The sequence below is a fragment of the Pan paniscus genome, chromosome 8, assembly GCF_029289425.2.
Source record: "Pan paniscus chromosome 8, NHGRI_mPanPan1-v2.0_pri, whole genome shotgun sequence".
In the NCBI taxonomy this organism is placed as follows: domain Eukaryota; kingdom Metazoa; phylum Chordata; class Mammalia; order Primates; family Hominidae; genus Pan; species Pan paniscus.
Window position 1 is genome coordinate 52,218,597 of NC_073257.2, and position 144,179 is coordinate 52,362,775.

Genomic DNA, 144,179 nt, shown 5'->3' on the forward strand with positions numbered 1-144,179 from the left:
AACTCTGTGAGTTGAACGCACACATCACAAAGTGGTTTCTGAGAATGATTCTGTCTAGTTTTTATACAAAGATATTTCGATTTCTAAGATTGGCCTCAAATCGCTTGAAATCTCCACTTGCAAATTCCACAAAAAGAGTGTTTCAAAACTGCTCTGTCTAAAGGAAGGTTCAACTCTGTGAGTTGAATACACACAACGCAAAGATGTTACTGGGAATTCATCTGTCTAGCATTCAACTGAGAAATCCCGTTTCCAACGTAGGCCTCAAAGTGGTCCAAATATTCTCTTGCAAACTTAACAAACAGAGTGTTTCCAAACTGCTCTATGAAAAGAAAGGTTAAACTCTGTGAGTTGAACGCACACATCACAAAGTGGCTTCTGAGAATGATTCTGTCTAGTTTTTATACAAAGATATTTCGATTTCTAAGATTGGCCTCAAATCGCTTGAAATCTCCACTTGCAAATTCCACAAAAAGAGTGTTTCAAAACTGCTCTGTCTAAAGGAAGGTTCAACTCTGTGAGTTGAATACACACAACGCAAAGATGTTACTGGGAATTCATCTGTCTAGCATTCAACTGAGAAATCCCGTTTCCAACGAAGGCCTCAAAGGGGTCCAAAAATCCTCTTGCAAACTTAACAAACAGAGTGTTTCCAAACTGCTCTATGAAAAGAAAGGTGAAACTATGTGAGTTGAACGCACACATCACAAAGTAGTTTCTGAGAATGGTTCTGTCTAGTTTTAAAACGAAGATATTTCCTTTAATACAAAAGGCCTCAAATCGTTTGAAATCTCCAATTGTAAAATCCACAAAAAGAGTGTTTCAAATCTGCTCTGTCTAAAGAAAGGTTCAACTCTGTGAGTTGAATACACACAACACAAAGAAGTTACTGAGAATTCATCTGTCTAGCTTTATATGAAGAAATCCCGTTTCCAACGAAGGCCTCAAGGAGGTGTAAGTATCCCCTTGCAGACTTAAGAAACAGAGTGTTTCCAAACTGCTCTGTGAAAAGAAAGGTTAAACTCTGTGAGTTGAACGCACACATCACAAAGTTTTTTCTGAGAATGATTCTGTCTAGTTTTTATACAAAGATATTTCGATTTCTAAGATTGGCCTCAAATCGCTTGAAATCTCCACTTGCAAATTCCACAAAAAGAGTGTTTCAAAACTGCTCTGTCTAAAGGAAGGTTCAACTCTGTGAGTTGAATACACACAACGCAAAGATGTTACTGGGAATTCATCTGTCTAGCATTCAACTGAGAAATCCCGTTTCCAACGAAGGCCTCAAAATGATCCAAATATTCTCTTGCAAACTTAACAAACAGAGTGTTTCCAAACTGCTCTATGAAAAGAAAGGTTAAACTCTGTGAGTTGAACGCACACATCACAAAGTGGTTTCTGAGAATGATTCTGTCTAGTTTTTATACAAAGATATTTCGATTTCTAAGATTGGCCTCAAATCGCTTGAAATCTCCACTTGCAAATTCCACAAAAAGAGTGTTTCAAAACTGCTCTGTCTAAAGAAAGGTTCAACTCTGTGAGTTGAATACACACAACACAAAGAAGTTACTGGGAATTCATCTGTCTAGCATTTAACTGAGAAATCCCGTTTCCAACGAAGGCCTCAAAGGGGTCCAAATATCCTCTTGCAAACTTAACAAACAGAGTGTTTCCAAACTGCTCTATGAAAAGAAAGGTGAAACTCTGTGAGTTGAACGCACACATCACAAAGTAGTTTCTGAGAATGGTTCTGTCTAGTTTTAAAACGAAGATATTTCCTTTAATACAAAAGGCCTCAAATCGTTTGAAATCTCCAATTGTAAAATCCACAAAAAGAGTGTTTCAAATCTGCTCTGTCTAAAGAAAGGTTCAACTCTGTGAGTTGAATACACACAACACAAAGAAGTTACTGAGAATTCATCTGTCTAGCTTTATGTGAAGAAATCCCGTTTCCAACGAAGGCCTCAAGGAGGTCTAAATATCCCCTTGCAGACTTAACAAACAGAGTGTTTCCAAACTGCTCTGTGAAAAGAAAGGTTAAACTCTGTGAGTTGAACGCACACATCACAAAGTGGTTTCTGAGAATGATTCTGTCTAGTTTTTATACAAAGATATTTCGATTTCTAAGATTGGCCTCAAATCGCTTGAAATCTCCACTTGCAAATTCCACAAAAAGAGTGTTTCAAAACTGCTCTGTCTAAAGGAAGGTTCAACTCTGTGAGTTGAATACACACAACGCAAAGATATTACTGGGAATTCATCTGTCTAGCATTCAACTGAGAAATCCCGTTTCCAACGTAGGCCTCAAAGTGGTCCAAATATTCTCTTGCAAACTTAACAAACAGAGTGTTTCCAAACTGCTCTATGAAAAGAAAGGTTAAACTCTGTGAGTTGAACGCACACATCACAAAGTGGCTTCTGAGAATGATTCTGTCTAGTTTTTATACAAAGATATTTCGATTTCTAAGATTGGCCTCAAATCGCTTGAAATCTCCACTTGCAAATTCCACAAAAAGAGTGTTTCAAAACTGCTCTGTCTAAAGGAAGGTTCAACTCTGTGAGTTGAATACACACAACGCAAAGATGTTACTGGGAATTCATCTGTCTAGCATTCAACTGAGAAATCCCGTTTCCAAAGAAGGCCTCAAAGGGGTCCAAAAATCCTCTTGCAAACTTAACAAACAGAGTGTTTCCAAACTGCTCTATGAAAAGAAAGGTGAAACTATGTGAGTTGAACGCACACATCACAAAGTAGTTTCTGAGAATGGTTCTGTCTAGTTTTAAAACGAAGATATTTCCTTTAATACAAAAGGCCTCAAATCCTTTGAAATCTCCACTTGTAAAATCCACAAAAAGAGTGTTTCAAATCTGCTCTGTCTAAAGAAAGGTTCAACTCTGTGAGTTGAATACACACAACACAAAGAAGTTACTGAGAATTCATCTGTCTAGCTTTATATGAAGAAATCCCGTTTCCAACGAAGGCCTCAAGGAGGTCTAAATATCCCCTTGCAGACTTAAGAAACAGAGTGTTTCCAAACTGCTCTGTGAAAAGAACGGTTAAACTCTGTGAGTTGAACGCACACATCACAAAGTTTTTTCTGAGAATGATTCTGTCTAGTTTTTATACAAAGATATTTCGATTTCTAAGATTGGCCTCAAATCGTTTGAAATCTCCACTTGCAAATTCCACAAAAAGAGTGTTTCAAAACTGCTCTGTCTAAAGGAAGGTTCATCTCTGTGAGTTGAATACACACAACGCAAAGATGTTACTGGGAATTCATCTGTCTAGCATTCAACTGAGAAATCCCGTTTCCAACGAAGGCCTCAAAGTGGTCCAAATATTCTCTTGCAAACTTAACAAACAGAGTGTTTCCAAACTGCTCTATGAAAAGAAAGGTTAAACTCTGTGAGTTGAACGCACACATCACAAAGTGGTTTCTGAGAATGATTCTGTCTAGTTTTTATACAAAGATATTTCGATTTCTAAGATTGGCCTCAAATCGCTTGAAATCTCCACTTGCAAATTCCACAAAAAGAGTGTTTCAAAACTGCTCTGTCTAAAGAAAGGTTCAACTCTGTGAGTTGAATACACACAACACAAAGAAGTTACTGGGAATTCATCTGTCTAGCATTTAACTGAGAAATCCCGTTTCCAACGAAGGCCTCAAAGGGGTCCAAATATCCTCTTGCAAACTTAACAAACAGAGTGTTTCCAAACTGCTCTATGAAAAGAAAGGTGAAACTCTGTGAGTTGAACGCACACATCACAAAGTAGTTTCTGAGAATGGTTCTGTCTAGTTTTAAAACGAAGATATTTCCTTTAATACAAAAGGCCTCAAATCGTTTGAAATCTCCAATTGTAAAATCCACAAAAAGAGTGTTTCAAATCTGCTCTGTCTAAAGAAAGGTTCAACTCTGTGAGTTGAATACACACAACACAAAGAAGTTACTGAGAATTCATCTGTCTAGCATTCAACTGAGAAATCCCGTTTCCAACGAAGGCCTCAAGGAGGTCTAAATATCCCCTTGCAGACTTAACAAACAGAGTGTTTCCAAACTGCTCTGTGAAAAGAAAGGTTAACCTCTGTGAGTTGAACGCACACATCACAAAGTTTTTTCTGAGAATGATTCTGTCTAGTTTTTATACAAAGATATTTCGATTTCTAAGATTGGCCTTAAATCGCTTGAAATCTCCACTTGCAAATTCCACAAAAAGAGTGTTTCAAAACTGCTCTGTCTAAAGGAAGGTTCAACTCTGTGAGTTGAATACACACAACGCAAAGATGTTACTGGGAATTCATCTGTCTAGCATTCAACTGAGAAATCCCGTTTCCAACGAAGGCCTCAAAATGGTCCAAATATTCTCTTGCAAACTTAACAAACAGAGTGTTTCCAAACTGCTCTATGAAAAGAAAGGTTAAACTCTGTGAGTTGAACGCACACATCACAAAGTGGTTTCTGAGAATGATTCTGTCTAGTTTTTATACAAAGATATTTCGATTTCTAAGATTGGCCTCAAATCGCTTGAAATCTCCACTTGCAAATTCCACAAAAAGAGTGTTTCAAAACTGCTCTGTCTAAAGGAAGGTTCAACTCTGTGAGTTGAATACACACAACACAAAGAAGTTACTGGGAATTCATCTGTCTAGCATTTAACTGAGAAATCCCGTTTCCAACGAAGGCCTCAAAGGGGTCCAAATATCCTCTTGAAACTTAACAAACAGAGTGTTTCCAAACTGCTCTATGAAAAGAAAGGTGAAACTCTGTGAGTTGAACGCACACATCACAAAGTAGTTTCTGAGAATGGTTCTGTCTAGTTTGAAACGAAGATATTTCCTTTAATACAAAAGGCCTAAAATCGTTTGAAATCTCCAATTGTAAAATCCACAAAAAGAGTGTTTCAAATCTGCGCTGTGTAAAGAAAGGTTCAACTCTGTGAGTTGAATACACACAACACAAAGAAGTTACTGAGAATTCATCTGTCTAGCTTTATATGAAGAAATCCCGTTTCCAACGAAGGCCTCAAGGAGGTCTAAGTATCCCCTTGCAGACTTAAGAAACAGAGTGTTTCCAAACTGCTCTGTGAAAAGAAAGGTTAAACTCTGTGAGTTGAACGCACACATCACAAAGTTTTTTCTGAGAATGATTCTGTCTAGTTTTTATACAAAGATATTTCGATTTCTAAGATTGGCCTCAAATCGCTTGAAATCTCCACTTGCAAATTCCACAAAAAGAGTGTTTCAAAACTGCTCTGTCTAAAGGAAGGTTCAACTCTGTGAGTTGAATACACACAACGCAAAGATGTTACTGGGAATTCATCTGTCTAGCATTCAACTGAGAAATCCCGTTTCCAACGAAGGCCTCAAAATGGTCCAAATATTCTCTTGCAAACTTAACAGAGTGTTTCGAAACTGCTCTATGAAAAGAAAGGTTAAACTCTGTGAGTTGAACGCACACATCACAAAGTGGTTTCTGAGAATGATTCTGTCTAGTTTTTATACAAAGATATTTCGATTTCTAAGATTGGCCTCAAATCGCTTGAAATCTCCACTTGCAAATTCCACAAAAAGAGTGTTTCAAAACTGCTCTGTCTAAAGGAAGGTTCAACTCTGTGAGTTGAATACACACAACACAAAGAAGTTACTGGGAATTCATCTGTCTAGCATTTAACTGAGAAATCCCGTTTCCAACGAAGGCCTCAAAGGGGTCCAAATATCCTCTTGCAAACTTAACAAACAGAGTGTTTCCAAACTGCTCTATGAAAAGAAAGGTGAAACTATGTGAGTTGAACGCACACATCACAAAGTAGTTTCTGAGAATGGTTCTGTCTAGTTTTAAAACGAAGATATTTCCTTTAATACAAAAGGCCTCAAATCGTTTGAAATCTCCACTTGTAAAATCCACAAAAAGAGTGTTTCAAATCTGCTCTGTCTAAAGAAAGGTTCAACTCTGTGAGTTGAATACACACAACACAAAGAAGTTACTGAGAATTCATCTGTCTAGCTTTATATGAAGAAATCCCGTTTCCAACGAAGGCCTCAAGGAGGTCTAAGTATCCCCTTGCAGACTTAAGAAACAGAGTGTTTCCAAACTGCTCTGTGAAAAGAAAGGTTAAACTCTGTGAGTTGAACGCACACATCAGAAAGTTTTTTCTGAGAATGATTCTGTCTAGTTTTTATACAAAGATATTTCGATTTCTAAGATTGGCCTCAAATCGCTTGAAATCTCCACTTGCAAATTCCACAAAAAGAGTGTTTCAAAACTGCTCTGTCTAAAGGAAGGTTCAACTCTGTGAGTTGAATACACACAACGCAAAGATGTTACTGGGAATTCATCTGTCTAGCATTCAACTGAGAAATCCCGTTTCCAACGAAGGCCTCAAAATGGTCCAAATATTCTCTTGCAAACTTAACAAACAGAGTGTTTCCAAACTGCTCTATGAAAAGAAAGGTTAAACTCTGTGAGTTGAACGCACACATCACAAAGTGGTTTCTGAGAATGATTCTGTCTAGTTTTTATACAAAGATATTTCGATTTCTAAGATTGGCCTCAAATCGCTTGAAATCTCCACTTGCAAATTCCACAAAAAGAGTGTTTCAAAACTGCTCTGTCTAAAGGAAGGTTCAACTCTGTGAGTTGAATACACACAACACAAAGAAGTTACTGGGAATTCATCTCTCTAGCATTTAACTGAGAAATCCCGTTTCCAACGAAGGCCTCAAAGGGGTCCAAATATCCTCTTGAAACTTAACAAACAGAGTGTTTCCAAACTGCTCTATGAAAAGAAAGGTGAAACTCTGTGAGTTGAACGCACACATCACAAAGTAGTTTCTGAGAATGGTTCTGTCTAGTTTTAAACGAAGATATTTCCTTTAATACAAAAGGCCTAAAATCGTTTGAAATCTCCAATTGTAAAATCCACAAAAAGAGTGTTTCAAATCTGCTCTGTCTAAAGAAAGGTTCAACTCTGTGAGTTGAATACACACAACACAAAGAAGTTACTGAGAATTCATCTGTCTAGCTTTATATGAAGAAATCCCGTTTCCAACGAAGGCCTCAAGGAGGTCTAAGTATCCCCTTGCAGACTTAAGAAACAGAGTGTTTCCAAACTGCTCTGTGAAAAGAAAGGTTAAACTCTGTGAGTTGAACGCACACATCACAAAGTTTTTTCTGAGAATGATTCTGTCTAGTTTTTATACAAAGATATTTCGATTTCTAAGATTGGCCTCAAATCGCTTGAAATCTCCACTTGCAAATTCCACAAAAAGAGTGTTTCAAAACTGCTCTGTCTAAAGGAAGGTTCAACTCTGTGAGTTGAATACACACAACGCAAAGATGTTACTGGGAATTCATCTGTCTAGCATTCAACTGAGAAATCCCGTTTCCAACGAAGGCCTCAAAATGGTCCAAATATTCTCTTGCAAACTTAACAAACAGAGTGTTTCCAAACTGCTCTATGAAAAGAAAGGTTAAACTCTGTGAGTTGAACGCACACATCACAAAGTGGTTTCTGAGAATGATTCTGTCTAGTTTTTATACAAAGATATTTCGATTTCTAAGATTGGCCTCAAATCGCTTGAAATCTCCACTTGCAAATTCCACAAAAAGAGGGTTTCAAAACTGCTCTGTCTAAAGGAAGGTTCAACTCTGTGAGTTGAATACACACAACACAAAGAAGTTACTGGGAATTCATCTGTCTAGCATTTAACTGAGAAATCCCGTTTCCAACGAAGGCCTCAAAGGGGTCCAAATATCCTCTTGCAAACTTAACAAACAGAGTGTTTCCAAACTGCTCTATGAAAATAAAGGTGAAACTATGTGAGTTGAACGCACACATCACAAAGTAGTTTCTGAGAATGGTTCTGTCTAGTTTTAAAACGAAGATATTTCCTTTAATACAAAAGGCCTCAAATCGTTTGAAATCTCCACTTGTAAAATCCACAAAAAGAGTGTTTCAAATCTGCTCTGTCTAAAGAAAGGTTCAACTCTGTGAGTTGAATACACACAACACAAAGAAGTTACTGAGAATTCATCTGTCTAGCTTTATATGAAGAAATCCCGTTTCCAACGAAGGCCTCAAGGAGGTCTAAGTATCCCCTTGCAGACTTAAGAAACAGAGTGTTTCCAAACTGCTCTGTGAAAAGAAAGGTTAAACTCTGTGAGTTGAACGCACACATCACAAAGTTTTTTCTGAGAATGATTCTGTCTAGTTTTTATACAAAGATATTTCGATTTCTAAGATTGGCCTCAAATCGCTTGAAATCTCCACTTGCAAATTCCACAAAAAGAGTGTTTCAAAACTGCTCTGTCTAAAGGAAGGTTCAACTCTGTGAGTTGAATACACACAACGCAAAGATGTTACTGGGAATTCATCTGTCTAGCATTCAACTGAGAAATCCCGTTTCCAACGAAGGCCTCAAAATGGTCCAAATATTCTCTTGCAAACTTAACAAACAGAGTGTTTCCAAACTGCTCTATGAAAAGAAAGGTTAAACTCTGTGAGTTGAACGCACACATCACAAAGTGGTTTCTGAGAATGATTCTGTCTAGTTTTTATACAAAGATATTTCGATTTCTAAGATTGGCCTCAAATCGCTTGAAATCTCCACTTGCAAATTCCACAAAAAGAGTGTTTCAAAACTGCTCTGTCTAAAGGAAGGTTCAACTCTGTGAGTTGAATACACACAACACAAAGAAGTTACTGGGAATTCATCTGTCTAGCATTTAACTGAGAAATCCCGTTTCCAACGAAGGCCTCAAAGGGGTCCAAATATCCTCTTGCAAACTTAACAAACAGAGTGTTTCCAAACTGCTCTATGAAAATAAAGGTGAAACTATGTGAGTTGAACGCACACATCACAAAGTAGTTTCTGAGAATGGTTCTGTCTAGTTTTAAAACGAAGATATTTCCTTTAATACAAAAGGCCTCAAATCGTTTGAAATCTCCACTTGTAAAATCCACAAAAAGAGTGTTTCAAATCTGCTCTGTCTAAAGAAAGGTTCAACTCTGTGAGTTGAATACACACAACACAAAGAAGTTACTGAGAATTCATCTGTCTAGCTTTATATGAAGAAATCCCGTTTCCAACGAAGGCCTCAAGGAGGTCTAAGTATCCCCTTGCAGACTTAAGAAACAGAGTGTTTCCAAACTGCTCTGTGAAAAGAAAGGTTAAACTCTGTGAGTTGACCGCACACATCACAAAGTTTTTTTTGAGAATGATTCTGTCTAGTTTTTATACAAAGATATTTCGATTTCTAAGATTGGCCTCATATCGCTTGAAATCTCCACTTGCAAATTCCACAAAAAGAGTGTTTCAAAACTGCTCTGTCTAAAGGAAGGTTCAACTCTGTGAGTTGAATACACACAACACAAAGAAGTTACTGGGAATTCATCTGTCTAGCATTTAACTGAGAAATCCCGTTTCCAACGAAGGCCTCAAAGGGGTCCAAATATCCTCTTGCAAACTTAACAAACAGAGTGTTTCCAAACTGCTCTATGAAAAGAAAGGTGAAACTATGTGAGTTGAACGCACACATCACAAAGTAGTTTCTGAGAATGGTTCTGTCTAGTTTTAAAACGAAGATATTTCCTTTAATACAAAAGGCCTCAAATCGTTTGAAATCTCCACTTGTAAAATCCACAAAAAGAGTGTTTCAAATCTGCTCTGTCTAAAGAAAGGTTCAACTCTGTGAGTTGAATACACACAACACAAAGAAGTTACTGAGAATTCATCTGTCTAGCTTTATATGAAGAAATCCCGTTTCCAACGAAGGCCTCAAGGAGGTCTAAGTATCCCCTTGCAGACTTAAGAAACAGAGTGTTTCCAAACTGCTCTGTGAAAAGAAAGGTTAAACTCTGTGAGTTGAACGCACACATCACAAAGTTTTTTCTGAGAATGATTCTGTCTAGTTTTTATACAAAGATATTTCGATTTCTAAGATTGGCCTCAAATCGCTTGAAATCTCCACTTGCAAATTCCACAAAAAGAGTGTTTCAAAACTGCTCTGTCTAAAGGAAGGTTCAACTCTGTGAGTTGAATACACACAACGCAAAGATGTTACTGGGAATTCATCTGTCTAGCATTCAACTGAGAAATCCCGTTTCCAACGAAGGCCTCAAAATGGTCCAAATATTCTCTTGCAAACTTAACAAACAGAGTGTTTCCAAACTGCTCTATGAAAAGAAAGGTTAAACTCTGTGAGTTGAACGCACACATCACAAAGTGGTTTCTGAGAATGATTCTGTCTAGTTTTTATACAAAGATATTTCGATTTCTAAGATTGGCCTCAAATCGCTTGAAATCTCCACTTGCAAATTCCACAAAAAGAGTGTTTCAAAACTGCTCTGTCTAAAGGAAGGTTCAACTCTGTGAGTTGAATACACACAACACAAAGAAGTTACTGGGAATTCATCTCTCTAGCATTTAACTGAGAAATCCCGTTTCCAACGAAGGCCTCAAAGGGGTCCAAATATCCTCTTGAAACTTAACAAACAGAGTGTTTCCAAACTGCTCTATGAAAAGAAAGGTGAAACTCTGTGAGTTGAACGCACACATCACAAAGTAGTTTCTGAGAATGGTTCTGTCTAGTTTTAAACGAAGATATTTCCTTTAATACAAAAGGCCTAAAATCGTTTGAAATCTCCAATTGTAAAATCCACAAAAAGAGTGTTTCAAATCTGCTCTGTCTAAAGAAAGGTTCAACTCTGTGAGTTGAATACACACAACACAAAGAAGTTACTGAGAATTCATCTGTCTAGCTTTATATGAAGAAATCCCGTTTCCAACGAAGGCCTCAAGGAGGTCTAAGTATCCCCTTGCAGACTTAAGAAACAGAGTGTTTCCAAACTGCTCTGTGAAAAGAAAGGTTAAACTCTGTGAGTTGAACGCACACATCACAAAGTTTTTTCTGAGAATGATTCTGTCTAGTTTTTATACAAAGATATTTCGATTTCTAAGATTGGCCTCAAATCGCTTGAAATCTCCACTTGCAAATTCCACAAAAAGAGTGTTTCAAAACTGCTCTGTCTAAAGGAAGGTTCAACTCTGTGAGTTGAATACACACAACGCAAAGATGTTACTGGGAATTCATCTGTCTAGCATTCAACTGAGAAATCCCGTTTCCAACGAAGGCCTCAAAATGGTCCAAATATTCTCTTGCAAACTTAACAAACAGAGTGTTTCCAAACTGCTCTATGAAAAGAAAGGTTAAACTCTGTGAGTTGAACGCACACATCACAAAGTGGTTTCTGAGAATGATTCTGTCTAGTTTTTATACAAAGATATTTCGATTTCTAAGATTGGCCTCAAATCGCTTGAAATCTCCACTTGCAAATTCCACAAAAAGAGGGTTTCAAAACTGCTCTGTCTAAAGGAAGGTTCAACTCTGTGAGTTGAATACACACAACACAAAGAAGTTACTGGGAATTCATCTGTCTAGCATTTAACTGAGAAATCCCGTTTCCAACGAAGGCCTCAAAGGGGTCCAAATATCCTCTTGCAAACTTAACAAACAGAGTGTTTCCAAACTGCTCTATGAAAATAAAGGTGAAACTATGTGAGTTGAACGCACACATCACAAAGTAGTTTCTGAGAATGGTTCTGTCTAGTTTTAAAACGAAGATATTTCCTTTAATACAAAAGGCCTCAAATCGTTTGAAATCTCCACTTGTAAAATCCACAAAAAGAGTGTTTCAAATCTGCTCTGTCTAAAGAAAGGTTCAACTCTGTGAGTTGAATACACACAACACAAAGAAGTTACTGAGAATTCATCTGTCTAGCTTTATATGAAGAAATCCCGTTTCCAACGAAGGCCTCAAGGAGGTCTAAGTATCCCCTTGCAGACTTAAGAAACAGAGTGTTTCCAAACTGCTCTGTGAAAAGAAAGGTTAAACTCTGTGAGTTGAACGCACACATCACAAAGTTTTTTCTGAGAATGATTCTGTCTAGTTTTTATACAAAGATATTTCGATTTCTAAGATTGGCCTCAAATCGCTTGAAATCTCCACTTGCAAATTCCACAAAAAGAGTGTTTCAAAACTGCTCTGTCTAAAGGAAGGTTCAACTCTGTGAGTTGAATACACACAACGCAAAGATGTTACTGGGAATTCATCTGTCTAGCATTCAACTGAGAAATCCCGTTTCCAACGAAGGCCTCAAAATGGTCCAAATATTCTCTTGCAAACTTAACAAACAGAGTGTTTCCAAACTGCTCTATGAAAAGAAAGGTTAAACACTGTGAGTTGAACGCACACATCACAAAGTGGTTTCTGAGAATGATTCTGTCTAGTTTTTATACAAAGATATTTCGATTTCTAAGATTGGCCTCAAATCGCTTGAAATCTCCACTTGCAAATTCCACAAAAAGAGTGTTTCAAAACTGCTCTGTCTAAAGGAAGGTTCAACTCTGTGAGTTGAATACACACAACACAAAGAAGTTACTGGGAATTCATCTGTCTAGCATTTAACTGAGAAATCCCGTTTCCAACGAAGGCCTCAAAGGGGTCCAAATATCCTCTTGCAAACTTAACAAACAGAGTGTTTCCAAACTGCTCTATGAAAAGAAAGGTGAAACTATGTGAGTTGAACGCACACATCACAAAGTAGTTTCTGAGAATGGTTCTGTCTAGTTTTAAAACGAAGATATTTCCTTTAATACAAAAGGCCTCAAATCGTTTGAAATCTCCACTTGTAAAATCCACAAAAAGAGTGTTTCAAATCTGCTCTGTCTAAAGAAAGTTTCAACTCTGTGAGTTGAATACACACAACACAAAGAAGTTACTGAGAATTCATCTGTCTAGCTTTATATGAAGAAATCCCGTTTCCAACGAAGGCCTCAAGGAGGTCTAAATATCCCCTTGCAGACTTAAGAAACAGAGTGTTTCCAAACTGCTCTGTGAAAAGAAAGGTTAAACTCTGTGAGTTGAACGCACACATCACAAAGTGGTTTCTGAGAATGATTCTGTCTAATTTTTATACAAAGATATTTCGATTTCTAAGATTGGCCTCAAATCGCTTGAAATCTCCACTTGCAAATTCAACAAAAAGAGTGTTTCAAAACTGCTCTGTCTAAAGGAAGGTTCAACTCTGTGAGTTGAATACACACAACGCAAAGATGTTACTGGGAATTCATCTGTCTAGCATTCAACTGAGAAATCCCGTTTCCAACGAAGGCCTCAAAGGGGTCCAAATATCCTCTTGAAACTTAACAAACAGAGAGTTTCCAAACTGCTCTATGAAAGGAAAGGTGAAACTCTGTGAGTTGAACGCACACATCACAAAGTAGTTTCTGAGAATGGTTCTGTCTAGTTTTAAACGAAGATATTTCCTTTAATACAAAAGGCCTAAAATCGTTTGAAATCTCCAATTGTAAAATCCACAAAAAGAGTGTTTCAAATCTGCTCTGTCTAAAGAAAGGTTCAACTCTGTGAGTTGAATACACACAACACAAAGAAGTTACTGAGAATTCATCTGTCTAGCTTTATATGAAGAAATCCCGTTTCCAACGAAGGCCTCAAGGAGGTCTAAATATCCCCTTGCAGACTTAAGAAACAGAGTGTTTCCAAACTGCTCTATGAAAAGAAACGTGAAACTCTGTGAGTTGAACGCACACATCACAAAGTTTTTTCTGAGAATGATTCTGTCTAGTTTTTATACAAAGATATTTCGATTTCTAAGATTGGCCTGAAATCGCTTGAAATCTCCACTTGCAAATTCCACAAAAAGAGTGTTTCAAAACTGCTCTGTCTAAAGGAAGGTTCAACTCTGTGAGTTGAATACACACAACACAAAGAAGTTACTGGGAATTCATCTGTCTAGCATTTAACTGAGAAATCCCGTTTCCAACGAAGGCCTCAAAGGGGTCCAAATATCCTCTTGCAAACTTAACAAACAGAGTGTTTCCAAACTGCTCTATGAAAAGAAAGGTGAAACTCTGTGAGTTGAACGCACACATCACAAAGTAGTTTCTGAGAATGGTTCTGTCTAGTTTTAAAACGAAGATATTTCCTTTAATACAAAAGGCCTCAAATCGTTTGAAATCTCCAATTGTAAAATCCACAAAAAGAGTGTTTCAAATCTGCTATGTCTAAAGAAAGGTTCAACTCTGTGAGTTGAATACACACAACACAAAGAAGTTACTGAGAATTCATCTGTCTAGCTTTATATGAAGAAATCCCGTTTCCAACGAAGGCCTCAAGGAGGTCTAAATATCCCCTTGCAGACTTAAGAAACAGAGTGTTTCCAAACTGCTGTGTGAAAAGAAACGTTAAACTCTGTGAGTTGAACGCACACATCACAAAGTTTTTTCTGAGAATGATTCTGTCTAGTTTTTATACAAAGATATTTCGATTTCTAAGATTGGCCTCAAATCGCTTGAAATCTCCACTTGCAAATTCCACAAAAAGAGTGTTTCAAAACTGCTCTGTCTAAAGGAAGGTTCAACTCTGTGAGTTGAATACACACAACGCAAAGATGTTACTGGGAATTCATCTGTCTAGCATTCAACTGAGAAATCCCGTTTCCAACGAAGGCCTCAAAGTGGTCCAAATATTCTCTTGCAAACTTAACAAACAGAGTGTTTCCAAACTGCTCTATGAAAAGAAAGGTTAAACTCTGTGAGTTGAACGCACACATCACAAAGTGGTTTCTGAGAATGATTCTGTCTAGTTTTTATACAAAGATATTTCGATTTCTAAGATTGGCCTCAAATCGCTTGAAATCTCCACTTGCAAATTCCACAAAAAGAGTGTTTCAAAACTGCTCTGTCTAAAGGAAGGTTCAACTCTGTGAGTTGAATACACACAACACAAAGAAGTTACTGGGAATTCATCTGTCTAGCATTTAACTGAGAAATCCCGTTTCCAACGAAGGCCTCAAAGGGGTCCAAATATCCTCTTGCAAACTTAACAAACAGAGTGTTTCCAAACTGCTCTATGAAAAGAAAGGTGAAACTCTGTGAGTTGAACGCACACATCACAAAGTAGTTTCTGAGAATGGTTCTGTCTAGTTTTAAAACGAAGATATTTCCTTTAATACAAAAGGCCTCAAATCGTTTGAAATCTCCAATTGTAAAATCCACAAAAAGAGTGTTTCAAATCTGCTCTGTCTAAAGAAAGGTTCAACTCTGTGAGTTGAATACACACAACACAAAGAAGTTACTGAGAATTCATCTGTCTAGCTTTATATGAAGAAATCCCGTTTCCAACGAAGGCCTCAAGGAGGTCTAAATATCCCCTTGCAGACTTAAGAAACAGAGTGTTTCCAAACTGCTCTGTGAAAAGAAAGGTTAAACTCTGTGAGTTGAACGCACACATCACAAAGTTTTTTCTGAGAATGATTCTGTCTAGTTTTTATACAAAGATATTTCGATTTCTAAGATTGGCCTCAAATCGCTTGAAATCTCCACTTGCAAATTCCACAAAAAGAGTGTTTCAAAACTGCTCTGTCTAAAGGAAGGTTCAACTCTGTGAGTTGAGTACACACAACACAAAGAAGTTACTGGGAATTCATCTCTCTAGCATTTAACTGAGAAATCCCGTTTCCAACGAAGGCCTCAAAGGGGTCCAAATATCCTCTTGCAAACTTAACAAACAGAGTGTTTCCAAACTGCTCTATGAAAAGAAAGGTGAAACTCTGTGAGTTGAACGCACACATCACAAAGTAGTTTCTGAGAATGGTTCTGTCTAGTTTTAAAACGAAGATATTTCCTTTAATACAAAAGGCCTAAAATCGTTTGAAATCTCCAATTGTAAAATCCACAAAAAGAGTGTTTCAAAACTGCTCTGTCTAAAGGAAGGTTCAACTCTGTGAGTTGAATTCACACAACACAAAGAAGTTACTGAGAATTCATCTGTCTAGCTTTATATGAAGAAATCCCGTTTCCAACGAAGGCCTCAAGGAGGTCTAAATATCCCCTTGCAGACTTAAGAAACAGAGTGTTTCCAAACTGCTCTGTGAAAAGAAAGGTTAAACTCTGTGAGTTGAACGCACACATCACAAAGTGGTTTCTGAGAATGATTCTGTCTAGTTTTTATACAAAGATATTTCGATTTCTAAGATTGGCCTCAAATCGCTTGAAATCTCCACTTGCAAATTCCACAAAAAGAGTGTTTCAAAACTGCTCTGTCTAAAGGAAGGTTCAACTCTGTGAGTTGAATACACACAACGCAAAGAAGTTACTGGGAATTCATCTGTCTAGCATTTAACTGAGAAATCCCATTTCCAACGAAGGCCTCAAAGGGGTCCAAATATCCTCTTGCAAACTTAACAAACAGAGTGTTTCCAAACTGCTCTATGAAAAGAAAGGTGAAACTCTGTGAGTTGAATGCACACATCACAAAGTAGTTTCTGAGAATGGTTCTGTCTAGTTTTAAAACGAAGATATTTCCTTTAATACAAAAGGCCACAAATCGTTTGAAATCTCCAATTGTAAAATCCACAAAAAGAGTGTTTCAAATCTGCTCTGTCTAAAGAAAGGTTCAACTCTGTGAGTTGAATACACACAACACAAAGAAGTTACTGAGAATTCATCTGTCTAGCTTTATATGAAGAAATCCCGTTTCCAACGAAGGCCTCAAGGAGGTCTGAATATCCCCTTGCAGACTTAAGAAACAGAGTGTTTCCAAACTGCTCTGTGAAAAGAAACGTTAAACTCTGTGAGTTGAACGCACACATCACAAAGTGGTTTCTGAGAATGATTCTGTCTAGTTTTTATACAAAGATATTTCGATTTCTAAGATTGGCCTCAAATCGCATGAAATCTCCACTTGCAAATTCCACAAAAAGAGTGTTTCAAAACTGCTCTGTCTAAAGGAAGGTTCAACTCTGTGAGTTGAATACACACAACACAAAGAAGTTACTGGGAATTCATCTGTCTAGCATTTAACTGAGAAATCCCGTTTCCAACGAAGGCCTCAAAGGGGTCCAAATATCCTCTTGAAACTTAACAAACAGAGTGTTTCCAAACTGCTCTATGAAAAGAAAGGTGAAACTCTGTGAGTTGAACGCACACATCACAAAGTAGTTTCTGAGAATGGTTCTGTCTAGTTTTAAACGAAGATATTTCCTTTAATACAAAAGGCCTCAAATCGTTTGAAATCTCCAATTTTAAAATCCACAAAAAGAGTGTTTCAAATCTGCTCTGTCTAAAGAAAGGTTCAACTCAGTGAGTTGAATACACACAACACAAAGAAGTTACTGAGAATTCATCTGTCTAGCTTTATATGAAGAAATCCCGTTTCCAACGAAGGCCTCAAGGAGGTCTAAGTATCCCCTTGCAGACTTAAGAAACAGAGTGTTTCCAAACTGCTCTGTGAAAAGAAAGGTTAAACTCTGTGAGTTGAACGCACACATCACAAAGTTTTTTCTGAGAATGACTCTGTCTAGTTTTTATACAAAGATATTTCGATTTCTAAGATTGGCCTCAAATCGCTTGAAATCTCCACTTGCAAATTCCACAAAAAGAGTGTTTCAAAACTGCTCTGTCTAAAGGAATGTTCAACACTGTGAGTTGAATACACAAAACGCAAAGATGTTACTGGGAATTCATCTGTCTAGCATTCAACTGAGAAATCCCGTTTCCAACGAAGGCCTCAAAATGGTCCAAATATTCTCTTGCAAACTTAACAAACAGAGTGTTTCCAAACTGCTCTATGAAAAGAAAGGTTAAACTCTGTGAGTTGAACGCACACATCACAAAGTGGTTTCTGAGAATGATTCTGTCTAGTTTTTATACAAAGATATTTCGATTTCTAAGATTGGCCTCAAATCGCATGAAATCTCCACTTGCAAATTCCACAAAAAGAGTGTTTCAAAACTGCTCTGTCTAAAGGAAGGTTCAACTCTGTGAGTTGAATACACACAACACAAAGAAGTTACTGGGAATTCATCTGTCTAGCATTTAACTGAGAAATCCCGTTTCCAACGAAGGCCTCAAAGGGGTCCAAATATCCTCTTGAAACTTAACAAACAGAGTGTTTCCAAACTGCTCTATGAAAAGAAAGGTGAAACTCTGTGAGTTGAACGCACACATCACAAAGTAGTTTCTGAGAATGGTTCTGTCTAGTTTTAAACGAAGATATTTCCTTTAATACAAAAGGCCTCAAATCGTTTGAAATCTCCACTTGTAAAATCCACAAAATGAGTGTTTCAAATCTGCTCTGTCTAAAGAAAGGTTCAACTCTGTGAGTTGAATACACCCAACACAAAGAAGTTACTGAGAATTCATCTGTCTAGCTTTATATGAAGAAATCCCATTTCCAACGAAGGCCTCAAGGAGGTCTAAATATCCCCTTGCAGACTTAAGAAACAGAGTGTTTCCAAACTGCTCTCTGAAAAGAAAGGTTAAACTCTGTGAGTTGAACGCACACATCACAAAGTTTTTTCTGAGAATGATTCTGTCTAGTTTTTATACAAAGATATTTCGATTTCTAAGATTGGCCTCAAATCGCTTGAAATCTCCACTTGCAAATTCCACAAAAAGAGTGTTTCAAAACTGCTCTGTCTAAAGGAAGGTTCAATTCTGTGAGTTGAATACACACAACGCAAAGATGTTACTGGGAATTCATCTGTCTAGCATTCAACTGAGAAATCCCGTTTCCAACGAAGGCCTCAAAGTGGTCCAAATATTCTCTTGCAAACTTAACAAACAGAGTGTTTCCAAACTGCTCTATGAAAAGAAAGGTTAAACTCTGTGAGTTGAACGCACACATCACAAAGTGGTTTCTGAGAATGATTCTGTCTAGTTTTTATACAAAGATATTTCGATTTCTAAGATTGGCCTCAAATCGCTTGAAATCTCCACTTGCAAATTCCACAAAAAGAGTGTTTCAAAACTGCTCTGTCTAAACGAAGGTTCAACTCTGTGAGTTGAATACACACAACACAAAGAAGTTACTGGGAATTCATCTGTCTAGCATTTAACTGAGAAAACCCGTTTCCAACGAAGGCCTCAAAGGGGTCCAAATATCCTCTTGCAAACTTAACAAACAGAGTGTTTCCAAACTGCTCTATGAAAAGAAAGGTGAAACTCTGTGAGTTGAACGCACACATCACAAAGTAGCTTCTGAGAATGGTTCTGTCTAGTTTTAAAACGAAGATATTTCCTTTAATACAAAAGGCCTCAAATCGTTTGAAATCTCCAATTGTAAAATCCACAAAAAGAGTGTTTCAAATCTGCTCTCTCTAAAGAAAGGTTCAACTCTGTGAGTTGAATACACACAACACAAAGAAGTTACTGAGAATTCATCTGTCTAGCTTTATATGAAGAAATCCCGTTTCCAACGAAGGCCTCAAGGAGGTCTAAATATCCCCTTGCAGACTTAAGAAACAGAGTGTTTCCAAACTGCTCTGTGAAAAGAAAGGTTAAACTCTGTGAGTTGAACGCACACATCACAAAGTTTTTTCTGAGAATGATTCTGTCTAGTTTTTATACAAAGATATTTCGATTTCTAAGATTGGCCTCAATTCGCTTGAAATCTCCACTTGCAAATTCCACAAAAAGAGTGTTTCAAAACTGCTCTGTCTAAAGGAAGGTTCAACTCTGTGAGTTGAATACACACAACACAAAGAAGTTACTGGGAATTCATCTCTCTAGCATTTAACTGAGAAATCCCGTTTCCAACGAAGGCCTCAAAGGGGTCCAAATATCCTCTTGCAAACTTAACAAACAGAGTGTTTCCAAACTGCTCTATGAAAAGAAAGGTGAAACTCTGTGAGTTGAATGCACACATCACAAAGTAGTTTCTGAGAATGGTTCTGTCTAGTTTTAAAACGAAGATATTTCCTTTAATACAAAAGGCCTCAAATCGTTTGAAATCTCCAATTGTAAAATCCACAAAAAGAGTGTTTCAAATCTGCTCTGTCTAAAGAAAGGTTCAACTCTGTGAGTTGAATACACACAACACAAAGAAGTTACTGAGAATTCATCTGTCTAGCTTTATATGAAGAAATCCCGTTTCCAACGAAGGCCTCAAGGAGGTCTGAATATCCCCTTGCAGACTTAAGAAACAGAGTGTTTCCAAACTGCTCTGTGAAAAGATACGTTAAACTCTGTGAGTTGAACGCACACATCACAAAGTTTTTTCTGAGAATGATTCTTTCTAGTTTTTATACAAAGATATTTCGATTTCTAAGATTGGCCTCAAATCGCTTGAAATCTCCACTTGCAAATTCCACAAAAAGAGTGTTTCAAAACTGCTCTGTCTAAAGGAAGGTTCAACCCTGTGAGTTGAATACACACAACGCAAAGATGTTACTGGGAATTCATCTGTCTAGCATTCAACTGAGAAATCCCGTTTCCAACGAAGGCCTCAAAATGGTCCAAATATTCTCTTGCAAACTTAACAAACAGAGTGTTTCCAAACTGCTCTATGAAAAGAAAGGTTAAACTCTGTGAGTTGAACGCACACATCACAAAGTGGTTTCTGAGAATGATTCTGTCTAGTTTTTATACAAAGATATTTCGATTTCTAAGATTGGCCTCAAATCGCTTGAAATCTCCACTTGCAAATTCCACAAAAAGAGTGTTTCAAAACTGCTCTGTCTAAAGGAAGGTTCAACTCTGTGAGTTGAATACACACAACGCAAAGATGTTACTGGGAATTCATCTGTCTAGCATTCAACTGAGAAATCCCGTTTCCAACGTAGGCCTCAAAGTGGTCCAAATATTCTCTTGCAAACTTAACAAACAGAGTGTTTCCAAACTGCTCTATGAAAAGAAAGGTTAAACTCTGTGAGTTGAACGCACACATCACAAAGTGGTTTCTGAGAATGATTCTGTCTAGTTTTTATACAAAGATATTTCGATTTCTAAGATTGGCCTCAAATCGCTTGAAATCTCCACTTGCAAATTCCACAAAAAGAGTGTTTCAAAACTGCTCTGTCTAAAGGATGGTTCAACTCTGTGAGTTGAATACACACAACGCAAAGATGTTACTGGGAATTCATCTGTCTAGCATTCAACTGAGAAATCCCGTTTCCAACGAAGTCCTCAAAATGGTCCAAATATTCTCTTGCAAACTTAACAAACAGAGTGTTTCCAAACTGCTCTATGAAAAGAAAGGTTAAACTCTGTGAGTTGAACGCACACATCACAAAGTGGTTTCTGAGAATGATTCTGTCTAGTTTTTATACAAAGATATTTCGATTTCTAAGATTGGCCTCAAATCGCTTGAAATCTCCACTTGCAAATTCCACAAAAAGAGTGTTTCAAAACTGCTCTGTCTAAAGGAAGGTTCAACTCTGTGAGTTGAATACACACAACACAAAGAAGTTACTGGGAATTCATCTGTCTAGAATTTAACTGAGAAATCCCGTTTCCAACGAAGGCCTCAAAGGGGTCCAAATATCCTCTTGCAAACTTAACAAACAGAGTGTTTCCAAACTGCTCTATGAAAAGAAAGGTGAAACTATGTGAGTTGAACGCACACATCACAAAGCAGTTTCTGAGAATGGTTCTGTCTAGTTTTAAAACGAAGATATTTCCTTTAATACAAAAGGCCTCAAATCGTTTGAAATCTCCACTTGTAAAATCCACAAAAAGAGTGTTTCAAATCTGCTCTGTCTAAAGAAAGGTTCAACTCTGTGAGTTGAATACACACAACACAAAGAAGTTACTGAGAATTCATCTGTCTAGCTTTATATGAAGAAATCCCGTTTCCAACGAAGGCCTCAAGGAGGTCTAAATATCCCCTTGCAGACTTAAGAAACAGAGTGTTTCCAAACTGCTCTGTGAAAAGAAAGGTTAAACTCTGTGAGTTGAACGCACACATCACAAAGTTTTTTCTGAGAATGATTCTGTCTAGTTTTTATACAAAGATATTTCGATTTCTAAGATTGGCCTCAAATCGCTTGAAATCTCCACTTGCAAATTCCACAAAAAGAGTGTTTCAAAACTGCTCTGTCTAAAGGAAGGTTCATCTCTGTGAGTTGTATACACACAACGCAAAGATGTTACTGGGAATTCATCTGTCTAGCATTCAACTGAGGAATCCCGTTTCCAACGAAGGCCTCAAAGTGGTCCAAATATTCTCTTGCAAACTTAACAAACAGAGTGTTTCCAAACTGCTCTATGAAAAGAAAGGTTAAACTCTGTGAGTTGAACGCACACATCACAAAGTGGTTTCTGAGAATGATTCTGTCTAGTTTTTATACAAAGATATTTCGATTTCTAAGATTGGCCTCAAATCGCTTGAAATCTCCACTTGCAAATTCCACAAAAAGAGTGTTTCAAAACTGCTCTGTCTAAAGGAAGGTTCAACTCTGTGAGTTGAATACACACAACACAAAGAAGTTACTGGGAATTCATCTCTATAGCATTTAACTGAGAAATCCCGTTTCCAACGAAGGCCTCAAAGGGGTCCAAATATCCTCTTGCAACCTTAACAAACAGAGTGTTTCCAAACTGCTCTATGAAAAGAAAGGTGAAACTCTGTGAGTTGAACGCACACATCACAAAGTAGTTTCTGAGAATGGTTCTGTCTAGTTTTAAAACGAAGATATTTCCTTTAATACAAAAGGCCTCAAATCGTTTGAAATCTCCAATTGTAAAATCCACAAAAAGAGTGTTTCAAATCTGCTCTGTCTAAAGAAAGGTTCAACTCTGTGAGTTGAATACACACAACACAAAGAAGTTACTGAGAATTCATCTGTCTAGCTTTATGTGAAGAAATCCCGTTTCCAACGAAGGCCTCAAGGAGGTCTAAATATCCCCTTGCAGACTTAACAAACAGAGTGTTTCCAAACTGCTCTGTGAAAAGAAAGGTTAAACTCTGTGAGTTGAACGCACACATCACAAAGTGGTTTCTGAGAATGATTCTGTCTAGTTTTTATACAAAGATATTTCGATTTCTAAGATTGGCCTCAAATCGCTTGAAATCTCCACTTGCAAATTCCACAAAAAGAGTGTTTCAAAACTGCTCTGTCTAAAGGAAGGTTCAACTCTGTGAGTTGAATACACACAACGCAAAGATGTTACTGGGAATTCATCTGTCTAGCATTCAACTGAGAAATCCCGTTTCCAACGTAGGCCTCAAAGTGGTCCAAATATTCTCTTGCAAACTTAACAAACAGAGTGTTTCCAAACTGCTCTATGAAAAGAAAGGTTAAACTCTGTGAGTTGAACGCACACATCACAAAGTGGCTTCTGAGAATGATTCTGTCTAGTTTTTATACAAAGATATTTCGATTTCTAAGATTGGCCTCAAATCGCTTGAAATCTCCACTTGCAAATTCCACAAAAAGAGTGTTTCAAAACTGCTCTGTCTAAAGGAAGGTTCAACTCTGTGAGTTGAATACACACAACGCAAAGATGTTACTGGGAATTCATCTGTCTAGCATTCAACTGAGAAATCCCGTTTCCAACGAAGGCCTCAAAGGGGTCCAAAAATCCTCTTGCAAACTTAACAAACAGAGTGTTTCCAAACTGCTCTATGAAAAGAAAGGTGAAACTATGTGAGTTGAACGCACACATCACAAAGTAGTTTCTGAGAATGGTTCTGTCTAGTTTTAAAACGAAGATATTTCCTTTAATACAAAAGGCCTCAAATCGTTTGAAATCTCCAATTGTAAAATCCACAAAAAGAGTGTTTCAAATCTGCTCTGTCTAAAGAAAGGTTCAACTCTGTGAGTTGAATACACACAACACAAAGAAGTTACTGAGAATTCATCTGTCTAGCTTTATATGAAGAAATCCCGTTTCCAACGAAGGCCTCAAGGAGGTGTAAGTATCCCCTTGCAGACTTAAGAAACAGAGTGTTTCCAAACTGCTCTGTGAAAAGAAAGGTTAAACTCTGTGAGTTGAACGCACACATCACAAAGTTTTTTCTGAGAATGATTCTGTCTAGTTTTTATACAAAGATATTTCGATTTCTAAGATTGGCCTCAAATCGCTTGAAATCTCCACTTGCAAATTCCACAAAAAGAGTGTTTCAAAACTGCTCTGTCTAAAGGAAGGTTCAACTCTGTGAGTTGAATACACACAACGCAAAGATGTTACTGGGAATTCATCTGTCTAGCATTCAACTGAGAAATCCCGTTTCCAACGAAGGCCTCAAAATGATCCAAATATTCTCTTGCAAACTTAACAAACAGAGTGTTTCCAAACTGCTCTATGAAAAGAAAGGTTAAACTCTGTGAGTTGAACGCACACATCACAAAGTGGTTTCTGAGAATGATTCTGTCTAGTTTTTATACAAAGATATTTCGATTTCTAAGATTGGCCTCAAATCGCTTGAAATCTCCACTTGCAAATTCCACAAAAAGAGTGTTTCAAAACTGCTCTGTCTAAAGAAAGGTTCAACTCTGTGAGTTGAATACACACAACACAAAGAAGTTACTGGGAATTCATCTGTCTAGCATTTAACTGAGAAATCCCGTTTCCAACGAAGGCCTCAAAGGGGTCCAAATATCCTCTTGCAAACTTAACAAACAGAGTGTTTCCAAACTGCTCTATGAAAAGAAAGGTGAAACTCTGTGAGTTGAACGCACACATCACAAAGTAGTTTCTGAGAATGGTTCTGTCTAGTTTTAAAACGAAGATATTTCCTTTAATACAAAAGGCCTCAAATCGTTTGAAATCTCCAATTGTAAAATCCACAAAAAGAGTGTTTCAAATCTGCTCTGTCTAAAGAAAGGTTCAACTCTGTGAGTTGAATACACACAACACAAAGAAGTTACTGAGAATTCATCTGTCTAGCTTTATGTGAAGAAATCCCGTTTCCAACGAAGGCCTCAAGGAGGTCTAAATATCCCCTTGCAGACTTAACAAACAGAGTGTTTCCAAACTGCTCTGTGAAAAGAAAGGTTAAACTCTGTGAGTTGAACGCACACATCACAAAGTGGTTTCTGAGAATGATTCTGTCTAGTTTTTATACAAAGATATTTCGATTTCTAAGATTGGCCTCAAATCGCTTGAAATCTCCACTTGCAAATTCCACAAAAAGAGTGTTTCAAAACTGCTCTGTCTAAAGGAAGGTTCAACTCTGTGAGTTGAATACACACAACGCAAAGATATTACTGGGAATTCATCTGTCTAGCATTCAACTGAGAAATCCCGTTTCCAACGTAGGCCTCAAAGTGGTCCAAATATTCTCTTGCAAACTTAACAAACAGAGTGTTTCCAAACTGCTCTATGAAAAGAAAGGTTAAACTCTGTGAGTTGAACGCACACATCACAAAGTGGCTTCTGAGAATGATTCTGTCTAGTTTTTATACAAAGATATTTCGATTTCTAAGATTGGCCTCAAATCGCTTGAAATCTCCACTTGCAAATTCCACAAAAAGAGTGTTTCAAAACTGCTCTGTCTAAAGGAAGGTTCAACTCTGTGAGTTGAATACACACAACGCAAAGATGTTACTGGGAATTCATCTGTCTAGCATTCAACTGAGAAATCCCGTTTCCAAAGAAGGCCTCAAAGGGGTCCAAAAATCCTCTTGCAAACTTAACAAACAGAGTGTTTCCAAACTGCTCTATGAAAAGAAAGGTGAAACTATGTGAGTTGAACGCACACATCACAAAGTAGTTTCTGAGAATGGTTCTGTCTAGTTTTAAAACGAAGATATTTCCTTTAATACAAAAGGCCTCAAATCCTTTGAAATCTCCACTTGTAAAATCCACAAAAAGAGTGTTTCAAATCTGCTCTGTCTAAAGAAAGGTTCAACTCTGTGAGTTGAATACACACAACACAAAGAAGTTACTGAGAATTCATCTGTCTAGCTTTATATGAAGAAATCCCGTTTCCAACGAAGGCCTCAAGGAGGTCTAAATATCCCCTTGCAGACTTAAGAAACAGAGTGTTTCCAAACTGCTCTGTGAAAAGAACGGTTAAACTCTGTGAGTTGAACGCACACATCACAAAGTTTTTTCTGAGAATGATTCTGTCTAGTTTTTATACAAAGATATTTCGATTTCTAAGATTGGCCTCAAATCGTTTGAAATCTCCACTTGCAAATTCCACAAAAAGAGTGTTTCAAAACTGCTCTGTCTAAAGGAAGGTTCATCTCTGTGAGTTGAATACACACAACGCAAAGATGTTACTGGGAATTCATCTGTCTAGCATTCAACTGAGAAATCCCGTTTCCAACGAAGGCCTCAAAGTGGTCCAAATATTCTCTTGCAAACTTAACAAACAGAGTGTTTCCAAACTGCTCTATGAAAAGAAAGGTTAAACTCTGTGAGTTGAACGCACACATCACAAAGTGGTTTCTGAGAATGATTCTGTCTAGTTTTTATACAAAGATATTTCGATTTCTAAGATTGGCCTCAAATCGCTTGAAATCTCCACTTGCAAATTCCACAAAAAGAGTGTTTCAAAACTGCTCTGTCTAAAGAAAGGTTCAACTCTGTGAGTTGAATACACACAACACAAAGAAGTTACTGGGAATTCATCTGTCTAGCATTTAACTGAGAAATCCCGTTTCCAACGAAGGCCTCAAAGGGGTCCAAATATCCTCTTGCAAACTTAACAAACAGAGTGTTTCCAAACTGCTCTATGAAAAGAAAGGTGAAACTCTGTGAGTTGAACGCACACATCACAAAGTAGTTTCTGAGAATGGTTCTGTCTAGTTTTAAAACGAAGATATTTCCTTTAATACAAAAGGCCTCAAATCGTTTGAAATCTCCAATTGTAAAATCCACAAAAAGAGTGTTTCAAATCTGCTCTGTCTAAAGAAAGGTTCAACTCTGTGAGTTGAATACACACAACACAAAGAAGTTACTGAGAATTCATCTGTCTAGCATTCAACTGAGAAATCCCGTTTCCAACGAAGGCCTCAAGGAGGTCTAAATATCCCCTTGCAGACTTAACAAACAGAGTGTTTCCAAACTGCTCTGTGAAAAGAAAGGTTAACCTCTGTGAGTTGAACGCACACATCACAAAGTTTTTTCTGAGAATGATTCTGTCTAGTTTTTATACAAAGATATTTCGATTTCTAAGATTGGCCTTAAATCGCTTGAAATCTCCACTTGCAAATTCCACAAAAAGAGTGTTTCAAAACTGCTCTGTCTAAAGGAAGGTTCAACTCTGTGAGTTGAATACACACAACGCAAAGATGTTACTGGGAATTCATCTGTCTAGCATTCAACTGAGAAATCCCGTTTCCAACGAAGGCCTCAAAATGGTCCAAATATTCTCTTGCAAACTTAACAAACAGAGTGTTTCCAAACTGCTCTATGAAAAGAAAGGTTAAACTCTGTGAGTTGAACGCACACATCACAAAGTGGTTTCTGAGAATGATTCTGTCTAGTTTTTATACAAAGATATTTCGATTTCTAAGATTGGCCTCAAATCGCTTGAAATCTCCACTTGCAAATTCCACAAAAAGAGTGTTTCAAAACTGCTCTGTCTAAAGGAAGGTTCAACTCTGTGAGTTGAATACACACAACACAAAGAAGTTACTGGGAATTCATCTGTCTAGCATTTAACTGAGAAATCCCGTTTCCAACGAAGGCCTCAAAGGGGTCCAAATATCCTCTTGAAACTTAACAAACAGAGTGTTTCCAAACTGCTCTATGAAAAGAAAGGTGAAACTCTGTGAGTTGAACGCACACATCACAAAGTAGTTTCTGAGAATGGTTCTGTCTAGTTTGAAACGAAGATATTTCCTTTAATACAAAAGGCCTAAAATCGTTTGAAATCTCCAATTGTAAAATCCACAAAAAGAGTGTTTCAAATCTGCGCTGTGTAAAGAAAGGTTCAACTCTGTGAGTTGAATACACACAACACAAAGAAGTTACTGAGAATTCATCTGTCTAGCTTTATATGAAGAAATCCCGTTTCCAACGAAGGCCTCAAGGAGGTCTAAGTATCCCCTTGCAGACTTAAGAAACAGAGTGTTTCCAAACTGCTCTGTGAAAAGAAAGGTTAAACTCTGTGAGTTGAACGCACACATCACAAAGTTTTTTCTGAGAATGATTCTGTCTAGTTTTTATACAAAGATATTTCGATTTCTAAGATTGGCCTCAAATCGCTTGAAATCTCCACTTGCAAATTCCACAAAAAGAGTGTTTCAAAACTGCTCTGTCTAAAGGAAGGTTCAACTCTGTGAGTTGAATACACACAACGCAAAGATGTTACTGGGAATTCATCTGTCTAGCATTCAACTGAGAAATCCCGTTTCCAACGAAGGCCTCAAAATGGTCCAAATATTCTCTTGCAAACTTAACAGAGTGTTTCGAAACTGCTCTATGAAAAGAAAGGTTAAACTCTGTGAGTTGAACGCACACATCACAAAGTGGTTTCTGAGAATGATTCTGTCTAGTTTTTATACAAAGATATTTCGATTTCTAAGATTGGCCTCAAATCGCTTGAAATCTCCACTTGCAAATTCCACAAAAAGAGTGTTTCAAAACTGCTCTGTCTAAAGGAAGGTTCAACTCTGTGAGTTGAATACACACAACACAAAGAAGTTACTGGGAATTCATCTGTCTAGCATTTAACTGAGAAATCCCGTTTCCAACGAAGGCCTCAAAGGGGTCCAAATATCCTCTTGCAAACTTAACAAACAGAGTGTTTCCAAACTGCTCTATGAAAAGAAAGGTGAAACTATGTGAGTTGAACGCACACATCACAAAGTAGTTTCTGAGAATGGTTCTGTCTAGTTTTAAAACGAAGATATTTCCTTTAATACAAAAGGCCTCAAATCGTTTGAAATCTCCACTTGTAAAATCCACAAAAAGAGTGTTTCAAATCTGCTCTGTCTAAAGAAAGGTTCAACTCTGTGAGTTGAATACACACAACACAAAGAAGTTACTGAGAATTCATCTGTCTAGCTTTATATGAAGAAATCCCGTTTCCAACGAAGGCCTCAAGGAGGTCTAAGTATCCCCTTGCAGACTTAAGAAACAGAGTGTTTCCAAACTGCTCTGTGAAAAGAAAGGTTAAACTCTGTGAGTTGAACGCACACATCAGAAAGTTTTTTCTGAGAATGATTCTGTCTAGTTTTTATACAAAGATATTTCGATTTCTAAGATTGGCCTCAAATCGCTTGAAATCTCCACTTGCAAATTCCACAAAAAGAGTGTTTCAAAACTGCTCTGTCTAAAGGAAGGTTCAACTCTGTGAGTTGAATACACACAACGCAAAGATGTTACTGGGAATTCATCTGTCTAGCATTCAACTGAGAAATCCCGTTTCCAACGAAGGCCTCAAAATGGTCCAAATATTCTCTTGCAAACTTAACAAACAGAGTGTTTCCAAACTGCTCTATGAAAAGAAAGGTTAAACTCTGTGAGTTGAACGCACACATCACAAAGTGGTTTCTGAGAATGATTCTGTCTAGTTTTTATACAAAGATATTTCGATTTCTAAGATTGGCCTCAAATCGCTTGAAATCTCCACTTGCAAATTCCACAAAAAGAGTGTTTCAAAACTGCTCTGTCTAAAGGAAGGTTCAACTCTGTGAGTTGAATACACACAACACAAAGAAGTTACTGGGAATTCATCTCTCTAGCATTTAACTGAGAAATCCCGTTTCCAACGAAGGCCTCAAAGGGGTCCAAATATCCTCTTGAAACTTAACAAACAGAGTGTTTCCAAACTGCTCTATGAAAAGAAAGGTGAAACTCTGTGAGTTGAACGCACACATCACAAAGTAGTTTCTGAGAATGGTTCTGTCTAGTTTTAAACGAAGATATTTCCTTTAATACAAAAGGCCTAAAATCGTTTGAAATCTCCAATTGTAAAATCCACAAAAAGAGTGTTTCAAATCTGCTCTGTCTAAAGAAAGGTTCAACTCTGTGAGTTGAATACACACAACACAAAGAAGTTACTGAGAATTCATCTGTCTAGCTTTATATGAAGAAATCCCGTTTCCAACGAAGGCCTCAAGGAGGTCTAAGTATCCCCTTGCAGACTTAAGAAACAGAGTGTTTCCAAACTGCTCTGTGAAAAGAAAGGTTAAACTCTGTGAGTTGAACGCACACATCACAAAGTTTTTTCTGAGAATGATTCTGTCTAGTTTTTATACAAAGATATTTCGATTTCTAAGATTGGCCTCAAATCGCTTGAAATCTCCACTTGCAAATTCCACAAAAAGAGTGTTTCAAAACTGCTCTGTCTAAAGGAAGGTTCAACTCTGTGAGTTGAATACACACAACGCAAAGATGTTACTGGGAATTCATCTGTCTAGCATTCAACTGAGAAATCCCGTTTCCAACGAAGGCCTCAAAATGGTCCAAATATTCTCTTGCAAACTTAACAAACAGAGTGTTTCCAAACTGCTCTATGAAAAGAAAGGTTAAACTCTGTGAGTTGAACGCACACATCACAAAGTGGTTTCTGAGAATGATTCTGTCTAGTTTTTATACAAAGATATTTCGATTTCTAAGATTGGCCTCAAATCGCTTGAAATCTCCACTTGCAAATTCCACAAAAAGAGGGTTTCAAAACTGCTCTGTCTAAAGGAAGGTTCAACTCTGTGAGTTGAATACACACAACACAAAGAAGTTACTGGGAATTCATCTGTCTAGCATTTAACTGAGAAATCCCGTTTCCAACGAAGGCCTCAAAGGGGTCCAAATATCCTCTTGCAAACTTAACAAACAGAGTGTTTCCAAACTGCTCTATGAAAATAAAGGTGAAACTATGTGAGTTGAACGCACACATCACAAAGTAGTTTCTGAGAATGGTTCTGTCTAGTTTTAAAACGAAGATATTTCCTTTAATACAAAAGGCCTCAAATCGTTTGAAATCTCCACTTGTAAAATCCACAAAAAGAGTGTTTCAAATCTGCTCTGTCTAAAGAAAGGTTCAACTCTGTGAGTTGAATACACACAACACAAAGAAGTTACTGAGAATTCATCTGTCTAGCTTTATATGAAGAAATCCCGTTTCCAACGAAGGCCTCAAGGAGGTCTAAGTATCCCCTTGCAGACTTAAGAAACAGAGTGTTTCCAAACTGCTCTGTGAAAAGAAAGGTTAAACTCTGTGAGTTGAACGCACACATCACAAAGTTTTTTCTGAGAATGATTCTGTCTAGTTTTTATACAAAGATATTTCGATTTCTAAGATTGGCCTCAAATCGCTTGAAATCTCCACTTGCAAATTCCACAAAAAGAGTGTTTCAAAACTGCTCTGTCTAAAGGAAGGTTCAACTCTGTGAGTTGAATACACACAACGCAAAGATGTTACTGGGAATTCATCTGTCTAGCATTCAACTGAGAAATCCCGTTTCCAACGAAGGCCTCAAAATGGTCCAAATATTCTCTTGCAAACTTAACAAACAGAGTGTTTCCAAACTGCTCTATGAAAAGAAAGGTTAAACTCTGTGAGTTGAACGCACACATCACAAAGTGGTTTCTGAGAATGATTCTGTCTAGTTTTTATACAAAGATATTTCGATTTCTAAGATTGGCCTCAAATCGCTTGAAATCTCCACTTGCAAATTCCACAAAAAGAGTGTTTCAAAACTGCTCTGTCTAAAGGAAGGTTCAACTCTGTGAGTTGAATACACACAACACAAAGAAGTTACTGGGAATTCATCTGTCTAGCATTTAACTGAGAAATCCCGTTTCCAACGAAGGCCTCAAAGGGGTCCAAATATCCTCTTGCAAACTTAACAAACAGAGTGTTTCCAAACTGCTCTATGAAAATAAAGGTGAAACTATGTGAGTTGAACGCACACATCACAAAGTAGTTTCTGAGAATGGTTCTGTCTAGTTTTAAAACGAAGATATTTCCTTTAATACAAAAGGCCTCAAATCGTTTGAAATCTCCACTTGTAAAATCCACAAAAAGAGTGTTTCAAATCTGCTCTGTCTAAAGAAAGGTTCAACTCTGTGAGTTGAATACACACAACACAAAGAAGTTACTGAGAATTCATCTGTCTAGCTTTATATGAAGAAATCCCGTTTCCAACGAAGGCCTCAAGGAGGTCTAAGTATCCCCTTGCAGACTTAAGAAACAGAGTGTTTCCAAACTGCTCTGTGAAAAGAAAGGTTAAACTCTGTGAGTTGACCGCACACATCACAAAGTTTTTTTTGAGAATGATTCTGTCTAGTTTTTATACAAAGATATTTCGATTTCTAAGATTGGCCTCATATCGCTTGAAATCTCCACTTGCAAATTCCACAAAAAGAGTGTTTCAAAACTGCTCTGTCTAAAGGAAGGTTCAACTCTGTGAGTTGAATACACACAACACAAAGAAGTTACTGGGAATTCATCTGTCTAGCATTTAACTGAGAAATCCCGTTTCCAACGAAGGCCTCAAAGGGGTCCAAATATCCTCTTGCAAACTTAACAAACAGAGTGTTTCCAAACTGCTCTATGAAAAGAAAGGTGAAACTATGTGAGTTGAACGCACACATCACAAAGTAGTTTCTGAGAATGGTTCTGTCTAGTTTTAAAACGAAGATATTTCCTTTAATACAAAAGGCCTCAAATCGTTTGAAATCTCCACTTGTAAAATCCACAAAAAGAGTGTTTCAAATCTGCTCTGTCTAAAGAAAGGTTCAACTCTGTGAGTTGAATACACACAACACAAAGAAGTTACTGAGAATTCATCTGTCTAGCTTTATATGAAGAAATCCCGTTTCCAACGAAGGCCTCAAGGAGGTCTAAGTATCCCCTTGCAGACTTAAGAAACAGAGTGTTTCCAAACTGCTCTGTGAAAAGAAAGGTTAAACTCTGTGAGTTGAACGCACACATCACAAAGTTTTTTCTGAGAATGATTCTGTCTAGTTTTTATACAAAGATATTTCGATTTCTAAGATTGGCCTCAAATCGCTTGAAATCTCCACTTGCAAATTCCACAAAAAGAGTGTTTCAAAACTGCTCTGTCTAAAGGAAGGTTCAACTCTGTGAGTTGAATACACACAACGCAAAGATGTTACTGGGAATTCATCTGTCTAGCATTCAACTGAGAAATCCCGTTTCCAACGAAGGCCTCAAAATGGTCCAAATATTCTCTTGCAAACTTAACAAACAGAGTGTTTCCAAACTGCTCTATGAAAAGAAAGGTTAAACTCTGTGAGTTGAACGCACACATCACAAAGTGGTTTCTGAGAATGATTCTGTCTAGTTTTTATACAAAGATATTTCGATTTCTAAGATTGGCCTCAAATCGCTTGAAATCTCCACTTGCAAATTCCACAAAAAGAGTGTTTCAAAACTGCTCTGTCTAAAGGAAGGTTCAACTCTGTGAGTTGAATACACACAACACAAAGAAGTTACTGGGAATTCATCTCTCTAGCATTTAACTGAGAAATCCCGTTTCCAACGAAGGCCTCAAAGGGGTCCAAATATCCTCTTGAAACTTAACAAACAGAGTGTTTCCAAACTGCTCTATGAAAAGAAAGGTGAAACTCTGTGAGTTGAACGCACACATCACAAAGTAGTTTCTGAGAATGGTTCTGTCTAGTTTTAAACGAAGATATTTCCTTTAATACAAAAGGCCTAAAATCGTTTGAAATCTCCAATTGTAAAATCCACAAAAAGAGTGTTTCAAATCTGCTCTGTCTAAAGAAAGGTTCAACTCTGTGAGTTGAATACACACAACACAAAGAAGTTACTGAGAATTCATCTGTCTAGCTTTATATGAAGAAATCCCGTTTCCAACGAAGGCCTCAAGGAGGTCTAAGTATCCCCTTGCAGACTTAAGAAACAGAGTGTTTCCAAACTGCTCTGTGAAAAGAAAGGTTAAACTCTGTGAGTTGAACGCACACATCACAAAGTTTTTTCTGAGAATGATTCTGTCTAGTTTTTATACAAAGATATTTCGATTTCTAAGATTGGCCTCAAATCGCTTGAAATCTCCACTTGCAAATTCCACAAAAAGAGTGTTTCAAAACTGCTCTGTCTAAAGGAAGGTTCAACTCTGTGAGTTGAATACACACAACGCAAAGATGTTACTGGGAATTCATCTGTCTAGCATTCAACTGAGAAATCCCGTTTCCAACGAAGGCCTCAAAATGGTCCAAATATTCTCTTGCAAACTTAACAAACAGAGTGTTTCCAAACTGCTCTATGAAAAGAAAGGTTAAACTCTGTGAGTTGAACGCACACATCACAAAGTGGTTTCTGAGAATGATTCTGTCTAGTTTTTATACAAAGATATTTCGATTTCTAAGATTGGCCTCAAATCGCTTGAAATCTCCACTTGCAAATTCCACAAAAAGAGGGTTTCAAAACTGCTCTGTCTAAAGGAAGGTTCAACTCTGTGAGTTGAATACACACAACACAAAGAAGTTACTGGGAATTCATCTGTCTAGCATTTAACTGAGAAATCCCGTTTCCAACGAAGGCCTCAAAGGGGTCCAAATATCCTCTTGCAAACTTAACAAACAGAGTGTTTCCAAACTGCTCTATGAAAATAAAGGTGAAACTATGTGAGTTGAACGCACACATCACAAAGTAGTTTCTGAGAATGGTTCTGTCTAGTTTTAAAACGAAGATATTTCCTTTAATACAAAAGGCCTCAAATCGTTTGAAATCTCCACTTGTAAAATCCACAAAAAGAGTGTTTCAAATCTGCTCTGTCTAAAGAAAGGTTCAACTCTGTGAGTTGAATACACACAACACAAAGAAGTTACTGAGAATTCATCTGTCTAGCTTTATATGAAGAAATCCCGTTTCCAACGAAGGCCTCAAGGAGGTCTAAGTATCCCCTTGCAGACTTAAGAAACAGAGTGTTTCCAAACTGCTCTGTGAAAAGAAAGGTTAAACTCTGTGAGTTGAACGCACACATCACAAAGTTTTTTCTGAGAATGATTCTGTCTAGTTTTTATACAAAGATATTTCGATTTCTAAGATTGGCCTCAAATCGCTTGAAATCTCCACTTGCAAATTCCACAAAAAGAGTGTTTCAAAACTGCTCTGTCTAAAGGAAGGTTCAACTCTGTGAGTTGAATACACACAACGCAAAGATGTTACTGGGAATTCATCTGTCTAGCATTCAACTGAGAAATCCCGTTTCCAACGAAGGCCTCAAAATGGTCCAAATATTCTCTTGCAAACTTAACAAACAGAGTGTTTCCAAACTGCTCTATGAAAAGAAAGGTTAAACTCTGTGAGTTGAACGCACACATCACAAAGTGGTTTCTGAGAATGATTCTGTCTAGTTTTTATACAAAGATATTTCGATTTCTAAGATTGGCCTCAAATCGCTTGAAATCTCCACTTGCAAATTCCACAAAAAGAGTGTTTCAAAACTGCTCTGTCTAAAGGAAGGTTCAACTCTGTGAGTTGAATACACACAACACAAAGAAGTTACTGGGAATTCATCTGTCTAGCATTTAACTGAGAAATCCCGTTTCCAACGAAGGCCTCAAAGGGGTCCAAATATCCTCTTGCAAACTTAACAAACAGAGTGTTTCCAAACTGCTCTATGAAAAGAAAGGTGAAACTATGTGAGTTGAACGCACACATCACAAAGTAGTTTCTGAGAATGGTTCTGTCTAGTTTTAAAACGAAGATATTTCCTTTAATACAAAAGGCCTCAAATCGTTTGAAATCTCCACTTGTAAAATCCACAAAAAGAGTGTTTCAAATCTGCTCTGTCTAAAGAAAGTTTCAACTCTGTGAGTTGAATACACACAACACAAAGAAGTTACTGAGAATTCATCTGTCTAGCTTTATATGAAGAAATCCCGTTTCCAACGAAGGCCTCAAGGAGGTCTAAATATCCCCTTGCAGACTTAAGAAACAGAGTGTTTCCAAACTGCTCTGTGAAAAGAAAGGTTAAACTCTGTGAGTTGAACGCACACATCACAAAGTGGTTTCTGAGAATGATTCTGTCTAATTTTTATACAAAGATATTTCGATTTCTAAGATTGGCCTCAAATCGCTTGAAATCTCCACTTGCAAATTCAACAAAAAGAGTGTTTCAAAACTGCTCTGTCTAAAGGAAGGTTCAACTCTGTGAGTTGAATACACACAACGCAAAGATGTTACTGGGAATTCATCTGTCTAGCATTCAACTGAGAAATCCCGTTTCCAACGAAGGCCTCAAAGGGGTCCAAATATCCTCTTGAAACTTAACAAACAGAGAGTTTCCAAACTGCTCTATGAAAGGAAAGGTGAAACTCTGTGAGTTGAACGCACACATCACAAAGTAGTTTCTGAGAATGGTTCTGTCTAGTTTTAAACGAAGATATTTCCTTTAATACAAAAGGCCTAAAATCGTTTGAAATCTCCAATTGTAAAATCCACAAAAAGAGTGTTTCAAATCTGCTCTGTCTAAAGAAAGGTTCAACTCTGTGAGTTGAATACACACAACACAAAGAAGTTACTGAGAATTCATCTGTCTAGCTTTATATGAAGAAATCCCGTTTCCAACGAAGGCCTCAAGGAGGTCTAAATATCCCCTTGCAGACTTAAGAAACAGAGTGTTTCCAAACTGCTCTATGAAAAGAAACGTGAAACTCTGTGAGTTGAACGCACACATCACAAAGTTTTTTCTGAGAATGATTCTGTCTAGTTTTTATACAAAGATATTTCGATTTCTAAGATTGGCCTGAAATCGCTTGAAATCTCCACTTGCAAATTCCACAAAAAGAGTGTTTCAAAACTGCTCTGTCTAAAGGAAGGTTCAACTCTGTGAGTTGAATACACACAACACAAAGAAGTTACTGGGAATTCATCTGTCTAGCATTTAACTGAGAAATCCCGTTTCCAACGAAGGCCTCAAAGGGGTCCAAATATCCTCTTGCAAACTTAACAAACAGAGTGTTTCCAAACTGCTCTATGAAAAGAAAGGTGAAACTCTGTGAGTTGAACGCACACATCACAAAGTAGTTTCTGAGAATGGTTCTGTCTAGTTTTAAAACGAAGATATTTCCTTTAATACAAAAGGCCTCAAATCGTTTGAAATCTCCAATTGTAAAATCCACAAAAAGAGTGTTTCAAATCTGCTATGTCTAAAGAAAGGTTCAACTCTGTGAGTTGAATACACACAACACAAAGAAGTTACTGAGAATTCATCTGTCTAGCTTTATATGAAGAAATCCCGTTTCCAACGAAGGCCTCAAGGAGGTCTAAATATCCCCTTGCAGACTTAAGAAACAGAGTGTTTCCAAACTGCTGTGTGAAAAGAAACGTTAAACTCTGTGAGTTGAACGCACACATCACAAAGTTTTTTCTGAGAATGATTCTGTCTAGTTTTTATACAAAGATATTTCGATTTCTAAGATTGGCCTCAAATCGCTTGAAATCTCCACTTGCAAATTCCACAAAAAGAGTGTTTCAAAACTGCTCTGTCTAAAGGAAGGTTCAACTCTGTGAGTTGAATACACACAACGCAAAGATGTTACTGGGAATTCATCTGTCTAGCATTCAACTGAGAAATCCCGTTTCCAACGAAGGCCTCAAAGTGGTCCAAATATTCTCTTGCAAACTTAACAAACAGAGTGTTTCCAAACTGCTCTATGAAAAGAAAGGTTAAACTCTGTGAGTTGAACGCACACATCACAAAGTGGTTTCTGAGAATGATTCTGTCTAGTTTTTATACAAAGATATTTCGATTTCTAAGATTGGCCTCAAATCGCTTGAAATCTCCACTTGCAAATTCCACAAAAAGAGTGTTTCAAAACTGCTCTGTCTAAAGGAAGGTTCAACTCTGTGAGTTGAATACACACAACACAAAGAAGTTACTGGGAATTCATCTGTCTAGCATTTAACTGAGAAATCCCGTTTCCAACGAAGGCCTCAAAGGGGTCCAAATATCCTCTTGCAAACTTAACAAACAGAGTGTTTCCAAACTGCTCTATGAAAAGAAAGGTGAAACTCTGTGAGTTGAACGCACACATCACAAAGTAGTTTCTGAGAATGGTTCTGTCTAGTTTTAAAACGAAGATATTTCCTTTAATACAAAAGGCCTCAAATCGTTTGAAATCTCCAATTGTAAAATCCACAAAAAGAGTGTTTCAAATCTGCTCTGTCTAAAGAAAGGTTCAACTCTGTGAGTTGAATACACACAACACAAAGAAGTTACTGAGAATTCATCTGTCTAGCTTTATATGAAGAAATCCCGTTTCCAACGAAGGCCTCAAGGAGGTCTAAATATCCCCTTGCAGACTTAAGAAACAGAGTGTTTCCAAACTGCTCTGTGAAAAGAAAGGTTAAACTCTGTGAGTTGAACGCACACATCACAAAGTTTTTTCTGAGAATGATTCTGTCTAGTTTTTATACAAAGATATTTCGATTTCTAAGATTGGCCTCAAATCGCTTGAAATCTCCACTTGCAAATTCCACAAAAAGAGTGTTTCAAAACTGCTCTGTCTAAAGGAAGGTTCAACTCTGTGAGTTGAGTACACACAACACAAAGAAGTTACTGGGAATTCATCTCTCTAGCATTTAACTGAGAAATCCCGTTTCCAACGAAGGCCTCAAAGGGGTCCAAATATCCTCTTGCAAACTTAACAAACAGAGTGTTTCCAAACTGCTCTATGAAAAGAAAGGTGAAACTCTGTGAGTTGAACGCACACATCACAAAGTAGTTTCTGAGAATGGTTCTGTCTAGTTTTAAAACGAAGATATTTCCTTTAATACAAAAGGCCTAAAATCGTTTGAAATCTCCAATTGTAAAATCCACAAAAAGAGTGTTTCAAAACTGCTCTGTCTAAAGGAAGGTTCAACTCTGTGAGTTGAATTCACACAACACAAAGAAGTTACTGAGAATTCATCTGTCTAGCTTTATATGAAGAAATCCCGTTTCCAACGAAGGCCTCAAGGAGGTCTAAATATCCCCTTGCAGACTTAAGAAACAGAGTGTTTCCAAACTGCTCTGTGAAAAGAAAGGTTAAACTCTGTGAGTTGAACGCACACATCACAAAGTGGTTTCTGAGAATGATTCTGTCTAGTTTTTATACAAAGATATTTCGATTTCTAAGATTGGCCTCAAATCGCTTGAAATCTCCACTTGCAAATTCCACAAAAAGAGTGTTTCAAAACTGCTCTGTCTAAAGGAAGGTTCAACTCTGTGAGTTGAATACACACAACGCAAAGAAGTTACTGGGAATTCATCTGTCTAGCATTTAACTGAGAAATCCCATTTCCAACGAAGGCCTCAAAGGGGTCCAAATATCCTCTTGCAAACTTAACAAACAGAGTGTTTCCAAACTGCTCTATGAAAAGAAAGGTGAAACTCTGTGAGTTGAATGCACACATCACAAAGTAGTTTCTGAGAATGGTTCTGTCTAGTTTTAAAACGAAGATATTTCCTTTAATACAAAAGGCCACAAATCGTTTGAAATCTCCAATTGTAAAATCCACAAAAAGAGTGTTTCAAATCTGCTCTGTCTAAAGAAAGGTTCAACTCTGTGAGTTGAATACACACAACACAAAGAAGTTACTGAGAATTCATCTGTCTAGCTTTATATGAAGAAATCCCGTTTCCAACGAAGGCCTCAAGGAGGTCTGAATATCCCCTTGCAGACTTAAGAAACAGAGTGTTTCCAAACTGCTCTGTGAAAAGAAACGTTAAACTCTGTGAGTTGAACGCACACATCACAAAGTTTTTTCTGAGAATGATTCTGTCTAGTTTTTATACAAAGATATTTCGATTTCTAAGATTGGCCTCAAATCGCTTGAAATCTCCACTTGCAAATTCCACAAAAAGAGTGTTTCAAAACTGCTCTGTCTAAAGGAAGGTTCAAATCTGTGAGTTGAATACACACAACGCAAAGATGTTACTGGGAATTCATCTGTCTAGCATTCAACTGAGAAATCCCGTTTCCAACGAAGGACTCAAAGTGGTCCAAATATTCTCTTGCAAACTTAACAAACAGAGTGTTTCCAAACTGCTCTATGAAAAGAAAGGTTAAACTCTGTGAGTTGAACGCACACATCACAAAGTGGTTTCTGAGAATGATTCTGTCTAGTTTTTATACAAAGATATTTCGATTTCTAAGATTGGCCTCAAATCGCTTGAAATCTCCACTTGCAAATTCCACAAAAAGAGTGTTTCAAAACTGCTCTGTCTAAAGGAAGGTTCAACTCTGTGAGTTGAATACACACAACGCAAAGATGTTACTGGGAATTCATCTGTCTAGCATTCAACTGAGAAATCCCGTTTCCAACGTAGGCCTCAAAGTGTTCCAAATATTCTCTTGCAAACTTAACAAACAGAGTGTTTCCAAACTGCTCTATGAAAAGAAAGGTGAAACTCTGTGAGTTGAACGCACACATCACAAAGTAGTTTCTGAGAATGGTTCTGTCTAGTTTTAAAACGAAGATATTTCCTTTAATACAAAAGGCCTCAAATCGTTTGAAATCTCCAATTGTAAAATCCACAAAAAGAGTGTTTCAAATCTGCTCTGTCTAAAGAAAGGTTCAACTCTGTGAGTCGAATACACACAACACAAAGAAGTTACTGAGAATTCATCTGTCTAGCTTTAGATGAAGAAATTCCGTTTCCTACGAAGGCCTCAAGGAGGTCTGAATATCCCCTTGCAGACGTAAGAAACAGAGTGTTTCCAAACTGCTCTGTGAAAAGAAAGGTTAAACTCTGTGAGTTGAACGCACACATCACAAAGTTTTTCTGAGAATGATTCTGTCTAGTTTTTATACAAAGATATTTCGATTTCTAAGATTGGCCTCAAATCGCTTGAAATCTCCACTTGCAAATTCCACAAAAAGAGTGTTTCAAAACTGCTCTGTCTAAAGGAAGGTTCAACCCTGTGAGTTGAATACACACAACACAAAGATGTTACTGGGAATTCATCTGTCTAGCATTCAACTGAGAAATCCCGTTTCCAACGAAGGCCTCAAAATGGTCCAAATATTCTCTTGCAAACTTAACAAACAGAGTGTTTCCAAACTGCTCTATGAAAAGAAAGGTTAACCTCTGTGAGTTGAACGCACACATCACAAAGTGGTTTCTGAGAATGATTCTGTCTAGTTTTTATACAAAGATATTTCGATTTCTAAGATTGGCCTCAAATCGCTTGAAATCTCCACTTGCAAATTCCACAAAAAGAGTGTTTCAAAACTGCTCTGTCTAAAGGAAGGTTCAACTCTGTGAGTTGAATACACACAACACAAAGAAGTTACTGGGAATTCATCTGTCTAGCATTTAACTGAGAAATCCCGTTTCCAACGAAGGCCTCAAAGGGGTCCAAATATCCTCTTGCAAACTTAACAAACAGAGTGTTTCCAAACTGCTCTATGAAAAGAAAGGTGAAACTCTGTGAGTTGAACGCACACATCACAAAGTAGTTTCTGAGAATGCTTCTGTCTAGTTTTAAACGAAGATATTTCCTTTAATACAAAAGGCCTCAAATCGTTTGAAATCTCCAATTGTAAAATCCACAAAAAGAGTGTTTCAAATCTGCTCTGTCTAAAGAAAGGTTCAACTCTGTGAGTTGAATAAACACAACACAAAGAAGTTACTGAGAATTCATCTGTCTAGCTTTATATGAAGAAATCCCGTTTCCAACGAAGGCCTCAAGGAGGTCTAAATATCCCCTTGCAGACTTAAGAAACAGAGTGTTTCCAAACTGCTCTGTGAAAAGAAAGGTTAAACTCTGTGAGTTGAACGCACACATCACAAAGTTTTTTCTGAGAATGATTCTGTCTAGTTTTTATACAAAGATATTTCGATTTCTAAGATTGGCCTCAAATCGCTTGAAATCTCCACTTGCAAATTCCACAAAAAGAGTGTTTCAAAACTGCTCTGTCTAAAGGAAGGTTCAACTCTGTGAGTTGAATACACACAACACAAAGAAGTTACTGGGAATTCATCTGTCTAGCATTCAACTGAGAAATCCCGTTTCCAACGAAGGCCTCAAAGTGGTCCAAATATTCTCTTGCAAACTTAACAAACAGAGTGTTTCCAAACTGCTCTATGAAAAGAAAGGTTAAACTCTGTGAGTTGAACGCACACATCACAAAGTGGTTTCTGAGAATGATTCTGTCTAGTTTTTATACAAAGATATTTCGATTTCTAAGATTGGCCTCAAATCGCTTGAAATCTCCACTTGCAAATTCCACAAAAAGAGTGTTTCAAAACTGCTCTGTCTAAAGGAAGGTTCAACTCTGTGAGTTGAATACACACAACACAAAGAAGTTACTGGGAATTCATCTGTCTAGCTTTATATGAAGAAATCCCTTTTCCAACGAAGGCCTCAAGGAGGTCTAAATATCCCCTTGCAGACTTAAGAAACAGAGTGTTTCCAAACTGCTCTGTGAAAAGAAAGGTTAAACTCTGTGAGTTGAACGCACACATCACAAAGTTTTTTCTGAGAATGATTCTGTCTAGTTTTTATACAAAGATATTTCGATTTCAAAGATTGGCCTCAAATCTCTTGAAATCTCCACTTGCAAATTCCACAAAAAGAGTGTTTCAAAACTGCTCTGTCTAAAGGAAGGTTCAACTCTGTGAGTTGAATTCACACAACACAAAGAAGTTACTGAGAATTCATCTGTCTAGCTTTATATGAAGAAATCCCGTTTCCAACGAAGGCCTCAAGGAGGTCTAAATATCCCCTTGTAGACTTAAGAAACAGAGTGTTTCCAAACTGCTCTGTGAAAAGAAAGGTTAAACTCTGTGAGTTGAACGCACACATCACAAAGTGGTTTCTGAGAATGATTCTGTCTAGTTTTTATACAAAGATATTTCGATTTCTAAGATTGGCCTCAAATCGCTTGAAATCTCCACTTGCAAATTCCACAAAAAGAGTGTTTTAAAACTGCTCTGTCTAAAGGAAGGTTCAACTCTGTGAGTTGAATACACACAACGCAAAGAAGTTACTGGGAATTCATCTGTCTAGCATTTAACTGAGAAATCCCGTTTCCAACGAAGGCCTCAAAGGGGTCCAAATATCCTCTTGCAAACTTAACAAACAGAGCGTTTCCAAACTGCTCTATGAAAAGAAAGGTGAAACTCTGTGAGTTGAACGCACACATCACAAAGTAGTTTCTGAGAATGGTTCTGTCTAGTTTTAAAACGAAGATATTTCCTTTAATACAAAAGGCCTCAAATCGTTTGAAATCTCCAATTGTAAAATCCACAAAAAGAGTGTTTCAAATCTGCTCTGTCTAAAGAAAGGTTCAACTCTGTGAGTTGAATACACACAACACAAAGAAGTTACTGAGAATTCATCTGTCTAGCTTTATATGAAGAAATCCCGTTTCCAACGAAGGCCTCAAGGAGGTCTGAATATCCCCTTTCAGACTTAAGAAACAGAGTGTTTCCAAACTGCTCTGTGAAAAGAAACGTTAAACTCTGTGAGTTGAACGCACACATCACAAAGTTTTTTCTGAGAATGATTCTGTCTAGTTTTTATACAAAGATATTTCGATTTCTAAGATTGGCCTCAAATCGCTTGAAATCTCCACTTGCAAATTCCACAAAAAGAGTGTTTCAAAACTGCTCTGTCTAAAGGAAGGTTCAACCCTGTGAGTTGAATACACACAACGCAAAGATATTACTGGGAATTCATCTGTCTAGCATTCAACTGAGAAATCCCGTTTCCAACGAAGGCCTCAAAATGGTCCAAATATTCTCTTGCAAACTTAACAAACAGAGTGTTTCCAAACTGCTCTATGAAAAGAAAGGTTAACATCTGTGAGTTGAACGCACACATCACAAAGTTTTTTCTGAGAATGATTCTGTGTAGTTTTTATACAAAGATATTTCGATTTCTAAGATTGGCCTCAAATCGCTTGAAATCTCCACTTGCAAATTCCACAAAAAGAGTGTTTCAAAACTGCTCTGTCTAAAGGAAGGTTCAACTCTGTGAGTTGAATACACACAACACAAAGAAGTTACTGGGAATTCATCTGTCTAGCATTTAACTGAGAAATCCCGTTTCCAACGAAGGCCTCAAAGGGGTCCAAATATCCTCTTGCAAACTTAACAAACAGAGTGTTTCCAAACAGCTCTATGAAAAGAAAGGTGAAACTCTCAGTTGAACACACACATCACAAAGTAGTTTCTGAGAATGGTTCTGTCTAGTTTTAAAACGAAGATATTTCCTTTAATACAGTTGGCCTGAAATTGCTTGAAATCTCCACTTGTAAAATCCACAAAAAGAGTGTTTCAAATCTGCTCTGTCTAAAGAAAGTTTCCACACTGTGAGTTGAATACACACAACACAAAGAAGTTACTGAGAATTCATCTGTCTAGCTTTATATGAAGAAATCCCGTTTCCAACGAAGGCCTCAAGGAGGTCTAAATATCCCCTTGCAGACTTAAGAAACAGAGCGTTTCCAAACTGCTCTATGAAAAGAAAGGTTAAACTCTGTGAGTTGAACGCACACATCACAAAGTTTTTTCTGAGAATGATTCTGTCTAGTTTTTATACAAAGATATTTCGATTTCTAAGATTGGCCTCAAATCGCTTGAAATCTCCACTTGCAAATTCCACAAAAAGAGTGTTTCAAAACTGCTCTGTCGAAAGGAAGGTTAAACTCTGTGTGTTGAATACACACAACACAAAGAAGTTACTGGGAATTCATCTGTCTAGCATTTAACTGAGAAATCCCGTTTCCAACGAAGGCCTCAAAGGGTTCCAAATATCCTCTTGCAAACTTAACAAACAGAGTGTTTCCAAACTGCTCTATGAAAAGAAAGGTGAAACTCTGTGAGTTGAACGCACACATCACAAAGTAGTTTCTGAGAATGGTTCTGTCTAGTTTTAAACGAAGATAGTTCCTTTAATACAATAGGCCTCAAATCGTTTGAAATCTCCAATTGTAAATTCCACAAAAAGAGTGTTTCAAATCTGCTCTGTCTAAAGAAAGGTTCAACTCTGTGAGTTGAATACACACAACACAAAGAAGTTACTGAGAATTCATCTGTCTAGCTTTATATGAAGAAATCCCGTTTCCAACGAAGGCCCCAAGGAGGACTAAATATCCCCTTGCAGACTTAACAAACAGAGTGTTTCCAAACTGCTCTGTGAAAAGAAAGGTTAAACTCTGTGAGTTGAACGCACACATCACAAAGTTTTTTCTGAGAATGATTCTGTCTAATTTTTTTACAAAGATATTTCGATTTCTAAGATTGGCCTCAAATCGCTTGAAATCTCCACTTGCAAATTCCACAAAAAGAGTGTTTCAAAACTGCTCTGTCTAAAGGAAGGTTCAACTCTGTGAGTTGAATACACACAACGCAAAGATGTTACTGGGAATTCATCTGTCTAGCATTCAACTGAGAAATCCCGTTTCCAACGAAGGCCTCAAAGTGGTCCAAATATTCTCTTGCAAACTTAACAAACAGAGTGTTTCCAAACTGCTCTATGAAAAGAAAGGTTAAACTCTGTGAGTTGAACGCACACATCACAAAGTGGTTTCTGAGAATGATTCGGTCTAATTTTGATACAAAGATATTTCGATTTCTAAGATTGGCCTCAAATCGCTTGAAATCTCCACTTTCAAATTCCACAAAAAGAGTGTTTCAAAACTGCTCTGTCTAAAGGAAGGTTCAACTCTGTGAGTTGAATACACACAACACAAAGAAGTTACTGGGAATTCATCTGTCTAGCATTTAACTGAGAAATCCCGTTTCCAACGAAGGCCTCAAAGGGGTGCAAATATCCTCTTGCAAACTTAACAAACAGAGTGTTTCCAATCTGCTCTATGAAAAGAAAGGTGAAACTCTGTGAGTTGAACGCACACATCACAAAGTAGTTTCTGAGAATGGTTCTGTCTAGTTTTAAAACGAAGATATTTCCTTTAATACAAAAGGCCTCAAATCGTTTGAAATCTCCAATTGTAAAATCCAAAAAAAGTGAGTTTCAAATCTGCTCTGTCTAAAGGAAGGTTCAACTCTGTGAGTTGAATACACACAACGCAAAGATGTTACTGGGAATTCATCTGTCTAGCATTCAACTGAGAAATCCCGTTTCCAACGAAGGCCTCAAAGTGGCCCAAATATTCTCTTGCAAAATTAACAAACAGAGTGTTTCCAAACTGCTCTATGAAAAGAAAGGTTAAAATCTGTGAGTTGAACGCACACATCACAAATTGGTTTCTGAGAATGATTCCGTCTAATTTTTATACAAAGATATTTCGATTGCTAAGATTGCCCTCAAATCGCTTGAAGTCTCCACTTGCAAATTCCACAAAAAGAGTGTTTCAAAACTGCTCTGTCTAAAGGAAGGTTCAACTCTGTGAGCTGAATACACAAAACGCAAAGAAGTTACTGGGAATTCATCTGTCTACCATTTAACTGAGAAATCCCGTTTCCAACGAAGTCCTCAAAGTGGTCCAAATATTCTCTTGCAAACTTAACAAACAGAGTGTTTCCAAACTGCTCTATGAAAAGAAAGGTTAAACTCTGTGAGTTGAACGCACACATCACAAAGTAGTTTCTGAGAATGGTTCTGTCTAGTTTTAAAACGAAGATATTTCCTTTAATACAAAAGGCCTCAAATCGTTTGAAATCTCCAATTGTAAAATCCACAAAAAGAGTGTTTCAAATCTGCTCTGTCTAAAGAAAGTTTCAACTCTGTGAGTTGAATACACACAACACAAGGAAGTTACTGAGAATTCATCTGTCTAGCTTTATATGAAGAAATCCCGTTTCCAACGAAGGCCTCAAGGAGGTCTAAATATCCCCTTGCAGACTTAAGAAACAGAGTGTTTCCAAACTGCTCTGTGAAAAGAAAGGTTAAACTCTGTGAGTTGAACGCACACATCACAAAGTTTTTTCTGAGAATGATTCTGTCTAGTTTTTATACAAAGATATTTCGATTTCTAAGATTGGCCTCAAATCGCTTGAAATCTCCACTTGCAAATTCCACAAAAAGAGTGTTTCAAAACTGCTCTGTCTAAAGGAAGGTTCAACTCTGTGAGTTGAATACACACAACGCAAAGATGTTACTGGGAATTCATCTGTCTAGCATTCAACTGAGAAATCCCGTTTCCAACGAAGGCCTCAAAATGGTCCAAATATTCTCTTGCAAACTTAACAAACAGAGTGTTTCCAAACTGCTCTATGAAAAGAAAGGTTAAACTCTGTGAGTTGAGCGCACACATCACAAAGTGGTTTCTGAGAATGATTCTGTCTAGTTTTTATACAAAGATATTTCGATTTCTAAGATTGGCCTCAAATCGCTTGAAATCTCCACTTGCAAATTCCACAAAAAGAGTGTTTCATAACTGCTCTGTCTAAAGGAAGGTTCAACTCTGGTAGTTGAATACACACAACACAAAGAAGTTACTGGCAATTCATCTCTCTAGCATTTAACTGAGAAATCCCGTTTCCAACGAAGGCCTCAAAGGGGTCCAAATATCCTCTTGCAAACTTAACAAACAGAGTGTTTCCAAACTGCTCTATGAAAAGAAAGGTGAAACTCTGTGAGTTGAACGCACACATCACAAAGTAGTTTCTGAGAATGGTTCTGTCTAGTTTTAAAACGAAGATATTTCCTTTAATACAGTTGGCCTGAAATTGCTTGAAATCTCCACTTGTAAAATCCACAAAAAGAGTGTTTCAAATCTGCTCTGTCTAAAGAAAGTTTCCACACTGTGAGTTGAATACACACAACACAAAGAAGTTACTGAGAATTCATCTGTCTAGCTTTATATGAAGAAATCCCGTTTCCAACGAAGGCCTCAAGGAGGTCTAAATATCCCCTTGCAGACTTAAGAAACAGAGTGTTTCCAAACTGCTCTATGAAAAGAAAGGTTAAACTCTGTGAGTTGAACGCACACATCACAAAGTTTTTTCTGAGAATGATTCTGTCTAGTTTTTATACAAAGATATTTCGATTTCTAAGATTGGCCTCAAATCGCTTGAAATCTCCACTTGCAAATTCCACAAAAAGAGTGTTTCAAAACTGCTCTGTCGAAAGGAAGGTTCAACTCTGTGAGTTGAATACACACAACACAAAGAAGTTACTGGGAATTCATCTGTCTAGCATTTAAATGAGAAATCCCGTTTCCAACGAAGGCCTCAAAGGGTTCCAAATATCCTCTTGCAAACTTAACAAACAGAGTGTTTCCAAACTGCTCTATGAAAAGAAAGGTGAAACTCTGTGAGTTGAACGCACACATCACAAAGTAGTTTCTGAGAATGGTTCTGTCTAGTTTTAAACGAAGATAGTTCCTTTAATACAATAGGCCTCAAATCGTTTGAAATCTCCAATTGTAAATTCCACAAAAAGAGTGTTTCAAATCTGCTCTGTCTAAAGAAAGGTTCAACTCTGTGAGTTGAATACACACAACACAAAGAAGTTACTGAGAATTCATCTGTCTAGCTTTATATGAAGAAATCCCGTTTCCAACGAAGGCCCCAAGGAGGACTAAATATCCCCTTGCAGACTTAACAAACAGAGTGTTTCCAAACTGCTCTGTGAAAAGAAAGGTTAAACTCTGTGAGTTGAACGCACACATCACAAAGTTTTTTCTGAGAATGATTCTGTCTAGTTTTTTTACAAAGATATTTCGATTTCTAAGATTGGCCTCAAATCGCTTGAAATCTCCACTTGCAAATTCCACAAAAAGAGTGTTTCAAAACTGCTCTGTCTAAAGGAAGGTTCAACTCTGTGAGTTGAATACACACAACGCAAAGATGTTACTGGGAATTCATCTGTCTAGCATTCAACTGAGAAATCCCGTTTCCAACGAAGGCCTCAAAGTGGTCCAAATATTCTCTTGCAAACTTAACAAACAGAGTGTTTCCAAACTGCTCTATGAAAAGAAAGGTTAAACTCTGTGAGTTGAACGCACACATCACAAAGTGGTTTCTGAGAATGATTCGGTCTAATTTTGATACAAAGATATTTCGATTTCTAAGATTGGCCTCAAATCGCTTGAAATCTCCACTTTCAAATTCCACAAAAAGAGTGTTTCAAAACTGCTCTGTCTAAAGGAAGGTTCAACTCTGTGAGTTGAATACACACAACACAAAGAAGTTACTGGGAATTCATCTGTCTAGCATTTAACTGAGAAATCCCGTTTCCAACGAAGGCCTCAAAGGGGTGCAAATATCCTCTTGCAAACTTAACAAACAGAGTGTTTCCAATCTGCTCTATGAAAAGAAAGGTGAAACTCTGTGAGTTGAACGCACACATCACAAAGTAGTTTCTGAGAATGGTTCTGTCTAGTTTTAAAACGAAGATATTTCCTTTAATACAAAAGGCCTCAAATCGTTTGAAATCTCCAATTGTAAAATCCAAAAAAAGTGAGTTTCAAATCTGCTCTGTCTAAAGGAAGGTTCAACTCTGTGAGTTGAATACACACAACGCAAAGATGTTACTGGGAATTCATCTGTCTAGCATTCAACTGAGAAATCCCGTTTCCAACGAAGGCCTCAAAGTGGCCCAAATATTCTCTTGCAAAATTAACAAACAGAGTGTTTCCAAACTGCTCTATGAAAAGAAAGGTTAAAATCTGTGAGTTGAACGCACACATCACAAATTGGTTTCTGAGAATGATTCCGTCTAATTTTTATACAAAGATATTTCGATTGCTAAGATTGCCCTCAAATCGCTTGAAGTCTCCACTTGCAAATTCCACAAAAAGAGTGTTTCAAAACTGCTCTGTCTAAAGGAAGTTTCAACTCTGTGAGTTGAATACACACAACGCAAAGACGTTACTGGGAATTCATCTGTCTACCATTTAACTGAGAAATCCCGTTTCCAACGAAGTCCTCAAAGTGGTCCAAATATTCTCTTGCAAACTTAACAAACAGAGTGTTTCCAAACTGCTCTATGAAAAGAAAGGTTAAACTCTGTGAGTTGAACGCACACATCACAAAGTAGTTTCTGAGAATGGTTCTGTCTAGTTTTAAAACGAAGATATTTCCTTTAATACAAAAGGCCTCAAATCGTTTGAAATCTCCAATTGTAAAATCCACAAAAAGAGTGTTTCAAATCTGCTCTGTCTAAAGAAAGTTTCAACTCTGTGAGTTGAATACACACAACACAAGGAAGTTACTGAGAATTCATCTGTCTAGCTTTATATGAAGAAATCCCGTTTCCAACGAAGGCCTCAAGGAGGTCTAAATATCCCCTTGCAGACTTAAGAAACAGAGTGTTTCCAAACTGCTCTGTGAAAAGAAAGGTTAAACTCTGTGAGTTGAACGCACACATCACAAAGTTTTTTCTGAGAATGATTCTGTCTAGTTTTTATACAAAGATATTTCGATTTCTAAGATTGGCCTCAAATCGCTTGAAATCTCCACTTGCAAATTCCACAAAAAGAGTGTTTCAAAACTGCTCTGTCTAAAGGAAGGTTCAACTCTGTGAGTTGAATACACACAACGCAAAGATGTTACTGGGAATTCATCTGTCTAGCATTCAACTGAGAAATCCCGTTTCCAACGAAGGCCTCAAAATGGTCCAAATATTCTCTTGCAAACTTAACAAACAGAGTGTTTCCAAACTGCTCTATGAAAAGAAAGGTTAAACTCTGTGAGTTGAGCGCACACATCACAAAGTGGTTTCTGAGAATGATTCTGTCTAGTTTTTATACAAAGATATTTCGATTTCTAAGATTGGCCTCAAATCGCTTGAAATCTCCACTTGCAAATTCCACAAAAAGAGTGTTTCAAAACTGCTCTGTCTAAAGGAAGGTTCAACTCTGGTAGTTGAATACACACAACACAAAGAAGTTACTGGCAATTCATCTCTCTAGCATTTAACTGAGAAATCCCGTTTCCAACGAAGGCCTCAAAGGGGTCCAAATATCCTCTTGCAAACTTAACAAACAGAGTGTTTCCAAACTGCTCTATGAAAAGAAAGGTGAAACTCTGTGAGTTGAACGCACACATCACAAAGTAGTTTCTGAGAATGGTTCTGTCTAGTTTTAAAACGAAGATATTTCCTTTAATACAAAAGGCCTCAAATCGTTTGAAATCTCCAATTGTAAAATCCACAAAAAGAGTGTTTCAAATCTGCTCTGTCTAAAGAAATGTTCAACTCTGTGAGTTGAATACACACAACACAAAGAAGTTACTGAGAATTCATCTGTCTAGCTTTATATGAAGAAATCCCGTTTCCAACGAAGGCCTCAAGGAGGTCTAAATATCCCTTTGCAGACTTAAGAAACAGAGTGTTTCCAAACTGCTCTGTGAAAAGAAACGTTAAACTCTGTGAGTTGAACGCACACATCACAAAGTTTTTTCTGAGAATGATTCTGTCTAGTTTTTATACAAAGATATTTCGATTTCTCAGATTGGCCTCAAATCGCTTGAAATCTCCACTTGCAAATTCCACAAAAAGAGTGTTTCAAAACTGCTCTGTCTAAAGGAAGGTTCAACTCTGTGAGTTGAATACACACAACGCAAAGAAGTTACTGGGAATTCATCTGTCTAGCATTTAACTGAGAAATCCCGTTTCCAACGAAGGCCTCAAAGGGGTCCAAATATCCTCTTGCAAACTTAACAAACAGAGTGTTTCCAAACTGCTCTATGAAAAGAAAGGTGAAACTCTGTGAGTTGAACGCACACATCACAAAGTAGTTTCTGAGAATGGTTCTGTGTAGTTTTAAAACGAAGATATTTCCTTTAATACAAAAGGCCACAAATCGTTTGAAATCTCCAATTGTAAAATCCATAAAAAGAGTGTTTCAAATCTGCTCTGTCTAAAGAAAGGTTCAACTCTGTGAGTTGAATACACACAACACAAAGAAGTTACTGAGAATTCATCTGTCTAGCTTTATATGAAGAAATCCCGTTTCCAACGAAGGCCTCAAGGAGGTCTAAATATCCCCTTGCAGACTTAAGAAACAGAGTGTTTCCAAACTGCTCTGTGAAAAGAAAGGTTAAACTCTGTGAGTTGAACGCACACATCACAAAGTTTTTTCTGAGAATGATTCTTTCTAGTTTTTATACAAAGATATTTCGATTTCTAAGATTGGCCTCAAATTGCTTGAAATCTCCACTTGCAAATTCCACAAAAAGAGTGTTTCAAAACTGCTCTGTCTAAAGGAAGGTTCAACTCTGTGAGTTGAACACACACAACGCAAAGATGTTACTGGGAATTCATCTGTCTAGCATTCAACTGAGAAATCCCGTTTCCAACGAAGGCCTCAAAATGGTCCAAATATTCTCTTGCAAACTTAACAAACAGAGTGTTTCCAAACTGCTCTATGAAAAGAAAGGTTAAACTCTGTGAGTTGAGCGCACACATCACAAAGTGGTTTCTGAGAATGATTCTGTCTAGTTTTTATACAAAGATATTTCGATTTCTAAGATTGGCCTCAAATCGCTTGAAATCTACACTTGCAAATTCCACAAAAAGAGTGTTTCAAAACTGCTCTGTCTAAAGGAAGGTTCAACTCTGGTAGTTGAATACACACAACACAAAGAAGTTACTGGCAATTCATCTCTCTAGCATTTAACTGAGAAATCCCGTTTCCAACGAAGGCCTCAAAGGGGTCCAAATATCCTCTTGCAAACTTAACAAACAGAGTGTTTCCAAACTGCTCTATGAAAAGAAAGGTGAAACTCTGTGAGTTGAACGCACACATCACAAAGTAGTTTCTGAGAATGGTTCTGTCTAGTTTTAAAACGAAGATATTTCCTTTAATACAAAAGGCCTCAAATCGTTTGAAATCTCCAATTGTAAAATCCACAAAAAGAGTGTTTCAAATCTGCTCTGTCTAAAGAAATGTTCAACTCTGTGAGTTGAATACACACAACACAAAGAAGTTACTGAGAATTCATCTGTCTAGCTTTATATGAAGAAATCCCGTTTCCAACGAAGGCCTCAAGGAGGTCTAAATATCCCCTTGCAGACTTAAGAAACAGAGTGTTTCCAAACTGCTCTGTGAAAAGAAACGTTAAACTCTGTGAGTTGAACGCACACATCACAAAGTTTTTTCTGAGAATGATTCTGTCTAGTTTTTATACAAAGATATTTCGATTTCTCAGATTGGCCTCAAATCGCTTGAAATCTCCACTTGCAAATTCCACAAAAAGAGTGTTTCAAAACTGCTCTGTCTAAAGGAAGGTTCAACTCTGTGAGTTGAATACACACAACGCAAAGAAGTTACTGGGAATTCATCTGTCTTGCATTTAGCTGAGAAATCCCGTTTCCAACGAAGGCCTCAAAGTGGTCCAAATATTCTCTTGCAAACTTAACAAACAGAGTGTTTCCAAACTGCTCTATGAAAAGAAAGGTTAAACTCTGTGAGTTGAACGCACACATCACAAAGTTTTTTCTGAGAATGATTCTGTCTAGTTTTTATAAAAAGATATTTCGATTTCTAAGATTGGCCTCAAATCGCTTGAAATCTCCACTTGCAAATTCCACAAAAAGAGTGTTTCAAAACTGCTCTGTCTAAAGGAAGGTTCAACTCTGTGAGTTGAATACACACAACACAAAGAAGTTACTGGGAATTCATCTGTCTAGCATTTAACTGAGAAATCCCGTTTCCAACGAAGGCCTCAAAGGGGTCCAAATATCCTCTTGCAAACTTAACAAACAGAGTGTTTCCAAACAGCTCTATGAAAAGAAAGGTGAAACTCTCAGTTGAACACACACATCACAAAGTAGTTTCTGAGAATGGTTCTGTCTAGTTTTAAAACGAAGATATTTCCTTTAATACAGTTGGCCTGAAATTGCTTGAAATCTCCACTTGTAAAATCCACAAAAAGAGTGTTTCAAATCTGCTCTGTCTAAAGAAAGTTTCCACACTGTGAGTTGAATACACACAACACAAAGAAGTTACTGAGAATTCATCTGTCTAGCTTTATATGAAGAAATCCCGTTTCCAACGAAGGCCTCAAGGAGGTCTAAATATCCCCTTGCAGACTTAAGAAACAGAGTGTTTCCAAACTGCTCTATGAAAAGAAAGGTTAAACTCTGTGAGTTGAACGCACACATCACAAAGTTTTTTCTGAGAATGATTCTGTCTAGTTTTTATACAAAGATATTTCGATTTCTAAGATTGGCCTCAAATCGCTTGAAATCTCCACTTGCAAATTCCACAAAAAGAGTGTTTCAAAACTGCTCTGTCGAAAGGAAGGTTCAACTCTGTGAGTTGAATACACACAACACAAAGAAGTTACTGGGAATTCATCTGTCTAGCATTTAACTGAGAAATCCCGTTTCCAACGAAGGCCTCAAAGGGGTCCAAATATCCTCTTGCAAACTTAACAAACAGAGTGTTTCCAAACTGCTCTATGAAAAGAAAGGTGAAACTCTGTGAGTTGAACGCACACATCACAAAGTAGTTTCTGAGAATGGTTCTGTCTAGTTTTAAAACGAAGATATTTCCTTTAATACAAAAGGCCTCAAATCGTTTGAAATCTCCAATTGTAAAATCCACAAAAAGAGTGTTTCAAATCTGCTCTGTCTAAAGAAAGGTTCAACTCTGTGAGTTGAATACACACAACACAAAGAAGTTACTGAGAATTCATCTGTCTAGCTTTATATGAAGAAATCCCGTTTCCAACGAAGGCCTCAAGGAGGTCTAAATATCCCCTTGCAGACTTAAGAAACAGAGTGTTTCCAAACTGCTCTGTGAAAAGAAAGGTTAAACTCTGTGAGTTGAACGCACACATCACAAAGTTTTTTCTGAGAATGATTCTGTCTAGTTTTTATACAAAGATATTTCGATTTCTAAGATTGGCCTCAAATCGCTTGAAATCTCCACTTGCAAATTCCACAAAAAGAGTGTTTCAAAACTGCTCTGTCTAAAGGAAGGTTCAACTCTGTGAGTTGAATACACACAACGCAAAGAAGTTACTGGGAATTCATCTGTCTAGCATTTAACTGAGAAATCCCATTTCCAACGAAGGCCTCAAAGGGGTCCAAATATCCTCTTGCAAACTTAACAAACAGAGTGTTTCCAAACTGCTCTATGAAAAGAAAGGTGAAACTCTGTGAGTTGAATGCACACATCACAAAGTAGTTTCTGAGAATGGTTCTGTCTAGTTTTAAAACGAAGATATTTCCTTTAATACAAAAGGCCACAAATCGTTTGAAATCTCCAATTGTAAAATCCACAAAAAGAGTGTTTCAAATCTGCTCTGTCTAAAGAAAGGTTCAACTCTGTGAGTTGAATACACACAACACAAAGAAGTTACTGAGAATTCATCTGTCTAGCTTTATATGAAGAAATCCCGTTTCCAACGAAGGCCTCAAGGAGGTCTGAATATCCCCTTGCAGACTTAAGAAACAGAGTGTTTCCAAACTGCTCTGTGAAAAGAAACGTTAAACTCTGTGAGTTGAACGCACACATCACAAAGTTTTTTCTGAGAATGATTCTGTCTAGTTTTTATACAAAGATATTTCGATTTCTAAGATTGGCCTCAAATCGCTTGAAATCTCCACTTGCAAATTCCACAAAAAGAGTGTTTCAAAACTGCTCTGTCTAAAGGAAGGTTCAACCCTGTGAGTTGAATACACACAACGCAAAGATGTTACTGGGAATTCATCTGTCTAGCATTCAACTGAGAAATCCCGTTTACAACGAAGGCCTCAAAATGGTCCAAATATTCTCTTGCAAACTTAACAAACAGAGTGTTTCCAAACTGCTCTATGAAAAGAAAGGTTAACCTCTGTGAGTTGAACGCACACATCACAAAGTGGTTTCTGAGTATGATTCTGTCTAGTTTTTATACAAAGATATTTCGATTTCTAAGATTGGCCTCAAATCGCTTGAAATCTCCACTTGCAAATTCCACAAAAAGAGTGTTTCAAAACTGCTCTGTCTAAAGGAAGGTTCAACTCTGTGAGTTGAATACACACAACACAAAGAAGTTACTGGGAATTCATCTGTCTAGCATTTAACTGAGAAATCCCGTTTCCAACGAAGGCCTCAAAGGGGTCCAAATATCCTCTTGCAAACTTAACAAACAGAGTGTTTCCAAACTGCTCTATGAAAAGAAAGGTGAAACTCTGTGAGTTGAACGCACACATCACAAAGTAGTTTCTGAGAATGGTTCTGTCTAGTTTCAAAACGAAGATATTTCCTTTAATACAAAAGGCCTCAAATCGTTTGAAATCTCCAATTGTAAAATCCACAAAAAGAGTGTTTCAAATCTGCTCTGTCTAAAGAAAGGTTCAACTCTGTGAGTTGAATACACACAACACAAAGAAGTTACTGAGAATTCATCTGTCTAGCTTTAGATGAAGAAATCCCGTTTCCAACGAAGGCCTCAAGGAGGCCTAAGTATCCCCTTGCAGACTTAAGAAACAGAGTGTTTCCAAACTGCTCTGTGAAAAGAAAGGTTAAACTCTGTGAGTTGAACGCACACATCACAAAGTTTTTTCTGAGAATGATTCTGTCTAGTTTTTATACAAAGATATTTCGATTTCTAAGATTGGCCTCAAATCGCTTGAAATCTCCACTTGCAAATTCCACAAAAAGAGTGTTTCAAAACTGCTCTGTCTAAAGGAAGGTTCAAATCTGTGAGTTGAATACACACAACGCAAAGATGTTACTGGGAATTCATCTGTCTAGCATTCAACTGAGAAATCCCGTTTCCAACGAAGGACTCAAAGTGGTCCAAATATTCTCTTGCAAACTTAACAAACAGAGTGTTTCCAAACTGCTCTATGAAAAGAAAGGTTAAACTCTGTGAGTTGAACGCACACATCACAAAGTGGTTTCTGAGAATGATTCTGTCTAGTTTTTATACAAAGATATTTCGATTTCTAAGATTGGCCTCAAATCGCTTGAAATCTCCACTTGCAAATTCCACAAAAAGAGTGTTTCAAAACTGCTCTGTCTAAAGGAAGGTTCAACTCTGTGAGTTGAATACACACAACGCAAAGATGTTACTGGGAATTCATCTGTCTAGCATTCAACTGAGAAATCCCGTTTCCAACGTAGGCCTCAAAGTGTTCCAAATATTCTCTTGCAAACTTAACAAACAGAGTGTTTCCAAACTGCTCTATGAAAAGAAAGGTGAAACTCTGTGAGTTGAACGCACACATCACAAAGTAGTTTCTGAGAATGGTTCTGTCTAGTTTTAAAACGAAGATATTTCCTTTAATACAAAAGGCCTCAAATCGTTTGAAATCTCCAATTGTAAAATCCACAAAAAGAGTGTTTCAAATCTGCTCTGTCTAAAGAAAGGTTCAACTCTGTGAGTCGAATACACACAACACAAAGAAGTTACTGAGAATTCATCTGTCTAGCTTTAGATGAAGAAATTCCGTTTCCTACGAAGGCCTCAAGGAGGTCTGAATATCCCCTTGCAGACGTAAGAAACAGAGTGTTTCCAAACTGCTCTTTGAAAAGAAAGGTTAAACTCTGTGAGTTGAACGCACACATCACAAAGTTTTTCTGAGAATGATTCTGTCTAGTTTTTATACAAAGATATTTCGATTTCTAAGATTGGCCTCAAATCGCTTGAAATCTCCACTTGCAAATTCCACAAAAAGAGTGTTTCAAAACTGCTCTGTCTAAAGGAAGGTTCAACCCTGTGAGTTGAATACACACAACACAAAGATGTTACTGGGAATTCATCTGTCTAGCATTCAACTGAGAAATCCCGTTTCCAACGAAGGCCTCAAAATGGTCCAAATATTCTCTTGCAAACTTAACAAACAGAGTGTTTCCAAACTGCTCTATGAAAAGAAAGGTTAACCTCTGTGAGTTGAACGCACACATCACAAAGTGGTTTCTGAGAATGATTCTGTCTAGTTTTTATACAAAGATATTTCGATTTCTAAGATTGGCCTCAAATCGCTTGAAATCTCCACTTGCAAATTCCACAAAAAGAGTGTTTCAAAACTGCTCTGTCTAAAGGAAGGTTCAACTCTGTGAGTTGAATACACACAACACAAAGAAGTTACTGGGAATTCATCTGTCTAGCATTTAACTGAGAAATCCCGTTTCCAACGAAGGCCTCAAAGGGGTCCAAATATCCTCTTGCAAACTTAACAAACAGAGTGTTTCCAAACTGCTCTATGAAAAGAAAGGTGAAACTCTGTGAGTTGAACGCACACATCACAAAGTAGTTTCTGAGAATGCTTCTGTCTAGTTTTAAACGAAGATATTTCCTTTAATACAAAAGGCCTCAAATCGTTTGAAATCTCCAATTGTAAAATCCACAAAAAGAGTGTTTCAAATCTGCTCTGTCTAAAGAAAGGTTCAACTCTGTGAGTTGAATAAACACAACACAAAGAAGTTACTGAGAATTCATCTGTCTAGCTTTATATGAAGAAATCCCGTTTCCAACGAAGGCCTCAAGGAGGTCTAAATATCCCCTTGCAGACTTAAGAAACAGAGTGTTTCCAAACTGCTCTGTGAAAAGAAAGGTTAAACTCTGTGAGTTGAACGCACACATCACAAAGTTTTTTCTGAGAATGATTCTGTCTAGTTTTTATACAAAGATATTTCGATTTCTAAGATTGGCCTCAAATCGCTTGAAATCTCCACTTGCAAATTCCACAAAAAGAGTGTTTCAAAACTGCTCTGTCTAAAGGAAGGTTCAACTCTGTGAGTTGAATACACACAACACAAAGAAGTTACTGGGAATTCATCTGTCTAGCATTTAACTGAGAAATCCCGCTTCCAACGAAGGCCTCAAAGGGGTCCAAATATCCTCTTGAAACTTAACAAACAGAGTGTTTCCAAACTGCTCTATGAAAAGAAACGTGAAACTCTGTGAGTTGAACGCACACATCACAAAGTAGTTTCTGAGAATGGTTGTGTCTAGTTTTAAAACGAAGATATTTCCTTTAATACAAAAGGCCTAAAATCGTTTGAAATCTCCAATTGTAAAATCCACAAAAAGAGTGTTTCAAATCTGCTCTGTCTAAAGAAAGGTTCAACTCTGTGAGTTGAATACACACAACACAAAGAAGTTACTGAGAATTCATCTGTCTAGCTTTATATGAAGAAATCCCGTTTCCAACGAAGGCCTCAAGGAAGTCTAAATATCCCCTTGCAGACTTAAGAAACAGAGTGTTTCCAAACTGCTCTGTGAAAAGAAAGGTTAAACTCTGTGAGTTGAACGCACACATCACAAAGTTTTTTCTGAGAATGATTCTGTCTAGTTTTTATACAAAGATATTTCGATTTCTAAGATTGGCCTCAAATCGCTTGAAATCTCCACTTGCAAATTCCACAAAAAGAGTGTTTCAAAACTGCTCTGTCTAAAGGAAGGTTCAACTCTGTGAGTTGAATACACACAACGCAAAGATGTTACTGGGAATTCATCTGTCTAGCATTCAACTGAGAAATCCCGTTTCCAACGAAGGCCTCAAAGTGGTCCAAATATTCTCTTGCAAACTTAACAAACAGAGTGTTTCCAAACTGCTCTATGAAAAGAAAGGTTAAACTCTGTGAGTTGAACGCACACATCACAAAGTGGTTTCTGAGAATGATTCTGTCTAGTTTTTATACAAAGATATTTCGATTTCTAAGATTGGCCTCAAATCGCTTGAAATCTCCACTTGCAAATTCCACAAAAAGAGTGTTTCAAAACTGCTCTGTCTAAAGGAAGGTTCAACTCTGTGAGTTGAATACACACAACACAAAGAAGTTACTGGGAATTCATCTGTCTAGCATTTAACTGAGAAATCCCGTTTCCAACGAAGGCCTCAAAGGGGTCCAAATATCATCTTGCAAACTTAACAAACAGAGTGTTTCCAAACTGCTCTATGAAAAGAAAGGTGAAACTCTGTGAGTTGAACGCACACATCACAAAGTAGTTTCTGAGAATGGTTCTGTCTAGTTTTAAAACGAAGATATTTCCTTTAATACAAAAGGCCTCAAATCGTTTGAAATCTCCAATTGTAAAATCCACAAAAAGAGTGTTTCAAATCTGCTCTGTCTAAAGAAAGGTTCAACTCTGTGAGTTGAATACACACAACGCAAAGAAGTTACTGAGAATTCATCTGTCTAGCTTTATATGAAGAAATCCCTTTTCCAACGAAGGCCTCAAGGAGGTCTAAATATCCCCTTGCAGACTTAAGAAACAGAGTGTTTCCAAACTCCTCTGTGAAAAGAAAGGTTAAACTCTGTGAGTTGAACGCACACATCACAAAGTTTTTTCTGAGAATGATTCTGTCTAGTTTTTATACAAAGATATTTCGATTTCTAAGATTGGCCTCAAATCTCTTGAAATCTCCACTTGCAAATTCCACAAAAAGAGTGTTTCAAAACTGCTCTGTCTAAAGGAAGGTTCAACTCTGTGAGTTGAATTCACACAACACAAAGAAGTTACTGAGAATTCATCTGTCTAGCTTTATATGAAGAAATCCCGTTTCCAACGAAGGCCTCAAGGAGGTCTAAATATCCCCTTGTAGACTTAAGAAACAGAGTGTTTCCAAACTGCTCTGTGAAAAGAAAGGTTAAACTCTGTGAGTTGAACGCACACATCACAAAGTAGTTTCTGAGAATGGTTCTGTCTAGTTTTAAAACGAAGATATTTCCTTTAATACAAAAGGCCTCAAATCGTTTGAAATCTCCAATTGTAAAATCCAAAAAAAGTGAGTTTCAAATCTGCTCTGTCTAAAGGAAGGTTCAACTCTGTGAGTTGAATACACACAACGCAAAGATGTTACTGGGAATTCATCTGTCTAGCATTCAACTGAGAAATCCCGTTTCCAACGAAGGCCTCAAAGTGGCCCAAATATTCTCTTGCAAAATTAACAAACAGAGTGTTTCCAAACTGCTCTATGAAAAGAAAGGTTAAAATCTGTGAGTTGAACGCACACATCACAAATTGGTTTCTGAGAATGATTCCGTCTAATTTTTATACAAAGATATTTCGATTGCTAAGATTGCCCTCAAATCGCTTGAAGTCTCCACTTGCAAATTCCACAAAAAGAGTGTTTCAAAACTGCTCTGTCTAAAGGAAGGTTCAACTCTGTGAGCTGAATACACACAACGCAAAGAAGTTACTGGGAATTCATCTGTCTACCATTTAACTGAGAAATCCCGTTTCCAACGAAGTCCTCAAAGTGGTCCAAATATTCTCTTGCAAACTTAACAAACAGAGTGTTTCCAAACTGCTCTATGAAAAGAAAGGTTAAACTCTGTGAGTTGAACGCACACATCACAAAGTAGTTTCTGAGAATGGTTCTGTCTAGTTTTAAAACGAAGATATTTCCTTTAATACAAAAGGCCTCAAATCGTTTGAAATCTCCAATTGTAAAATCCACAAAAAGAGTGTTTCAAATCTGCTCTGTCTAAAGAAAGTTTCAACTCTGTGAGTTGAATACACACAACACAAGGAAGTTACTGAGAATTCATCTGTCTAGCTTTATATGAAGAAATCCCGTTTCCAACGAAGGCCTCAAGGAGGTCTAAATATCCCCTTGCAGACTTAAGAAACAGAGTGTTTCCAAACTGCTCTGTGAAAAGAAAGGTTAAACTCTGTGAGTTGAACGCACACATCACAAAGTTTTTTCTGAGAATGATTCTGTCTAGTTTTTATACAAAGATATTTCGATTTCTAAGATTGGCCTCAAATCGCTTGAAATCTCCACTTGCAAATTCCACAAAAAGAGTGTTTCAAAACTGCTCTGTCTAAAGGAAGGTTCAACTCTGTGAGTTGAATACACACAACGCAAAGATGTTACTGGGAATTCATCTGTCTAGCATTCAACTGAGAAATCCCGTTTCCAACGAAGGCCTCAAAATGGTCCAAATATTCTCTTGCAAACTTAACAAACAGAGTGTTTCCAAACTGCTCTATGAAAAGAAAGGTTAAACTCTGTGAGTTGAGCGCACACATCACAAAGTGGTTTCTGAGAATGATTCTGTCTAGTTTTTATACAAAGATATTTCGATTTCTAAGATTGGCCTCAAATCGCTTGAAATCTCCACTTGCAAATTCCACAAAAAGAGTGTTTCAAAACTGCTCTGTCTAAAGGAAGGTTCAACTCTGGTAGTTGAATACACACAACACAAAGAAGTTACTGGCAATTCATCTCTCTAGCATTTAACTGAGAAATCCCGTTTCCAACGAAGGCCTCAAAGGGGTCCAAATATCCTCTTGCAAACTTAACAAACAGAGTGTTTCCAAACTGCTCTATGAAAAGAAAGGTGAAACTCTGTGAGTTGAACGCACACATCACAAAGTAGTTTCTGAGAATGGTTCTGTCTAGTTTTAAAACGAAGATATTTCCTTTAATACAGTTGGCCTGAAATTGCTTGAAATCTCCACTTGTAAAATCCACAAAAAGAGTGTTTCAAATCTGCTCTGTCTAAAGAAAGTTTCCACACTGTGAGTTGAATACACACAACACAAAGAAGTTACTGAGAATTCATCTGTCTAGCTTTATATGAAGAAATCCCGTTTCCAACGAAGGCCTCAAGGAGGTCTAAATATCCCCTTGCAGACTTAAGAAACAGAGCGTTTCCAAACTGCTCTATGAAAAGAAAGGTTAAACTCTGTGAGTTGAACGCACACATCACAAAGTTTTTTCTGAGAATGATTCTGTCTAGTTTTTATACAAAGATATTTCGATTTCTAAGATTGGCCTCAAATCGCTTGAAATCTCCACTTGCAAATTCCACAAAAAGAGTGTTTCAAAACTGCTCTGTCGAAAGGAAGGTTCAACTCTGTGAGTTGAATACACACAACACAAAGAAGTTACTGGGAATTCATCTGTCTAGCATTTAACTGAGAAATCCCGTTTCCAACGAAGGCCTCAAAGGGTTCCAAATATCCTCTTGCAAACTTAACAAACAGAGTGTTTCCAAACTGCTCTATGAAAAGAAAGGTGAAACTCTGTGAGTTGAACGCACACATCACAAAGTAGTTTCTGAGAATGGTTCTGTCTAGTTTTAAACGAAGATAGTTCCTTTAATACAATAGGCCTCAAATCGTTTGAAATCTCCAATTGTAAATTCCACAAAAAGAGTGTTTCAAATCTGCTCTGTCTAAAGAAAGGTTCAACTCTGTGAGTTGAATACACACAACACAAAGAAGTTACTGAGAATTCATCTGTCTAGCTTTATATGAAGAAATCCCGTTTCCAACGAAGGCCTCAAGGAGGACTAAATATCCCCTTGCAGACTTAACAAACAGAGTGTTTCCAAACTGCTCTGTGAAAAGAAAGGTTAAACTCTGTGAGTTGAACGCACACATCACAAAGTTTTTTCTGAGAATGATTCTGTCTAGTTTTTTTACAAAGATATTTCGATTTCTAAGATTGGCCTCAAATCGCTTGAAATCTCCACTTGCAAATTCCACAAAAAGAGTGTTTCAAAACTGCTCTGTCTAAAGGAAGGTTCAACTCTGTGAGCTGAATACACACAACGCAAAGAAGTTACTGGGAATTCATCTGTCTACCATTTAACTGAGAAATCCCGTTTCCAACGAAGTCCTCAAAGTGGTCCAAATATTCTCTTGCAAACTTAACAAACAGAGTGTTTCCAAACTGCTCTATGAAAAGAAAGGTTAAACTCTGTGAGTTGAACGCACACATCACAAAGTAGTTTCTGAGAATGGTTCTGTCTAGTTTTAAAACGAAGATATTTCCTTTAATACAAAAGGCCTCAAATCGTTTGAAATCTCCAATTGTAAAATCCACAAAAAGAGTGTTTCAAATCTGCTCTGTCTAAAGAAAGTTTCAACTCTGTGAGTTGAATACACACAACACAAGGAAGTTACTGAGAATTCATCTGTCTAGCTTTATATGAAGAAAACCCGTTTCCAACGAAGGCCTCAAGGAGGTCTAAATATCCCCTTGCAGACTTAAGAAACAGAGTGTTTCCAAACTGCTCTGTGAAAAGAAAGGTTAAACTCTGTGAGTTGAACGCACACATCACAAAGTTTTTTCTGAGAATGATTCTGTCTAGTTTTTATACAAAGATATTTCGATTTCTAAGATTGGCCTCAAATCGCTTGAAATCTCCACTTGCAAATTCCACAAAAAGAGTGTTTCAAAACTGCTCTGTCTAAAGGAAGGTTCAACTCTGTGAGTTGAATACACACAACGCAAAGATGTTACTGGGAATTCATCTGTCTAGCATTCAACTGAGAAATCCCGTTTCCAACGAAGGCCTCAAAATGGTCCAAATATTCTCTTGCAAACTTAACAAACAGAGTGTTTCCAAACTGCTCTATGAAAAGAAAGGTTAAACTCTGTGAGTTGAGCGCACACATCACAAAGTGGTTTCTGAGAATGATTCTGTCTAGTTTTTATACAAAGATATTTCGATTTCTAAGATTGGCCTCAAATCGCTTGAAATCTCCACTTGCAAATTCCACAAAAAGAGTGTTTCAAAACTGCTCTGTCTAAAGGAAGGTTCAACTCTGGTAGTTGAATACACACAACACAAAGAAGTTACTGGCAATTCATCTCTCTAGCATTTAACTGAGAAATCCCGTTTCCAACGAAGGCCTCAAAGGGGTCCAAATATCCTCTTGCAAACTTAACAAACAGAGTGTTTCCAAACTGCTCTATGAAAAGAAAGGTGAAACTCTGTGAGTTGAACGCACACATCACAAAGTAGTTTCTGAGAATGGTTCTGTCTAGTTTTAAAACGAAGATATTTCCTTTAATACAGTTGGCCTGAAATTGCTTGAAATCTCCACTTGTAAAATCCACAAAAAGAGTGTTTCAAATCTGCTCTGTCTAAAGAAAGTTTCCACACTGTGAGTTGAATACACACAACACAAAGAAGTTACTGAGAATTCATCTGTCTAGCTTTATATGAAGAAATCCCGTTTCCAACGAAGGCCTCAAGGAGGTCTAAATATCCCCTTGCAGACTTAAGAAACAGAGTGTTTCCAAACTGCTCTATGAAAAGAAAGGTTAAACTCTGTGAGTTGAACGCACACATCACAAAGTTTTTTCTGAGAATGATTCTGTCTAGTTTTTATACAAAGATATTTCGATTTCTAAGATTGGCCTCAAATCGCTTGAAATCTCCACTTGCAAATTCCACAAAAAGAGTGTTTCAAAACTGCTCTGTCGAAAGGAAGGTTCAACTCTGTGAGTTGAATACACACAACACAAAGAAGTTACTGGGAATTCATCTGTCTAGCATTTAAATGAGAAATCCCGTTTCCAACGAAGGCCTCAAAGGGTTCCAAATATCCTCTTGCAAACTTAACAAACAGAGTGTTTCCAAACTGCTCTATGAAAAGAAAGGTGAAACTCTGTGAGTTGAACGCACACATCACAAAGTAGTTTCTGAGAATGGTTCTGTCTAGTTTTAAACGAAGATAGTTCCTTTAATACAATAGGCCTCAAATCGTTTGAAATCTCCAATTGTAAATTCCAGAAAAAGAGTGTTTCAAATCTGCTCTGTCTAAAGAAAGGTTCAACTCTGTGAGTTGAATACACACAACACAAAGAAGTTACTGAGAATTCATCTGTCTAGCTTTATATGAAGAAATCCCGTTTCCAACGAAGGCCCCAAGGAGGACTAAATATCCCCTTGCAGACTTAACAAACAGAGTGTTTCCAAACTGCTCTGTGAAAAGAAAGGTTAAACTCTGTGAGTTGAACGCACACATCACAAAGTTTTTTCTGAGAATGATTCTGTCTAGTTTTTTTACAAAGATATTTCGATTTCTAAGATTGGCCTCAAATCGCTTGAAATCTCCACTTGCAAATTCCACAAAAAGAGTGTTTCAAAACTGCTCTGTCTAAAGGAAGGTTCAACTCTGTGAGTTGAATACACACAATGCAAAGATGTTACTGGGAATTCATCTGTCTAGCATTCAACTGAGAAATCCCGTTTCCAACGAAGGCCTCAAAGTGGTCCAAATATTCTCTTGCAAACTTAACAAACAGAGTGTTTCCAAACTGCTCTATGAAAAGAAAGGTTAAACTCTGTGAGTTGAACGCACACATCACAAAGTGGTTTCTGAGAATGATTCGGTCTAATTTTGATACAAAGATATTTCGATTTCTAAGATTGGCCTCAAATCGCTTGAAATCTCCACTTTCAAATTCCACAAAAAGAGTGTTTCAAAACTGCTCTGTCTAAAGGAAGGTTCAACTCTGTGAGTTGAATACACACAACACAAAGAAGTTACTGGGAATTCATCTGTCTAGCATTTAACTGAGAAATCCCGTTTCCAACGAAGGCCTCAAAGGGGTGCAAATATCCTCTTGCAAACTTAACAAACAGAGTGTTTCCAATCTGCTCTATGAAAAGAAAGGTGAAACTCTGTGAGTTGAACGCACACATCACAAAGTAGTTTCTGAGAATGGTTCTGTCTAGTTTTAAAACGAAGATATTTCCTTTAATACAAAAGGCCTCAAATCGATTGAAATCTCCAATTGTAAAATCCAAAAAAAGTGAGTTTCAAATCTGCTCTGTCTAAAGGAAGGTTCAACTCTGTGAGTTGAATACACACAACGCAAAGATGTTACTGGGAATTCATCTGTCTAGCATTCAACTGAGAAATCCCGTTTCCAACGAAGGCCTCAAAGTGGCCCAAATATTCTCTTGCAAAATTAACAAACAGAGTGTTTCCAAACTGCTCTATGAAAAGAAAGGTTAAAATCTGTGAGTTGAACGCACACATCACAAATTGGTTTCTGAGAATGATTCCGTCTAATTTTTATACAAAGATATTTCGATTGCTAAGATTGCCCTCAAATCGCTTGAAGTCTCCACTTGCAAATTCCACAAAAAGAGTGTTTCAAAACTGCTCTGTCTAAAGGAAGGTTCAACTCTGTGAGTTGAATACACACAACGCAAAGACGTTACTGGGAATTCATCTGTCTACCATTTAACTGAGAAATCCCGTTTCCAACGAAGTCCTCAAAGTGGTCCAAATATTCTCTTGCAAACTTAACAAACAGAGTGTTTCCAAACTGCTCTATGAAAAGAAAGGTTAAACTCTGTGAGTTGAACGCACACATCACAAAGTAGTTTCTGAGAATGGTTCTGTCTAGTTTTAAAACGAAGATATTTCCTTTAATACAAAAGGCCTCAAATCGTTTGAAATCTCCAATTGTAAAATCCACAAAAAGAGTGTTTCAAATCTGCTCTGTCTAAAGAAAGTTTCAACTCTGTGAGTTGAATACACACAACACAAGGAAGTTACTGAGAATTCATCTGTCTAGCTTTATATGAAGAAATCCCGTTTCCAACGAAGGCCTCAAGGAGGTCTAAATATCCCCTTGCAGACTTAAGAAACAGAGTGTTTCCAAACTGCTCTGTGAAAAGAAAGGTTAAACTCTGTGAGTTGAACGCACACATCACAAAGTTTTTTCTGAGAATGATTCTGTCTAGTTTTTATACAAAGATATTTCGATTTCTAAGATTGGCCTCAAATCGCTTGAAATCTCCACTTGCAAATTCCACAAAAAGAGTGTTTCAAAACTGCTCTGTCTAAAGGAAGGTTCAACTCTGTGAGTTGAATACACACAACGCAAAGATGTTACTGGGAATTCATCTGTCTAGCATTCAACTGAGAAATCCCGTTTCCAACGAAGGCCTCAAAATGGTCCAAATATTCTCTTGCAAACTTAACAAACAGAGTGTTTCCAAACTGCTCTATGAAAAGAAAGGTTAAACTCTGTGAGTTGAGCGCACACATCACAAAGTGGTTTCTGAGAATGAGTCTGTCTAGTTTTTATACAAAGATATTTCGATTTCTAAGATTGGCCTCAAATCGCTTGAAATCTCCACTTGCAAATTCCACAAAAAGAGTGTTTCAAAACTGCTCTGTCTAAAGGAAGGTTCAACTCTGGTAGTTGAATACACACAACACAAAGAAGTTACTGGCAATTCATCTCTCTAGCATTTAACTGAGAAATCCCGTTTCCAACGAAGGCCTCAAAGGGGTCCAAATATCCTCTTGCAAACTTAACAAACAGAGTGTTTCCAAACTGCTCTATGAAAAGAAAGGTGAAACTCTGTGAGTTGAACGCACACATCACAAAGTAGTTTCTGAGAATGGTTCTGTCTAGTTTTAAAACGAAGATATTTCCTTTAATACAAAAGGCCTCAAATCGTTTGAAATCTCCAATTGTAAAATCCACAAAAAGAGTGTTTCAAATCTGCTCTGTCTAAAGAAATGTTCAACTCTGTGAGTTGAATACACACAACACAAAGAAGTTACTGAGAATTCATCTGTCTAGCTTTATATGAAGAAATCCCGTTTCCAACGAAGGCCTCAAGGAGGTCTAAATATCCCTTTGCAGACTTAAGAAACAGAGTGTTTCCAAACTGCTCTGTGAAAAGAAACGTTAAACTCTGTGAGTTGAACGCACACATCACAAAGTTTTTTCTGAGAATGATTCTGTCTAGTTTTTATACAAAGATATTTCGATTTCTAAGATTGGCCTCAAATCTCTTGAAATCTCCACTTGCAAATTCCACAAAAAGAGTGTTTCAAAACTGCTCTGTCTAAAGGAAGGTTCAACTCTGTGAGTTGAATTCACACAACACAAAGAAGTTACTGAGAATTCATCTGTCTAGCTTTATATGAAGAAATCCCGTTTCCAACGAAGGCCTCAAGGAGGTCTAAATATCCCCTTGTAGACTTAAGAAACAGAGTGTTTCCAAACTGCTCTGTGAAAAGAAAGGTTAAACTCTGTGAGTTGAACGCACACATCACAAAGTGGTTTCTGAGAATGATTCTGTCTAGTTTTTATACAAAGATATTTCGATTTCTAAGATTGGCCTCAAATCGCTTGAAATCTCCACTTGCAAATTCCACAAAAAGAGTGTTTTAAAACTGCTCTGTCTAAAGGAAGGTTCAACTCTGTGAGTTGAATACACACAACGCAAAGAAGTTACTGGGAATTCATCTGTCTAGCATTTAACTGAGAAATCCCGTTTCCAACGAAGGCCTCAAAGGGGTCCAAATATCCTCTTGCAAACTTAACAAACAGAGCGTTTCCAAACTGCTCTATGAAAAGAAAGGTGAAACTCTGTGAGTTGAACGCACACATCACAAAGTAGTTTCTGAGAATGGTTCTGTCTAGTTTTAAAACGAAGATATTTCCTTTAATACAAAAGGCCTCAAATCGTTTGAAATCTCCAATTGTAAAATCCACAAAAAGAGTGTTTCAAATCTGCTCTGTCTAAAGAAAGGTTCAACTCTGTGAGTTGAATACACACAACACAAAGAAGTTACTGAGAATTCATCTGTCTAGCTTTATATGAAGAAATCCCGTTTCCAACGAAGGCCTCAAGGAGGTCTGAATATCCCCTTTCAGACTTAAGAAACAGAGTGTTTCCAAACTGCTCTGTGAAAAGAAACGTTAAACTCTGTGAGTTGAACGCACACATCACAAAGTTTTTTCTGAGAATGATTCTGTCTAGTTTTTATACAAAGATATTTCGATTTCTAAGATTGGCCTCAAATCGCTTGAAATCTCCACTTGCAAATTCCACAAAAAGAGTGTTTCAAAACTGCTCTGTCTAAAGGAAGGTTCAACCCTGTGAGTTGAATACACACAACGCAAAGATATTACTGGGAATTCATCTGTCTAGCATTCAACTGAGAAATCCCGTTTCCAACGAAGGCCTCAAAATGGTCCAAATATTCTCTTGCAAACTTAACAAACAGAGTGTTTCCAAACTGCTCTATGAAAAGAAAGGTTAACATCTGTGAGTTGAACGCACACATCACAAAGTTTTTTCTGAGAATGATTCTGTGTAGTTTTTATACAAAGATATTTCGATTTCTAAGATTGGCCTCAAATCGCTTGAAATCTCCACTTGCAAATTCCACAAAAAGAGTGTTTCAAAACTGCTCTGTCTAAAGGAAGGTTCAACTCTGTGAGTTGAATACACACAACACAAAGAAGTTACTGGGAATTCATCTGTCTAGCATTTAACTGAGAAATCCCGTTTCCAACGAAGGCCTCAAAGGGGTCCAAATATCCTCTTGCAAACTTAACAAACAGAGTGTTTCCAAACAGCTCTATGAAAAGAAAGGTGAAACTCTCAGTTGAACACACACATCACAAAGTAGTTTCTGAGAATGGTTCTGTCTAGTTTTAAAACGAAGATATTTCCTTTAATACAGTTGGCCTGAAATTGCTTGAAATCTCCACTTGTAAAATCCACAAAAAGAGTGTTTCAAATCTGCTCTGTCTAAAGAAAGTTTCCACACTGTGAGTTGAATACACACAACACAAAGAAGTTACTGAGAATTCATCTGTCTAGCTTTATATGAAGAAATCCCGTTTCCAACGAAGGCCTCAAGGAGGTCTAAATATCCCCTTGCAGACTTAAGAAACAGAGCGTTTCCAAACTGCTCTATGAAAAGAAAGGTTAAACTCTGTGAGTTGAACGCACACATCACAAAGTTTTTTCTGAGAATGATTCTGTCTAGTTTTTATACAAAGATATTTTGATTTCTAAGATTGGCCTCAAATCGCTTGAAATCTCCACTTGCAAATTCCACAAAAAGAGTGTTTCAAAACTGCTCTGTCGAAAGGAAGGTTCAACTCTGTGTGTTGAATACACACAACACAAAGAAGTTACTGGGAATTCATCTGTCTAGCATTTAACTGAGAAATCCCGTTTCCAACGAAGGCCTCAAAGGGTTCCAAATATCCTCTTGCAAACTTAACAAACAGAGTGTTTCCAAACTGCTCTATGAAAAGAAAGGTGAAACTCTGTGAGTTGAACGCACACATCACAAAGTAGTTTCTGAGAATGGTTCTGTCTAGTTTTAAACGAAGATAGTTCCTTTAATACAATAGGCCTCAAATCGTTTGAAATCTCCAATTGTAAATTCCACAAAAAGAGTGTTTCAAATCTGCTCTGTCTAAAGAAAGGTTCAACTCTGTGAGTTGAATACACACAACACAAAGAAGTTACTGAGAATTCATCTGTCTAGCTTTATATGAAGAAATCCCGTTTCCAACGAAGGCCCCAAGGAGGACTAAATATCCCCTTGCAGACTTAACAAACAGAGTGTTTCCAAACTGCTCTGTGAAAAGAAAGGTTAAACTCTGTGAGTTGAACGCACACATCACAAAGTTTTTTCTGAGAATGATTCTGTCTAATTTTTTTACAAAGATATTTCGATTTCTAAGATTGGCCTCAAATCGCTTGAAATCTCCACTTGCAAATTCCACAAAAAGAGTGTTTCAAAACTGCTCTGTCTAAAGGAAGGTTCAACTCTGTGAGTTGAATACACACAACGCAAAGATGTTACTGGGAATTCATCTGTCTAGCATTCAACTGAGAAATCCCGTTTCCAACGAAGGCCTCAAAGTGGTCCAAATATTCTCTTGCAAACTTAACAAACAGAGTGTTTCCAAACTGCTCTATGAAAAGAAAGGTTAAACTCTGTGAGTTGAACGCACACATCACAAAGTGGTTTCTGAGAATGATTCGGTCTAATTTTGATACAAAGATATTTCGATTTCTAAGATTGGCCTCAAATCGCTTGAAATCTCCACTTTCAAATTCCACAAAAAGAGTGTTTCAAAACTGCTCTGTCTAAAGGAAGGTTCAACTCTGTGAGTTGAATACACACAACACAAAGAAGTTACTGGGAATTCATCTGTCTAGCATTTAACTGAGAAATCCCGTTTCCAACGAAGGCCTCAAAGGGGTGCAAATATCCTCTTGCAAACTTAACAAACAGAGTGTTTCCAATCTGCTCTATGAAAAGAAAGGTGAAACTCTGTGAGTTGAACGCACACATCACAAAGTAGTTTCTGAGAATGGTTCTGTCTAGTTTTAAAACGAAGATATTTCCTTTAATACAAAAGGCCTCAAATCGTTTGAAATCTCCAATTGTAAAATCCAAAAAAAGTGAGTTTCAAATCTGCTCTGTCTAAAGGAAGGTTCAACTCTGTGAGTTGAATACACACAACGCAAAGATGTTACTGGGAATTCATCTGTCTAGCATTCAACTGAGAAATCCCGTTTCCAACGAAGGCCTCAAAGTGGCCCAAATATTCTCTTGCAAAATTAACAAACAGAGTGTTTCCAAACTGCTCTATGAAAAGAAAGGTTAAAATCTGTGAGTTGAACGCACACATCACAAATTGGTTTCTGAGAATGATTCCGTCTAATTTTTATACAAAGATATTTCGATTGCTAAGATTGCCCTCAAATCGCTTGAAGTCTCCACTTGCAAATTCCACAAAAAGAGTGTTTCAAAACTGCTCTGTCTAAAGGAAGGTTCAACTCTGTGAGCTGAATACACAAAACGCAAAGAAGTTACTGGGAATTCATCTGTCTACCATTTAACTGAGAAATCCCGTTTCCAACGAAGTCCTCAAAGTGGTCCAAATATTCTCTTGCAAACTTAACAAACAGAGTGTTTCCAAACTGCTCTATGAAAAGAAAGGTTAAACTCTGTGAGTTGAACGCACACATCACAAAGTAGTTTCTGAGAATGGTTCTGTCTAGTTTTAAAACGAAGATATTTCCTTTAATACAAAAGGCCTCAAATCGTTTGAAATCTCCAATTGTAAAATCCACAAAAAGAGTGTTTCAAATCTGCTCTGTCTAAAGAAAGTTTCAACTCTGTGAGTTGAATACACACAACACAAGGAAGTTACTGAGAATTCATCTGTCTAGCTTTATATGAAGAAATCCCGTTTCCAACGAAGGCCTCAAGGAGGTCTAAATATCCCCTTGCAGACTTAAGAAACAGAGTGTTTCCAAACTGCTCTGTGAAAAGAAAGGTTAAACTCTGTGAGTTGAACGCACACATCACAAAGTTTTTTCTGAGAATGATTCTGTCTAGTTTTTATACAAAGATATTTCGATTTCTAAGATTGGCCTCAAATCGCTTGAAATCTCCACTTGCAAATTCCACAAAAAGAGTGTTTCAAAACTGCTCTGTCTAAAGGAAGGTTCAACTCTGTGAGTTGAATACACACAACGCAAAGATGTTACTGGGAATTCATCTGTCTAGCATTCAACTGAGAAATCCCGTTTCCAACGAAGGCCTCAAAATGGTCCAAATATTCTCTTGCAAACTTAACAAACAGAGTGTTTCCAAACTGCTCTATGAAAAGAAAGGTTAAACTCTGTGAGTTGAGCGCACACATCACAAAGTGGTTTCTGAGAATGATTCTGTCTAGTTTTTATACAAAGATATTTCGATTTCTAAGATTGGCCTCAAATCGCTTGAAATCTCCACTTGCAAATTCCACAAAAAGAGTGTTTCAAAACTGCTCTGTCTAAAGGAAGGTTCAACTCTGGTAGTTGAATACACACAACACAAAGAAGTTACTGGCAATTCATCTCTCTAGCATTTAACTGAGAAATCCCGTTTCCAACGAAGGCCTCAAAGGGGTCCAAATATCCTCTTGCAAACTTAACAAACAGAGTGTTTCCAAACTGCTCTATGAAAAGAAAGGTGAAACTCTGTGAGTTGAACGCACACATCACAAAGTAGTTTCTGAGAATGGTTCTGTCTAGTTTTAAAACGAAGATATTTCCTTTAATACAGTTGGCCTGAAATTGCTTGAAATCTCCACTTGTAAAATCCACAAAAAGAGTGTTTCAAATCTGCTCTGTCTAAAGAAAGTTTCCACACTGTGAGTTGAATACACACAACACAAAGAAGTTACTGAGAATTCATCTGTCTAGCTTTATATGAAGAAATCCCGTTTCCAACGAAGGCCTCAAGGAGGTCTAAATATCCCCTTGCAGACTTAAGAAACAGAGTGTTTCCAAACTGCTCTATGAAAAGAAAGGTTAAACTCTGTGAGTTGAACGCACACATCACAAAGTTTTTTCTGAGAATGATTCTGTCTAGTTTTTATACAAAGATATTTCGATTTCTAAGATTGGCCTCAAATCGCTTGAAATCTCCACTTGCAAATTCCACAAAAAGAGTGTTTCAAAACTGCTCTGTCGAAAGGAAGGTTCAACTCTGTGAGTTGAATACACACAACACAAAGAAGTTACTGGGAATTCATCTGTCTAGCATTTAAATGAGAAATCCCGTTTCCAACGAAGGCCTCAAAGGGTTCCAAATATCCTCTTGCAAACTTAACAAACAGAGTGTTTCCAAACTGCTCTATGAAAAGAAAGGTGAAACTCTGTGAGTTGAACGCACACATCACAAAGTAGTTTCTGAGAATGGTTCTGTCTAGTTTTAAACGAAGATAGTTCCTTTAATACAATAGGCCTCAAATCGTTTGAAATCTCCAATTGTAAATTCCACAAAAAGAGTGTTTCAAATCTGCTCTGTCTAAAGAAAGGTTCAACTCTGTGAGTTGAATACACACAACACAAAGAAGTTACTGAGAATTCATCTGTCTAGCTTTATATGAAGAAATCCCGTTTCCAACGAAGGCCCCAAGGAGGACTAAATATCCCCTTGCAGACTTAAGAAACAGAGTGTTTCCAAACTGCTCTGTGAAAAGAAAGGTTAAACTCTGTGAGTTGAACGCACACATCACAAAGTTTTTTCTGAGAATGATTCTGTCTAGTTTTTTTACAAAGATATTTCGATTTCTAAGATTGGCCTCAAATCGCTTGAAATCTCCACTTGCAAATTCCACAAAAAGAGTGTTTCAAAACTGCTCTGTCTAAAGGAAGGTTCAACTCTGTGAGTTGAATACACACAACGCAAAGATGTTACTGGGAATTCATCTGTCTAGCATTCAACTGAGAAATCCCGTTTCCAACGAAGGCCTCAAAGTGGTCCAAATATTCTCTTGCAAACTTAACAAACAGAGTGTTTCCAAACTGCTCTATGAAAAGAAAGGTTAAACTCTGTGAGTTGAACGCACACATCACAAAGTGGTTTCTGAGAATGATTCGGTCTAATTTTGATACAAAGATATTTCGATTTCTAAGATTGGCCTCAAATCGCTTGAAATCTCCACTTTCAAATTCCACAAAAAGAGTGTTTCAAAACTGCTCTGTCTAAAGGAAGGTTCAACTCTGTGAGTTGAATACACACAACACAAAGAAGTTACTGGGAATTCATCTGTCTAGCATTTAACTGAGAAATCCCGTTTCCAACGAAGGCCTCAAAGGGGTGCAAATATCCTCTTGCAAACTTAACAAACAGAGTGTTTCCAATCTGCTCTATGAAAAGAAAGGTGAAACTCTGTGAGTTGAACGCACACATCACAAAGTAGTTTCTGAGAATGGTTCTGTCTAGTTTTAAAACGAAGATATTTCCTTTAATACAAAAGGCCTCAAATCGTTTGAAATCTCCAATTGTAAAATCCAAAAAAAGTGAGTTTCAAATCTGCTCTGTCTAAAGGAAGGTTCAACTCTGTGAGTTGAATACACACAACGCAAAGATGTTACTGGGAATTCATCTGTCTAGCATTCAACTGAGAAATCCCGTTTCCAACGAAGGCCTCAAAGTGGCCCAAATATTCTCTTGCAAAATTAACAAACAGAGTGTTTCCAAACTGCTCTATGAAAAGAAAGGTTAAAATCTGTGAGTTGAACGCACACATCACAAATTGGTTTCTGAGAATGATTCCGTCTAATTTTTATACAAAGATATTTCGATTGCTAAGATTGCCCTCAAATCGCTTGAAGTCTCCACTTGCAAATTCCACAAAAAGAGTGTTTCAAAACTGCTCTGTCTAAAGGAAGGTTCAACTCTGTGAGTTGAATACACACAACGCAAAGACGTTACTGGGAATTCATCTGTCTACCATTTAACTGAGAAATCCCGTTTCCAACGAAGTCCTCAAAGTGGTCCAAATATTCTCTTGCAAACTTAACAAACAGAGTGTTTCCAAACTGCTCTATGAAAAGAAAGGTTAAACTCTGTGAGTTGAACGCACACATCACAAAGTAGTTTCTGAGAATGGTTCTGTCTAGTTTTAAAACGAAGATATTTCCTTTAATACAAAAGGCCTCAAATCGTTTGAAATCTCCAATTGTAAAATCCACAAAAAGAGTGTTTCAAATCTGCTCTGTCTAAAGAAAGTTTCAACTCTGTGAGTTGAATACACACAACACAAGGAAGTTACTGAGAATTCATCTGTCTAGCTTTATATGAAGAAATCCCGTTTCCAACGAAGGCCTCAAGGAGGTCTAAATATCCCCTTGCAGACTTAAGAAACAGAGTGTTTCCAAACTGCTCTGTGAAAAGAAAGGTTAAACTCTGTGAGTTGAACGCACACATCACAAAGTTTTTTCTGAGAATGATTCTGTCTAGTTTTTATACAAAGATATTTCGATTTCTAAGATTGGCCTCAAATCGCTTGAAATCTCCACTTGCAAATTCCACAAAAAGAGTGTTTCAAAACTGCTCTGTCTAAAGGAAGGTTCAACTCTGTGAGTTGAATACACACAACGCAAAGATGTTACTGGGAATTCATCTGTCTAGCATTCAACTGAGAAATCCCGTTTCCAACGAAGGCCTCAAAATGGTCCAAATATTCTCTTGCAAACTTAACAAACAGAGTGTTTCCAAACTGCTCTATGAAAAGAAAGGTTAAACTCTGTGAGTTGAGCGCACACATCACAAAGTGGTTTCTGAGAATGATTCTGTCTAGTTTTTATACAAAGATATTTTGATTTCTAAGATTGGCCTCAAATCGCTTGAAATCTCCACTTGCAAATTCCACAAAAAGAGTGTTTCAAAACTGCTCTGTCGAAAGGAAGGTTCAACTCTGTGTGTTGAATACACACAACACAAAGAAGTTACTGGGAATTCATCTGTCTAGCATTTAACTGAGAAATCCCGTTTCCAACGAAGGCCTCAAAGGGTTCCAAATATCCTCTTGCAAACTTAACAAACAGAGTGTTTCCAAACTGCTCTATGAAAAGAAAGGTGAAACTCTGTGAGTTGAACGCACACATCACAAAGTAGTTTCTGAGAATGGTTCTGTCTAGTTTTAAACGAAGATAGTTCCTTTAATACAATAGGCCTCAAATCGTTTGAAATCTCCAATTGTAAATTCCACAAAAAGAGTGTTTCAAATCTGCTCTGTCTAAAGAAAGGTTCAACTCTGTGAGTTGAATACACACAACACAAAGAAGTTACTGAGAATTCACCTGTCTAGCTTTAGATGAAGAAATCCCGTTTCCAACGAAGGCCCCAAGGAGGACTAAATATCCCCTTGCAGACTTAACAAACAGAGTGTTTCCAAACTGCTCTGTGAAAAGAAAGGTTAAACTCTGTGAGTTGAACGCACACATCACAAAGTTTTTTCTGAGAATGATTCTGTCTAATTTTTTTACAAAGATATTTCGATTTCTAAGATTGGCCTCAAATCGCTTGAAATCTCCACTTGCAAATTCCACAAAAAGAGTGTTTCAAAACTGCTCTGTCTAAAGGAAGGTTCAACTCTGTGAGTTGAATACACACAACGCAAAGATGTTACTGGGAATTCATCTGTCTAGCATTCAACTGAGAAATCCCGTTTCCAACGAAGGCCTCAAAGTGGTCCAAATATTCTCTTGCAAACTTAACAAACAGAGTGTTTCCAAACTGCTCTATGAAAAGAAAGGTTAAACTCTGTGAGTTGAACGCACACATCACAAAGTGGTTTCTGAGAATGATTCGGTCTAATTTTGATACAAAGATATTTCGATTTCTAAGATTGGCCTCAAATCGCTTGAAATCTCCACTTTCAAATTCCACAAAAAGAGTGTTTCAAAACTGCTCTGTCTAAAGGAAGGTTCAACTCTGTGAGTTGAATACACACAACACAAAGAAGTTACTGGGAATTCATCTGTCTAGCATTTAACTGAGAAATCCCGTTTCCAACGAAGGCCTCAAAGGGGTGCAAATATCCTCTTGCAAACTTAACAAACAGAGTGTTTCCAATCTGCTCTATGAAAAGAAAGGTGAAACTCTGTGAGTTGAACGCACACATCACAAAGTAGTTTCTGAGAATGGTTCTGTCTAGTTTTAAAACGAAGATATTTCCTTTAATACAAAAGGCCTCAAATCGTTTGAAATCTCCAATTGTAAAATCCAAAAAAAGTGAGTTTCAAATCTGCTCTGTCTAAAGGAAGGTTCAACTCTGTGAGTTGAATACACACAACGCAAAGATGTTACTGGGAATTCATCTGTCTAGCATTCAACTGAGAAATCCCGTTTCCAACGAAGGCCTCAAAGTGGCCCAAATATTCTCTTGCAAAATTAACAAACAGAGTGTTTCCAAACTGCTCTATGAAAAGAAAGGTTAAAATCTGTGAGTTGAACGCACACATCACAAATTGGTTTCTGAGAATGATTCCGTCTAATTTTTATACAAAGATATTTCGATTGCTAAGATTGCCCTCAAATCGCTTGAAGTCTCCACTTGCAAATTCCACAAAAAGAGTGTTTCAAAACTGCTCTGTCTAAAGGAAGGTTCAACTCTGTGAGCTGAATACACAAAACGCAAAGAAGTTACTGGGAATTCATCTGTCTACCATTTAACTGAGAAATCCCGTTTCCAACGAAGTCCTCAAAGTGGTCCAAATATTCTCTTGCAAACTTAACAAACAGAGTGTTTCCAAACTGCTCTATGAAAAGAAAGGTTAAACTCTGTGAGTTGAACGCACACATCACAAAGTAGTTTCTGAGAATGGTTCTGTCTAGTTTTAAAACGAAGATATTTCCTTTAATACAAAAGGCCTCAAATCGTTTGAAATCTCCAATTGTAAAATCCACAAAAAGAGTGTTTCAAATCTGCTCTGTCTAAAGAAAGTTTCAACTCTGTGAGTTGAATACACACAACACAAGGAAGTTACTGAGAATTCATCTGTCTAGCTTTATATGAAGAAATCCCGTTTCCAACGAAGGCCTCAAGGAGGTCTAAATATCCCCTTGCAGACTTAAGAAACAGAGTGTTTCCAAACTGCTCTGTGAAAAGAAAGGTTAAACTCTGTGAGTTGAACGCACACATCACAAAGTTTTTTCTGAGAATGATTCTGTCTAGTTTTTATACAAAGATATTTCGATTTCTAAGATTGGCCTCAAATCGCTTGAAATCTCCACTTGCAAATTCCACAAAAAGAGTGTTTCAAAACTGCTCTGTCTAAAGGAAGGTTCAACTCTGTGAGTTGAATACACACAACGCAAAGATGTTACTGGGAATTCATCTGTCTAGCATTCAACTGAGAAATCCCGTTTCCAACGAAGGCCTCAAAATGGTCCAAATATTCTCTTGCAAACTTAACAAACAGAGTGTTTCCAAACTGCTCTATGAAAAGAAAGGTTAAACTCTGTGAGTTGAGCGCACACATCACAAAGTGGTTTCTGAGAATGATTCTGTCTAGTTTTTATACAAAGATATTTCGATTTCTAAGATTGGCCTCAAATCGCTTGAAATCTCCACTTGCAAATTCCACAAAAAGAGTGTTTCAAAACTGCTCTGTCTAAAGGAAGGTTCAACTCTGGTAGTTGAATACACACAACACAAAGAAGTTACTGGCAATTCATCTCTCTAGCATTTAACTGAGAAATCCCGTTTCCAACGAAGGCCTCAAAGGGGTCCAAATATCCTCTTGCAAACTTAACAAACAGAGTGTTTCCAAACTGCTCTATGAAAAGAAAGGTGAAACTCTGTGAGTTGAACGCACACATCACAAAGTAGTTTCTGAGAATGGTTCTGTCTAGTTTTAAAACGAAGATATTTCCTTTAATACAGTTGGCCTGAAATTGCTTGAAATCTCCACTTGTAAAATCCACAAAAAGAGTGTTTCAAATCTGCTCTGTCTAAAGAAAGTTTCCACACTGTGAGTTGAATACACACAACACAAAGAAGTTACTGAGAATTCATCTGTCTAGCTTTATATGAAGAAATCCCGTTTCCAACGAAGGCCTCAAGGAGGTCTAAATATCCCCTTGCAGACTTAAGAAACAGAGTGTTTCCAAACTGCTCTATGAAAAGAAAGGTTAAACTCTGTGAGTTGAACGCACACATCACAAAGTTTTTTCTGAGAATGATTCTGTCTAGTTTTTATACAAAGATATTTCGATTTCTAAGATTGGCCTCAAATCGCTTGAAATCTCCACTTGCAAATTCCACAAAAAGAGTGTTTCAAAACTGCTCTGTCGAAAGGAAGGTTCAACTCTGTGAGTTGAATACACACAACACAAAGAAGTTACTGGGAATTCATCTGTCTAGCATTTAAATGAGAAATCCCGTTTCCAACGAAGGCCTCAAAGGGTTCCAAATATCCTCTTGCAAACTTAACAAACAGAGTGTTTCCAAACTGCTCTATGAAAAGAAAGGTGAAACTCTGTGAGTTGAACGCACACATCACAAAGTAGTTTCTGAGAATGGTTCTGTCTAGTTTTAAACGAAGATAGTTCCTTTAATACAATAGGCCTCAAATCGTTTGAAATCTCCAATTGTAAATTCCACAAAAAGAGTGTTTCAAATCTGCTCTGTCTAAAGAAAGGTTCAACTCTGTGAGTTGAATACACACAACACAAAGAAGTTACTGAGAATTCATCTGTCTAGCTTTATATGAAGAAATCCCGTTTCCAACGAAGGCCCCAAGGAGGACTAAATATCCCCTTGCAGACTTAACAAACAGAGTGTTTCCAAACTGCTCTGTGAAAAGAAAGGTTAAACTCTGTGAGTTGAACGCACACATCACAAAGTTTTTTCTGAGAATGATTCTGTCTAGTTTTTTTACAAAGATATTTCGATTTCTAAGATTGGCCTCAAATCGCTTGAAATCTCCACTTGCAAATTCCACAAAAAGAGTGTTTCAAAACTGCTCTGTCTAAAGGAAGGTTCAACTCTGTGAGTTGAATACACACAACGCAAAGATGTTACTGGGAATTCATCTGTCTAGCATTCAACTGAGAAATCCCGTTTCCAACGAAGGCCTCAAAGTGGTCCAAATATTCTCTTGCAAACTTAACAAACAGAGTGTTTCCAAACTGCTCTATGAAAAGAAAGGTTAAACTCTGTGAGTTGAACGCACACATCACAAAGTGGTTTCTGAGAATGATTCGGTCTAATTTTGATACAAAGATATTTCGATTTCTAAGATTGGCCTCAAATCGCTTGAAATCTCCACTTTCAAATTCCACAAAAAGAGTGTTTCAAAACTGCTCTGTCTAAAGGAAGGTTCAACTCTGTGAGTTGAATACACACAACACAAAGAAGTTACTGGGAATTCATCTGTCTAGCATTTAACTGAGAAATCCCGTTTCCAACGAAGGCCTCAAAGGGGTGCAAATATCCTCTTGCAAACTTAACAAACAGAGTGTTTCCAATCTGCTCTATGAAAAGAAAGGTGAAACTCTGTGAGTTGAACGCACACATCACAAAGTAGTTTCTGAGAATGGTTCTGTCTAGTTTTAAAACGAAGATATTTCCTTTAATACAAAAGGCCTCAAATCGTTTGAAATCTCCAATTGTAAAATCCAAAAAAAGTGAGTTTCAAATCTGCTCTGTCTAAAGGAAGGTTCAACTCTGTGAGTTGAATACACACAACGCAAAGATGTTACTGGGAATTCATCTGTCTAGCATTCAACTGAGAAATCCCGTTTCCAACGAAGGCCTCAAAGTGGCCCAAATATTCTCTTGCAAAATTAACAAACAGAGTGTTTCCAAACTGCTCTATGAAAAGAAAGGTTAAAATCTGTGAGTTGAACGCACACATCACAAATTGGTTTCTGAGAATGATTCCGTCTAATTTTTATACAAAGATATTTCGATTGCTAAGATTGCCCTCAAATCGCTTGAAGTCTCCACTTGCAAATTCCACAAAAAGAGTGTTTCAAAACTGCTCTGTCTAAAGGAAGGTTCAACTCTGTGAGTTGAATACACACAACGCAAAGACGTTACTGGGAATTCATCTGTCTACCATTTAACTGAGAAATCCCGTTTCCAACGAAGTCCTCAAAGTGGTCCAAATATTCTCTTGCAAACTTAACAAACAGAGTGTTTCCAAACTGCTCTATGAAAAGAAAGGTTAAACTCTGTGAGTTGAACGCACACATCACAAAGTAGTTTCTGAGAATGGTTCTGTCTAGTTTTAAAACGAAGATATTTCCTTTAATACAAAAGGCCTCAAATCGTTTGAAATCTCCAATTGTAAAATCCACAAAAAGAGTGTTTCAAATCTGCTCTGTCTAAAGAAAGTTTCAACTCTGTGAGTTGAATACACACAACACAAGGAAGTTACTGAGAATTCATCTGTCTAGCTTTATATGAAGAAATCCCGTTTCCAACGAAGGCCTCAAGGAGGTCTAAATATCCCCTTGCAGACTTAAGAAACAGAGTGTTTCCAAACTGCTCTGTGAAAAGAAAGGTTAAACTCTGTGAGTTGAACGCACACATCACAAAGTTTTTTCTGAGAATGATTCTGTCTAGTTTTTATACAAAGATATTTCGATTTCTAAGATTGGCCTCAAATCGCTTGAAATCTCCACTTGCAAATTCCACAAAAAGAGTGTTTCAAAACTGCTCTGTCTAAAGGAAGGTTCAACTCTGTGAGTTGAATACACACAACGCAAAGATGTTACTGGGAATTCATCTGTCTAGCATTCAACTGAGAAATCCCGTTTCCAACGAAGGCCTCAAAATGGTCCAAATATTCTCTTGCAAACTTAACAAACAGAGTGTTTCCAAACTGCTCTATGAAAAGAAAGGTTAAACTCTGTGAGTTGAGCGCACACATCACAAAGTGGTTTCTGAGAATGATTCTGTCTAGTTTTTATACAAAGATATTTCGATTTCTAAGATTGGCCTCAAATCGCTTGAAATCTCCACTTGCAAATTCCACAAAAAGAGTGTTTCAAAACTGCTCTGTCGAAAGGAAGGTTCAACTCTGGTAGTTGAATACACACAACACAAAGAAGTTACTGGCAATTCATCTCTCTAGCATTTAACTGAGAAATCCCGTTTCCAACGAAGGCCTCAAAGGGGTCCAAATATCCTCTTGCAAACTTAACAAACAGAGTGTTTCCAAACTGCTCTATGAAAAGAAAGGTGAAACTCTGTGAGTTGAACGCACACATCACAAAGTAGTTTCTGAGAATGGTTCTGTCTAGTTTTAAAACGAAGATATTTCCTTTAATACAAAAGGCCTCAAATCGTTTGAAATCTCCAATTGTAAAATCCACAAAAAGAGTGTTTCAAATCTGCTCTGTCTAAAGAAATGTTCAACTCTGTGAGTTGAATACACACAACACAAAGAAGTTACTGAGAATTCATCTGTCTAGCTTTATATGAAGAAATCCCGTTTCCAACGAAGGCCTCAAGGAGGTCTAAATATCCCTTTGCAGACTTAAGAAACAGAGTGTTTCCAAACTGCTCTGTGAAAAGAAACGTTAAACTCTGTGAGTTGAACGCACACATCACAAAGTTTTTTCTGAGAATGATTCTGTCTAGTTTTTATACAAAGATATTTCGATTTCTCAGATTGGCCTCAAATCGCTTGAAATCTCCACTTGCAAATTCCACAAAAAGAGTGTTTCAAAACTGCTCTGTCTAAAGGAAGGTTCAACTCTGTGAGTTGAATACACACAACGCAAAGAAGTTACTGGGAATTCATCTGTCTAGCATTTAACTGAGAAATCCCGTTTCCAACGAAGGCCTCAAAGGGGTCCAAATATCCTCTTGCAATCTTAACAAACAGAGTGTTTCCAAACTGCTCTATGAAAAGAAAGGTGAAACTCTGTGAGTTGAACGCACACATCACAAAGTAGTTTCTGAGAATGGTTCTGTGTAGTTTTAAAACGAAGATATTTCCTTTAATACAAAAGGCCACAAATCGTTTGAAATCTCCAATTGTAAAATCCATAAAAAGAGTGTTTCAAATCTGCTCTGTCTAAAGAAAGGTTCAACTCTGTGAGTTGAATACACACAACACAAAGAAGTTACTGAGAATTCATCTGTCTAGCTTTATATGAAGAAATCCCGTTTCCAACGAAGGCCTCAAGGAGGTCTAAATATCCCCTTGCAGACTTAAGAAACAGAGTGTTTCCAAACTGCTCTGTGAAAAGAAAGGTTAAACTCTGTGAGTTGAACGCACACATCACAAAGTTTTTTCTGAGAATGATTCTTTCTAGTTTTTATACAAAGATATTTCGATTTCTAAGATTGGCCTCAAATTGCTTGAAATCTCCACTTGCAAATTCCACAAAAAGAGTGTTTCAAAACTGCTCTGTCTAAAGGAAGGTTCAACTCTGTGAGTTGAACACACACAACGCAAAGATGTTACTGGGAATTCATCTGTCTAGCATTCAACTGAGAAATCCCGTTTCCAACGAAGGCCTCAAAATGGTCCAAATATTCTCTTGCAAACTTAACAAACAGAGTGTTTCCAAACTGCTCTATGAAAAGAAAGGTTAAACTCTGTGAGTTGAGCGCACACATCACAAAGTGGTTTCTGAGAATGATTCTGTCTAGTTTTTATACAAAGATATTTCGATTTCTAAGATTGGCCTCAAATCGCTTGAAATCTACACTTGCAAATTCCACAAAAAGAGTGTTTCAAAACTGCTCTGTCTAAAGGAAGGTTCAACTCTGGTAGTTGAATACACACAACACAAAGAAGTTACTGGCAATTCATCTCTCTAGCATTTAACTGAGAAATCCCGTTTCCAACGAAGGCCTCAAAGGGGTCCAAATATCCTCTTGCAAACTTAACAAACAGAGTGTTTCCAAACTGCTCTATGAAAAGAAAGGTGAAACTCTGTGAGTTGAACGCACACATCACAAAGTAGTTTCTGAGAATGGTTCTGTCTAGTTTTAAAACGAAGATATTTCCTTTAATACAAAAGGCCTCAAATCGTTTGAAATCTCCAATTGTAAAATCCACAAAAAGAGTGTTTCAAATCTGCTCTGTCTAAAGAAATGTTCAACTCTGTGAGTTGAATACACACAACACAAAGAAGTTACTGAGAATTCATCTGTCTAGCTTTATATGAAGAAATCCCGTTTCCAACGAAGGCCTCAAGGAGGTCTAAATATCCCCTTGCAGACTTAAGAAACAGAGTGTTTCCAAACTGCTCTGTGAAAAGAAACGTTAAACTCTGTGAGTTGAACGCACACATCACAAAGTTTTTTCTGAGAATGATTCTGTCTAGTTTTTATACAAAGATATTTCGATTTCTCAGATTGGCCTCAAATCGCTTGAAATCTCCACTTGCAAATTCCACAAAAAGAGTGTTTCAAAACTGCTCTGTCTAAAGGAAGGTTCAACTCTGTGAGTTGAATACACACAACGCAAAGAAGTTACTGGGAATTCATCTGTCTTGCATTTAGCTGAGAAATCCCGTTTCCAACGAAGGCCTCAAAGTGGTCCAAATATTCTCTTGCAAACTTAACAAACAGAGTGTTTCCAAACAGCTCTATGAAAAGAAAGGTGAAACTCTCAGTTGAACACACACATCACAAAGTAGTTTCTGAGAATGGTTCTGTCTAGTTTTAAAACGAAGATATTTCCTTTAATACAGTTGGCCTGAAATTGCTTGAAATCTCCACTTGTAAAATCCACAAAAAGAGTGTTTCAAATCTGCTCTGTCTAAAGAAAGTTTCCACACTGTGAGTTGAATACACACAACACAAAGAAGTTACTGAGAATTCATCTGTCTAGCTTTATATGAAGAAATCCCGTTTCCAACGAAGGCCTCAAGGAGGTCTAAATATCCCCTTGCAGACTTAAGAAACAGAGTGTTTCCAAACTGCTCTATGAAAAGAAAGGTTAAACTCTGTGAGTTGAACGCACACATCACAAAGTTTTTTCTGAGAATGATTCTGTCTAGTTTTTATACAAAGATATTTCGATTTCTAAGATTGGCCTCAAATCGCTTGAAATCTCCACTTGCAAATTCCACAAAAAGAGTGTTTCAAAACTGCTCTGTCGAAAGGAAGGTTCAACTCTGTGAGTTGAATACACACAACACAAAGAAGTTACTGGGAATTCATCTGTCTAGCATTTAACTGAGAAATCCCGTTTCCAACGAAGGCCTCAAAGGGGTCCAAATATCCTCTTGCAAACTTAACAAACAGAGTGTTTCCAAACTGCTCTATGAAAAGAAAGGTGAAACTCTGTGAGTTGAACGCACACATCACAAAGTAGTTTCTGAGAATGGTTCTGTCTAGTTTTAAAACGAAGATATTTCCTTTAATACAAAAGGCCTCAAATCGTTTGAAATCTCCAATTGTAAAATCCACAAAAAGAGTGTTTCAAATCTGCTCTGTCTAAAGAAAGGTTCAACTCTGTGAGTTGAATACACACAACACAAAGAAGTTACTGAGAATTCATCTGTCTAGCTTTATATGAAGAAATCCCGTTTCCAACGAAGGCCTCAAGGAGGTCTAAATATCCCCTTGCAGACTTAAGAAACAGAGTGTTTCCAAACTGCTCTGTGAAAAGAAAGGTTAAACTCTGTGAGTTGAACGCACACATCACAAAGTTTTTTCTGAGAATGATTCTGTCTAGTTTTTATACAAAGATATTTCGATTTCTAAGATTGGCCTCAAATCGCTTGAAATCTCCACTTGCAAATTCCACAAAAAGAGTGTTTCAAAACTGCTCTGTCTAAAGGAAGGTTCAACTCTGTGAGTTGAATACACACAACGCAAAGAAGTTACTGGGAATTCATCTGTCTAGCATTTAACTGAGAAATCCCATTTCCAACGAAGGCCTCAAAGGGGTCCAAATATCCTCTTGCAAACTTAACAAACAGAGTGTTTCCAAACTGCTCTATGAAAAGAAAGGTGAAACTCTGTGAGTTGAATGCACACATCACAAAGTAGTTTCTGAGAATGGTTCTGTCTAGTTTTAAAACGAAGATATTTCCTTTAATACAAAAGGCCACAAATCGTTTGAAATCTCCAATTGTAAAATCCACAAAAAGAGTGTTTCAAATCTGCTCTGTCTAAAGAAAGGTTCAACTCTGTGAGTTGAATACACACAACACAAAGAAGTTACTGAGAATTCATCTGTCTAGCTTTATATGAAGAAATCCCGTTTCCAACGAAGGCCTCAAGGAGGTCTGAATATCCCCTTGCAGACTTAAGAAACAGAGTGTTTCCAAACTGCTCTGTGAAAAGAAACGTTAAACTCTGTGAGTTGAACGCACACATCACAAAGTTTTTTCTGAGAATGATTCTGTCTAGTTTTTATACAAAGATATTTCGATTTCTAAGATTGGCCTCAAATCGCTTGAAATCTCCACTTGCAAATTCCACAAAAAGAGTGTTTCAAAACTGCTCTGTCTAAAGGAAGGTTCAACCCTGTGAGTTGAATACACACAACGCAAAGATGTTACTGGGAATTCATCTGTCTAGCATTCAACTGAGAAATCCCGTTTACAACGAAGGCCTCAAAATGGTCCAAATATTCTCTTGCAAACTTAACAAACAGAGTGTTTCCAAACTGCTCTATGAAAAGAAAGGTTAACCTCTGTGAGTTGAACGCACACATCACAAAGTGGTTTCTGAGTATGATTCTGTCTAGTTTTTATACAAAGATATTTCGATTTCTAAGATTGGCCTCAAATCGCTTGAAATCTCCACTTGCAAATTCCACAAAAAGAGTGTTTCAAAACTGCTCTGTCTAAAGGAAGGTTCAACTCTGTGAGTTGAATACACACAACACAAAGAAGTTACTGGGAATTCATCTGTCTAGCATTTAACTGAGAAATCCCGTTTCCAACGAAGGCCTCAAAGGGGTCCAAATATCCTCTTGCAAACTTAACAAACAGAGTGTTTCCAAACTGCTCTATGAAAAGAAAGGTGAAACTCTGTGAGTTGAACGCACACATCACAAAGTAGTTTCTGAGAATGGTTCTGTCTAGTTTCAAAACGAAGATATTTCCTTTAATACAAAAGGCCTCAAATCGTTTGAAATCTCCAATTGTAAAATCCACAAAAAGAGTGTTTCAAATCTGCTCTGTCTAAAGAAAGGTTCAACTCTGTGAGTTGAATACACACAACACAAAGAAGTTACTGAGAATTCATCTGTCTAGCTTTAGATGAAGAAATCCCGTTTCCAACGAAGGCCTCAAGGAGGCCTAAGTATCCCCTTGCAGACTTAAGAAACAGAGTGTTTCCAAACTGCTCTGTGAAAAGAAAGGTTAAACTCTGTGAGTTGAACGCACACATCACAAAGTTTTTTCTGAGAATGATTCTGTCTAGTTTTTATACAAAGATATTTCGATTTCTAAGATTGGCCTCAAATCGCTTGAAATCTCCACTTGCAAATTCCACAAAAAGAGTGTTTCAAAACTGCTCTGTCTAAAGGAAGGTTCAAATCTGTGAGTTGAATACACACAACGCAAAGATGTTACTGGGAATTCATCTGTCTAGCATTCAACTGAGAAATCCCGTTTCCAACGAAGGACTCAAAGTGGTCCAAATATTCTCTTGCAAACTTAACAAACAGAGTGTTTCCAAACTGCTCTATGAAAAGAAAGGTTAAACTCTGTGAGTTGAACGCACACATCACAAAGTGGTTTCTGAGAATGATTCTGTCTAGTTTTTATACAAAGATATTTCGATTTCTAAGATTGGCCTCAAATCGCTTGAAATCTCCACTTGCAAATTCCACAAAAAGAGTGTTTCAAAACTGCTCTGTCTAAAGGAAGGTTCAACTCTGTGAGTTGAATACACACAACGCAAAGATGTTACTGGGAATTCATCTGTCTAGCATTCAACTGAGAAATCCCGTTTCCAACGTAGGCCTCAAAGTGTTCCAAATATTCTCTTGCAAACTTAACAAACAGAGTGTTTCCAAACTGCTCTATGAAAAGAAAGGTGAAACTCTGTGAGTTGAACGCACACATCACAAAGTAGTTTCTGAGAATGGTTCTGTCTAGTTTTAAAACGAAGATATTTCCTTTAATACAAAAGGCCTCAAATCGTTTGAAATCTCCAATTGTAAAATCCACAAAAAGAGTGTTTCAAATCTGCTCTGTCTAAAGAAAGGTTCAACTCTGTGAGTCGAATACACACAACACAAAGAAGTTACTGAGAATTCATCTGTCTAGCTTTAGATGAAGAAATTCCGTTTCCTACGAAGGCCTCAAGGAGGTCTGAATATCCCCTTGCAGACGTAAGAAACAGAGTGTTTCCAAACTGCTCTTTGAAAAGAAAGGTTAAACTCTGTGAGTTGAACGCACACATCACAAAGTTTTTCTGAGAATGATTCTGTCTAGTTTTTATACAAAGATATTTCGATTTCTAAGATTGGCCTCAAATCGCTTGAAATCTCCACTTGCAAATTCCACAAAAAGAGTGTTTCAAAACTGCTCTGTCTAAAGGAAGGTTCAACCCTGTGAGTTGAATACACACAACACAAAGATGTTACTGGGAATTCATCTGTCTAGCATTCAACTGAGAAATCCCGTTTCCAACGAAGGCCTCAAAATGGTCCAAATATTCTCTTGCAAACTTAACAAACAGAGTGTTTCCAAACTGCTCTATGAAAAGAAAGGTTAACCTCTGTGAGTTGAACGCACACATCACAAAGTGGTTTCTGAGAATGATTCTGTCTAGTTTTTATACAAAGATATTTCGATTTCTAAGATTGGCCTCAAATCGCTTGAAATCTCCACTTGCAAATTCCACAAAAAGAGTGTTTCAAAACTGCTCTGTCTAAAGGAAGGTTCAACTCTGTGAGTTGAATACACACAACACAAAGAAGTTACTGGGAATTCATCTGTCTAGCATTTAACTGAGAAATCCCGTTTCCAACGAAGGCCTCAAAGGGGTCCAAATATCCTCTTGCAAACTTAACAAACAGAGTGTTTCCAAACTGCTCTATGAAAAGAAAGGTGAAACTCTGTGAGTTGAACGCACACATCACAAAGTAGTTTCTGAGAATGCTTCTGTCTAGTTTTAAACGAAGATATTTCCTTTAATACAAAAGGCCTCAAATCGTTTGAAATCTCCAATTGTAAAATCCACAAAAAGAGTGTTTCAAATCTGCTCTGTCTAAAGAAAGGTTCAACTCTGTGAGTTGAATAAACACAACACAAAGAAGTTACTGAGAATTCATCTGTCTAGCTTTATATGAAGAAATCCCGTTTCCAACGAAGGCCTCAAGGAGGTCTAAATATCCCCTTGCAGACTTAAGAAACAGAGTGTTTCCAAACTGCTCTGTGAAAAGAAAGGTTAAACTCTGTGAGTTGAACGCACACATCACAAAGTTTTTTCTGAGAATGATTCTGTCTAGTTTTTATACAAAGATATTTCGATTTCTAAGATTGGCCTCAAATCGCTTGAAATCTCCACTTGCAAATTCCACAAAAAGAGTGTTTCAAAACTGCTCTGTCTAAAGGAAGGTTCAACTCTGTGAGTTGAATACACACAACACAAAGAAGTTACTGGGAATTCATCTGTCTAGCATTTAACTGAGAAATCCCGCTTCCAACGAAGGCCTCAAAGGGGTCCAAATATCCTCTTGAAACTTAACAAACAGAGTGTTTCCAAACTGCTCTATGAAAAGAAACGTGAAACTCTGTGAGTTGAACGCACACATCACAAAGTAGTTTCTGAGAATGGTTGTGTCTAGTTTTAAAACGAAGATATTTCCTTTAATACAAAAGGCCTAAAATCGTTTGAAATCTCCAATTGTAAAATCCACAAAAAGAGTGTTTCAAATCTGCTCTGTCTAAAGAAAGGTTCAACTCTGTGAGTTGAATACACACAACACAAAGAAGTTACTGAGAATTCATCTGTCTAGCTTTATATGAAGAAATCCCGTTTCCAACGAAGGCCTCAAGGAAGTCTAAATATCCCCTTGCAGACTTAAGAAACAGAGTGTTTCCAAACTGCTCTGTGAAAAGAAAGGTTAAACTCTGTGAGTTGAACGCACACATCACAAAGTTTTTTCTGAGAATGATTCTGTCTAGTTTTTATACAAAGATATTTCGATTTCTAAGATTGGCCTCAAATCGCTTGAAATCTCCACTTGCAAATTCCACAAAAAGAGTGTTTCAAAACTGCTCTGTCTAAAGGAAGGTTCAACTCTGTGAGTTGAATACACACAACGCAAAGATGTTACTGGGAATTCATCTGTCTAGCATTCAACTGAGAAATCCCGTTTCCAACGAAGGCCTCAAAGTGGTCCAAATATTCTCTTGCAAACTTAACAAACAGAGTGTTTCCAAACTGCTCTATGAAAAGAAAGGTTAAACTCTGTGAGTTGAACGCACACATCACAAAGTGGTTTCTGAGAATGATTCTGTCTAGTTTTTATACAAAGATATTTCGATTTCTAAGATTGGCCTCAAATCGCTTGAAATCTCCACTTGCAAATTCCACAAAAAGAGTGTTTCAAAACTGCTCTGTCTAAAGGAAGGTTCAACTCTGTGAGTTGAATACACACAACACAAAGAAGTTACTGGGAATTCATCTGTCTAGCATTTAACTGAGAAATCCCGTTTCCAACGAAGGCCTCAAAGGGGTCCAAATATCATCTTGCAAACTTAACAAACAGAGTGTTTCCAAACTGCTCTATGAAAAGAAAGGTGAAACTCTGTGAGTTGAACGCACACATCACAAAGTAGTTTCTGAGAATGGTTCTGTCTAGTTTTAAAACGAAGATATTTCCTTTAATACAAAAGGCCTCAAATCGTTTGAAATCTCCAATTGTAAAATCCACAAAAAGAGTGTTTCAAATCTGCTCTGTCTAAAGAAAGGTTCAACTCTGTGAGTTGAATACACACAACGCAAAGAAGTTACTGAGAATTCATCTGTCTAGCTTTATATGAAGAAATCCCTTTTCCAACGAAGGCCTCAAGGAGGTCTAAATATCCCCTTGCAGACTTAAGAAACAGAGTGTTTCCAAACTCCTCTGTGAAAAGAAAGGTTAAACTCTGTGAGTTGAACGCACACATCACAAAGTTTTTTCTGAGAATGATTCTGTCTAGTTTTTATACAAAGATATTTCGATTTCTAAGATTGGCCTCAAATCTCTTGAAATCTCCACTTGCAAATTCCACAAAAAGAGTGTTTCAAAACTGCTCTGTCTAAAGGAAGGTTCAACTCTGTGAGTTGAATTCACACAACACAAAGAAGTTACTGAGAATTCATCTGTCTAGCTTTATATGAAGAAATCTCGTTTCCAACGAAGGCCTCAAGGAGGTCTAAATATCCCCTTGTAGACTTAAGAAACAGAGTGTTTCCAAACTGCTCTGTGAAAAGAAAGGTTAAACTCTGTGAGTTGAACGCACACATCACAAAGTAGTTTCTGAGAATGGTTCTGTCTAGTTTTAAAACGAAGATATTTCCTTTAATACAAAAGGCCTCAAATCGTTTGAAATCTCCAATTGTAAAATCCAAAAAAAGTGAGTTTCAAATCTGCTCTGTCTAAAGGAAGGTTCAACTCTGTGAGTTGAATACACACAACGCAAAGATGTTACTGGGAATTCATCTGTCTAGCATTCAACTGAGAAATCCCGTTTCCAACGAAGGCCTCAAAGTGGCCCAAATATTCTCTTGCAAAATTAACAAACAGAGTGTTTCCAAACTGCTCTATGAAAAGAAAGGTTAAAATCTGTGAGTTGAACGCACACATCACAAATTGGTTTCTGAGAATGATTCCGTCTAATTTTTATACAAAGATATTTCGATTGCTAAGATTGCCCTCAAATCGCTTGAAGTCTCCACTTGCAAATTCCACAAAAAGAGTGTTTCAAAACTGCTCTGTCTAAAGGAAGGTTCAACTCTGTGAGCTGAATACACACAACGCAAAGAAGTTACTGGGAATTCATCTGTCTACCATTTAACTGAGAAATCCCGTTTCCAACGAAGTCCTCAAAGTGGTCCAAATATTCTCTTGCAAACTTAACAAACAGAGTGTTTCCAAACTGCTCTATGAAAAGAAAGGTTAAACTCTGTGAGTTGAACGCACACATCACAAAGTAGTTTCTGAGAATGGTTCTGTCTAGTTTTAAAACGAAGATATTTCCTTTAATACAAAAGGCCTCAAATCGTTTGAAATCTCCAATTGTAAAATCCACAAAAAGAGTGTTTCAAATCTGCTCTGTCTAAAGAAAGTTTCAACTCTGTGAGTTGAATACACACAACACAAGGAAGTTACTGAGAATTCATCTGTCTAGCTTTATATGAAGAAATCCCGTTTCCAACGAAGGCCTCAAGGAGGTCTAAATATCCCCTTGCAGACTTAAGAAACAGAGTGTTTCCAAACTGCTCTGTGAAAAGAAAGGTTAAACTCTGTGAGTTGAACGCACACATCACAAAGTTTTTTCTGAGAATGATTCTGTCTAGTTTTTATACAAAGATATTTCGATTTCTAAGATTGGCCTCAAATCGCTTGAAATCTCCACTTGCAAATTCCACAAAAAGAGTGTTTCAAAACTGCTCTGTCTAAAGGAAGGTTCAACTCTGTGAGTTGAATACACACAACGCAAAGATGTTACTGGGAATTCATCTGTCTAGCATTCAACTGAGAAATCCCGTTTCCAACGAAGGCCTCAAAATGGTCCAAATATTCTCTTGCAAACTTAACAAACAGAGTGTTTCCAAACTGCTCTATGAAAAGAAAGGTTAAACTCTGTGAGTTGAGCGCACACATCACAAAGTGGTTTCTGAGAATGATTCTGTCTAGTTTTTATACAAAGATATTTCGATTTCTAAGATTGGCCTCAAATCGCTTGAAATCTCCACTTGCAAATTCCACAAAAAGAGTGTTTCAAAACTGCTCTGTCTAAAGGAAGGTTCAACTCTGGTAGTTGAATACACACAACACAAAGAAGTTACTGGCAATTCATCTCTCTAGCATTTAACTGAGAAATCCCGTTTCCAACGAAGGCCTCAAAGGGGTCCAAATATCCTCTTGCAAACTTAACAAACAGAGTGTTTCCAAACTGCTCTATGAAAAGAAAGGTGAAACTCTGTGAGTTGAACGCACACATCACAAAGTAGTTTCTGAGAATGGTTCTGTCTAGTTTTAAAACGAAGATATTTCCTTTAATACAGTTGGCCTGAAATTGCTTGAAATCTCCACTTGTAAAATCCACAAAAAGAGTGTTTCAAATCTGCTCTGTCTAAAGAAAGTTTCCACACTGTGAGTTGAATACACACAACACAAAGAAGTTACTGAGAATTCATCTGTCTAGCTTTATATGAAGAAATCCCGTTTCCAACGAAGGCCTCAAGGAGGTCTAAATATCCCCTTGCAGACTTAAGAAACAGAGCGTTTCCAAACTGCTCTATGAAAAGAAAGGTTAAACTCTGTGAGTTGAACGCACACATCACAAAGTTTTTTCTGAGAATGATTCTGTCTAGTTTTTATACAAAGATATTTCGATTTCTAAGATTGGCCTCAAATCGCTTGAAATCTCCACTTGCAAATTCCACAAAAAGAGTGTTTCAAAACTGCTCTGTCGAAAGGAAGGTTCAACTCTGTGAGTTGAATACACACAACACAAAGAAGTTACTGGGAATTCATCTGTCTAGCATTTAACTGAGAAATCCCGTTTCCAACGAAGGCCTCAAAGGGTTCCAAATATCCTCTTGCAAACTTAACAAACAGAGTGTTTCCAAACTGCTCTATGAAAAGAAAGGTGAAACTCTGTGAGTTGAACGCACACATCACAAAGTAGTTTCTGAGAATGGTTCTGTCTAGTTTTAAACGAAGATAGTTCCTTTAATACAATAGGCCTCAAATCGTTTGAAATCTCCAATTGTAAATTCCACAAAAAGAGTGTTTCAAATCTGCTCTGTCTAAAGAAAGGTTCAACTCTGTGAGTTGAATACACACAACACAAAGAAGTTACTGAGAATTCATCTGTCTAGCTTTATATGAAGAAATCCCGTTTCCAACGAAGGCCTCAAGGAGGACTAAATATCCCCTTGCAGACTTAACAAACAGAGTGTTTCCAAACTGCTCTGTGAAAAGAAAGGTTAAACTCTGTGAGTTGAACGCACACATCACAAAGTTTTTTCTGAGAATGATTCTGTCTAGTTTTTTTACAAAGATATTTCGATTTCTAAGATTGGCCTCAAATCGCTTGAAATCTCCACTTGCAAATTCCACAAAAAGAGTGTTTCAAAACTGCTCTGTCTAAAGGAAGGTTCAACTCTGTGAGCTGAATACACACAACGCAAAGAAGTTACTGGGAATTCATCTGTCTACCATTTAACTGAGAAATCCCGTTTCCAACGAAGTCCTCAAAGTGGTCCAAATATTCTCTTGCAAACTTAACAAACAGAGTGTTTCCAAACTGCTCTATGAAAAGAAAGGTTAAACTCTGTGAGTTGAACGCACACATCACAAAGTAGTTTCTGAGAATGGTTCTGTCTAGTTTTAAAACGAAGATATTTCCTTTAATACAAAAGGCCTCAAATCGTTTGAAATCTCCAATTGTAAAATCCACAAAAAGAGTGTTTCAAATCTGCTCTGTCTAAAGAAAGTTTCAACTCTGTGAGTTGAATACACACAACACAAGGAAGTTACTGAGAATTCATCTGTCTAGCTTTATATGAAGAAAACCCGTTTCCAACGAAGGCCTCAAGGAGGTCTAAATATCCCCTTGCAGACTTAAGAAACAGAGTGTTTCCAAACTGCTCTGTGAAAAGAAAGGTTAAACTCTGTGAGTTGAACGCACACATCACAAAGTTTTTTCTGAGAATGATTCTGTCTAGTTTTTATACAAAGATATTTCGATTTCTAAGATTGGCCTCAAATCGCTTGAAATCTCCACTTGCAAATTCCACAAAAAGAGTGTTTCAAAACTGCTCTGTCTAAAGGAAGGTTCAACTCTGTGAGTTGAATACACACAACGCAAAGATGTTACTGGGAATTCATCTGTCTAGCATTCAACTGAGAAATCCCGTTTCCAACGAAGGCCTCAAAATGGTCCAAATATTCTCTTGCAAACTTAACAAACAGAGTGTTTCCAAACTGCTCTATGAAAAGAAAGGTTAAACTCTGTGAGTTGAGCGCACACATCACAAAGTGGTTTCTGAGAATGATTCTGTCTAGTTTTTATACAAAGATATTTCGATTTCTAAGATTGGCCTCAAATCGCTTGAAATCTCCACTTGCAAATTCCACAAAAAGAGTGTTTCAAAACTGCTCTGTCTAAAGGAAGGTTCAACTCTGGTAGTTGAATACACACAACACAAAGAAGTTACTGGCAATTCATCTCTCTAGCATTTAACTGAGAAATCCCGTTTCCAACGAAGGCCTCAAAGGGGTCCAAATATCCTCTTGCAAACTTAACAAACAGAGTGTTTCCAAACTGCTCTATGAAAAGAAAGGTGAAACTCTGTGAGTTGAACGCACACATCACAAAGTAGTTTCTGAGAATGGTTCTGTCTAGTTTTAAAACGAAGATATTTCCTTTAATACAGTTGGCCTGAAATTGCTTGAAATCTCCACTTGTAAAATCCACAAAAAGAGTGTTTCAAATCTGCTCTGTCTAAAGAAAGTTTCCACACTGTGAGTTGAATACACACAACACAAAGAAGTTACTGAGAATTCATCTGTCTAGCTTTATATGAAGAAATCCCGTTTCCAACGAAGGCCTCAAGGAGGTCTAAATATCCCCTTGCAGACTTAAGAAACAGAGTGTTTCCAAACTGCTCTATGAAAAGAAAGGTTAAACTCTGTGAGTTGAACGCACACATCACAAAGTTTTTTCTGAGAATGATTCTGTCTAGTTTTTATACAAAGATATTTCGATTTCTAAGATTGGCCTCAAATCGCTTGAAATCTCCACTTGCAAATTCCACAAAAAGAGTGTTTCAAAACTGCTCTGTCGAAAGGAAGGTTCAACTCTGTGAGTTGAATACACACAACACAAAGAAGTTACTGGGAATTCATCTGTCTAGCATTTAAATGAGAAATCCCGTTTCCAACGAAGGCCTCAAAGGGTTCCAAATATCCTCTTGCAAACTTAACAAACAGAGTGTTTCCAAACTGCTCTATGAAAAGAAAGGTGAAACTCTGTGAGTTGAACGCACACATCACAAAGTAGTTTCTGAGAATGGTTCTGTCTAGTTTTAAACGAAGATAGTTCCTTTAATACAATAGGCCTCAAATCGTTTGAAATCTCCAATTGTAAATTCCAGAAAAAGAGTGTTTCAAATCTGCTCTGTCTAAAGAAAGGTTCAACTCTGTGAGTTGAATACACACAACACAAAGAAGTTACTGAGAATTCATCTGTCTAGCTTTATATGAAGAAATCCCGTTTCCAACGAAGGCCCCAAGGAGGACTAAATATCCCCTTGCAGACTTAACAAACAGAGTGTTTCCAAACTGCTCTGTGAAAAGAAAGGTTAAACTCTGTGAGTTGAACGCACACATCACAAAGTTTTTTCTGAGAATGATTCTGTCTAGTTTTTTTACAAAGATATTTCGATTTCTAAGATTGGCCTCAAATCGCTTGAAATCTCCACTTGCAAATTCCACAAAAAGAGTGTTTCAAAACTGCTCTGTCTAAAGGAAGGTTCAACTCTGTGAGTTGAATACACACAATGCAAAGATGTTACTGGGAATTCATCTGTCTAGCATTCAACTGAGAAATCCCGTTTCCAACGAAGGCCTCAAAGTGGTCCAAATATTCTCTTGCAAACTTAACAAACAGAGTGTTTCCAAACTGCTCTATGAAAAGAAAGGTTAAACTCTGTGAGTTGAACGCACACATCACAAAGTGGTTTCTGAGAATGATTCGGTCTAATTTTGATACAAAGATATTTCGATTTCTAAGATTGGCCTCAAATCGCTTGAAATCTCCACTTTCAAATTCCACAAAAAGAGTGTTTCAAAACTGCTCTGTCTAAAGGAAGGTTCAACTCTGTGAGTTGAATACACACAACACAAAGAAGTTACTGGGAATTCATCTGTCTAGCATTTAACTGAGAAATCCCGTTTCCAACGAAGGCCTCAAAGGGGTGCAAATATCCTCTTGCAAACTTAACAAACAGAGTGTTTCCAATCTGCTCTATGAAAAGAAAGGTGAAACTCTGTGAGTTGAACGCACACATCACAAAGTAGTTTCTGAGAATGGTTCTGTCTAGTTTTAAAACGAAGATATTTCCTTTAATACAAAAGGCCTCAAATCGTTTGAAATCTCCAATTGTAAAATCCAAAAAAAGTGAGTTTCAAATCTGCTCTGTCTAAAGGAAGGTTCAACTCTGTGAGTTGAATACACACAACGCAAAGATGTTACTGGGAATTCATCTGTCTAGCATTCAACTGAGAAATCCCGTTTCCAACGAAGGCCTCAAAGTGGCCCAAATATTCTCTTGCAAAATTAACAAACAGAGTGTTTCCAAACTGCTCTATGAAAAGAAAGGTTAAAATCTGTGAGTTGAACGCACACATCACAAATTGGTTTCTGAGAATGATTCCGTCTAATTTTTATACAAAGATATTTCGATTGCTAAGATTGCCCTCAAATCGCTTGAAGTCTCCACTTGCTAATTCCACAAAAAGAGTGTTTCAAAACTGCTCTGTCTAAAGGAAGGTTCAACTCTGTGAGTTGAATACACACAACGCAAAGACGTTACTGGGAATTCATCTGTCTACCATTTAACTGAGAAATCCCGTTTCCAACGAAGTCCTCAAAGTGGTCCAAATATTCTCTTGCAAACTTAACAAACAGAGTGTTTCCAAACTGCTCTATGAAAAGAAAGGTTAAACTCTGTGAGTTGAACGCACACATCACAAAGTAGTTTCTGAGAATGGTTCTGTCTAGTTTTAAAACGAAGATATTTCCTTTAATACAAAAGGCCTCAAATCGTTTGAAATCTCCAATTGTAAAATCCACAAAAAGAGTGTTTCAAATCTGCTCTGTCTAAAGAAAGTTTCAACTCTGTGAGTTGAATACACACAACACAAGGAAGTTACTGAGAATTCATCTGTCTAGCTTTATATGAAGAAATCCCGTTTCCAACGAAGGCCTCAAGGAGGTCTAAATATCCCCTTGCAGACTTAAGAAACAGAGTGTTTCCAAACTGCTCTGTGAAAAGAAAGGTTAAACTCTGTGAGTTGAACGCACACATCACAAAGTTTTTTCTGAGAATGATTCTGTCTAGTTTTTATACAAAGATATTTCGATTTCTAAGATTGGCCTCAAATCGCTTGAAATCTCCACTTGCAAATTCCACAAAAAGAGTGTTTCAAAACTGCTCTGTCTAAAGGAAGGTTCAACTCTGTGAGTTGAATACACACAACGCAAAGATGTTACTGGGAATTCATCTGTCTAGCATTCAACTGAGAAATCCCGTTTCCAACGAAGGCCTCAAAATGGTCCAAATATTCTCTTGCAAACTTAACAAACAGAGTGTTTCCAAACTGCTCTATGAAAAGAAAGGTTAAACTCTGTGAGTTGAGCGCACACATCACAAAGTGGTTTCTGAGAATGATTCTGTCTAGTTTTTATACAAAGATATTTCGATTTCTAAGATTGGCCTCAAATCGCTTGAAATCTCCACTTGCAAATTCCACAAAAAGAGTGTTTCAAAACTGCTCTGTCTAAAGGAAGGTTCAACTCTGGTAGTTGAATACACACAACACAAAGAAGTTACTGGCAATTCATCTCTCTAGCATTTAACTGAGAAATCCCGTTTCCAACGAAGGCCTCAAAGGGGTCCAAATATCCTCTTGCAAACTTAACAAACAGAGTGTTTCCAAACTGCTCTATGAAAAGAAAGGTGAAACTCTGTGAGTTGAACGCACACATCACAAAGTAGTTTCTGAGAATGGTTCTGTCTAGTTTTAAAACGAAGATATTTCCTTTAATACAAAAGGCCTCAAATCGTTTGAAATCTCCAATTGTAAAATCCACAAAAAGAGTGTTTCAAATCTGCTCTGTCTAAAGAAATGTTCAACTCTGTGAGTTGAATACACACAACACAAAGAAGTTACTGAGAATTCATCTGTCTAGCTTTATATGAAGAAATCCCGTTTCCAACGAAGGCCTCAAGGAGGTCTAAATATCCCTTTGCAGACTTAAGAAACAGAGTGTTTCCAAACTGCTCTGTGAAAAGAAACGTTAAACTCTGTGAGTTGAACGCACACATCACAAAGTTTTTTCTGAGAATGATTCTGTCTAGTTTTTATACAAAGATATTTCGATTTCTCAGATTGGCCTCAAATCGCTTGAAATCTCCACTTGCAAATTCCACAAAAAGAGTGTTTCAAAACTGCTCTGTCTAAAGGAAGGTTCAACTCTGTGAGTTGAATACACACAACGCAAAGAAGTTACTGGGAATTCATCTGTCTAGCATTTAACTGAGAAATCCCGTTTCCAACGAAGGCCTCAAAGGGGTCCAAATATCCTCTTGCAAACTTAACAAACAGAGTGTTTCCAAACTGCTCTATGAAAAGAAAGGTGAAACTCTGTGAGTTGAACGCACACATCACAAAGTAGTTTCTGAGAATGGTTCTGTGTAGTTTTAAAACGAAGATATTTCCTTTAATACAAAAGGCCACAAATCGTTTGAAATCTCCAATTGTAAAATCCATAAAAAGAGTGTTTCAAATCTGCTCTGTCTAAAGAAAGGTTCAACTCTGTGAGTTGAATACACACAACACAAAGAAGTTACTGAGAATTCATCTGTCTAGCTTTATATGAAGAAATCCCGTTTCCAACGAAGGCCTCAAGGAGGTCTAAATATCCCCTTGCAGACTTAAGAAACAGAGTGTTTCCAAACTGCTCTGTGAAAAGAAAGGTTAAACTCTGTGAGTTGAACGCACACATCACAAAGTTTTTTCTGAGAATGATTCTTTCTAGTTTTTATACAAAGATATTTCGATTTCTAAGATTGGCCTCAAATTGCTTGAAATCTCCACTTGCAAATTCCACAAAAAGAGTGTTTCAAAACTGCTCTGTCTAAAGGAAGGTTCAACTCTGTGAGTTGAACACACACAACGCAAAGATGTTACTGGGAATTCATCTGTCTAGCATTCAACTGAGAAATCCCGTTTCCAACGAAGGCCTCAAAATGGTCCAAATATTCTCTTGCAAACTTAACAAACAGAGTGTTTCCAAACTGCTCTATGAAAAGAAAGGTTAAACTCTGTGAGTTGAGCGCACACATCACAAAGTGGTTTCTGAGAATGATTCTGTCTAGTTTTTATACAAAGATATTTCGATTTCTAAGATTGGCCTCAAATCGCTTGAAATCTACACTTGCAAATTCCACAAAAAGAGTGTTTCAAAACTGCTCTGTCTAAAGGAAGGTTCAACTCTGGTAGTTGAATACACACAACACAAAGAAGTTACTGGCAATTCATCTCTCTAGCATTTAACTGAGAAATCCCGTTTCCAACGAAGGCCTCAAAGGGGTCCAAATATCCTCTTGCAAACTTAACAAACAGAGTGTTTCCAAACTGCTCTATGAAAAGAAAGGTGAAACTCTGTGAGTTGAACGCACACATCACAAAGTAGTTTCTGAGAATGGTTCTGTCTAGTTTTAAAACGAAGATATTTCCTTTAATACAAAAGGCCTCAAATCGTTTGAAATCTCCAATTGTAAAATCCACAAAAAGAGTGTTTCAAATCTGCTCTGTCTAAAGAAATGTTCAACTCTGTGAGTTGAATACACACAACACAAAGAAGTTACTGAGAATTCATCTGTCTAGCTTTATATGAAGAAATCCCGTTTCCAACGAAGGCCTCAAGGAGGTCTAAATATCCCCTTGCAGACTTAAGAAACAGAGTGTTTCCAAACTGCTCTGTGAAAAGAAAGGTTAAACTCTGTGAGTTGAACGCACACATCACAAAGTTTTTTCTGAGAATGATTCTGTCTAGTTTTTATACAAAGATATTTCGATTTCTCAGATTGGCCTCAAATCGCTTGAAATCTCCACTTGCAAATTCCACAAAAAGAGTGTTTCAAAACTGCTCTGTCTAAAGGAAGGTTCAACTCTGTGAGTTGAATACACACAACGCAAAGAAGTTACTGGGAATTCATCTGTCTTGCATTTAGCTGAGAAATCCCGTTTCCAACGAAGGCCTCAAAGTGGTCCAAATATTCTCTTGCAAACTTAACAAACAGAGTGTTTCCAAACTGCTCTATGAAAAGAAAGGTTAAACTCTGTGAGTTGAACGCACACATCACAAAGTTTTTTCTGAGAATGATTCTGTCTAGTTTTTATAAAAAGATATTTCGATTTCTAAGATTGGCCTCAAATCGCTTGAAATCTCCACTTGCAAATTCCACAAAAAGAGTGTTTCAAAACTGCTCTGTCTAAAGGAAGGTTCAACTCTGTGAGTTGAATACACACAACACAAAGAAGTTACTGGGAATTCATCTGTCTAGCATTTAACTGAGAAATCCCGTTTCCAACGAAGGCCTCAAAGGGGTCCAAATATCCTCTTGCAAACTTAACAAACAGAGTGTTTCCAAACAGCTCTATGAAAAGAAAGGTGAAACTCTCAGTTGAACACACACATCACAAAGTAGTTTCTGAGAATGGTTCTGTCTAGTTTTAAAACGAAGATATTTCCTTTAATACAGTTGGCCTGAAATTGCTTGAAATCTCCACTTGTAAAATCCACAAAAAGAGTGTTTCAAATCTGCTCTGTCTAAAGAAAGTTTCCACACTGTGAGTTGAATACACACAACACAAAGAAGTTACTGAGAATTCATCTGTCTAGCTTTATATGAAGAAATCCCGTTTCCAACGAAGGCCTCAAGGAGGTCTAAATATCCCCTTGCAGACTTAAGAAACAGAGTGTTTCCAAACTGCTCTATGAAAAGAAAGGTTAAACTCTGTGAGTTGAACGCACACATCACAAAGTTTTTTCTGAGAATGATTCTGTCTAGTTTTTATACAAAGATATTTCGATTTCTAAGATTGGCCTCAAATCGCTTGAAATCTCCACTTGCAAATTCCACAAAAAGAGTGTTTCAAAACTGCTCTGTCGAAAGGAAGGTTCAACTCTGTGAGTTGAATACACACAACACAAAGAAGTTACTGGGAATTCATCTGTCTAGCATTTAAATGAGAAATCCCGTTTCCAACGAAGGCCTCAAAGGGTTCCAAATATCCTCTTGCAAACTTAACAAACAGAGTGTTTCCAAACTGCTCTATGAAAAGAAAGGTGAAACTCTGTGAGTTGAACGCACACATCACAAAGTAGTTTCTGAGAATGGTTCTGTCTAGTTTTAAACGAAGATAGTTCCTTTAATACAATAGGCCTCAAATCGTTTGAAATCTCCAATTGTAAATTCCACAAAAAGAGTGTTTCAAATCTGCTCTGTCTAAAGAAAGGTTCAACTCTGTGAGTTGAATACACACAACACAAAGAAGTTACTGAGAATTCATCTGTCTAGCTTTATATGAAGAAATCCCGTTTCCAACGAAGGCCCCAAGGAGGACTAAATATCCCCTTGCAGACTTAACAAACAGAGTGTTTCCAAACTGCTCTGTGAAAAGAAAGGTTAAACTCTGTGAGTTGAACGCACACATCACAAAGTTTTTTCTGAGAATGATTCTGTCTAATTTTTTTACAAAGATATTTCGATTTCTAAGATTGGCCTCAAATCGCTTGAAATCTCCACTTGCAAATTCCACAAAAAGAGTGTTTCAAAACTGCTCTGTCTAAAGGAAGGTTCAACTCTGTGAGTTGAATACACACAACGCAAAGATGTTACTGGGAATTCATCTGTCTAGCATTCAACTGAGAAATCCCGTTTCCAACGAAGGCCTCAAAGTGGTCCAAATATTCTCTTGCAAACTTAACAAACAGAGTGTTTCCAAACTGCTCTATGAAAAGAAAGGTTAAACTCTGTGAGTTGAACGCACACATCACAAAGTGGTTTCTGAGAATGATTCGGTCTAATTTTGATACAAAGATATTTCGATTTCTAAGATTGGCCTCAAATCGCTTGAAATCTCCACTTTCAAATTCCACAAAAAGAGTGTTTCAAAACTGCTCTGTCTAAAGGAAGGTTCAACTCTGTGAGTTGAATACACACAACACAAAGAAGTTACTGGGAATTCATCTGTCTAGCATTTAACTGAGAAATCCCGTTTCCAACGAAGGCCTCAAAGGGGTGCAAATATCCTCTTGCAAACTTAACAAACAGAGTGTTTCCAATCTGCTCTATGAAAAGAAAGGTGAAACTCTGTGAGTTGAACGCACACATCACAAAGTAGTTTCTGAGAATGGTTCTGTCTAGTTTTAAAACGAAGATATTTCCTTTAATACAAAAGCCCTCAAATCGTTTGAAATCTCCAATTGTAAAATCCAAAAAAAGTGAGTTTCAAATCTGCTCTGTCTAAAGGAAGGTTCAACTCTGTGAGTTGAATACACACAACGCAAAGATGTTACTGGGAATTCATCTGTCTAGCATTCAACTGAGAAATCCCGTTTCCAACGAAGGCCTCAAAGTGGCCCAAATATTCTCTTGCAAAATTAACAAACAGAGTGTTTCCAAACTGCTCTATGAAAAGAAAGGTTAAAATCTGTGAGTTGAACGCACACATCACAAATTGGTTTCTGAGAATGATTCCGTCTAATTTTTATACAAAGATATTTCGATTGCTAAGATTGCCCTCAAATCGCTTGAAGTCTCCACTTGCAAATTCCACAAAAAGAGTGTTTCAAAACTGCTCTGTCTAAAGGAAGGTTCAACTCTGTGAGTTGAATACACACAACGCAAAGAAGTTACTGGGAATTCATCTGTCTACCATTTAACTGAGAAATCCCGTTTCCAACGAAGTCCTCAAAGTGGTCCAAATATTCTCTTGCAAACTTAACAAACAGAGTGTTTCCAAACTGCTCTATGAAAAGAAAGGTTAAACTCTGTGAGTTGAACGCACACATCACAAAGTAGTTTCTGAGAATGGTTCTGTCTAGTTTTAAAACGAAGATATTTCCTTTAATACAAAAGGCCTCAAATCGTTTGAAATCTCCAATTGTAAAATCCACAAAAAGAGTGTTTCAAATCTGCTCTGTCTAAAGAAAGTTTCAACTCTGTGAGTTGAATACACACAACACAAGGAAGTTACTGAGAATTCATCTGTCTAGCTTTATATGAAGAAATCCCGTTTCCAACGAAGGCCTCAAGGAGGTCTAAATATCCCCTTGCAGACTTAAGAAACAGAGTGTTTCCAAACTGCTCTGTGAAAAGAAAGGTTAAACTCTGTGAGTTGAACGCACACATCACAAAGTTTTTTCTGAGAATGATTCTGTCTAGTTTTTATACAAAGATATTTCGATTTCTAAGATTGGCCTCAAATCGCTTGAAATCTCCACTTGCAAATTCCACAAAAAGAGTGTTTCAAAACTGCTCTGTCTAAAGGAAGGTTCAACTCTGTGAGTTGAATACACACAACGCAAAGATGTTACTGGGAATTCATCTGTCTAGCATTCAACTGAGAAATCCTGTTTCCAACGAAGGCCTCAAAATGGTCCAAATATTCTCTTGCAAACTTAACAAACAGAGTGTTTCCAAACTGCTCTATGAAAAGAAAGGTTAAACTCTGTGAGTTGAGCGCACACATCACAAAGTGGTTTCTGAGAATGATTCTGTCTAGTTTTTATACAAAGATATTTCGATTTCTAAGATTGGCCTCAAATCGCTTGAAATCTCCACTTGCAAATTCCACAAAAAGAGTGTTTCAAAACTGCTCTGTCTAAAGGAAGGTTCAACTCTGGTAGTTGAATACACACAACACAAAGAAGTTACTGGCAATTCATCTCTCTAGCATTTAACTGAGAAATCCCGTTTCCAACGAAGGCCTCAAAGGGGTCCAAATATCCTCTTGCAAACTTAACAAACAGAGTGTTTCCAAACTGCTCTATGAAAAGAAAGGTGAAACTCTGTGAGTTGAACGCACACATCACAAAGTAGTTTCTGAGAATGGTTCTGTCTAGTTTTAAAACGAAGATATTTCCTTTAATACAGTTGGCCTGAAATTGCTTGAAATCTCCACTTGTAAAATCCACAAAAAGAGTGTTTCAAATCTGCTCTGTCTAAAGAAAGTTTCCACACTGTGAGTTGAATACACACAACACAAAGAAGTTACTGAGAATTCATCTGTCTAGCTTTATATGAAGAAATCCCGTTTCCAACGAAGGCCTCAAGGAGGTCTAAATATCCCCTTGCAGACTTAAGAAACAGAGTGTTTCCAAACTGCTCTATGAAAAGAAAGGTTAAACTCTGTGAGTTGAACGCACACATCACAAAGTTTTTTCTGAGAATGATTCTGTCTAGTTTTTATACAAAGATATTTCGATTTCTAAGATTGGCCTCAAATCGCTTGAAATCTCCACTTGCAAATTCCACAAAAAGAGTGTTTCAAAACTGCTCTGTCGAAAGGAAGGTTCAACTCTGTGAGTTGAATACACACAACACAAAGAAGTTACTGGGAATTCATCTGTCTAGCATTTAAATGAGAAATCCCGTTTCCAACGAAGGCCTCAAAGGGTTCCAAATATCCTCTTGCAAACTTAACAAACAGAGTGTTTCCAAACTGCTCTATGAAAAGAAAGGTGAAACTCTGTGAGTTGAACGCACACATCACAAAGTAGTTTCTGAGAATGGTTCTGTCTAGTTTTAAACGAAGATAGTTCCTTTAATACAATAGGCCTCAAATCGTTTGAAATCTCCAATTGTAAATTCCACAAAAAGAGTGTTTCAAATCTGCTCTGTCTAAAGAAAGGTTCAACTCTGTGAGTTGAATACACACAACACAAAGAAGTTACTGAGAATTCATCTGTCTAGCTTTATATGAAGAAATCCCGTTTCCAACGAAGGCCCCAAGGAGGACTAAATATCCCCTTGCAGACTTAACAAACAGAGTGTTTCCAAACTGCTCTGTGAAAAGAAAGGTTAAACTCTGTGAGTTGAACGCACACATCACAAAGTTTTTTCTGAGAATGATTCTGTCTAGTTTTTTTACAAAGATATTTCGATTTCTAAGATTGGCCTCAAATCGCTTGAAATCTCCACTTGCAAATTCCACAAAAAGAGTGTTTCAAAACTGCTCTGTCTAAAGGAAGGTTCAACTCTGTGAGTTGAATACACACAACGCAAAGATGTTACTGGGAATTCATCTGTCTAGCATTCAACTGAGAAATCCCGTTTCCAACGAAGGCCTCAAAGTGGTCCAAATATTCTCTTGCAAACTTAACAAACAGAGTGTTTCCAAACTGCTCTATGAAAAGAAAGGTTAAACTCTGTGAGTTGAACGCACACATCACAAAGTGGTTTCTGAGAATGATTCGGTCTAATTTTGATACAAAGATATTTCGATTTCTAAGATTGGCCTCAAATCGCTTGAAATCTCCACTTTCAAATTCCACAAAAAGAGTGTTTCAAAACTGCTCGGTCTAAAGGAAGGTTCAACTCTGTGAGTTGAATACACACAACACAAAGAAGTTACTGGGAATTCATCTGTCTAGCATTTAACTGAGAAATCCCGTTTCCAACGAAGGCCTCAAAGGGGTGCAAATATCCTCTTGCAAACTTAACAAACAGAGTGTTTCCAATCTGCTCTATGAAAAGAAAGGTGAAACTCTGTGAGTTGAACGCACACATCACAAAGTAGTTTCTGAGAATGGTTCTGTCTAGTTTTAAAACGAAGATATTTCCTTTAATACAAAAGGCCTCAAATCGTTTGAAATCTCCAATTGTAAAATCCAAAAAAAGTGAGTTTCAAATCTGCTCTGTCTAAAGGAAGGTTCAACACTGTGAGTTGAATACACACAACGCAAAGATGTTACTGGGAATTCATCTGTCTAGCATTCAACTGAGAAATCCCGTTTCCAACGAAGGCCTCAAAGTGGCCCAAATATTCTCTTGCAAAATTAACAAACAGAGTGTTTCCAAACTGCTCTATGAAAAGAAAGGTTAAAATCTGTGAGTTGAACGCACACATCACAAATTGGTTTCTGAGAATGATTCCGTCTAATTTTTATACAAAGATATTTCGATTGCTAAGATTGCCCTCAAATCGCTTGAAGTCTCCACTTGCAAATTCCACAAAAAGAGTGTTTCAAAACTGCTCTGTCTAAAGGAAGGTTCAACTCTGTGAGTTGAATACACACAACGCAAAGAAGTTACTGGGAATTCATCTGTCTACCATTTAACTGAGAAATCCCGTTTCCAACGAAGTCCTCAAAGTGGTCCAAATATTCTCTTGCAAACTTAACAAACAGAGTGTTTCCAAACTGCTCTATGAAAAGAAAGGTTAAACTCTGTGAATTGAACGCACACATCACAAAGTAGTTTCTGAGAATGGTTCTGTCTAGTTTTAAAACGAAGATATTTCCTTTAATACAAAAGGCCTCAAATCGTTTGAAATCTCCAATTGTAAAATCCACAAAAAGAGTGTTTCAAATCTGCTCTGTCTAAAGAAAGTTTCAACTCTGTGAGTTGAATACACACAACACAAGGAAGTTACTGAGAATTCATCTGTCTAGCTTTATATGAAGAAATCCCGTTTCCAACGAAGGCCTCAAGGAGGTCTAAATATCCCCTTGCAGACTTAAGAAACAGAGTGTTTCCAAACTGCTCTGTGAAAAGAAAGGTTAAACTCTGTGAGTTGAACGCACACATCACAAAGTTTTTTCTGAGAATGATTCTGTCTAGTTTTTATACAAAGATATTTCGATTTCTAAGATTGGCCTCAAATCGCTTGAAATCTCCACTTGCAAATTCCACAAAAAGAGTGTTTCAAAACTGCTCTGTCTAAAGGAAGGTTCAACTCTGTGAGTTGAATACACACAACGCAAAGATGTTACTGGGAATTCATCTGTCTAGCATTCAACTGAGAAATCCCGTTTCCAACGAAGGCCTCAAAATGGTCCAAATATTCTCTTGCAAACTTAACAAACAGAGTGTTTCCAAACTGCTCTATGAAAAGAAAGGTTAAACTCTGTGAGTTGAGCGCACACATCACAAAGTGGTTTCTGAGAATGATTCTGTCTAGTTTTTATACAAAGATATTTCGATTTCTAAGATTGGCCTCAAATCGCTTGAAATCTCCACTTGCAAATTCCACAAAAAGAGTGTTTCAAAACTGCTCTTTCTAAAGGAAGGTTCAACTCTGGTAGTTGAATACACACAACACAAAGAAGTTACTGGCAATTCATCTCTCTAGCATTTAACTGAGAAATCCCGTTTCCAACGAAGGCCTCAAAGGGGTCCAAATATCCTCTTGCAAACTTAACAAACAGAGTGTTTCCAAACTGCTCTATGAAAAGAAAGGTGAAACTCTGTGAGTTGAACGCACACATCACAAAGTAGTTTCTGAGAATGGTTCTGTCTAGTTTTAAAACGAAGATATTTCCTTTAATACAAAAGGCCTCAAATCGTTTGAAATCTCCAATTGTAAAATCCACAAAAAGAGTGTTTCAAATCTGCTCTGTCTAAAGAAATGTTCAACTCTGTGAGTTGAATACACACAACACAAAGAAGTTACTGAGAATTCATCTGTCTAGCTTTATATGAAGAAATCCCGTTTCCAACGAAGGCCTCAAGGAGGTCTAAATATCCCCTTGCAGACTTAAGAAACAGAGTGTTTCCAAACTGCTCTGTGAAAAGAAACGTTAAACTCTGTGAGTTGAACGCACACATCACAAAGTTTTTTCTGAGAATGATTCTGTCTAGTTTTTATACAAAGATATTTCGATTTCTCAGATTGGCCTCAAATCGCTTGAAATCTCCACTTGCAAATTCCACAAAAAGAGTGTTTCAAAACTGCTCTGTCTAAAGGAAGGTTCAACTCTGTGAGTTGAATACACACAACGCAAAGAAGTTACTGGGAATTCATCTGTCTAGCATTTAACTGAGAAATTCCGTTTCCAACGAAGGCCTCAAAGGGGTCCAAATATCCTCTTGCAAACTTAACAAACAGAGTGTTTCCAAACTGCTCTATGAAAAGAAAGGTGAAACTCTGTGAGTTGAACGCACACATCACAAAGTAGTTTCTGAGAATGGTTCTGTGTAGTTTTAAAACGAAGATATTTCCTTTAATACAAAAGGCCTCAAATCGTTTGAAATCTCCAATTGTAAAATCCACAAAAAGAGTGTTTCAAATCTGCTCTGTCTAAAGAAAGGTTCAACTCTGTGAGTTGAATACACACAACACAAAGAAGTTACTGAGAATTCATCTGTCTAGCTTTATATGAAGAAATCCCGTTTCCAACGAAGGCCTCAAGGAGGTCTAAATATCCCCTTGCAGACTTAAGAAACAGAGTGTTTCCAAACTGCTCTGTGAAAAGAAAGGTTAAACTCTGTGAGTTGAACGCACACATCACAAAGTTTTTTCTGAGAATGATTCTTTCTAGTTTTTATACAAAGATATTTCGATTTCTAAGATTGGCCTCAAATTGCTTGAAATCTCCACTTGCAAATTCCACAAAAAGAGTGTTTCAAAACTGCTCTGTCTAAAGGAAGGTTCAACTCTGTGAGTTGAACACACACAACGCAAAGATGTTACTGGGAATTCATCTGTCTAGCATTCAACTGAGAAATCCTGTTTCCAACGAAGGCCTCAAAATGGTCCAAATATTCTCTTGCAAACTTAACAAACAGAGTGTTTCCAAACTGCTCTATGAAAAGAAAGGTTAAACTCTGTGAGTTGAGCGCACACATCACAAAGTGGTTTCTGAGAATGATTCTGTCTAGTTTTTATACAAAGATATTTCGATTTCTAAGATTGGCCTCAAATCGCTTGAAATCTCCACTTGCAAATTCCACAAAAAGAGTGTTTCAAAACTGCTCTGTCTAAAGGAAGGTTCAACTCTGGTAGTTGAATACACACAACACAAAGAAGTTACTGGCAATTCATCTCTCTAGCATTTAACTGAGAAATCCCGTTTCCAACGAAGGCCTCAAAGGGGTCCAAATATCCTCTTGCAAACTTAACAAACAGAGTGTTTCCAAACTGCTCTATGAAAAGAAAGGTGAAACTCTGTGAGTTGAACGCACACATCACAAAGTAGTTTCTGAGAATGGTTCTGTCTAGTTTTAAAACGAAGATATTTCCTTTAATACAAAAGGCCTCAAATCGTTTGAAATCTCCAATTGTAAAATCCACAAAAAGAGTGTTTCAAATCTGCTCTGTCTAAAGAAATGTTCAACTCTGTGAGTTGAATACACACAACACAAAGAAGTTACTGAGAATTCATCTGTCTAGCTTTATATGAAGAAATCCCGTTTCCAACGAAGGCCTCAAGGAGGTCTAAATATCCCCTTGCAGACTTAAGAAACAGAGTGTTTCCAAACTGCTCTGTGAAAAGAAACGTTAAACTCTGTGAGTTGAACGCACACATCACAAAGTTTTTTCTGAGAATGATTCTGTCTAGTTTTTATACAAAGATATTTCGATTTCTCAGATTGGCCTCAAATCGCTTGAAATCTCCACTTGCAAATTCCACAAAAAGAGTGTTTCAAAACTGCTCTGTCTAAAGGAAGGTTCAACTCTGTGAGTTGAATACACACAACGCAAAGAAGTTACTGGGAATTCCTCTGTCTAGCATTTAACTGAGAAATCCCGTTTCCAACGAAGGCCTCAAAGGGGTCCAAATATCCTCTTGCAAACTTAACAAACAGAGTGTTTCCAAACTGCTCTATGAAAAGAAAGGTGAAACTCTGTGAGTTGAACGCACACATCACAAAGTAGTTTCTGAGAATGGTTCTGTGTAGTTTTAAAACGAAGATATTTCCTTTAATACAAAAGGCCACAAATCGTTTGAAATCTCCAATTGTAAAATCCACAAAAAGCGTGTTTCAAATCTGCTCTGTCTAAAGAAAGGTTCAACTCTGTGAGTTGAATACACACAACACAAAGAAGTTACTGAGAATTCATCTGTCTAGCTTTATATGAAGAAATCCCGTTTCCAACGAAGGCCTCAAGGAGGTCTAAATATCCCCTTGCAGACTTAAGAAACAGAGTGTTTCCAAACTGCTCTGTGAAAAGAAAGGTTAAACTCTGTGAGTTGAACGCACACATCACAAAGTTTTTTCTGAGAATGATTCTTTCTAGTTTTTATACAAAGATATTTCGATTTCTAAGATTGGCCTCAAATCGCTTGAAATCTCCACTTGCAAATTCCACAAAAAGAGTGTTTCAAAACTGCTCTGTCTAAAGGAAGGTTCAACTCTGTGAGTTGAACACACACAACGCAAAGATGTTACTGGGAATTCATCTGTCTAGCATTCAACTGAGAAATCCCGTTTCCAACGAAGGCCTCAAAATGGTCCAAATATTCTCTTGCAAACTTAACAAACAGAGTGTTTCCAAACTGCTCTATGAAAAGAAAGGTTAAACTCTGTGAGTTGAGCGCACACATCACAAAGTGGTTTCCGAGAATGATTCTGTCTAGTTTTTATACAAAGATATTTCGATTTCTAAGATTGGCCTCAAATCGCTTGAAATCTCCACTTGCAAATTCCACAAAAAGAGTGTTTCAAAACTGCTCTGTCTAAAGGAAGGTTCAACTCTGGTAGTTGAATACACACAACACAAAGAAGTTACTGGCAATTCATCTCTCTAGCATTTAACTGAGAAATCCCGTTTCCAACGAAGGCCTCAAAGGGGTCCAAATATCCTCTTGCAAACTTAACAAACAGAGTGTTTCCAAACTGCTCTATGAAAAGAAAGGTGAAACTCTGTGAGTTGAACGCACACATCACAAAGTAGTTTCTGAGAATGGTTCTGTGTAGTTTTAAAACGAAGATATTTCCTTTAATACAAAAGGCCACAAATCGTTTGAAATCTCCAATTGTAAAATCCACAAAAAGAGTGTTTCAAATCTGCTCTGTCTAAAGAAAGGTTCAACTCTGTGAGTTGAATACACACAACACAAAGAAGTTACTGAGAATTCATCTGTCTAGCTTTATATGAAGAAATCCCGTTTCCAACGAAGGCCTCAAGGAGGTCTAAATATCCCCTTGCAGACTTAAGAAACAGAGTGTTTCCAAACTGCTCTGTGAAAAGAAAGGTTAAACTCTGTGAGTTGAACGCACACATCACAAAGTTTTTTCTGAGAATGATTCTTTCTAGTTTTTATACAAAGATATTTCGATTTCTAAGATTGGCCTCAAATTGCTTGAAATCTCCACTTGCAAATTCCACAAAAAGAGTGTTTCAAAACTGCTATGTCTAAAGGAAGGTTCAACTCTGTGAGTTGAACACACACAGCGCAAAGATGTTACTGGGAATTCATCTGTCTAGCATTCAACTGAGAAATCCCGTTTCCAACGAAGGCCTCAAAATGGTCCAAATATTCTCTTGCAAACTTAACAAACAGAGTGTTTCCAAACTCCTCTATGAAAAGAAAGGTTAAACTCTGTGAGTTGAACGCACACATCACAAAGTGGTTTCTGAGAATGATTCTGTCTAGTTTTTATACAAAGATATTTCGATTTCTAAGATTGGCCTCAAATCGCTTGAAATCTCCACTTGCAAATTCCACAAAAAGAGTGTTTCAAAACTGCTCTGTCTAAAGGAAGGTTCAACTCTGTGATTTGAATACACACAACGCAAAGAAGTTACTGGGAATTCATCTGTCTACCATTTAACTGAGAAATCCCGTTTCCAACGAAGTCCTCAAAGTGGTCCAAATATTCTCTTGCAAACTTAACAAACAGAGTGTTTCCAAACTGCTCTATGAAAAGAAAGGTGAAACTCTGTGAGTTGAACGCACACATCACAAAATAGTTTCTTCGAATGGTTCTGTCTAGTTTTAAAACGAAGATATTTCCTTTAATACAAAAGGCCTCAAATCGTTTGAAATCTCCAATTGTAAAATCCACAAAAAGAGTGTTTCAAATCTGCTCTGTCTAAAGAAAGGTTCAACTCTGTGAGTTGAATACACACAACACAAAGAAGTTACTGAGAATTCATCTGTCTAGTTTTATATGAAGAAATCCCGTTTCCAACGAAGGCCTCAATGAGGTCTAAATATCCCCTTACAGACTTAAGAAACAGAGTGTTTCCAAACTGCTCTGTGAAAAGAAACGTTAAACTCTGTGAGTTGAATGCACACATCATAAAGTTTTTTCTGAGAATGGTTCTGTCTAGTTTTTATACAAAGATATTTCGATTTCTAAGATTGGCCTCAAATCGCTTGAAATCTCCACTTGCAAATTCCACAAAAAGAGTGTTTCAAAACTGCTCTGTCTTAAGGAAGGTTCAACTCTGTGAGTTGAAAACACACAACGCAAAGATGTTACTGGGAATTCATCTGTCTAGCATTCAACTGAGAAATCCCGTTTCCAACGAAGGCCTCAAAATGGTCCAAATATTCTCTTGCAAACTTAACAAACAGAGTGTTTCCAAACTGCTCTATGAAAAGAAAGGTTAAACTCTGTGAGTTGAGCGCACACATCACAAAGTGGTTTCTGAGAATGATTCTGTCTAGTTTTTATACAAAGATATTTCGATTTCTAAGATTGGCCTCAAATCGCTTGAAATCTCCACTTGCAAATTCCACAAAAAGAGTGTTTCAAAACTGCTCTGTCTAAAGGAAGGTTCAACTCTGTGAGTTGAATACACACAACGCAAAGAAGTTACTGGGAATTCATCTGTCTAGCATTTAACTGAGAAATCCCGTTTCCAACGAAGGCCTCAAAGGGGTCCAAATATCCTCTTGCAAACTTAACAAACAGAGTGTTTCCAAACTCCTCTATGAAAAGAAAGGTTAAACTCTGTGAGTTGAACGCACACATCACAAAGTGGTTTCTGAGAATGATTCTGTCTAGTTTTTATACAAAGATATTTCGATTTCTAAGATTGGCCTCAAATCGCTTGAAATCTCCACTTGCAAATTCCACAAAAAGAGTGTTTCAAAACTGCTCTGTCTAAAGGAAGGTTCAACTCTGTGAGTTGAATACACACAACACAAAGAAGTTACTGGGAATTCATCTGTCTAGCATTCAACTGAGAAATCCCGTTTACAACGAAGGCCTCAAAGGGGTGCAAATATCCTCTTGCAAACTTAACAAACAGAGTGTTTCCAAACTGCTCTACGAAAAGAAAGGTGAAACTCTGTGAGTTGAACGCACACATCACAAAGAAGTTTCTGAGAATGGTTCTGTCTAGTTTTAAAACGAAGATATTTCCTTTAATACAAAAGGCCTCAAATCGTTTGAAATCTCCAATTGTAAAATCCACAAAAAGAGTGTTTCAAATCTGCTCTGTCTAAAGAAAGGTTCAACTCTGTGAGTTGAATACACACAACACAAAGAAGTTACTGAGAATTCATCTGTCTAGCTTTATATGAAGAAATCCCGTATCCAACGAAGGCCTCAAGGAGGTCTAAATATCCCCTTGCAGACTTAAGAAACAGAGTGTTTCCAAACTGCTCTGTGAAAAGAAAGGTTAAACTCTGTGAGTTGAACGCACACATCAAAAAGTTTTTTCTGAGAATGATTCTGTCTAGTTTTTATACAAAGATATTTCGATTTCTAAGATTGGCCTCAAATCGCTTGAAATCTCCACTTGCAAATTCCACAAAAAGAGTGTTTCAAAACTGCTCTGTCTAAAGGAAAGTTCAACTCTGTGAGTTGAATACACACAACGCAAAGAAGTTACTGGGAATTCATCTGTCTAGCATTCAACTGAGAAATCCCATTTCCAACGAAGTCCTCAAAGTGGTCCAAATATTCTCTTGCAAACTTAACAAACAGAGTGTTTCCAAACTGCTCTATGAAAAGAAAGGTTAAACTCTGTGAGTTGAACGCACACATCACAAAGTGGTTTCTGAGAATGATTCGGTCTAATTTTTATGCAAAGATATTTCGATTTCTAATTTTGGCCTCAAATCGCTTGAAATCTCCAATTGCAAATTCCACAAAAAGAGTGTTTCAAAACTGCTCTGTCTAAAGGAAGGTGCAACTCTGTGAGTTGAATACACACAACGCAAAGATGTTACTGGGAATTCATCTGTCTAGCATTCAACTGAGAAATCCCGTTTCCAACGAAGGCCTCAAAATGGTCCAAATATTCTCTTGCAAACTTAACAAACAGAGTGTTTCCAAACTGCTCTATGAAAAGAAAGGTTAAACTCTGTGAGTTGAGCGCACACATCACAAAGTGGTTTCTGAGAATGATTCTGTCTAGTTTTTATACAAAGATATTTCGATTTCTAAGATTGGCCTCAAATCGCTTGAAATCTCCACTTGCAAATTCCACAAAAAGAGTGTTTCAAAACTGCTCTGTCTAAAGGAAGGTTCAACTCTGGTAGTTGAATACACACAACACAAAGAAGTTACTGGCAATTCATCTCTCTAGCATTTAACTGAGAAATCCCGTTTCCAACGAAAGCCTCAATGGGGTCCAAATATCCTCTTGCAAACTTAACAAACAGAGTGTTTCCAAACTGCTCTATGAAAAGAAAGGTGAAACTCTGTGAGTTGAACGCACACATCACAAAGTAGTTTCTGAGAATGGTTCTGTCTAGTTTTAAAACGAAGATATTTCCTTTAATACAAAAGGCCTCAAATCGTTTGAAATCTCCAATTGTAAAATCCACAAAAAGAGTGTTTCAAATCTGCTCTGTCTAAAGAAATGTTCAACTCTGTGAGTTGAATACACACAACACAAAGAAGTTACTGAGAATTCATCTGTCTAGCTTTATATGAAGAAATCCCGTTTCCAACGAAGGCCTCAAGGAGGTCTAAATATCCCCTTGCAGACTTAAGAAACAGAGTGTTTCCAAACTGCTCTGTGAAAAGAAACGTTAAACTCTGTGAGTTGAACGCACACATCACAAAGTTTTTTCTGAGAATGATTCTGTCTAGTTTTTATACAAAGATATTTCGATTTCTAAGATTGGCCTCAAATCGCTTGAAATCTCCACTTGCAAATTCCACAAAAAGAGTGTTTCAAAACTGCTCTGTCTAAAGGAAGGTTCAACTCTGTGAGTTGAATACACACAACGCAAAGAAGTTACTGGGAATTCATCTGTCTAGCATTTAACTGAGAAATCCCGTTTCCAACGAAGGCCTCAAAGGGGTCCAAATATTCTCTTGCAAACTTAACAAACAGAGTGTTTCCAAACTGCTCTATGAAAAGAAAGGTGAAACTCTGTGAGTTGAACGCACACATCACAAAGTAGTTTCTGAGAATGGTTCTGTGTAGTTTTAAAACGAAGATATTTCCTTTAATACAAAAGGCCACAAATCGTTTGAAATCTCCAATTGTAAAATCCACAAAAAGAGTGTTTCAAATCTGCTCTGTCTAAAGAAAGGTTCAACTCTGTGAGTTGAATACACACAACACAAAGAAGTTACTGAGAATTCATCTGTCTAGCTTTATATGAAGAAATCCCGTTTCCAACGAAGGCCTCAAGGAGGTCTAAATATCCCCTTGCAGACTTAAGAAACAGAGTGTTTCCAAACTGCTCTGTGAAAAGAAAGGTTAAACTCTGTGAGTTGAACGCACACATCACAAAGTTTTTTCTGAGAATGATTCTTTCTAGTTTTTATACAAAGATATTTCGATTTCTAAGATTGGCCTCAAATTGCTTGAAATCTCCACTTGCAAATTCCACAAAAAGAGTGTTTCAAAACTGCTATGTCTAAAGGAAGGTTCAACTCTGTGAGTTGAACACACACAGCGCAAAGATGTTACTGGGAATTCATCTGTCTAGCATTCAACTGAGAAATCCCGTTTCCAACGAAGGCCTCAAAATGGTCCAAATATTCTCTTGCAAACTTAACAAACAGAGTGTTTCCAAACTCCTCTATGAAAAGAAAGGTTAAACTCTGTGAGTTGAACGCACACATCACAAAGTGGTTTCTGAGAATGATTCTGTCTAGTTTTTATACAAAGATATTTCGATTTCTAAGATTGGCCTCAAATCGCTTGAAATCTCCACTTGCAAATTCCACAAAAAGAGTGTTTCAAAACTGCTCTGTCTAAAGGAAGGTTCAACTCTGTGATTTGAATACACACAATGGAAAGAAGTTACTGGGAATTCATCTGTCTACCATTTAACTGAGAAATCCCGTTTCCAACGAAGTCCTCAAAGTGGTCCAAATATTCTCTTGCAAACGTAACAAACAGAGTGTTTCCAAACTGCTCTATGAAAAGAAAGGTGAAACTCTGTGAGTTGAACGCACACATCACAAAGTAGTTTCTGAGAATGGTTCTGTCTAGTTTTAAAACGAAGATATTTCCTTTAATACAAAAGGCCTCAAATCGTTTGAAATCTCCAATTGTAAAATCCACAAAAAGAGTGTTTCAAATCTGCTCTGTCTAAAGAAATGTTCAACTCTGTGAGTTGAATACACACAACACAAAGAAGTTACTGAGTATTCATCTGTCTAGCTTTATATGAAGAAATCCCGTTTCCAACGAAGGCCTCAAGGAGGTCTAAATATCCCCTTGCAGACTTAAGAAACAGAGTGTTTCCAAACTGCTCTGTGAAAAGAAAGGTTAAACTCTGTGAGTTGAACGCACACATCACAAAGATTTTTCTGAGAATGATTCTGTCTAGTTTTTATACAAAGATATTTCGATTTCTAAGATTGGCCTCAAATCGCTTGAAATCTCCACTTGCAAATTCCACAAAAAGAGTGTTTCAAAACTGCTCTGTCTAAAGGAAGGTTCAACTCTGTGAGTTGAATACACACAACGCAAAGAAGTTACTGGGAATTCATCTGTCTAGCATTTAACTGAGAAATCCCGTTTCCAACGAAGGCCTCAAAGGGGTCCAAATATCCTCTTGCAAACTTAACAAACAGAGTGTTTCCAAACTGCTCTATGAAAAGAAAGGTGAAACTCTGTGAGTTGAACGCACACATCACAAAGTAGTTTCTGAGAATGGTTCTGTGTAGTTTTAAAACGAAGATATTTTCTTTAATACAAAAGGCCACAAATCGTTTGAAATCTCCAATTGTAAAATCCACAAAAAGAGTGTTTCAAATCTGCTCTGTCTAAAGAAAGGTTCAACTCTGTGAGTTGAATACACACAACACAAAGAAGTTACTGAGAATTCATCTGTCTAGCTTTATATGAAGAAATCCCGTTTCCAACGAAGGCCTCAAGGAGGTCTAAATATCCCCTTGCAGACTTAAGAAACAGAGTGTTTCCAAACTGCTCTGTGAAAAGAAAGGTTAAACTCTGTGAGTTGAACGCACACATCACAAAGTTTTTTCTGAGAATGATTCTTTCTAGTTTTTATACAAAGATATTTCGATTTCTAAGATTGGCCTCAAATCGCTTGAAATCTCCACTTGCAAATTCCACAAAAAGAGTGTTTCAAAACTGCTCTGTCTAAAGGAAGGTTCAACTCTGTGAGTTGAACACACACAATGCAAAGATGTTACTGGGAATTCATCTGTCTAGCATTCAACTGAGAAATCCCGTTTCCAACGAAGGCCTCAAAATGGTCCAAATATTCTCTTGCAAACTTAACAAACAGAGTGTTTCCAAACTCCTCTATGAAAAGAAAGGTTAAACTCTGTGAGTTGAACGCACACATCACAAAGTGGTTTCTGAGAATGATTCTGTCTAGTTTTTATACAAAGATATTTCGATTTCTAAGATTGGCCTCAAATCGCTTGAAATCTCCACTTGCAAATTCCACAAAAAGAGTGTTTCAAAACTGCTCTGTCTAAAGGAAGGTTCAACTCTGTGAGTTGAATACACACAACACAAAGAAGTTACTGGGAATTCATCTGTCTAGCATTCAACTGAGAAATCCCGTTTACAACGAAGGCCTCAAAGGGGTGCAAATATCCTCTTGCAAACTTAACAAACAGAGTGTTTCCAAACTGCTCTATGAAAAGAAAGGTGAAACTCTGTGAGTTGAACGCACACATCACAAAGTAGTTTCTGAGAATGGTTCTGTCTAGTTTTAAAACGAAGATATTTCCTTTAATACAAAAGGCCTCAAATCGTTTGAAATCTCCAATTGTAAAATCCACAAAAAGAGTGTTTCAAATCTGCTCTGTCTAAAGAAAGGTTCAACTCTGTGAGTTGAATACACACAACACAAAGAAGTTACTGAGAATTCATCTGTCTAGCTTTATATGAAGAAATCCCGTTTCCAACGAAGGCCTCAAGGAGGTCTAAATATCCCCTTGCAGACTTAAGAAACAGAGTGTTTCCAAACTGCTCTGTGAAAAGAAAGGTTAAACTCTGTGAGTTGAACGCACACATCAAAAAGTTTTTTCTGAGAATGATTCTGTCTAGTTTTTATACAAAGATATTTCGATTTCTAAGATTGGCCTCAAATCGCTTGAAATCTCCACTTGCAAATTCCACAAAAAGAGTGTTTCAAAACTGCTCTGTCTAAAGGAAAGTTCAACTCTGTGAGTTGAATACACACAACGCAAAGAAGTTACTGGGAATTCATCTGTCTAGCATTTAACTGAGAAATCCCGTTTCCAACGAAGGCCTCAAAGGGGTCCAAATATCCTCTTGCAAACTTAACAAACAGAGTGTTTCCAAACTCCTCTATGAAAAGAAAGGTTAAACTCTGTGAGTTGAACGCACACATCACAAAGTGGTTTCTGAGAATGATTCTGTCTAGTTTTTATACAAAGATATTTCGATTTCTAAGATTGGCCTCAAATCGCTTGAAATCTCCACTTGCAAATTCCACAAAAAGAGTGTTTCAAAACTGCTCTGTCTAAAGGAAGGTTCAACTCTGTGAGTTGAATACACACAACACAAAGAAGTTACTGGGAATTCATCTGTCTAGCATTCAACTGAGAAATCCCGTTTACAACGAAGGCCTCAAAGGGGTGCAAATATCCTCTTGCAAACTTAACAAACAGAGTGTTTCCAAACTGCTCTACGAAAAGAAAGGTGAAACTCTGTGAGTTGAACGCACACATCACAAAGAAGTTTCTGAGAATGGTTCTGTCTAGTTTTAAAACGAAGATATTTCCTTTAATACAAAAGGCCTCAAATCGTTTGAAATCTCCAATTGTAAAATCCACAAAAAGAGTGTTTCAAATCTGCTCTGTCTAAAGAAAGGTTCAACTCTGTGAGTTGAATACACACAACACAAAGAAGTTACTGAGAATTCATCTGTCTAGCTTTATATGAAGAAATCCCGTATCCAACGAAGGCCTCAAGGAGGTCTAAATATCCCCTTGCAGACTTAAGAAACAGAGTGTTTCCAAACTGCTCTGTGAAAAGAAAGGTTAAACTCTGTGAGTTGAACGCACACATCAAAAAGTTTTTTCTGAGAATGATTCTGTCTAGTTTTTATACAAAGATATTTCGATTTCTAAGATTGGCCTCAAATCGCTTGAAATCTCCACTTGCAAATTCCACAAAAAGAGTGTTTCAAAACTGCTCTGTCTAAAGGAAAGTTCAACTCTGTGAGTTGAATACACACAACGCAAAGAAGTTACTGGGAATTCATCTGTCTAGCATTCAACTGAGAAATCCCATTTCCAACGAAGTCCTCAAAGTGGTCCAAATATTCTCTTGCAAACTTAACAAACAGAGTGTTTCCAAACTGCTCTATGAAAAGAAAGGTTAAACTCTGTGAGTTGAACGCACACATCACAAAGTGGTTTCTGAGAATGATTCGGTCTAATTTTTATACAAAGATATTTCGATTTCTAATTTTGGCCTCAAATCGCTTGAAATCTCCAATTGCAAATTCCACAAAAAGAGTGTTTCAAAACTGCTCTGTCTAAAGGAAGGTGCAACTCTGTGAGTTGAATACACACAACGCAAAGATGTTACTGGGAATTCATCTGTCTAGCATTCAACTGAGAAATCCCGTTTCCAACGAAGGCCTCAAAATGGTCCAAATATTCTCTTGCAAACTTAACAAACAGAGTGTTTCCAAACTGCTCTATGAAAAGAAAGGTTAAACTCTGTGAGTTGAGCGCACACATCACAAAGTGGTTTCTGAGAATGATTCTGTCTAGTTTTTATACAAAGATATTTCGATTTCTAAGATTGGCCTCAAATCGCTTGAAATCTCCACTTGCAAATTCCACAAAAAGAGTGTTTCAAAACTGCTCTGTCTAAAGGAAGGTTCAACTCTGGTAGTTGAATACACACAACACAAAGAAGTTACTGGCAATTCATCTCTCTAGCATTTAACTGAGAAATCCCGTTTCCAACGAAGGCCTCAATGGGGTCCAAATATCCTCTTGCAAACTTAACAAACAGAGTGTTTCCAAACTGCTCTATGAAAAGAAAGGTGAAACTCTGTGAGTTGAACGCACACATCACAAAGTAGTTTCTGAGAATGGTTCTGTCTAGTTTTAAAACGAAGATATTTCCTTTAATACAAAAGGCCTCAAATCGTTTGAAATCTCCAATTGTAAAATCCACAAAAAGAGTGTTTCAAATCTGCTCTGTCTAAAGAAATGTTCAACTCTGTGAGTTGAATACACACAACACAAAGAAGTTACTGAGAATTCATCTGTCTAGCTTTATATGAAGAAATCCCGTTTCCAACGAAGGCCTCAAGGAGGTCTAAATATCCCCTTGCAGACTTAAGAAACAGAGTGTTTCCAAACTGCTCCGTGAAAAGAAACGTTAAACTCTGTGAGTTGAACGCACACATCACAAAGTTTTTTCTGAGAATGATTCTGTCTAGTTTTTATACAAAGATATTTCGATTTCTAAGATTGGCCTCAAATCGCTTGAAATCTCCACTTGCAAATTCCACAAAAAGAGTGTTTCAAAACTGCTCTGTCTAAAGGAAGGTTCAACTCTGTGAGTTGAATACACACAACGCAAAGAAGTTAATGGGAATTCATCTGTCTAGCATTTAACTGAGAAATCCCGTTTCCAACGAAGGCCTCAAAGGGGTCCAAATATTCTCTTGCAAACTTAACAAACAGAGTGTTTCCAAACTGCTCTATGAAAAGAAAGGTGAAACTCTGTGAGTTGAACGCACACATCACAAAGTAGTTTCTGAGAATGGTTCTGTGTAGTTTTAAAACGAAGATATTTCCTTTAATACAAAAGGCCACAAATCGTTTGAAATCTCCAATTGTAAAATCCACAAAAAGAGTGTTTCAAATCTGCTCTGTCTAAAGAAAGGTTCAACTCTGTGAGTTGAATACACACAACACAAAGAAGTTACTGAGAATTCATCTGTCTAGCTTTATATGAAGAAATCCCGTTTCCAACGAAGGCCTCAAGGAGGTCTAAATATCCCCTTGCAGACTTAAGAAACAGAGTGTTTCCAAACTGCTCTGTGAAAAGAAAGGTTAAACTCTGTGAGTTGAACGCACACATCACAAAGTTTTTTCTGAGAATGATTCTTTCTAGTTTTTATACAAAGATATTTCGATTTCTAAGATTGGCCTCAAATTGCTTGAAATCTCCACTTGCAAATTCCACAAAAAGAGTGTTTCAAAACTGCTATGTCTAAAGGAAGGTTCAACTCTGTGAGTTGAACACACACAGCGCAAAGATGTTACTGGGAATTCATCTGTCTAGCATTCAACTGAGAAATCCCGTTTCCAACGAAGGCCTCAAAATGGTCCAAATATTCTCTTGCAAACTTAACAAACAGAGTGTTTCCAAACTCCTCTATGAAAAGAAAGGTTAAACTCTGTGAGTTGAACGCACACATCACAAAGTGGTTTCTGAGAATGATTCTGTCTAGTTTTTATACAAAGATATTTCGATTTCTAAGATTGGCCTCAAATCGCTTGAAATCTCCACTTGCAAATTCCACAAAAAGAGTGTTTCAAAACTGCTCTGTCTAAAGGAAGGTTCAACTCTGTGATTTGAATACACACAATGGAAAGAAGTTACTGGGAATTCATCTGTCTACCATTTAACTGAGAAATCCCGTTTCCAACGAAGTCCTCAAAGTGGTCCAAATATTCTCTTGCAAACGTAACAAACAGAGTGTTTCCAAACTGCTCTATGAAAAGAAAGGTGAAACTCTGTGAGTTGAACGCACACATCACAAAGTAGTTTCTGAGAATGGTTCTGTCTAGTTTTAAAACGAAGATATTTCCTTTAATACAAAAGGCCTCAAATCGTTTGAAATCTCCAATTGTAAAATCCACAAAAAGAGTGTTTCAAATCTGCTCTGTCTAAAGAAAGGTTCAACTCTGTGAGTTGAATACACACAACACAAAGAAGTTACTGAGAATTCATCTGTCTAGCTTTATATGAAGAAATCCCGTTTCCAACGAAGGCCTCAAGGAGGTCTAAATATCCCCTTGCAGACTTAAGAAACAGAGTGTTTCCAAACTGCTCTGTGAAAAGAAAGGTTAAACTCTGTGAGTTGAACGCACACATCAAAAAGTTTTTTCTGAGAATGATTCTGTCTAGTTTTTATACAAAGATATTTCGATTTCTAAGATTGGCCTCAAATCGCTTGAAATCTCCACTTGCAAATTCCACAAAAAGAGTGTTTCAAAACTGCTCTGTCTAAAGGAAAGTTCAACTCTGTGAGTTGAATACACACAACGCAAAGAAGTTACTGGGAATTCATCTGTCTAGCATTTAACTGAGAAATCCCGTTTCCAACGAAGGCCTCAAAGGGGTCCAAATATCCTCTTGCAAACTTAACAAACAGAGTGTTTCCAAACTCCTCTATGAAAAGAAAGGTTAAACTCTGTGAGTTGAACGCACACATCACAAAGTGGTTTCTGAGAATGATTCTGTCTAGTTTTTATACAAAGATATTTCGATTTCTAAGATTGGCCTCAAATCGCTTGAAATCTCCACTTGCAAATTCCACAAAAAGAGTGTTTCAAAACTGCTCTGTCTAAAGGAAGGTTCAACTCTGTGAGTTGAATACACACAACACAAAGAAGTTACTGGGAATTCATCTGTCTAGCATTCAACTGAGAAATCCCGTTTACAACGAAGGCCTCAAAGGGGTGCAAATATCCTCTTGCAAACTTAACAAACAGAGTGTTTCCAAACTGCTCTACGAAAAGAAAGGTGAAACTCTGTGAGTTGAACGCACACATCACAAAGAAGTTTCTGAGAATGGTTCTGTCTAGTTTTAAAACGAAGATATTTCCTTTAATACAAAAGGCCTCAAATCGTTTGAAATCTCCAATTGTAAAATCCACAAAAAGAGTGTTTCAAATCTGCTCTGTCTAAAGAAAGGTTCAACTCTGTGAGTTGAATACACACAACACAAAGAAGTTACTGAGAATTCATCTGTCTAGCTTTATATGAAGAAATCCCGTATCCAACGAAGGCCTCAAGGAGGTCTAAATATCCCCTTGCAGACTTAAGAAACAGAGTGTTTCCAAACTGCTCTGTGAAAAGAAAGGTTAAACTCTGTGAGTTGAACGCACACATCAAAAAGTTTTTTCTGAGAATGATTCTGTCTAGTTTTTATACAAAGATATTTCGATTTCTAAGATTGGCCTCAAATCGCTTGAAATCTCCACTTGCAAATTCCACAAAAAGAGTGTTTCAAAACTGCTCTGTCTAAAGGAAAGTTCAACTCTGTGAGTTGAATACACACAACGCAAAGAAGTTACTGGGAATTCATCTGTCTAGCATTCAACTGAGAAATCCCATTTCCAACGAAGTCCTCAAAGTGGTCCAAATATTCTCTTGCAAACTTAACAAACAGAGTGTTTCCAAACTGCTCTATGAAAAGAAAGGTTAAACTCTGTGAGTTGAACGCACACATCACAAAGTGGTTTCTGAGAATGATTCGGTCTAATTTTTATACAAAGATATTTCGATTTCTAATTTTGGCCTCAAATCGCTTGAAATCTCCAATTGCAAATTCCACAAAAAGAGTGTTTCAAAACTGCTCTGTCTAAAGGAAGGTGCAACTCTGTGAGTTGAATACACACAACGCAAAGATGTTACTGGGAATTCATCTGTCTAGCATTCAACTGAGAAATCCCGTTTCCAACGAAGGCCTCAAAATGGTCCAAATATTCTCTTGCAAACTTAACAAACAGAGTGTTTCCAAACTGCTCTATGAAAAGAAAGGTTAAACTCTGTGAGTTGAGCGCACACATCACAAAGTGGTTTCTGAGAATGATTCTGTCTAGTTTTTATACAAAGATATTTCGATTTCTAAGATTGGCCTCAAATCGCTTGAAATCTCCACTTGCAAATTCCACAAAAAGAGTGTTTCAAAACTGCTCTGTCTAAAGGAAGGTTCAACTCTGGTAGTTGAATACACACAACACAAAGAAGTTACTGGCAATTCATCTCTCTAGCATTTAACTGAGAAATCCCGTTTCCAACGAAGGCCTCAATGGGGTCCAAATATCCTCTTGCAAACTTAACAAACAGAGTGTTTCCAAACTGCTCTATGAAAAGAAAGGTGAAACTCTGTGAGTTGAACGCACACATCACAAAGTAGTTTCTGAGAATGGTTCTGTCTAGTTTTAAAACGAAGATATTTCCTTTAATACAAAAGGCCTCAAATCGTTTGAAATCTCCAATTGTAAAATCCACAAAAAGAGTGTTTCAAATCTGCTCTGTCTAAAGAAATGTTCAACTCTGTGAGTTGAATACACACAACACAAAGAAGTTACTGAGAATTCATCTGTCTAGCTTTATATGAAGAAATCCCGTTTCCAACGAAGGCCTCAAGGAGGTCTAAATATCCCCTTGCAGACTTAAGAAACAGAGTGTTTCCAAACTGCTCCGTGAAAAGAAACGTTAAACTCTGTGAGTTGAACGCACACATCACAAAGTTTTTTCTGAGAATGATTCTGTCTAGTTTTTATACAAAGATATTTCGATTTCTAAGATTGGCCTCAAATCGCTTGAAATCTCCACTTGCAAATTCCACAAAAAGAGTGTTTCAAAACTGCTCTGTCTAAAGGAAGGTTCAACTCTGTGAGTTGAATACACACAACGCAAAGAAGTTAATGGGAATTCATCTGTCTAGCATTTAACTGAGAAATCCCGTTTCCAACGAAGGCCTCAAAGGGGTCCAAATATTCTCTTGCAAACTTAACAAACAGAGTGTTTCCAAACTGCTCTATGAAAAGAAAGGTGAAACTCTGTGAGTTGAACGCACACATCACAAAGTAGTTTCTGAGAATGGTTCTGTGTAGTTTTAAAACGAAGATATTTCCTTTAATACAAAAGGCCACAAATCGTTTGAAATCTCCAATTGTAAAATCCACAAAAAGAGTGTTTCAAATCTGCTCTGTCTAAAGAAAGGTTCAACTCTGTGAGTTGAATACACACAACACAAAGAAGTTACTGAGAATTCATCTGTCTAGCTTTATATGAAGAAATCCCGTTTCCAACGAAGGCCTCAAGGAGGTCTAAATATCCCCTTGCAGACTTAAGAAACAGAGTGTTTCCAAACTGCTCTGTGAAAAGAAAGGTTAAACTCTGTGAGTTGAACGCACACATCACAAAGTTTTTTCTGAGAATGATTCTTTCTAGTTTTTATACAAAGATATTTCGATTTCTAAGATTGGCCTCAAATTGCTTGAAATCTCCACTTGCAAATTCCACAAAAAGAGTGTTTCAAAACTGCTATGTCTAAAGGAAGGTTCAACTCTGTGAGTTGAACACACACAGCGCAAAGATGTTACTGGGAATTCATCTGTCTAGCATTCAACTGAGAAATCCCGTTTCCAACGAAGGCCTCAAAATGGTCCAAATATTCTCTTGCAAACTTAACAAACAGAGTGTTTCCAAACTCCTCTATGAAAAGAAAGGTTAAACTCTGTGAGTTGAACGCACACATCACAAAGTGGTTTCTGAGAATGATTCTGTCTAGTTTTTATACAAAGATATTTCGATTTCTAAGATTGGCCTCAAATCGCTTGAAATCTCCACTTGCAAATTCCACAAAAAGAGTGTTTCAAAACTGCTCTGTCTAAAGGAAGGTTCAACTCTGTGATTTGAATACACACAATGGAAAGAAGTTACTGGGAATTCATCTGTCTACCATTTAACTGAGAAATCCCGTTTCCAACGAAGTCCTCAAAGTGGTCCAAATATTCTCTTGCAAACGTAACAAACAGAGTGTTTCCAAACTGCTCTATGAAAAGAAAGGTGAAACTCTGTGAGTTGAACGCACACATCACAAAGTAGTTTCTGAGAATGGTTCTGTCTAGTTTTAAAACGAAGATATTTCCTTTAATACAAAAGGCCTCAAATCGTTTGAAATCTCCAATTGTAAAATCCACAAAAAGAGTGTTTCAAATCTGCTCTGTCTAAAGAAAGGTTCAACTCTGTGAGTTGAATACACACAACACAAAGAAGTTACTGAGAATTCATCTGTCTAGCTTTATATGAAGAAATCCCGTTTCCAACGAAGGCCTCAAGGAGGTCTAAATATCCCCTTGCAGACTTAAGAAACAGAGTGTTTCCAAACTGCTCTGTGAAAAGAAAGGTTAAACTCTGTGAGTTGAACGCACACATCAAAAAGTTTTTTCTGAGAATGATTCTGTCTAGTTTTTATACAAAGATATTTCGATTTCTAAGATTGGCCTCAAATCGCTTGAAATCTCCACTTGCAAATTCCACAAAAAGAGTGTTTCAAAACTGCTCTGTCTAAAGGAAAGTTCAACTCTGTGAGTTGAATACACACAACGCAAAGAAGTTACTGGGAATTCATCTGTCTAGCATTTAACTGAGAAATCCCGTTTCCAACGAAGGCCTCAAAGGGGTCCAAATATCCTCTTGCAAACTTAACAAACAGAGTGTTTCCAAACTCCTCTATGAAAAGAAAGGTTAAACTCTGTGAGTTGAACGCACACATCACAAAGTGGTTTCTGAGAATGATTCTGTCTAGTTTTTATACAAAGATATTTCGATTTCTAAGATTGGCCTCAAATCGCTTGAAATCTCCACTTGCAAATTCCACAAAAAGAGTGTTTCAAAACTGCTCTGTCTAAAGGAAGGTTCAACTCTGTGAGTTGAATACACACAACACAAAGAAGTTACTGGGAATTCATCTGTCTAGCATTCAACTGAGAAATCCCGTTTACAACGAAGGCCTCAAAGGGGTGCAAATATCCTCTTGCAAACTTAACAAACAGAGTGTTTCCAAACTGCTCTACGAAAAGAAAGGTGAAACTCTGTGAGTTGAACGCACACATCACAAAGAAGTTTCTGAGAATGGTTCTGTCTAGTTTTAAAACGAAGATATTTCCTTTAATACAAAAGGCCTCAAATCGTTTGAAATCTCCAATTGTAAAATCCACAAAAAGAGTGTTTCAAATCTGCTCTGTCTAAAGAAAGGTTCAACTCTGTGAGTTGAATACACACAACACAAAGAAGTTACTGAGAATTCATCTGTCTAGCTTTATATGAAGAAATCCCGTATCCAACGAAGGCCTCAAGGAGGTCTAAATATCCCCTTGCAGACTTAAGAAACAGAGTGTTTCCAAACTGCTCTGTGAAAAGAAAGGTTAAACTCTGTGAGTTGAACGCACACATCAAAAAGTTTTTTCTGAGAATGATTCTGTCTAGTTTTTATACAAAGATATTTCGATTTCTAAGATTGGCCTCAAATCGCTTGAAATCTCCACTTGCAAATTCCACAAAAAGAGTGTTTCAAAACTGCTCTGTCTAAAGGAAAGTTCAACTCTGTGAGTTGAATACACACAACGCAAAGAAGTTACTGGGAATTCATCTGTCTAGCATTCAACTGAGAAATCCCATTTCCAACGAAGTCCTCAAAGTGGTCCAAATATTCTCTTGCAAACTTAACAAACAGAGTGTTTCCAAACTGCTCTATGAAAAGAAAGGTTAAACTCTGTGAGTTGAACGCACACATCACAAAGTGGTTTCTGAGAATGATTCGGTCTAATTTTTATACAAAGATATTTCGATTTCTAATTTTGGCCTCAAATCGCTTGAAATCTCCAATTGCAAATTCCACAAAAAGAGTGTTTCAAAACTGCTCTGTCTAAAGGAAGGTGCAACTCTGTGAGTTGAATACACACAACGCAAAGATGTTACTGGGAATTCATCTGTCTAGCATTCAACTGAGAAATCCCGTTTCCAACGAAGGCCTCAAAATGGTCCAAATATTCTCTTGCAAACTTAACAAACAGAGTGTTTCCAAACTGCTCTATGAAAAGAAAGGTTAAACTCTGTGAGTTGAGCGCACACATCACAAAGTGGTTTCTGAGAATGATTCTGTCTAGTTTTTATACAAAGATATTTCGATTTCTAAGATTGGCCTCAAATCGCTTGAAATCTCCACTTGCAAATTCCACAAAAAGAGTGTTTCAAAACTGCTCTGTCTAAAGGAAGGTTCAACTCTGGTAGTTGAATACACACAACACAAAGAAGTTACTGGCAATTCATCTCTCTAGCATTTAACTGAGAAATCCCGTTTCCAACGAAGGCCTCAATGGGGTCCAAATATCCTCTTGCAAACTTAACAAACAGAGTGTTTCCAAACTGCTCTATGAAAAGAAAGGTGAAACTCTGTGAGTTGAACGCACACATCACAAAGTAGTTTCTGAGAATGGTTCTGTCTAGTTTTAAAACGAAGATATTTCCTTTAATACAAAAGGCCTCAAATCGTTTGAAATCTCCAATTGTAAAATCCACAAAAAGAGTGTTTCAAATCTGCTCTGTCTAAAGAAATGTTCAACTCTGTGAGTTGAATACACACAACACAAAGAAGTTACTGAGAATTCATCTGTCTAGCTTTATATGAAGAAATCCCGTTTCCAACGAAGGCCTCAAGGAGGTCTAAATATCCCCTTGCAGACTTAAGAAACAGAGTGTTTCCAAACTGCTCCGTGAAAAGAAACGTTAAACTCTGTGAGTTGAACGCACACATCACAAAGTTTTTTCTGAGAATGATTCTGTCTAGTTTTTATACAAAGATATTTCGATTTCTAAGATTGGCCTCAAATCGCTTGAAATCTCCACTTGCAAATTCCACAAAAAGAGTGTTTCAAAACTGCTCTGTCTAAAGGAAGGTTCAACTCTGTGAGTTGAATACACACAACGCAAAGAAGTTAATGGGAATTCATCTGTCTAGCATTTAACTGAGAAATCCCGTTTCCAACGAAGGCCTCAAAGGGGTCCAAATATTCTCTTGCAAACTTAACAAACAGAGTGTTTCCAAACTGCTCTATGAAAAGAAAGGTGAAACTCTGTGAGTTGAACGCACACATCACAAAGTAGTTTCTGAGAATGGTTCTGTGTAGTTTTAAAACGAAGATATTTCCTTTAATACAAAAGGCCACAAATCGTTTGAAATCTCCAATTGTAAAATCCACAAAAAGAGTGTTTCAAATCTGCTCTGTCTAAAGAAAGGTTCAACTCTGTGAGTTGAATACACACAACACAAAGAAGTTACTGAGAATTCATCTGTCTAGCTTTATATGAAGAAATCCCGTTTCCAACGAAGGCCTCAAGGAGGTCTAAATATCCCCTTGCAGACTTAAGAAACAGAGTGTTTCCAAACTGCTCTGTGAAAAGAAAGGTTAAACTCTGTGAGTTGAACGCACACATCACAAAGTTTTTTCTGAGAATGATTCTTTCTAGTTTTTATACAAAGATATTTCGATTTCTAAGATTGGCCTCAAATTGCTTGAAATCTCCACTTGCAAATTCCACAAAAAGAGTGTTTCAAAACTGCTATGTCTAAAGGAAGGTTCAACTCTGTGAGTTGAACACACACAGCGCAAAGATGTTACTGGGAATTCATCTGTCTAGCATTCAACTGAGAAATCCCGTTTCCAACGAAGGCCTCAAAATGGTCCAAATATTCTCTTGCAAACTTAACAAACAGAGTGTTTCCAAACTCCTCTATGAAAAGAAAGGTTAAACTCTGTGAGTTGAACGCACACATCACAAAGTGGTTTCTGAGAATGATTCTGTCTAGTTTTTATACAAAGATATTTCGATTTCTAAGATTGGCCTCAAATCGCTTGAAATCTCCACTTGCAAATTCCACAAAAAGAGTGTTTCAAAACTGCTCTGTCTAAAGGAAGGTTCAACTCTGTGATTTGAATACACACAATGGAAAGAAGTTACTGGGAATTCATCTGTCTACCATTTAACTGAGAAATCCCGTTTCCAACGAAGTCCTCAAAGTGGTCCAAATATTCTCTTGCAAACGTAACAAACAGAGTGTTTCCAAACTGCTCTATGAAAAGAAAGGTGAAACTCTGTGAGTTGAACGCACACATCACAAAGTAGTTTCTGAGAATGGTTCTGTCTAGTTTTAAAACGAAGATATTTCCTTTAATACAAAAGGCCTCAAATCGTTTGAAATCTCCAATTGTAAAATCCACAAAAAGAGTGTTTCAAATCTGCTCTGTCTAAAGAAATGTTCAACTCTGTGAGTTGAATACACACAACACAAAGAAGTTACTGAGTATTCATCTGTCTAGCTTTATATGAAGAAATCCCGTTTCCAACGAAGGCCTCAAGGAGGTCTAAATATCCCCTTGCAGACTTAAGAAACAGAGTGTTTCCAAACTGCTCTGTGAAAAGAAAGGTTAAACTCTGTGAGTTGAACGCACACATCACAAAGATTTTTCTGAGAATGATTCTGTCTAGTTTTTATACAAAGATATTTCGATTTCTAAGATTGGCCTCAAATCGCTTGAAATCTCCACTTGCAAATTCCACAAAAAGAGTGTTTCAAAACTGCTCTGTCTAAAGGAAGGTTCAACTCTGTGAGTTGAATACACACAACGCAAAGAAGTTACTGGGAATTCATCTGTCTAGCATTTAACTGAGAAATCCCGTTTCCAACGAAGGCCTCAAAGGGGTCCAAATATCCTCTTGCAAACTTAACAAACAGAGTGTTTCCAAACTGCTCTATGAAAAGAAAGGTGAAACTCTGTGAGTTGAACGCACACATCACAAAGTAGTTTCTGAGAATGGTTCTGTGTAGTTTTAAAACGAAGATATTTTCTTTAATACAAAAGGCCACAAATCGTTTGAAATCTCCAATTGTAAAATCCACAAAAAGAGTGTTTCAAATCTGCTCTGTCTAAAGAAAGGTTCAACTCTGTGAGTTGAATACACACAACACAAAGAAGTTACTGAGAATTCATCTGTCTAGCTTTATATGAAGAAATCCCGTTTCAAACGAAGGCCTCAAGGAGGTCTAAATATCCCCTTGCAGACTTAAGAAACAGAGTGTTTCCAAACTGCTCTGTGAAAAGAAAGGTTAAACTCTGTGAGTTGAACGCACACATCACAAAGTTTTTTCTGAGAATGATTCTTTCTAGTTTTTATACAAAGATATTTCGATTTCTAAGATTGGCCTCAAATCGCTTGAAATCTCCACTTGCAAATTCCACAAAAAGAGTGTTTCAAAACTGCTCTGTCTAAAGGAAGGTTCAACTCTGTGAGTTGAACACACACAATGCAAAGATGTTACTGGGAATTCATCTGTCTAGCATTCAACTGAGAAATCCCGTTTCCAACGAAGGCCTCAAAATGGTCCAAATATTCTCTTGCAAACTTAACAAACAGAGTGTTTCCAAACTCCTCTATGAAAAGAAAGGTTAAACTCTGTGAGTTGAACGCACACATCACAAAGTGGTTTCTGAGAATGATTCTGTCTAGTTTTTATACAAAGATATTTCGATTTCTAAGATTGGCCTCAAATCGCTTGAAATCTCCACTTGCAAATTCCACAAAAAGAGTGTTTCAAAACTGCTCTGTCTAAAGGAAGGTTCAACTCTGTGAGTTGAATACACACAACACAAAGAAGTTACTGGGAATTCATCTGTCTAGCATTCAACTGAGAAATCCCGTTTACAACGAAGGCCTCAAAGGGGTGCAAATATCCTCTTGCAAACTTAACAAACAGAGTGTTTCCAAACTGCTCTATGAAAAGAAAGGTGAAACTCTGTGAGTTGAACGCACACATCACAAAGTAGTTTCTGAGAATGGTTCTGTCTAGTTTTAAAACGAAGATATTTCCTTTAATACAAAAGGCCTCAAATCGTTTGAAATCTCCAATTGTAAAATCCACAAAAAGAGTGTTTCAAATCTGCTCTGTCTAAAGAAAGGTTCAACTCTGTGAGTTGAATACACACAACACAAAGAAGTTACTGAGAATTCATCTGTCTAGCTTTATATGAAGAAATCCCGTTTCCAACGAAGGCCTCAAGGAGGTCTAAATATCCCCTTGCAGACTTAAGAAACAGAGTGTTTCCAAACTGCTCTGTGAAAAGAAAGGTTAAACTCTGTGAGTTGAACGCACACATCAAAAAGTTTTTTCTGAGAATGATTCTGTCTAGTTTTTATACAAAGATATTTCGATTTCTAAGATTGGCCTCAAATCGCTTGAAATCTCCACTTGCAAATTCCACAAAAAGAGTGTTTCAAAACTGCTCTGTCTAAAGGAAAGTTCAACTCTGTGAGTTGAATACACACAACGCAAAGAAGTTACTGGGAATTCATCTGTCTAGCATTTAACTGAGAAATCCCGTTTCCAACGAAGGCCTCAAAGGGGTCCAAATATCCTCTTGCAAACTTAACAAACAGAGTGTTTCCAAACTCCTCTATGAAAAGAAAGGTTAAACTCTGTGAGTTGAACGCACACATCACAAAGTGGTTTCTGAGAATGATTCTGTCTAGTTTTTATACAAAGATATTTCGATTTCTAAGATTGGCCTCAAATCGCTTGAAATCTCCACTTGCAAATTCCACAAAAAGAGTGTTTCAAAACTGCTCTGTCTAAAGGAAGGTTCAACTCTGTGAGTTGAATACACACAACACAAAGAAGTTACTGGGAATTCATCTGTCTAGCATTCAACTGAGAAATCCCGTTTACAACGAAGGCCTCAAAGGGGTGCAAATATCCTCTTGCAAACTTAACAAACAGAGTGTTTCCAAACTGCTCTACGAAAAGAAAGGTGAAACTCTGTGAGTTGAACGCACACATCACAAAGAAGTTTCTGAGAATGGTTCTGTCTAGTTTTAAAACGAAGATATTTCCTTTAATACAAAAGGCCTCAAATCGTTTGAAATCTCCAATTGTAAAATCCACAAAAAGAGTGTTTCAAATCTGCTCTGTCTAAAGAAAGGTTCAACTCTGTGAGTTGAATACACACAACACAAAGAAGTTACTGAGAATTCATCTGTCTAGCTTTATATGAAGAAATCCCGTATCCAACGAAGGCCTCAAGGAGGTCTAAATATCCCCTTGCAGACTTAAGAAACAGAGTGTTTCCAAACTGCTCTGTGAAAAGAAAGGTTAAACTCTGTGAGTTGAACGCACACATCAAAAAGTTTTTTCTGAGAATGATTCTGTCTAGTTTTTATACAAAGATATTTCGATTTCTAAGATTGGCCTCAAATCGCTTGAAATCTCCACTTGCAAATTCCACAAAAAGAGTGTTTCAAAACTGCTCTGTCTAAAGGAAAGTTCAACTCTGTGAGTTGAATACACACAACGCAAAGAAGTTACTGGGAATTCATCTGTCTAGCATTCAACTGAGAAATCCCATTTCCAACGAAGTCCTCAAAGTGGTCCAAATATTCTCTTGCAAACTTAACAAACAGAGTGTTTCCAAACTGCTCTATGAAAAGAAAGGTTAAACTCTGTGAGTTGAACGCACACATCACAAAGTGGTTTCTGAGAATGATTCGGTCTAATTTTTATACAAAGATATTTCGATTTCTAATTTTGGCCTCAAATCGCTTGAAATCTCCAATTGCAAATTCCACAAAAAGAGTGTTTCAAAACTGCTCTGTCTAAAGGAAGGTGCAACTCTGTGAGTTGAATACACACAACGCAAAGATGTTACTGGGAATTCATCTGTCTAGCATTCAACTGAGAAATCCCGTTTCCAACGAAGGCCTCAAAATGGTCCAAATATTCTCTTGCAAACTTAACAAACAGAGTGTTTCCAAACTGCTCTATGAAAAGAAAGGTTAAACTCTGTGAGTTGAGCGCACACATCACAAAGTGGTTTCTGAGAATGATTCTGTCTAGTTTTTATACAAAGATATTTCGATTTCTAAGATTGGCCTCAAATCGCTTGAAATCTCCACTTGCAAATTCCACAAAAAGAGTGTTTCAAAACTGCTCTGTCTAAAGGAAGGTTCAACTCTGGTAGTTGAATACACACAACACAAAGAAGTTACTGGCAATTCATCTCTCTAGCATTTAACTGAGAAATCCCGTTTCCAACGAAGGCCTCAATGGGGTCCAAATATCCTCTTGCAAACTTAACAAACAGAGTGTTTCCAAACTGCTCTATGAAAAGAAAGGTGAAACTCTGTGAGTTGAACGCACACATCACAAAGTAGTTTCTGAGAATGGTTCTGTCTAGTTTTAAAACGAAGATATTTCCTTTAATACAAAAGGCCTCAAATCGTTTGAAATCTCCAATTGTAAAATCCACAAAAAGAGTGTTTCAAATCTGCTCTGTCTAAAGAAATGTTCAACTCTGTGAGTTGAATACACACAACACAAAGAAGTTACTGAGAATTCATCTGTCTAGCTTTATATGAAGAAATCCCGTTTCCAACGAAGGCCTCAAGGAGGTCTAAATATCCCCTTGCAGACTTAAGAAACAGAGTGTTTCCAAACTGCTCCGTGAAAAGAAACGTTAAACTCTGTGAGTTGAACGCACACATCACAAAGTTTTTTCTGAGAATGATTCTGTCTAGTTTTTATACAAAGATATTTCGATTTCTAAGATTGGCCTCAAATCGCTTGAAATCTCCACTTGCAAATTCCACAAAAAGAGTGTTTCAAAACTGCTCTGTCTAAAGGAAGGTTCAACTCTGTGAGTTGAATACACACAACGCAAAGAAGTTAATGGGAATTCATCTGTCTAGCATTTAACTGAGAAATCCCGTTTCCAACGAAGGCCTCAAAGGGGTCCAAATATTCTCTTGCAAACTTAACAAACAGAGTGTTTCCAAACTGCTCTATGAAAAGAAAGGTGAAACTCTGTGAGTTGAACGCACACATCACAAAGTAGTTTCTGAGAATGGTTCTGTGTAGTTTTAAAACGAAGATATTTCCTTTAATACAAAAGGCCACAAATCGTTTGAAATCTCCAATTGTAAAATCCACAAAAAGAGTGTTTCAAATCTGCTCTGTCTAAAGAAAGGTTCAACTCTGTGAGTTGAATACACACAACACAAAGAAGTTACTGAGAATTCATCTGTCTAGCTTTATATGAAGAAATCCCGTTTCCAACGAAGGCCTCAAGGAGGTCTAAATATCCCCTTGCAGACTTAAGAAACAGAGTGTTTCCAAACTGCTCTGTGAAAAGAAAGGTTAAACTCTGTGAGTTGAACGCACACATCACAAAGTTTTTTCTGAGAATGATTCTTTCTAGTTTTTATACAAAGATATTTCGATTTCTAAGATTGGCCTCAAATTGCTTGAAATCTCCACTTGCAAATTCCACAAAAAGAGTGTTTCAAAACTGCTATGTCTAAAGGAAGGTTCAACTCTGTGAGTTGAACACACACAGCGCAAAGATGTTACTGGGAATTCATCTGTCTAGCATTCAACTGAGAAATCCCGTTTCCAACGAAGGCCTCAAAATGGTCCAAATATTCTCTTGCAAACTTAACAAACAGAGTGTTTCCAAACTCCTCTATGAAAAGAAAGGTTAAACTCTGTGAGTTGAACGCACACATCACAAAGTGGTTTCTGAGAATGATTCTGTCTAGTTTTTATACAAAGATATTTCGATTTCTAAGATTGGCCTCAAATCGCTTGAAATCTCCACTTGCAAATTCCACAAAAAGAGTGTTTCAAAACTGCTCTGTCTAAAGGAAGGTTCAACTCTGTGATTTGAATACACACAATGGAAAGAAGTTACTGGGAATTCATCTGTCTACCATTTAACTGAGAAATCCCGTTTCCAACGAAGTCCTCAAAGTGGTCCAAATATTCTCTTGCAAACGTAACAAACAGAGTGTTTCCAAACTGCTCTATGAAAAGAAAGGTGAAACTCTGTGAGTTGAACGCACACATCACAAAGTAGTTTCTGAGAATGGTTCTGTCTAGTTTTAAAACGAAGATATTTCCTTTAATACAAAAGGCCTCAAATCGTTTGAAATCTCCAATTGTAAAATCCACAAAAAGAGTGTTTCAAATCTGCTCTGTCTAAAGAAATGTTCAACTCTGTGAGTTGAATACACACAACACAAAGAAGTTACTGAGTATTCATCTGTCTAGCTTTATATGAAGAAATCCCGTTTCCAATGAAGGCCTCAAGGAGGTCTAAATATCCCCTTGCAGACTTAAGAAACAGAGTGTTTCCAAACTGCTCTGTGAAAAGAAAGGTTAAACTCTGTGAGTTGAACGCACACATCACAAAGATTTTTCTGAGAATGATTCTGTCTAGTTTTTATACAAAGATATTTCGATTTCTAAGATTGGCCTCAAATCGCTTGAAATCTCCACTTGCAAATTCCACAAAAAGAGTGTTTCAAAACTGCTCTGTCTAAAGGAAGGTTCAACTCTGTGAGTTGAATACACACAACGCAAAGAAGTTACTGGGAATTCATCTGTCTAGCATTTAACTGAGAAATCCCGTTTCCAACGAAGGCCTCAAAGGGGTCCAAATATCCTCTTGCAAACTTAACAAACAGAGTGTTTCCAAACTGCTCTATGAAAAGAAAGGTGAAACTCTGTGAGTTGAACGCACACATCACAAAGTAGTTTCTGAGAATGGTTCTGTGTAGTTTTAAAACGAAGATATTTTCTTTAATACAAAAGGCCACAAATCGTTTGAAATCTCCAATTGTAAAATCCACAAAAAGAGTGTTTCAAATCTGCTCTGTCTAAAGAAAGGTTCAACTCTGTGAGTTGAATACACACAACACAAAGAAGTTACTGAGAATTCATCTGTCTAGCTTTATATGAAGAAATCCCGTTTCCAACGAAGGCCTCAAGGAGGTCTAAATATCCCCTTGCAGACTTAAGAAACAGAGTGTTTCCAAACTGCTCTGTGAAAAGAAAGGTTAAACTCTGTGAGTTGAACGCACACATCACAAAGTTTTTTCTGAGAATGATTCTTTCTAGTTTTTATACAAAGATATTTCGATTTCTAAGATTGGCCTCAAATCGCTTGAAATCTCCACTTGCAAATTCCACAAAAAGAGTGTTTCAAAACTGCTCTGTCTAAAGGAAGGTTCAACTCTGTGAGTTGAACACACACAATGCAAAGATGTTACTGGGAATTCATCTGTCTAGCATTCAACTGAGAAATCCCGTTTCCAACGAAGGCCTCAAAATGGTCCAAATATTCTCTTGCAAACTTAACAAACAGAGTGTTTCCAAACTCCTCTATGAAAAGAAAGGTTAAACTCTGTGAGTTGAACGCACACATCACAAAGTGGTTTCTGAGAATGATTCTGTCTAGTTTTTATACAAAGATATTTCGATTTCTAAGATTGGCCTCAAATCGCTTGAAATCTCCACTTGCAAATTCCACAAAAAGAGTGTTTCAAAACTGCTCTGTCTAAAGGAAGGTTCAACTCTGTGAGTTGAATACACACAACACAAAGAAGTTACTGGGAATTCATCTGTCTAGCATTCAACTGAGAAATCCCGTTTACAACGAAGGCCTCAAAGGGGTGCAAATATCCTCTTGCAAACTTAACAAACAGAGTGTTTCCAAACTGCTCTATGAAAAGAAAGGTGAAACTCTGTGAGTTGAACGCACACATCACAAAGTAGTTTCTGAGAATGGTTCTGTCTAGTTTTAAAACGAAGATATTTCCTTTAATACAAAAGGCCTCAAATCGTTTGAAATCTCCAATTGTAAAATCCACAAAAAGAGTGTTTCAAATCTGCTCTGTCTAAAGAAAGGTTCAACTCTGTGAGTTGAATACACACAACACAAAGAAGTTACTGAGAATTCATCTGTCTAGCTTTATATGAAGAAATCCCGTTTCCAACGAAGGCCTCAAGGAGGTCTAAATATCCCCTTGCAGACTTAAGAAACAGAGTGTTTCCAAACTGCTCTGTGAAAAGAAAGGTTAAACTCTGTGAGTTGAACGCACACATCAAAAAGTTTTTTCTGAGAATGATTCTGTCTAGTTTTTATACAAAGATATTTCGATTTCTAAGATTGGCCTCAAATCGCTTGAAATCTCCACTTGCAAATTCCACAAAAAGAGTGTTTCAAAACTGCTCTGTCTAAAGGAAAGTTCAACTCTGTGAGTTGAATACACACAACGCAAAGAAGTTACTGGGAATTCATCTGTCTAGCATTTAACTGAGAAATCCCGTTTCCAACGAAGGCCTCAAAGGGGTCCAAATATCCTCTTGCAAACTTAACAAACAGAGTGTTTCCAAACTCCTCTATGAAAAGAAAGGTTAAACTCTGTGAGTTGAACGCACACATCACAAAGTGGTTTCTGAGAATGATTCTGTCTAGTTTTTATACAAAGATATTTCGATTTCTAAGATTGGCCTCAAATCGCTTGAAATCTCCACTTGCAAATTCCACAAAAAGAGTGTTTCAAAACTGCTCTGTCTAAAGGAAGGTTCAACTCTGTGAGTTGAATACACACAACACAAAGAAGTTACTGGGAATTCATCTGTCTAGCATTCAACTGAGAAATCCCGTTTACAACGAAGGCCTCAAAGGGGTGCAAATATCCTCTTGCAAACTTAACAAACAGAGTGTTTCCAAACTGCTCTACGAAAAGAAAGGTGAAACTCTGTGAGTTGAACGCACACATCACAAAGAAGTTTCTGAGAATGGTTCTGTCTAGTTTTAAAACGAAGATATTTCCTTTAATACAAAAGGCCTCAAATCGTTTGAAATCTCCAATTGTAAAATCCACAAAAAGAGTGTTTCAAATCTGCTCTGTCTAAAGAAAGGTTCAACTCTGTGAGTTGAATACACACAACACAAAGAAGTTACTGAGAATTCATCTGTCTAGCTTTATATGAAGAAATCCCGTATCCAACGAAGGCCTCAAGGAGGTCTAAATATCCCCTTGCAGACTTAAGAAACAGAGTGTTTCCAAACTGCTCTGTGAAAAGAAAGGTTAAACTCTGTGAGTTGAACGCACACATCAAAAAGTTTTTTCTGAGAATGATTCTGTCTAGTTTTTATACAAAGATATTTCGATTTCTAAGATTGGCCTCAAATCGCTTGAAATCTCCACTTGCAAATTCCACAAAAAGAGTGTTTCAAAACTGCTCTGTCTAAAGGAAAGTTCAACTCTGTGAGTTGAATACACACAACGCAAAGAAGTTACTGGGAATTCATCTGTCTAGCATTCAACTGAGAAATCCCATTTCCAACGAAGTCCTCAAAGTGGTCCAAATATTCTCTTGCAAACTTAACAAACAGAGTGTTTCCAAACTGCTCTATGAAAAGAAAGGTTAAACTCTGTGAGTTGAACGCACACATCACAAAGTGGTTTCTGAGAATGATTCGGTCTAATTTTTATACAAAGATATTTCGATTTCTAATTTTGGCCTCAAATCGCTTGAAATCTCCAATTGCAAATTCCACAAAAAGAGTGTTTCAAAACTGCTCTGTCTAAAGGAAGGTGCAACTCTGTGAGTTGAATACACACAACGCAAAGATGTTACTGGGAATTCATCTGTCTAGCATTCAACTGAGAAATCCCGTTTCCAACGAAGGCCTCAAAATGGTCCAAATATTCTCTTGCAAACTTAACAAACAGAGTGTTTCCAAACTGCTCTATGAAAAGAAAGGTTAAACTCTGTGAGTTGAGCGCACACATCACAAAGTGGTTTCTGAGAATGATTCTGTCTAGTTTTTATACAAAGATATTTCGATTTCTAAGATTGGCCTCAAATCGCTTGAAATCTCCACTTGCAAATTCCACAAAAAGAGTGTTTCAAAACTGCTCTGTCTAAAGGAAGGTTCAACTCTGGTAGTTGAATACACACAACACAAAGAAGTTACTGGCAATTCATCTCTCTAGCATTTAACTGAGAAATCCCGTTTCCAACGAAGGCCTCAATGGGGTCCAAATATCCTCTTGCAAACTTAACAAACAGAGTGTTTCCAAACTGCTCTATGAAAAGAAAGGTGAAACTCTGTGAGTTGAACGCACACATCACAAAGTAGTTTCTGAGAATGGTTCTGTCTAGTTTTAAAACGAAGATATTTCCTTTAATACAAAAGGCCTCAAATCGTTTGAAATCTCCAATTGTAAAATCCACAAAAAGAGTGTTTCAAATCTGCTCTGTCTAAAGAAATGTTCAACTCTGTGAGTTGAATACACACAACACAAAGAAGTTACTGAGAATTCATCTGTCTAGCTTTATATGAAGAAATCCCGTTTCCAACGAAGGCCTCAAGGAGGTCTAAATATCCCCTTGCAGACTTAAGAAACAGAGTGTTTCCAAACTGCTCTGTGAAAAGAAACGTTAAACTCTGTGAGTTGAACGCACACATCACAAAGTTTTTTCTGAGAATGATTCTGTCTAGTTTTTATACAAAGATATTTCGATTTCTAAGATTGGCCTCAAATCGCTTGAAATCTCCACTTGCAAATTCCACAAAAAGAGTGTTTCAAAACTGCTCTGTCTAAAGGAAGGTTCAACTCTGTGAGTTGAATACACACAACGCAAAGAAGTTACTGGGAATTCATCTGTCTAGCATTTAACTGAGAAATCCCGTTTCCAACGAAGGCCTCAAAGGGGTCCAAATATTCTCTTGCAAACTTAACAAACAGAGTGTTTCCAAACTGCTCTATGAAAAGAAAGGTGAAACTCTGTGAGTTGAACGCACACATCACAAAGTAGTTTCTGAGAATGGTTCTGTGTAGTTTTAAAACGAAGATATTTCCTTTAATACAAAGGCCACAAATCGTTTGAAATCTCCAATTGTAAAATCCACAAAAAGAGTGTTTCAAATCTGCTCTGTCTAAAGAAAGGTTCAACTCTGTGAGTTGAATACACACAACACAAAGAAGTTACTGAGAATTCATCTGTCTAGCTTTATATGAAGAAATCCCGTTTCCAACGAAGGCCTCAAGGAGGTCTAAATATCCCCTTGCAGACTTAAGAAACAGAGTGTTTCCAAACTGCTCTGTGAAAAGAAAGGTTAAACTCTGTGAGTTGAACGCACACATCACAAAGTTTTTTCTGAGAATGATTCTTTCTAGTTTTTATACAAAGATATTTCGATTTCTAAGATTGGCCTCAAATTGCTTGAAATCTCCACTTGCAAATTCCACAAAAAGAGTGTTTCAAAACTGCTATGTCTAAAGGAAGGTTCAACTCTGTGAGTTGAACACACACAGCGCAAAGATGTTACTGGGAATTCATCTGTCTAGCATTCAACTGAGAAATCCCGTTTCCAACGAAGGCCTCAAAATGGTCCAAATATTCTCTTGCAAACTTAACAAACAGAGTGTTTCCAAACTCCTCTATGAAAAGAAAGGTTAAACTCTGTGAGTTGAACGCACACATCACAAAGTGGTTTCTGAGAATGATTCTGTCTAGTTTTTATACAAAGATATTTCGATTTCTAAGATTGGCCTCAAATCGCTTGAAATCTCCACTTGCAAATTCCACGAAAAGAGTGTTTCAAAACTGCTCTGTCTAAAGGAAGGTTCAACTCTGTGATTTGAATACACACAATGGAAAGAAGTTACTGGGAATTCATCTGTCTACCATTTAACTGAGAAATCCCGTTTCCAACGAAGTCCTCAAAGTGGTCCAAATATTCTCTTGCAAACGTAACAAACAGAGTGTTTCCAAACTGCTCTATGAAAAGAAAGGTGAAACTCTGTGAGTTGAACGCACACATCACAAAGTAGTTTCTGAGAATGGTTCTGTCTAGTTTTAAAACGAAGATATTTCCTTTAATACAAAAGGCCTCAAATCGTTTGAAATCTCCAATTGTAAAATCCACAAAAAGAGTGTTTCAAATCTGCTCTGTCTAAAGAAATGTTCAACTCTGTGAGTTGAATACACACAACACAAAGAAGTTACTGAGTATTCATCTGTCTAGCTTTATATGAAGAAATCCCGTTTCCAACGAAGGCCTCAAGGAGGTCTAAATATCCCCTTGCAGACTTAAGAAACAGAGTGTTTCCAAACTGCTCTGTGAAAAGAAAGGTTAAACTCTGTGAGTTGAACGCACACATCACAAAGATTTTTCTGAGAATGATTCTGTCTAGTTTTTATACAAAGATATTTCGATTTCTAAGATTGGCCTCAAATCGCTTGAAATCTCCACTTGCAAATTCCACAAAAAGAGTGTTTCAAAACTGCTCTGTCTAAAGGAAGGTTCAACTCTGTGAGTTGAATACACACAACGCAAAGAAGTTACTGGGAATTCATCTGTCTAGCATTTAACTGAGAAATCCCGTTTCCAACGAAGGCCTCAAAGGGGTCCAAATATCCTCTTGCAAACTTAACAAACAGAGTGTTTCCAAACTGCTCTATGAAAAGAAAGGTGAAACTCTGTGAGTTGAACGCACACATCACAAAGTAGTTTCTGAGAATGGTTCTGTGTAGTTTTAAAACGAAGATATTTTCTTTAATACAAAAGGCCACAAATCGTTTGAAATCTCCAATTGTAAAATCCACAAAAAGAGTGTTTCAAATCTGCTCTGTCTAAAGAAAGGTTCAACTCTGTGAGTTGAATACACACAACACAAAGAAGTTACTGAGAATTCATCTGTCTAGCTTTATATGAAGAAATCCCGTTTCCAACGAAGGCCTCAAGGAGGTCTAAATATCCCCTTGCAGACTTAAGAAACAGAGTGTTTCCAAACTGCTCTGTGAAAAGAAAGGTTAAACTCTGTGAGTTGAACGCACACATCACAAAGTTTTTTCTGAGAATGATTCTTTCTAGTTTTTATACAAAGATATTTC